At 43.9% G+C, this 126,308-nt stretch overlaps 1 protein-coding gene and 1 long non-coding RNA gene across 2 annotated transcripts; both read right to left on the bottom strand.

Moving 5' to 3' along the window:
- Positions 1–7,435: 7,435 nt before the first annotated feature.
- Positions 7,436–10,348, bottom strand: LOC112934593 (uncharacterized). Its single transcript, XR_003237989.2, has 2 exons — positions 10,184–10,348; positions 7,436–9,705 (listed from the first exon to the last, which is right to left on the bottom strand). It is a non-coding gene; the product is annotated as an uncharacterized lncRNA (long non-coding RNA).
- A 291-nt stretch (positions 10,349–10,639) lies between these two features.
- Positions 10,640–109,477, bottom strand: ERICH3 (glutamate rich 3). Its single transcript, XM_072751316.1, has 15 exons — positions 109,147–109,477; positions 85,718–85,811; positions 82,702–82,827; positions 77,692–77,763; positions 75,766–75,894; positions 70,997–71,155; positions 66,468–66,686; positions 53,810–53,990; positions 46,422–46,608; positions 42,304–42,602; positions 37,190–37,426; positions 27,389–27,838; positions 17,542–17,664; positions 12,313–13,943; positions 10,640–10,756 (listed from the first exon to the last, which is right to left on the bottom strand). The coding sequence occupies exons 1-15, from the start codon at positions 109,167–109,169 to the stop codon at positions 10,640–10,642; spliced, it is 4,047 nt and encodes a 1,348-aa protein (XP_072607417.1). The 5' UTR covers positions 109,170–109,477.
- Positions 109,478–126,308: the final 16,831 nt, after the last annotated feature.

Genomic DNA, 126,308 nt, shown 5'->3' with positions numbered 1-126,308 from the left:
CATCCGCCGGGACCCAGCTGCCCAGATCCTACAGTTTGAAAGTGGAGTTAAGATTTGGAAATGATAGCACGTAAGCACTGAGGGAGAAGCATTCTCCTCTGGAGGAGGCCTCATCTTGGAGCCTGAGGGAGTGGGACTCACATATGGCCTCTCAGGTGACAGAGAAATGATCCCAGCACTATTCTTGTTTTTTTTGTTTGTTTTTTTTCTTTAATTTTTATTCTAATTGCAGTAAGTTAACCTACAGGGTTGCATTAGCTTCAGGGGTACGATCTGGTGATTTGACACTTCCACACTTCCCCCGGGCTCACCCCAACCAGCATTACCCTTGTGACTGTGGTATGTTGTGCTTCGGAAGCCCTCCTCCACGGGGAGGGCAGGATGCAGTGTTGTGCCTAAGACAGCAGGCCTCAAGCAGTGACTCTCTACCCTAGCTGCCCAGGGAGCTTTAAAAAAGGCTGGCGCTGGGTCCTACTCCCCAGAGATTCTCATGGGCTGGGGTGCAGCCTGGCACCAGGGCTTTGGAAAGCTTCCCTGTAGATCCTAATGTGCCACTCGAGCTAAGAACCTTTGAGAATAGGGGGCTTCACACATCCGTGGGCATGTGTCACCTGGCAGGCTTTCCCACACAGGCGGAGCTCCACACCCTCAGTCTGGTCTCCAGCCCAGCAGCAGCACTGGGGGACTTGTTAGGAAGGTAAGCTCTTAGGGCTCCTGGAGGGCTCCGTGGGTTGCCGTCTGCCTTCAGCTCAGGTCATGGGTTCAGGGTCCTGGGATCGAGTCCCACATCAGGCTCCTTGCTTGCTTCTCCTGCCTCTGCCTGCTGCACTCCCTGCTTGTGCTCTCTCCTTCTATTAAGTAAATAACTAAAATCTTTTTAAAAAAAGGAAAAGGGGATCCCTGGGTGGCGCAGCGGTTTGGCGCCTGCCTTTGGCCCAGGGCGTGATCCTGGAGACCCGGGATCGAATCCCACGTCAGGCTCCCGGTGCATGGAGCCTGCTTCTCCCTCTGCCTGTGTCTCTGCCTCTCTCTCTCTCTCTGTGTGACTATCATAAATAAATAAAAAAAAAAAAAATTTTTAAAAAATAAAAATAAAAAAATAAAAAAAATAAAAAAAAGGAAAAGAAAGAAAAGAAAAAAGAAAAGAAAGAAGAAAAGAAAAGAAAAGAAAGAAAAGAAAAAGAAAAAAGAAAAAAGAAAAGAAAAGAAAGAAAAAAGAAAAGAAAAAAGAAAGAAGAAAAAAGAAAAGAAAAGAAAAGAAAAGAAAAGAAAAGAAAAGAAAAGAAAAAAAAAGAGAAGAAAAGAAAAGAAAAAAGAAAAGAAAAAAGAAAAGAAAAAAGAAGAAAAGCAACGCAAACTCTCAGGTGCCCTGCAACCCTGACAAATGGGAAACTCTAGCAAATTCTAATTTAATCAGCCCTCCAGGAGATTCTAATGCAAGATAAATGTTGAGAACAGTCCTACCACAGATGGACCCATTTTCTTCTGGGTTCAGTCCCCTCGGAGACACTTCCTAGCTCCGTGCCCTGAATATGTCACCTCACCATGGGCTTGCGTCTCAGTCTCACCATCTGTGAAATGGGGCTAACGGTACCTTCCTCACAGCCTTGTGAGGCTTAATGAATAAAAGAATAAAGAGTAAAATAGTAAAAGCAAAATATGTTGAGCTGTAGGAAACCTGCCAGACCAGGATTCTGAAGCCACATTGACCGTCTTATTACAAAACCTTGACTACGCGTATTAATCTCACCGTGGAGATTTTTTTTTTAAAGTCCTGATGCCGGGGATCCCTGGGTGGCGCAGCAGTTTAGCGCTTGCCTTTGGCCCAGGGCACGATCCTGGAGACCCGGGATCGAATCCCACATCGGGCTCCCTGCATGGAGCCTGCTTCTCCCTCTGCCTGTGTCTCTGCCTCTCTCTCTCTCTCTCTCTCTCTCTCTCTGTGACTATCATAAATAAATTAAAAAAAAAAATTCTAAAGTCCTGATGCCTGACTCTCACCCCTCAGGGATTAAAAAAAAAATTTCCATGTGCAGCTAACATTGAGAACAGAGATTTAGATTCCAGTTTGTTAAGCCAATTTGCATCGGCTCAGATACGTTTATAATTTGTTGACTCCTGCTGCCGAGTTCTGGGCTAAGCAGGCGGCCACTAACCTGATGATTAGATCAGTGGGGACAGTGTGCATTCTTAGAGATTTGCTTTCCTTTAAATTAATCCACGACGGGGGTGTGCGCGCGCCTGCGCTCGAGTGCACGCATCAAGGTAACTAGCATTTGGGATTTCTGCTGTCTCTGGCTGACACCCTTGGCCCAGCGGCGGAGGCTTGCCAACACCTGCCGGCAAACCCTATAATCCAGACTCGGCAAGCGCCTGTAATCCCAACTGCTGAAATGTCTCACCTACTCTGTCTCTGAAAACCTGCCTTTCAGTGTTTGCAAGGCAAGAATTAAGTTAACGATCCTAAAACCAAGACAGGCAAACAAACACAACTGACCAACACGTAGAGACTGAATGCAATTAGAACCTGGGGATTTGCATCTCCAAAAAAGAAAATCTGATGACCACCAGCGCTGTGAAGCGAAACAGGCTCTAGACTAAAGGTGGGAGTTCTCATCCTGTTTTGTTCCCTAACCAGCGCCCATCCCGTTCCTCAGACCGTCCGGGCCCCTGCTTACCCAACCTGGTATCTAAAAAGGGAAGTGTACAAATTGAACTTCAGTAAAAACTATATTTAAAAAAAAGGGGGGGGGGGGTGAAGGATACAGTCCTTGATCTCTAGTGACTCTATTACCGTTAAATGTTATGAAAATATCATTTCCCCTTGCAGTCAACAAATTCAGATGCTTCCTGCATCTTACCAACATCAATTAAAGTTGGGCTTAAAAATCTTCAGGACAGGGCAGCCCGGGTGGCTCAGTGGTTTAATGCCACCTTTAGCCCAGGGCCTGATCCTGGAGACCTGGGATCGAGTCCCACGTCAGGCTCCCTGCATGGAGCCTGCTTCTCCCTCTGCCTGTGTCCCTGCCTCTCTCTGTGTCTCTCATGAATAAATAAATACAATCTTATAAAAAAAAAAAAGAATAGTCTTAAAAAGAAAGATTCTTTAAAAAATCACCCATTCCACCAAGGGATTAAAGGGCGATTTGTTCTCACACCAGTTATTTCCGTACTTTAAGGAGTACTTTTGAAAACTAAGATCTCTGGCATATGGCAAGGGAGGATTAGTCTGCACGGGTGCAGCACCACTCACCTGATTGCTTTTTCGGCAGGTTGGCAAAATACAGTCCTCAGGCCAAATCCGGCCCTCCATCTTTCTTTTGTAAATAGTTTTATTGGAACACAGCCACACTTGTTGAAGTATCGTCTACGGCTCCTTTTGCCCTAACACGACAGGACTGAGTAGTTGTGCCTCTATGTCCCGTAAACCTCAAATGGGCAGTGCCTGCTTCTTTGTAGAAAGACTTTGCTGCCTCCTGCTCCCTGGCACTGGCTTTGTTTGCTGGAATGAAACCGTCCACGGGCCTGGCTGTGTACTTGGACGCGCTCCAGGGCCACACGCTCTTCCCTACAAACAGCTAGACATTGTGCCAGGGCTCTGTCCTTGTAGCAACCCCAAGCTGTGTGATCCACCCGCCTATTTCCCCGACCATCACTCCCGTAGTGTGTAGCCAAAGCAAACTCCATACATGGATCCAAATTTCAGCAGTTCAATTCTGGTGGCTGCCGTGCTGGGGTGACGGCAGCCGGGGGCCAGTCACCTGGTCCCTTACACCAGTGCCCTTCAAATATTTTTGCTCACATAACGGCCGAGAGAGCTTTGAAAAGCTGTCCGTGCCCCCTTACACGTTTTCTCATCGACGTCTGCAAGTTTTTCATGTAGGTTTAAATAGTAAGAGATGTAATTTGTAGCAATGGGATGTTCTAAGATGAAACAGTTGACGTCTCTTTTCCTAAATGCGTCCAAAGAAGTCAAAAGGGATGCGGTGGGGTGTCCACACACTGCCCCCTTCGAGGTATTCATTCATTCTGGGGTGGGATCTGCCGCTGGCTCATATCTGAGTCTCTCCACAGGAAGTGCTTCTGAGGGAACAGAGCCACGTAGGCAACGGTTACGCTACCTCCTGAGGACACAGCCACCATGAGTGACTGGCTCGTTGTGGGGACTCAGAGACCTGGTCCCTTCTGCCTCATCCTGCCCCCTGCCATGGGATCCGGGGCTCCCGGTGCAGGCTGCAGCCTCCGGGGTATTGATATCAAACCCCATTCTGAGTCCCTGACTCTCCCACAGTGTTATTCCAAATGCAACGTCCCAGGAAACCTGCTGCACACAAACCTCTGTCCTAGAGGGTTTCTTGGGGAACCTGACTGAAGATACCGATTTTCAAAAGTACATAACTAACCTCTTCTTTAGCATTAGGAGAACTCATCGTTTTTTCCTTTGCTTTCTGCTTTGCCCACAGATTTTTATCCCACTGTAGTCTATTTGTGTGGTTGAAAGTCCTTTGATTGCCCTCTCGTACTTCCCTGTCACTAAATTATTATATAAAGTAAAATTTAAAGGACATTTTTAAAATGTTAGGTCCAGGATAACAAACATACTGTGTTCTATTAGTTCCAGGTGTACAATAGAGGGATGCAACATTTCTCTCCATCGCTCAGTGCTCATCATGAATGTACTCTTTGTCTTCATCACCTATTTCACCCATCTCCCATCCCACCTCCCTTCTGGTAACCATTACTGGGCTCTCTATAGTGAAGAATCTGTTTTTTTTTTTTTTTTTTTTTTTTTTGTCTCTTTTAAAAATTTTCTTATGGAGCAGCCCCGGTGGCTCAATGGTTTAGCGTCACCTTCGGCCCAGGGCGTGATCCCAGAGGCCCAGGATGGAGTCCCACGTCGGACTCCCTGCTTGGAGCCTGCTTCTCCCTCTGCCTGTGTCTCTGCGCCGCCCCCCCCCCGTGTCTCTATGAATAAATAAAATATTTAAAAAAAATTCTTATGAACGTAGGTTTCCATGTGTTAAATCTCTTCTGGACTGAGCTATCATTGCAATAATGAGTAATACGTATTTGACCCAAACAACATACACATATTATAGGTTTGATAACCATTACCCACAAAGAAGTAGGAGTAGGAATGCATCTCTTAAGACGGTGACTTCTATTTTTAGTTTTGTGTGTCAGTGAACAAATATTATTTACTGCTAACGGAGACTGTTGAACATCAGTTCTATTCCATTTTGTTTTATTGGTCATGATGTACAAATGGGGTATCTGTGAGTGTCCCCCATGTAAATAGGTAGGAATGGAAGTGGTTTGGCGTATTGTGCTGCAATATCTTCTTTGACCTCCTTCTGAGTGATTCACCAAAAACCACCGACTGACGAAATGCCAAAACTTATTTTAATGCCTCATCAGCCGACAACTCAATTAAGACCTTCTTTCGTTTTCTTGAAAACAAAGAATTGAAAACCAGTTGACTTGCAGAAGGACTTGTTAACCAGGCATTGAGGTCATTCCCATTTTCAACACCTGCACCGTATTTCAAGTTGTTCATCATTTGTGACATCCCAGAGGCAACAGAGAAAGTTGGTGAACGGACGAGGAGTTGACACCTCTTATGAAGAAAGAATGGGAGGCTGGCAAAAGGGAAGACCTGAGTGCAAGTAGTTTTCAGTTCCATTTCATGACAGAAGTGCATATGGAAGCTGAGCACTTGCAAAGTAGCCTTGTCGGTGAGTCCCTTGAAAAGCTTCATTTCCCCTCAGGGCTGCACCCACACCAGCTTGAAGGTCTCCGTGTCACATTAGTACCAAGCTCCTGAACAAGCAGAGGTTTTCTCCTATAATACTTTCCTTAGTTATAAGTAGATATTTAATAAGGACCAGGAAGGATTTGACAAAGGAGGTGGAGACGTAGTTCTTAAACAGGCTTTGGCACAAGCTTCTCTGGCCCAGAAATCTTCTGTGCACTCTGTTTTCCTTAATGAAAAATGGGGACATTGCATCACCACAAAGCACTGTAAGGGCTACAGTGTGAGGGACACCTGGGTGGCTTTAGTCAGTTAAGTGCCTTCAGCTCAGGTCATGATCTCGGGGTCCTGAGACTGAGCCCCAGGTCGGGCTCCCTGCTTAGTGTGGAGTCTGCTTCTCCCTCTGCCCCTCTCCCTGCTCCTGCTCTCTCTCTCTCTTTCTCTCTCTCTCTCTGTGAAATAAAATCTTTTTTTTTTTTTAAATAAACAGTCTGAGACTTCTGGAAGGAATCTCAAAAGGAATGTGTATTCTCAAATATCTAGCATTTTATCTAACAGATTTTATATTTTCTGTCATAGGACATGCATGGTATTAGGAGGAAGGAAAAACCAAGAAAACAAAAGAAGGGTGGGTTGGAGAGTGACTTTGAAAAAAAATCTAGCTATATTTATTCCCTGTTCCCTTGTTCCTCTGACCAGGGTGACAGGGAGATTCTTTTAAATGACACAATCAGGTGGGTATGGAAGACAAGAAGGAAATATTGCCCAAGGTCAGAAGTGACCTTTACTGGGCTGTCCTTGAAGCTGTTAGAATATTTCACTTATTAGATGAATCTTTAAGGCTTTCTTTTCTTTTCTTTTCTCACACAGTCATTTTCCAAGGGCAATAACTGTGGCAAAATTATTGACTTAGAAGTATTGAGGAACTCAACTTTATATTTATAACAAGAATTGATAAAGCCACAGAAAAAGCTTAATTTAAAAAAAAATGTACATAGTCTAATTCTGCCTACATTTACTTTGGTTGTCTATTTTTTTCATGAATTACTTAAGTAATTTACCATATTCTTTGATTGGCTGGAAATATAAATCCCTTCTTGCTGATACAGTTTATATTCGTGAGATTTGTTATTTCCCCTTCTAAACCACCCAAATGCATCCTGTAAAAGAAGTGTTGTGTCGCCGTGGCCAGCCATAGGAGATGCAAGAAAACAGGGAATAAACACAGCTAGAATTCTCTCGGAGTCACTCTCCAACTCACTCTTCCTTATTTTGTGTTTTCCTTCTACAAGCAGCACAAACATGTAGAGGGACACATTTAGTATCTTGGTATCTATTTACTATGCCTCTTGCTAGAACAGAGCGTGTGAGAAGAAAAAATATCAAGAGTTTGAGACCAGAAGACCTGAGACAGCCCATGATTGTGGACAGGCCACTTAACTTTATTGAGTTTTTATCTACTTATTGATGCAACGGTGATAGTTTTCCTCTCTGGCATCATCCCATGTACGGGAAAGGCACGTACGAATGCAGACGTGTTTGAGTGTCGACGGGCAACACAAACAGCCCAATGAAACACACTTTTCCTGCTTTACAGAGTTTAAATTCATAAGGAAAAGACAAAGATGATTTTCAAAGTCTAGTGTTATCTATAAGGAATCATTCACGTCTTATCTGTAAACATGTAGTTTGTTTAGGCTTTTAATAAGGAAACAAGGGGGGAAAATCAGTTCGCCGCACATACAACTAGTTGTATCGACATAGTATTTGCAGAGGAATAAATCCATTTAATCAAAATATCACAACACTGAATTTCACACTTAAACCCACATGCAGATTGTAGGATTATGTTGCAGAATGTTTTGACGGAAAGTGTTAAATATAAAAATAATTCAATGCAATTTCCATTTAGCACATTTGTTACAAGACTCATTCTTCGATGGAATTAACAAGTTTGCAATCTTCCTCCTAAGGTGCTCTGTGTTCAACGTGCCCTGTAGCATTGAGGTGGAGATCGGGGAACCAACACTGCAGAGCGCCACAGTGATGCGGCTCAGCAGTAAACGGAATTGGATCAAATGCAGATGAAACCCACTCACAAAACCTAAGACAGACAGTGGAGATCAGCGGTGTGCTGAGTGGTGCTCCTCCTCGGTTGGGGGTGGGGCTGGGACATGTCATAAACACATCTTGACAGTCATAATGAAAATAAGCCTCATGTTGAATCCATCGCTTCTATAATGAGTTCCCTTTCCCAGAGAGGAAGAAGAATAGAGACGCAGAGAAAGAAAGAGACAAAGAGAGAAGCTTCACAGTCCTTCTGCAACCCATGTTCCAACTGAGACTAGTCCTCAGTACAATCCACCGTCCACAAGAGCAGTTCGAGACTTTAGAGTACATCAGAATGACCCGGACGGCTTGTTAAAACACCAACTGCGAGGCCCTGGCCACAGTTCCCAATTTAATAGGTGTGACATGAGGGCGGGGCTTTGTATTTGGAACAGTTCCAGGTGATGCGGATGTCCTGTCAAGGGACCACATTTTGAGAACCACAGGTCCATTATATCTTTGACCATTCAAGGGCTCCCTTATTAAAATGGAACATACTTACCACAGTCATACACCTGGTCCCTGGAGGGCACAGGGTATAGGACAGTCAGCATAGATTATATGATGATTTAGGGCAGTGGTCCTCAATTTTAGCTACATAATTTTAAAAACAAACAAAAATAACCCCAAAAAAACAAAACACTTGATGTCTACACTCATCTAAAGCTAATCAAATCCAAATCTCTGCGGGGGAGGGGACCCGGGGGTCCAATCATTCATGCCATGCTCCTCCCAAGTCTAATGTGTAGCCCAGTGGGAGAGTCACTGCTTTAGGAAATTTTGTTTCACCTCCTCTTGGGAGAAAAGACGGCCAAACATATGCGCCCTCTGGGGTACTGGTCTAGGAACAAAGACATTTTCAAAAAAAAAAAATCAGAATCCCCAGTGGGCACGCTGACGCACAACTACTTGTAATAATATCAACAGGTAATTTAGAAAGGGATTCCAAGTGTTGAGTTACAACGCCCTGCAAGGTTAGTTCAAGTCTGAAATACCGGAACTTGGGAAGGTGAGCAGCACACTAACTGAATCCCAGCTGCTTTTCCATCAGGTGACATCAACCAAAGAATCCAGAGTCTGGAACGTCGGGGCAAGAATCCAGAGTCTGGAACGTCGGGGCATGTGCCCACGTGCAAGGTTTACCTGCTATAATTACTGTGACTCATTTCAGTCAGCTAAGTCATTTACCACTTTGATTTACATTTGAAAGGACCTATAAGTAAGGCCCTCAGGGACCAAGTGCCACAGACACTGATGCCCACCTCAGAGAGCAAAACTACAGAAATACAGACGGAGAAAACAAAGGCCACTTTGAAATAAGACTGCCACTTGACTCCTCTGGCATAAATAAGAGGAATACATATTTCTAATATTTCTATATGCCATAGAATCCCTTTCTGGAACCATTTACAGGGTTGCAGCAATCTTTAGCATCGAGTGTACATGGAAGGACCTTTAGAACTCATTTTTATAAACCAGGTCATTAAACCCCCAAGCCACAGACTTTAGATAAAAGTCTAAATGTATGAAACCGGGCCTAATATTTGATTATAAATTAAAAAAAGAATTTAAACAAACCCCAGGTGTGAAGGCTTAGCCTTTCGGTGATCTTTGGTAAACGTCAAACACTTGAAAACTATCAATTTGATATGAATAGAGACAGGTTGGCTATGTTGACTAGCAACAGCCTCACAGTCCCCCATTGGGAGCCGCTGCCCCCAGAGGGTCCTACAGGTCCAGCCAGTTCACACAAGCGCAGTGAGAGGAAATCTAAAGTTCTAGTGAGATGCTTGGTGACTCTTTCTCCAGTCTCTAAGTCTTCCAGAAGACATCTTTCAAATATCCTGAAAAATAATTTTAAAAAAAAGGATAGAACGATGAGTAAAATCATGCAAGATAGTAGAAATTGGGCACTTAGCCTATGAGGGCATCAGGGAAATGGCAGGAAAACAGGAAATGCTAAAAATAATGTTGGCCTCTAGTTACCCTCTGCAATATTTTACAGATATTTTTTATGTGTATGCATTTTTTACTATTTTAACATATTTTATCTTATGTTAGGTATGCATACATGAGGCTTCACGGAAACTGCAGAAATGAGGGCAGAGAGCCCACTTCCAGGCAAACAGCCAGAGCCGTCCACTAAAAGGGAAATGACTTTGGGCAGAGCCTGGGTGGCCCCTGTGGCCCATCCTGGCCCGTGTCCCACCTCTGGAGGCCGTGAAGGGGACCTGGACCCCCCTCTGCAGAGAGGAGCTGGGGGTCGTGGTGGGGGTGGGCAGGGGCAGGGGGCCCTGGAGCCTGGAGCCGCCACCCACTCACCTGGGGCTCTGAGCCCCGCCCGGCGTCAGGGGCGCGCGCGCGGCTGCCTCGTGTCCTCCCTGCAGCCTCCTGACCTCGCCGCTCCCGGGCCCCGCGCTGCCGCTCTCCGCGGTCCTGACCGGCTCCCCGGGGCCGCCGCCCGGCCCAGGCCTTCGGGCGCGCCCCCCTCCGGCCCGGGGCTGCCCCCGTCGCCCCCGGCCGCTGCCCCCCGCCGGGCTTCGGCGCCCGCGCCCCCGGGGTCCTGCGCGCCCGGCTCCGGGGGGTCCGGCGGGGGCCCCCCGCCCTCTGCGCCCGGAGCCCGCGCCCCCCTCCGCCCCGAGGGACCCCGCGCCCCCCGCCCCCTCCCCCTCCTCCCTGCCGGGGCCCCCGCCCTCCGCCCCAAGGGGCGCTGCGCCCTCCACCCCCTCCCCCTCCTCCCCAAGGGGCAATGCGCCCTCCACCCCCATCCCCTCCGCCCTAAGGGGCGATGCACCCTCCACCCCCAACCCCTCCGCCCCAAGGGGCGCTGCGCCCTCCGCCCCCTCCCCCTCCTCCCCAAGGGGCGATGCGCCCTCCACCCCCATCCCCTCCGCCCTAAGGGGCGATGCACCCTCCACCCCCAACCCCTCCGCCCCAAGGGGCGCCGCGCCCTCCACCCCTATTCCCTCCGCCCCAAGAGGTGCTGCGCCCTCCGCCCCCTCCCCCTCCGCCCCAAGGGGCGCCGCGCCCTCCGCCCTTGCCCCCTCCTCAAGGGGCGCTGAGCCCCCCGCCCCCTCCACCTCCTCCCCGCCGGGCCCCCCGCCCTCCGCCCCAAGGGGTGCTGCACCCTCCACCCCTATCCCCTCCGCCCCAAGGGGCGCTGCCCCCTCCACCCCTGCCCTCTCCTCCCCAAGAGGCGCTGCGCCCTCCGCCCCTGCCCCCTCCTCAAGGGGCGCTGAGCCCCCCGCCCCCTCCACCTCCTCCCCGCCGGGCCCCCTGCCCTCCGCCCCAAGGGGTGCTGCCCCCTCCACCCCCGCCCCCTCCGCCCCAAGGGGCGCTGCCCCCTCCACCCCTGCCCCCTCCTCAAGGGGCGCTGAGCCCCCCACCCCCTTCTCCTCCTCCCCGCCGGGCCCCCCGCCCTCCGCCCCAAGGGGTGCTGCCCCCTCCACCCTTGTCCCCTCCGCTGCAAGGGGCGCTGCGCCCTCTGCGTCCGGTGCCCGCACCCCCGTCCCCTCCTCCCCAAGGGGCGCTGCGCCCTCCGCCCCCTCCCCGTCCTCCCCGCCGGGTACCGCGCCCTCGGTCTCTACTCCCTCGGCCCCAAGGGGCGCTGTGCCCTCAACATCGGGAGCCCGCGCCCCCACCCCCTCCTCCCCAAGGGGCCCCGCGCCCTCCGCCCCCGCCCCCTCCTCCCGGCCCGGCCCCGCGGCCCCCACCCGCAACCCCTCCTCCCCGCGGGGCTCTGAGCCTTTGGCGTCAGGTGTCCTCACCCCTGCCCCCTCCTCCCCGCGGTGCCCCGCGCTCCCCGCCCGCGCCCCCGCCCCCTCTTCCCTGCCAGGATCTGTGCCACCCGCCCCTGCCCCCTCCTCCCCAAGGGGCGCTATGACCCCCGCCTCCTCCCCCTCTTCCCCGCCGCTGGGCTCTGCGCCTTTGGCGTCGGGTGCCCCCGCCCCTGCCCCCTCCTCCCCAAGGGGCGCTGCGCCCTCCTCCCCCGCCCCTGCCCCCTCCTCCCCCGCCCCTGCCCCCTCCTCCCCAAGGGGCGCTGCGCCCTCCTCCCCCGCCCCTGCCCCCTCCTCCCCAAGGGGCGCTGCGCCCTCCGCCCCCGCCCCCTCCTCCACCCCAAGGGGCGCTGCGCCCTCCGCCCCCGCCCCCTCCTCCTCCCTAAGGGGCGCTGCGCCCTCCGCCCCCGCCCCCTCCTCCTCCCCAAGGGGCGCTGCGCCGTCCTCCCCCGCCCCCTCCTCCACCCCAAGGGGCGCTGCGCCCTCCTCCCGCACCCCCTCCTCCTCCCCAAGGGGCGCTGCGCCCCCCGCCCCCTCCCCCTCTTCCCCGCCACTGGGCTCTGCGCCTTTGGCGTTGGGTGCCCCCGCCCCTGCCCCCTCCTCCCCAAGGGGCGCTGCGCCCTCCGCCCCCGCCCCCTCCTCCACCCCAAGGGGCGCTGCGCCCTCCTCCCGCACCCCCTCCTCCTCCCCAAGGGGCGCTGCGCCCTCCGCCCCCGCCCCCTCCTCCTCCCCAAGGGGCGCTGCGCCCTCCTCCCGCACCCCCTCCTCCTCCCCAAGGGGGGCTGCGCCCTCCTCCCCCGCCCCCTCCTCCACCCCAAGGGGCGCTGCGCCCTCCCCCGTCCCCTCCCCCTCCCCCGTCCCCTCCCCCTCCTCCCCCTCCTCCCCCGCACCCTCCCCCCGCCGCCCAGGCCGGTGCTCCCCTCCCTGCCAGGTGTCCGTGCCAGCCGCGCCCGGCGGGGAGGCGCCCTCTTTGGCCCCTGCCTGCCGGTCCGCGGGCCTCAAATCCGCCACCGCCTGCGTCTCGGGTGCGGCCAGGCCCGCCGCCCGCCCTCCGGCCTGGAGTCCTCCCCGGGGGCTCCCGCCGCGCTCCGGGCCCCCCGCGCCCAGCACCGTGGCCGCAGCGCGCCCTGCGTCCTGGCCCGGGGCCCCGGGGAGAGCGCCTGGGCTCAGCCTGGCCCCCGCCGTAGCGCCCCCCGCCGAGACGCCCCGGGGGGCCCCCGCGCTGAGCCCCGCTCCTCGCGGCGGGTGCGAGGGGCCCGCCAGGCCTTCGGGCCCCGGGGCCTGTCCCGCTCCTGCCCGAGCTCCCGGCCCCCCCGCGCGCTCCGGGTCGGGGTCCTGCCCCGGGCCGGCCTCGGGCCCCCCGGGAAGCAGCCCTGCTCCGCCTCCGCGCCGCGCGCCCCCCGCCTCGCCGGGCGTCTCCCCTCCGTCCCGCCGCCGCGCCCCTGCAGGCGCCCCCGCGCCGCCTCCCGGGGTCCCCGCGGGCGCTCGGCCCTGGCCGTCCGGCTCCGTGTCCGTCGGGGAGCCTGGCGCCTCTTCCCCAGCCCTCGCGCCCTGCCCGGATCCCTGCTCCTCCCCGTCAAGCCCGTGCGCTCCCGGGAGGTCGCGGCCCCGGCGGGCAGCTGCCCTGGGGGCGCCTTGCGGGGCGGAGGTGCTGCTGGCGGGTGCCCCGCTCGCCCCCGGAGCCGGCCGCCCAGCCCCCGCGCGCCCCGCCGCCCCCGGTTCCTCCGCGCCCAAGGTCCCAGCCCCCCGGGGCTCCCGCGCTGCAAGCCCGGCCTCAGCCTCCCCCTCCTGCGTCCGCAGCTCCGGGGGCGAGCTCTTGGGGAGCAAGGCCGGCTCTTGGGGAGCCTCCCCTCCCCCCGCACCTCCGCGGGGGGCTCGGGCAGCCCCTTCTCCCCCGGGGCCTAGCTCCTCTGTAGCCGGCCTGGGATCCCCTGCTGCTCCGGCCGCAGGTGCTGGGCCCCGAGGGCTGGCCCTTCCCTCCGCCCGCTGTCCCCCCGCAGCGGCCGGGGGCTTCTGCGCCCCCCGGGGGGCCTCCCCGACCCCTGCTCCCCCCCGCAGTGCTGCATCCTCCTCCTCTTCCGTCGCGGTCCCATCGGCATCCCGGTGAGCATCCCGGTGAGCATCCGGGGGAGCATCCAGGTGAGCATCCGGGGGAGCATCCCGGTGAGCATCCCTGCGCGGCGCCAGCGCCTCTTCCTCGGCCGCTGCTTCCTTCCCCAGTGGGGACGCGTCCCATGCACCTGCCTCGGCCCCGGTGCTTGAGTGCAGCGGCGCCCCGGGCTCCAACACGAAAGTGCTGTCGGGTGCTACAAAATGAGGTGGGAAAACGGGGTTACTTAGGCCAAAGCACGCGGGGAGGGGAGGGGGGATGCTCTGTGTAACCCCCTATGGGGCACGTGCGCTATCAAGCTGCTGATGCTATACACCCAGCAAGGCCTCGACTCTGACGCCATCGCCTCCATGGTTCATGGTTCAGTAATGGCCTTCGTGATGAAAAGGGGGGCCCTCAATTTAACGGACGCCTATTAAAGGAAAACTGAACATCAGAACCCTCAGAAACAAAATCTCCACATCTTACTTTCCCCCTTTCTCTCTCTCTCTCTCTCTCACACACACACACATACACACACACACTGCCTACTTTCATTTGAAATGTTAGGACTTGCAGAAAAAAAATTATGTAATAAAAAGCCCCAGTGTTTCATCTTCTTAGAAATCGCCGCGCCCTGTAGCATCACAGTGTGTGCGGCCTCAGCCTGTGCTGCTCACACCTGTGGGCACAGCCAGCCGCACACCCACAATGCGGTGGGAGCTGATTATTACCCGACCCATTACTCCCACATGGTAGAGCTGCTCTACCTAGATTTAGTCATCAAATAACTTGGTAGCTCAAGGTAAGACTTTTCACTAAAGACACCAATTTGTATCCCAGGTCAGGATACCTCCGGTCTGTGTTCAGAAACCGTTTTTGCCCTTGGCAAAACAGGATCACAGAACAAGACAGGACTTTGTAGTCTGGGACAAATTTCAACGTAAATAACCTGCTTGAAGTATTTCCTAAGTTCTCATCTCTAATTCCCTGGCAAATCTGGGCGTCCTAGCCACCGTACTTTAATAAATCTAAGTTCAATATGTCTCTTCAAGCTTCAAATGCATTTCTTATTATTTAACAAATACATGCATTTCCGGTGAAGTGACCTGTGCAAAATAAGTCAAAGGATGTCATGTCAAATACCCAAAGCATTTAGATTTTCCAACTGGAGAATAATACTTAGGGAGATAGGAACTCCTATACTGGCCGTCTTAATAATTTCCCTATCAATTGAATCTTTCTCACTTATCGAAGACGCTAGACGTTACCGTACCAGTGTGCCAACCTCCAAATTATGGAAATTTATCCAGTAGGCAAATGTGTCCTCCTCGTATTTTTTATTGCCCATCTTTTTGGCCAGCCTCACTGTCTGCCTCATTACCAAGGACCTACCAGAAATCTAAAGCCCCGGTCTACGTCCCCCCTGTCCTGATACCCCATCCAGGACCGTCTCCTCACCGCATTTCCCCTCCTCCCACAAACTACAGCTGCCCTTTGTTGCATCCCCTTGGCCTTTTGCCAGCTATCACAATAAACCGTTTGGGAAGTAAGGCAGTAATAGCTGATATTCCATTTCCCCTAGCAAATATACTTGGAAGGTAACTTTTGATGACTTCTTCCAAAGAGGTAACAGAAATTTCAGGCCTATCAATAAGGTGGGTGTTGACTTTTATATGTGGTCCTCTGCATATCACAGCAGTTATTTACTAAATTGTTCCTACAAGCTGCCAGAGGGAAAGGTAGGGCCAAATGTTCATTCAGGGAACATGTAGCCAATTCACCTGAAAGAATTTTATTTCATTATTCATATTTCACGTCATCGGTCCACAGTATCTCATTACGGATTATTACTGGGTTTAAAACAAAATTAAATTAAAGCAATGTCAAGTCTAATAGTATATGTGTTGCTATTCAAATTCCTGCATAAAAGTATATTAAAAAGTCAGTTATGAAAAACATTTAAATAAAGTCCTCTGTTTTGCTAAGCTGGCCCTTAAATTTATGGATTAATTAAAGAACATTAAGGAAAATGGGGGAATAAAACTGCCTACCCACCATATAATAATATACTGTGCCTAAATTCTAGGAGAGAAGGGGCCAATGGCATCCAGCTGAGCTATTATAGGAACACACACGCCACGGGGGAGTCAGACGTCCCGAAGTAAGGGAGAGGAGTAATGGAACCTTTCTCAGAAGTATGAGTATGAAACATGACATGTTTTTTTATCGTAACCATGGGCTTTTGCAGGCAGGAAATGAATCTAAGACAGCAAGCGAGGGGTGCCTGGGTGGCTCAGTCAGTTGAGCATCTGCCTTCCCTCAGGTCTTGATCTCAGGGTCCTGGGATCGAGTCCTGCAGCAGGCTCCCTGCTCAGTGGAGTCTGCTTCTCCCTCTCCCTCTGCCCCTACCCCTACTCATGCTCCCTCACTCTCTCTCTCTCTCAAATAAGTAAATAAATAAAAATTTTAAAAAGCAGCAAGTGATATTCACAACTGGAGGCAATTTGGTTGGGTGAAATGAGTGTGTACTTAGGGGTCAGACGGAGCTGGATGAACTTGGGAAACAACACCTCTCTGAGCCTTCATTCTTTTATGGGTAAAATGGGGACAGAAATGCTTGAGTCACACAATCCTTGTGATAGTAAACCACAAAATGCTTCGCACAGTCCCTGGCACATAGAAGGCCCTGGCAAGTCTTTCTTCCACACCTCCCTCCTGCTGTTTTCCATAAGTGATATGTTCTTGATTGAATCAGATTTCGTCAGTAACAACTACTATGCGGGCATTGCAGGATGCTCGGGAGGTACACTGGAGCTCCTCCGGTGGAAGGCTCGCCACAGATTTGGATTCCCTAAGCAGTCAGGCTCCCCCTCCCATAACTCGTCTGTCTACTTCACGTTCAAGTGCCACCGGGCCCTCTCCACACTGCCCAGGGGGAGCTCGAGCTCAGGGAGCCAGCCTAAGTGCATAGATTCTGGCTTCTATTTATTGTAACAACAAGTCCTTTTTCTCTGACCCAGGAGTCTTGTGTCTTCTGCTCAGACTATGAAACTGTGGATGGCAACCTTGTTTGCTTGAAAACAAGGTAAAATCTCAAATACCTCACAGCGTTTAATGACTGTCATTAAAAATTAGAGGTAGGGGTAATGCGACCATATGAAGAACAAAATGAATACCCCCCCCCCATATACACACACATATATTTAAATCAGGGCAGTTTTAAAAATCCCTCTACTAAATATGGGGAAACCTGATTTATAGAACACAGGGTGTTGGACCCGATGTGTATGAGTCATGGTCTGCTGAGTCACTCTAACTGGCAATCTTGCAGCTGGAATACTCATCACCAAGAGCCAGGTCATATGCTGATGGCAGTGAATTCTTCTCTAATTTTAAAAAATAATAATAATGAGTTCAAATAAACCATTGTGAAATGTGCCTTGGCTCTCCCTGTCTCCAGGGGGTCAGTTAGGCAGATCCTCCCACGTACTCGACTGACTGGGTGGCCGCCGATGAGATGAGACTGGTCTGAAAATCCCCATCAATATTTCTTTTATACTCTAAAGTCCCTTTTTTCCCTCCAATCTAGGCATTAATATATTCAAAAAGGAATAATAACATTCATATCTGATGTCAGCTTCAAAGCTCCCCATAAGGCCTCTCAAGCACCTCCTGCCATCAAAGTCATTAGCTGAAAAGAAAATAAAGGTGGAAGGAGGAGGAAACAAGGGTGGGAAGATGGAAGATGGAAACGGGGCTGTCTTTTGCAGAGGATTTCTAAAGGTCGTCCCGAGGTAGTGACGTGCCCTTACCTGCACCTGCGTCAATCTCCGGCTTCCCCGAGTGCTTCTCCTCTTCTGTGCTGCTAACACCAGACTCGGTGTCATAGTGGCAGCGGCAGCCAGGTTCCACAGCTCCAGCTGCAATCTGCCCAACTGATTGGAGATCATATAAAATATCAAAAGGCATAAAAACAGGTCATGGGAACATTGCTGAGCTATTTCACATCATGTCAGCAAGCGGGGTTAATTTTAAAGTATTCACATTAAGATGTGACCTTGTTTTTAAAATCGGTTAAGATTAAATTGCTTCCAAGCCGTGATTTCAAAAAGGCAGACACAATGGGAGATCATGAAGTAAAGAGATCCATGCAAAGAAATACTTTTAAAAGACAACAGCCAGAAGCAGTGACAGATTAGCCAAAGCACATGCAATGAAATGCCTGAAAACGAGGCTTAGTTGCCTTTTCCTTTCTAGAAACATGCGTTACGGCTTTCATGACGCCAGTCATCCCATCCCTGCTTTTTGAGATTGTTAAAACCACCAGAGCTGACTATACTATGAGCATTTCATCCATTAGTAGATTTGGGTGATTTGAACCCACTACTCACTCCGAGTGGACGGAGGAAAAAAGTGAGTGCGCGGTTCCTATACACTGGACAGTGAAAGCGGTTGTAGAAATTCCTCTTATCTGCAGTTGACAATCAGCCATGGAACTTGAGAAACACAGTGACCTAAGTTCAGGTCCCGTACTCCACACTAACTGTGTCACCTTCGGTAAGTTCTTTGACCTAAGCCTAAGCCTCTGTTTACCCATCTCTCTTAAAAAGCTATCTACTCCTTGTTAAAAAAAAAAAAAAAAAAAAAAAAAAAGCTACCTACTCAGTGGTTATTGGAAGGATTAAGTAATACACGTACAACATGGTCATCTTTCACTTATTAGCAGATGCCTACGCACTTGATAAACAATAGCGGTGACGATGGTGAGCATGTTGATTAGAAGTAATATCACCCAGTCTGGTATGACTATAGGCAACACTGTAATATCAATTAAATTTGTCTTTAATTTCTGACATGTCCCGCCTACATCCCTTACCCACTTGTCTGATGATCCATGTGCCATTTTTGCCACCTTCTGGTTAATTAAAGCTCATTTGAATAACGTAGACCCAGATCTGCCCTCCCAGATAAGAGTAGCTACAATAAAATACACTTTCTTTTCTTCCTCCTTCCCTCTATCCCCCCTTTTCTTCCTTCCTTCCCTCTCTCTCTCTCTTTTTTTTTTTTTTCCTCTTTCCTCTCACATATTCTGATTCAGTTGATCCAAAGACTGTACTTGGAGAAAAACAGAACCAGAATGTGATCTCTCGCTCACTGTAAGGTGAGTTGCTAAGGGGTAATGAGTTACTTACTGATCCATCTGTGTTTGGAAGCAAATAGTGAAATGTCTGCTTCATGTGGCTTTTGGGGGAAAAAATGGAAATGACTTAACTTTATTAATCTTAAGAGAAAAAAACATGGAAATGAAAAGAGGTACATCAAATAGTTCAAGTGTATTCTATTTAAAAACTTTGTGAACATCAATTTTCCTCATTCATCCAATAACCAAATAAAAAAAGACTTTTACAATAATATGGTTTAGAGATGACATCAACTCATGATAACTAGATTATCATTGGGTTTGCTATCAAGTAAGCCTTTATTTTAGGAACTTTATAAATATCGTACATATAAGTTAAATCTCATCTTGCCCGCTGTAATAATGTTGTCAATAAATAACTAGTGAGTTTAAATAAGCAGTGTTTTGGGCCCTTGTGTATAAATCTGCTTGGCTGATTGAGCAATAGAAATCCCAAAGACAACAGGACAGGGGGATGGGAGCAAATCTGATTTCACAGCAATTATTTGAAGTTTTGTTTCATCAGAGCCAAGGAAACATCTGGGTTTTTTTTCCGAGTAGCCCATAGACTATAAGTAAATATGGTTTATTATACAGATTTGAATCATTATGTTATACACTTAAAAAAATATCATGTACATCAATTATACCTCAATAAACTTTTTTAAAGAACTATAGTTTGCAATAATAATAACAAACAATAATTAAAATAAACAGTTAGCAGCTATTGAACCAAAGACCATTCTAGGAAGCCAAATGGTACTAGCATAATTTGGAAATTACAACTCACTCGGAATGGACAGTGAAGCCTGTAGTCCCTCTGTCTCAGGACTGTCATCACCACCTGGCCACGTCTGCTGGCTTGCCCCTGGAGGGTTAGGCTTTGGAAGTAGATGAAAAGGCTTTTGGAAGTAGATACACAGTTAGGTGTTGCCTGCTTCAGATTCAGCCAGACTGGGACCCTGGCCTGAGCATCAAGCACTTATTAGGTACGAGACCAGAAAAGGCCTCACTTGGTCATTATTTTTCTCAGATGTTCTGAAACTAAAACTTAAAAGCAAGAACTTGGCCAGGGTCTAACCTTGAGGGTTTCCACCTACAGGAGAGGAGGATGGTGCCCGCTGAGCTCGGCGCCAGCAATGTGATGTGTCACTTTGTGTCCTTAACTACTTAGCCCTTCACCCCCTGAGGCCGCGCTCCTTCCCTCTCTATAAAGATGACCATTAAAAGCAAAGGTGGTTGTCAGTTCTCACAGTCTTCAAAGCAAAGCGGAAGAGCCTCGCACACAGAATGTCTTAGATTGGTACCTTTTCAACTCCAATGATATGGAATATTCTAAGATGGTTTTTAAATACCAAAATATTATTATCTGATAATGTTAGCTTTTTAATTATGAAAACAAACATTTTAAAGTAATACATATATATAGTGCATTCCCTAAATAGGGAAATAGTACAGATTCTTACCTAAAGCTTTTGAAGATTATAAAGTGCAAAAAAGAAAACAAAAACATCCTATTTTCACCACTCAGAACTTACTGGTTAACATTTGGGTGAATCTCTACGTATCTTTTTTTCACTCTCCTCTTAGTATACATAGCATTTTGTACCCCATTTTACTCATTTAGCAATATATTGTGACTACTTCCACTTATCATTAAATAAAAAATGATTCTTCAGTAACTACATAGGCTGTTCTAATAAGTTTTTACTAAAATTTGGTCAGCCAATTGCCTGATGTTGAATATTGAGTTATTTCCATTTATGTGTGTGTGTGTGTGTGTGTGTGAGAGAGAGAGAGAGAGAGAGAGATTATACAGCTATTTTAAATACTACTTATAATCATTTTTGTATTTTTTTCTGACTATTCCCTTAGGGCAAATTCCTGGAGAATTGCAGGTTTAAGGAGCTTATTTTTAGAAGCTTTTGAGATATATATATACATACATACATCATATATATATATTACATATATAATATACAGGATAATGTACAATGTCATGGTATATATATATCTTTTTCAGAAAAAAACATATATATTCTTCAGAAAAAGGACGTATCAACGATTTCACCCGTAATGATGGAAGACTGTATATCCCTGTGCTTTTCCCACAACATCACAACTTCCACCAATTCTTTCTATAGTTGATAATTTCGTAACTGAAAACTGGTGGCAAGGATAGAGTTTTCAATATTAGTAGGCAAGCTTTCTAAATTCCTTCCCTTTTCTCTGCTTGTTTTTTTTTTTTTTTTTTTTTGCTTGCTTGTTTTGAGACAAGACAAACTGACCCCATCTCGAATCCTACTAACGATCCCAAGCAATTCAGTATCAGGAGAAAGCTGTGCCAAGGACCTCTCTTCTGAATTTCAGGAATGTAGGGAGCCTGGAAGGGCAGAGGAAAGGTCTGTCCCAAGTTCCCAGTGACCTTGAACATCACGCATTTGATCTGATCACTCCTTGTGGAGCCAATAACCTTCCCAGCAAGTCCCCGTGACAAACTTCACGAGTAACACCGTCTACCTAGGCGGTGCAGACGCTCCTGCGTTACCCCCGGCGTGGACTCATGGCCCACGCAAACCCGGGACTGATTACAAACTCCAGCTGCAGGGAGCTAAAGCCTGCCCTCCACACAGCACAGAATAGTGTACAATCATCTTTCTAAAACTTTCAGGTCATGTCATTTGTAGGCTCAGACCTTTCCAGCAGTTTCCTAGCTCAGAATAAAATCCTCTCTGTGGCCTACAGGTTCTCTCCCTCGGCCTCATCTTCCACCACTTTCTGGTTCCGCTGCTCTTTGCTGCTCACACTGGCCTCCTTTCCAGATCCTTCACTCAGCAACTAAGCATCCGGTGTAGAGTCCTTGCATTTGCTCTTTCTCCCGCTTCCTGCACTCTTCCTTCAGAAGGCAGTGGCTCTTGACCACAGGGGGCAAGTGGGCCCTGCAAGTCCTTGGAGTCTCCGCTCAAACGACCCCTCATCCAACAGGCCATCCCTAAAACACCACCCCTGCCTCAAACCATGACTCTGTCCTCTTACCCCGATTTATTTTTCTCCTACACTTAGTCTGGAATACCCCATCCCCTGTTTATTTTTCACTTGTTAGGCCCATCTCTCCCTAGAACGCAGACTCCCACACAGGCAGGGGCTTCATGATGTTCACCCTCAGAACCAGGTAGCATAAAGCAGATAACCAGAAACTATTTCTTGGCAGAAATCACTACGTGCTTTCACGATTCACCCAGAAATTATATTCGGACTGCCACTCACAACACGTGATGGTCTGGCTCTCCCATCAGGGCCATCTGACTTGCCTGCCTGACGATCAAACCGCATAGGACTTGAGCCGCTACGTCACTTAGGTTTCTATGACCTGGCCAAGCACTCTGACGTCTTCTCCTTCACATATACACGATGTCTGCTCTCACAGACATTGTACGCTATCCCGTATATTATAATACTCTGTTCTTGATGTTTTATTTATATTCATAATGCATAAATTACATTAACTTCACATATTAGTCTCCCTAAGTGTTCCACTATTAGAGCATAAAGCAAAGATCGTGTCACAGGGCATTAAGACGGCTTAAACGGAAAATAACAGAGAAAAATAAACGCATTACAATCACACCATGTATGCCCTATCATACTGAACTCCCTCCCAAGGACACGGTCCCACTGCAGCCAGCAATTATGATCTACTTTATCCGCTTCACTGCGTACATCACATCTTTTGTATCAGTGCACCTGATGTGACGGTGGACTGGACAAAGCCCAATTAAGTGAGACTTATTATAAAATACAAGGAAGATATCACTTTATCACTCTGAAAGGTACAAAGGTATTGACTACAGAACTTTACTCCTTTATCCACTGCTATGATCTTAAGTGAAAACAATTCAGATGAAGTTGCATTAGTTTGGACGCTACGAAACATCATTAACGAAGTGTAATTTTCCGGCCCACAGACCTATTCCTAACATAATCACAGTTCAGAATTCAGCACCGGACAGATGTGAGAGATAATCTTCTACACATTATCTCAGCCCCCATTTTGACCTACGATTCTAATCAGAGATCTAAGTAAAATAATACACATTTCCCTCTTTACCGCGCCTGCTGACCTAATTTACATAAGCTGTGTTTTGCAGCAGGGTCACCTACATGACCTTCACTTCACTTTGGTTCCATCCCTCTCTCCCTTTGAGCCACGTAGCTGAAGACTCAATTAAGAAAAAGGAACTAGCCATAACCTCTTTGCTTGGAATCAGGCAAGTCAAGACCTGGTTTAATTGATCTAAAATTTTCTTAGAAACATTTATTCATATAAAGGCTTTGAGACACCTATGACTTCTCTTAATCTGTTATTTTAAATATTTACAAATTTGTTGTTATCAGTTCCTTGAATATACTTAAAAATCAGCACTCAAGAGTTATAATCTGTGTAGCGTTAATCCTTCTACATCAATCTGAACATTTTACATGTTTTTTTAAAAAATCTGTTGTTTTATTTTCCACTGTACTTTTTTTTAAGATTTTATTTATTTATTCATCAGAGACACAGACAGAGAGGCAGAGACCCAGGCAGAGGGAGAAGCAGGCTCCATGCACCGGGAGCCCGACGTGGGACTCGATCCTGGGTCTCCAGGATCACACCTGAGTCCAAGGCAGACGCTCAACCACTGAGCCCCCCAGGTGCCCCTCCACTGTACTTTATTCCCTCTCCTTCTGGGCCTCCATCCATAACCCAGAAGTTTTGTTCTTTTGTAGAAGATGGGTCATAGAACAAATCTATGAGTTCTCGCACAGAAAGCAACATATTTTTAAGAAAATTTGCAAAGTTATAAAATAGGGCAATAGCAATACTAAAGCAATACAGTGGAATACTAAGTACAGTAAATGAGAATAGAGTATAGTTGACAGGGAAAGGTATTGGAAGCTACAGAAATAAGTGAAAGAAAGGCGAGTTGTAAAACAAAATGTATCGTGTTTCCATCTGTCTATAAAAATAATATATATGTATATGTAATATAGGAATACATTTATACAAGTGTGCAGAGAGGTTTTTCTGGAATCGAGCCTAAAAAAATATTCTCCTCTGTTGTGATGCTGTTGTGTGGGGAAGAGTAGAGGTGGGGCCAGGAAGACTAGCTTTCTTTTCATTCTCTCTGTTCTGTATTGTTTAAACTTTTCAACCAATCCTTAGTAAGAAAAAAAAATTATCTTAAGCCTTAAAACGTGATCTAGAAATTATACTCTTTGGAACTTAGCCTAAGAAAATAATTATAGATTTTAAATTACCTTAGGTAACAGGATAACAGAGGACTATTAGTAATAGTGAAAATAGGGGAAATATAAATATCAATACTAGGGGAATGGTTCCATTATAAGAAAACCACAGAATGCGAACAACACACAGACATCGAACTTATTTATAAAGAGTACAGAAGAACATAAAAATGCTTATGGTATAACAATGAGAATAAAAAGCAGGACACAACAGTCTATAAAAATAGGATAACCTAACTTTTGTAAACACTAAGTGTAGAAATAAAAAACCTGACCAAATGTTGAAGGTGATTTTTGTGTGTGGGCTAAATCTGTGGGGAATTTTTAAAAAATCTACTCTTCTTTAGTTTCTGACTCCTATTTCATGTTATGTTGTAAGCTGTTAAAGAAACATAAACACGGGCAGCCCGGGTGGCTCAGTGGTTCAGCGCCGCCTTCAGCCCAGGGCCTGATCCTGGAGACCCGGGATCGAGTCCCACGTCATGCTCCCTGCATGGAGCCTGTTTCTCCCTCTGCCTGTGTCTCTGCCCCTCTTTCTCTGTGCCTCTCATGAATAAATAAATAAAATCTTAAAAAAAAAAAAAGAAACAAACACTCACTAAGAGACCTGGTACATTTATTAAAGCTTAAGAAAGATTAAAAAGTCACAAACCTTGCCTTCTAGTGTTGAACTTGCCTTAAAAAAAGATAACAGAATGCTTTAGAATTATAGATGTTATCAAGTCAAGAACATAGACGTCCCGTAATATATAAGAAAAATGATAAACTTACGCACTTTTTATTTCACACATCCAGAAAAAACCACCTCACTGTCTCCCAAGCGGCAGGATCCTAGTCCAATGCTTCTACTGTTCCATCCATCACCTAAATACAGACTATGTCACATGCATCTTACTTCACAAAAAGATGTCCATGTACACAAGTCCAGGTAAACAATCTAGTTTTCTGATGTGGAAGTAAAAGAAATAATAATGTCACTGTTACAACTGAACTTTAACACCTCTACCTTTTTTGAGCAGCAGCTTGCCAAATCGTACAAATTTCCTATATTGTACATGATATGTTCCAGAACCGAACAATAAGATCCAGGATCAAAGATCTGAATTAGGGACGTCTGGGTGGCTCAGTGGTTGACCGTCTGCCCTTGGCTCAAGGCGTGACTCCGGGGTCCTGGGATCGAGTCTTGCATTTGGCGCCCTGCAAGGAGCCTGCTCCTCCCTCTGCCTGTGTCTCTGCCTCTCTCTCTGTGTCTCTTATGAATAAATAAATCTTTAAAAAAAAGACTTGATTTATTTTATAAATGGGTTTCTAATGTATTTTAACAAGAAACTTAACTCATGTATGGAAAAATCACTTGGACAAATCTCAGAGGTCTTTAATCCCAGAGCAGAAGTTGGCAAACTTTTTTCTATTACGGGTCAGATAGTGAATTCTCAGGGCTTTGTGAGCTACAAGGTCTCTGCTGCAAACACTCAACTCTGCCCTTGCAAGACAAAAGTGATCATTAATATAATATGTAAACAAATGAGCATGGCTCCGTTCCAGTAAAACTTTATTTCCTGACACTGAAATCTGAATTTAATTTGTTCACATCACCACATATTATTCTTTTGATTTGAAAGAATTAATAAGATAGATAAACCATTAGCCAGCCTTATTAAAAAGAAGAGAGAGAAGACTCAAATTGATTTTTCAAATCATTAAAAAAATTTAAAAACAACAAATTTCAAAAACATTCTTAGCTCACAGGCAAGGAGGAAGAAGAAGAAGGAGGAGGAGGAGGAGGAGGAGGAAGAAGAAGAAGAAGAAGAAGAAGAAGAAGAAGAAGAAGAAAGAAAGAGAAAAAGAAAGAAAGAAAGAAAGAAAGAAAGAAAGAAAGAAAGAGAAAGAAAGAAAGAAAGAAAGAAAGAAAGAAAGAAAGAAAGAAAGAAAGAAGAAAGGAAGAAAGAAAGAAAGAAAGAAAGAAAGAAAGAAAGAAAGAAGGAAGGAAGGAAGAAAAGGAGGCAGGCCAGATTGTGCCAGTGGGTCAAAGTTTATCAAAGTGTGTGTTCCAGCTTTTAAGGTCCTAAAAAAAAAAAAATAAAGTTAGAGACATTAAAAGTATTCCTAAGTTTTAAAACAAATGATTTTAGAATATCAAATTGCGAAAACAGATTTTATCTTGGAATCAAGAATGCCCGCCGTATCGGCAGGGGAGACGGATGAGAGAGGACAGGGAAAGGACAGGAGTTACAGGGTACAGGATGCTATGTGAGAGCCAAATGTCTGGCAGGCATGGCTGTCCACAGGGCACAACACGGTCCTTCAACTGTCCCCCTAAAGTTGAGAAACGCATCAGACCTTCCACTCGTCTAAGGTCCTGCAACCTTGCAGGACACTCTTCATCTGCCCGTGTCAAAAGGAACGGTCCTGCATACTCACCCAGGGACCACTGGGTCGGGAGGTCACTCAGTTTCAGAGAAGAACTCAAAGTCAAGTTGGGAGTTTTCTATGAAACTGTCATATTTTTATCTAAATTTAAATTCCCATTGCCCAGATACAATAGAAAATCTTTAAAGACTGGCGCCGCCCTGCTCGAATTCAAATCCTACGGATGCTTCTCATGAGCTATATAATCTCGACAACTTACGGATCCTCTCTGAGCCACAATTTTGTTGCCTGTGAAAAAAAGACATGATGATGGTAGAGCCTAACTCAGGGGATTTGGGGCTGATGTAAGGAGTTGATGAGTTACTTATGCAAGTGTTTCAAACTGGCACATAGTAGGCGGCTCCCCATGTTAGCTACGTAGGCACGTGTGTGTGTGTGTGTGTGTGTGCACAGAAGTGTGTATAAAGCTAAGAACAATTACTATTTCTAGTATCAATAACCTCTAAAAAGCCACACATACCCTTGCCTTCAGACACATATTGGGTTTTATTTGATTCTTGAGACTGAATGACCACAAGAAGGGATTTACAGAAAATAGGAAACCAGCTATGTGAGATTTATCAAGTAACTTTTAAAATGCAATAGAAGGAAAAACAGCAAGCTGAAAGTACATGTATGATTATGTGATGAAGGGAGAAATAAAAAATTTGAATGCCTCTGGCATTATCACAACAGTATTTCCCAAGCTTTGGCAGAAATGCAAGGACCAAAATCAGCTTCCATGCATGGGAACAATGGCAGGTCAACTCAATGGCCATACTTACCATCTTTTTCCGCCCTATGGGGACCTGCCTTTTTGTCCTTCACCTTAGCAGTGCTTCCTTCCCAAAGCTTACTTTGATCCTTTTCTTTTTCTTCCTTGGAAACATGTTCCTCGGACTTCTCAGATAAGCCCTCTGCAATCACTGGGGTCCCTTCCTCCGGTTCTTCTTCAAGAACATTCTCCAAGCGTTCCTCTATCGGCAAAGGCTTGGTGGCTACATCTGCTGTTATTCTTTCTTGATCTTCAATTTCAACTTCTAAGTAATCCTCCGTTGGAAGGTGGGATTTTCCTGCCTCATCATTTTCACTCAACTCCTGAGAAGAGGAACTTCTGGCACTTTTGTCTGGGCTATTTTCATAGTGGGCTTCCCCATCCCCAAGTGCGGATTCATCTTCACTGCAGCTAGAACATGGGTGACTTCTGGAGGAGGAGGATGAAACAGTTTTTACATCTAAAAAATAAAAAGTGATGACATCATTGTTTTCCCATAAAGCAACTGGTTTGATTGTGGGAGGTATGTTAGCAATAATCACACTTAAAAGTTTTCATATCGGTTAATAGGTTCGATGCCCTTTTCACATCCATTGCACATAACTGTCCAGATAAAGAAAACCCTATGTAATCTGTGAGTCTCTAGAAGTTTTCAATAGGAAGTCACTTTTAACTAAAAACCAGCTGTATTTGTTTATTGATTTTTTTAAAGCCATTTTATTGGAAAACCTTCATCTCTTATTGTAGAAGAAACAGGATACTCTTACTTGTTCAGTGAGAGTATTTATTTCATTTTCATCTTGGGTAGCCACAGTCTTCTCTGTGCATACAATTTAAATTTTTATCCGCTGTAACACCAACCATACCCAGCTAGCAAGGTGTACTAGAAAGATCGATGCACTTGCATAACATCTTGACACTTTAAAGATATTTTTGAGGTGATGTTTGTTGAGTGTGAGTATGTGTGTGTGTGTGTGTGAAGGAGGACACATTGTCTTATTTCGGGTTCCCCCAAAACAGACACGGAGGTCAGGATTCATGTGCAAGGAAGGTATTAAGGGTCTGCTCCAGGAGAAACTCTCACCGCTGTGGGGGAAGCAGGGCAGGGAAAGGAAGAAATCAATGAAGGGAGCTCCTTCAAGCAACACCTTGACCTCAGTCTGATCCCACAGGGAGCTCTGAGGTCTGAATGATAGTAGGGTTTTTCCTCCCTCGAAGAAGGAGTGGGGCTTTCATACTCTGCTCCAGTCAGACACAGTGACCGCCCCCCCCCCCCCCCAGAGTAGGCCAACACCTCTTGGTGCCTGGAGATGAAGCAGCTCTGTAGCTCAGGGCTGCCCTCAAGAAGGCAGGCGGAGCTGGAGCTGGGAGGTGGGCACATGGCATCATACAAGGGCTTCTAGAAGACGGCGTGCCCCGCTGATGGGAGGCCACAGATCTGCAGACTAGAAGCCTAAGCCTACCCCAGCCCAAAATGGTTTGGTACTTACCACCCAAAAGCCCTTTCAAAAACCTCCAAGAGAGCAACATCCAGGCCGACTCTCTGGAAGGAAGATGCGTGGCCTGAAAACCACGGCATAGACGCGAGCCCGAGAGATACGAACCTGCTTTGGAGCTTTCTAACCAATACATAGTTTTTTTTTATGGAATATAGTTCCAGAGGAAACATCCCACACCTAAACGCTGCCTCGTTTTCTTGTTTTCTCTTCTCTGTGTGCCCCTTACTCTTTTCTCGGTTTCTTTGATTCCTTTTATTTCTGGCGGGAGCAGCTTGATACAGACTTTCAGGGAAGAAATACCTTTTCCTCTTATCCTTTTCCTTCATGCCCTCCAGCCCAAATGACTCTCCATGACAGGGCTTAGAATTTTAAGAAGAGTCACAGAGACGTATCAGAGTTTCCGCAAAGATTTGAGAGATGCTACACAGCAGTAAAAAAAAAAAAAAAAAAAAACAAACTCTAAAAGGCCTTTAAGCAACAGAACCCCTTGAGTGCAATTCCATTTGTTTTTATCTCCCAACTACCTTGGCAGGCACCAGCTGACCACTGTTTCTAAAAGGAACACACACTTTAACTACTCATTCTTTATCCCCATTTTATAAAATCTCAATAGACTGTCTCTCACCGGGAACACAGCAGATCAAGGACAGTTGTTCTCTATCTTATTTGTGTCACTTCAGAAACTTTAGTGGCTACGAGCTCACCCTGTCTTAAGCATCTCATAATCTTTTTAAAGAAAAACAACTCCTCCTCGCTAGTTGTCCAAGCAGTGGCTCTCATTAATTGCACAGTTAGCTAGAACGCATTATCATACTTGTTCCGCACTTGCAAAACTTTTCATATCTACCATCTTTAATGTCGATATAATGACTCACTTTTGGCTCTGAGAGTTGTTCACACGCTAAAAAAAAAAAAAAAAAAAAAGAGTTTTCCTCTACCTTTCTTTCGTAGCGTCTATTAATTGTGTTATTTTATTTCAAAAGGCTGAAACACACTCTGGTTCATTTTGATTCAGGCCCTTAGAGAAGAAAGATCAGAAGAATGAATGGCCTTCAAGAGGCAGGGGGACCTGACCTCCCATATAAACTCATTTCAGTTTTCCAATTTCTAACTTCGCTGTACAATTTAGTTTCCTTCTCATTTCTTTCTCTCATTTTCATGCAGACACTGGGGCAAGACTTTGCCTGCAAATAAAAGCTCAAAATGTTCCAGGGCCATGGAATGGGATTTTCGACACTAATTTTATTTATCATCTTAGAAACGAAGCAAGTTTTTAGATATAAGTTTTGTCTAAAAGAACATTTCATATAAAAGAAATTGGAGGGCACATGCGTAATTTTTGTCTGTTTTTAGGAGGGAAAAAGCTATATTGAAGGCGTTGTTGGTAGGCAACTCTGGCTCCCACCAAATTCTGTTTTTCTCTCCAGGGCTCCCTGCAGGTATCGAAGCTTAAGGAATCTGCTCTTGGTCTGAGGAATGATGTGCACTCATTGGTGTGGTGTCACGATTCCATGCCCTACGCGGGACCTCTGACTTTCCGCCCTGCACATTCAATCAGGCTCCAAACCCTTAACTGTCTTCTCTTTCCATGTCACCTCCTCCTTTTGCACAACTACTGTTTCACACAACAGGAGACTGAGAGAAAATAATACATTCTCTGTAAGATAAAACCAGGTGTTTCAATCATGACTCAGCTACTTAATAGCTTTGACTTTGGCTATTCCGCTTAACCTCTCTAGCCTATTTTCTTGACTATAAAATGGGGCTGATTCTCTCTGTAAGTCATTGATGCAAAATTAGCATAATCAAATCAAATAATGATTTCTTTATGAATTCCAGTCTTTCCCCCTCTATGAAATCATACATGATAAGTGTGGTCTAATACATTTCTTTCTTGTGATTTCCCCCTGCACACTATATGAAGAATCGTAATGCAGTGATATTTTGCTGAGGACAAAAGAAAAAGATAAATATAAAAAGATGTTTCCGCATACACCTACTTGTACCAAACAATGAGGTAAGCACTTTACAAACATCTCATATAATCCCATGGAATAGCTATCTTCTTTTTCTAGATCTAGAAAATAAGGGGGGGGGGACACCTGGGTGGCTCAGGTGATTAAGTGTCCAACTCTTGGTTTTTGGTTCAGGCCATGATCTCAGGGTCGTGAGATTGAGCCCCGTGACAGGCTCATGGCAGAGTCGACTTGGGATTCTCTATCTCTCTCTCTCCATCTGCTCCTCCCCCTGCTCACATTTCCTTGCATGCTCTCTCTAACATAAATTAATTAATTACATTAAGTTTAAAAAGAAAGCAAAGTGCAGAGAAGTTAAATAATACCCAATGTCCATTAGCTATAAAGCACCAAGTTTTGTAAGACTTTTTTTTTTTTTGGTAATGACCCATTATAGTAAAACCAAGACCACTCTACTTGCCAGAAGGCCTTCAAACAGAGAGCACCTGCTGTCATGGATTTACCATTGCTCCTCTTAACTAACTTTGCGCTGTTACCACCCCAAGGTGACAAATGGAAAATAGTTCTCTCAAAACACCAGAACTCATGGAATTCAGCCTCGCCCCCCTTTTATATCCCTAATGGTCATTCTCCATTTCAGCATCTATGTATATCTCCAGAATCTCTACTGCTTATACTACCTGCCTGGCCAAGTCGCTACACACCTGGTCAAGGGTGCCAAACGCTCACACATCCATAGTCAACACCACATTCAGGAGGAACTCTGCTCCCTTCTCTCATAACTGAGGTTCTAGGTTGTTCTCCACCTTTCTACCCAGGTCCATAGGTCTGTTCATTAAATGCACACTGAGCACCTCCTCTCTGTGAGGCTATGTGCTAGGTTTTAAGGACACAGTAGAGGAAAAGGCAGGCCAGGCCCTGCTTCCACAGAGATGATACACTCTCGCCGGACACCCCCTCCTTCTGCATGAGCACAGTAGATCATCTGTACGTGTCCACTCAGATGTTTGTTCCCTCTCCTTCCAGTGACCAAGGAGAGCCCTCTCAGGAGCTGCTGCCATGCCCTTACTGCAATCAGTAGCCATATTGTCTGTTTTGAACCAATTATAAGTCCTGACCTTAGTTTTCTATCATTTCCTCACTCTCTAGCACAGAGCATGATTTTACTATAGTTTAAATTCTCCATTTTCTCCCTTAGGGTCCTGATTTTAGCTGCTTTGTTTTGGATTCACGACCTTGAAGCCTCATGGACACTCTAAGTGCACACACTCAGTACAAGTATGTAAATTCAGTGAAACATGACTAGCTTTCACCCCAATAACTACCACTCATCCCAACCCAGTGGATCCAATACTCTTCTGAATTCTAACACAAACTGCTTCTCTCTCCCATTCTTTAGTCTCAGGGTTCACAGCAAAATCTGTGTGGATGCTGCTCCTATTGTCTTCGAATTGGCCATGACACATGAATTCACACATCCTACTGTTACTCATATTAACAGTCCTATCTTGATTATACTCGTGAACTCCTCAAAATCTGTTTATACTTTATATTAGATACAGTGGCTTAGTCAATATTTTCATGTATGTCTAATAAATTTTCTAACAATATTTCATATATTGTCTAATGATGCCTAATTAGACAAGCACTTCATACTCATAAATATTATAGAATCAATGTATGCTTAATGAAAATAGAAGTAGAAATCATTAAATTCGAGTTATAAACAGTAACTAGTTTTTTGCCTTAAGGGGGAGCATATGTCCTCATACTGATAATTCATGACTCAATTCATCAATGAGACTAAGACACATATCTTTTTGTAAGAATAAACATGTACAGGTAAATGCAGCTCTAGCGGGAAGAAACGAAAAAACTGAGAAAAGCTTAAAAATTCCTTAAAAATTAGTTTGACTAATCATGAAAAAAAAATCACACATACAGACTGACCTGAAGGCCATCTACAGTCTTCCCCTAATCCTCTCTGTCCAAGCAGCAGTCAGGTTACACTCAAGTCCACACACTGTGGCTTCACAGCATCTATAATTTCAGGACAGAAGGGGCAGCCTTCCTTCACAAGCTTCTCTTCGATAGGCCAAGAAATGAAGAGTGAGATTCTTGAAGTCAATAAGTCAAGTAAATAGAGTATTTTTTGTGACTCTGGAATTTTAAGTTTTAAGGCCTATTCCTTCAACAGACTGGAAAATAGCACAAATGAAATATTATCTTTCTTCCTTGAAAAAGCATTTGCTTTCATTCTTCTATTCTATCCTTTGCAATTCTGGGAAGAGATTCTCTCTCTCTCAACTCTTTCTCATAAGAAGCTATTGACTCTTTATCTCTTACTCATAAGCATTATCACCCAAACTGTCCATAAAAGTATAAAAGTATATTCTCAGCGACATGACATTTTTCCCCTCAACCTTCTAACATTCATCTATGACAATATATTTTCAACTAGTGAATTAGCGCCTGGGGTTGCCAACACAAATGCAGAGAAAAGGAAGCTGTCATTCTTTTTAAACGATGGAAAGTCTCACGCATCATCCCTAAACCTGGATGCTCTCCTAGTGGCTCTTGGTCTCAAGCACTCATCACTCATGGGCTGCTCAGCACAGAGCATTCATCAAGGCGGGCCCACGCAATTGTTAGCTGGCAGTTTAAATGGGGCTGACTTGTCACCAGAGTGACAGCCTGGGCAATTGTTTGCCCTCTGGGAACAGGTGCAGGCAGGTTCAAATGAAACACATCCAAATACTAACAGCAAGATTCTTAATCATGTCAATAAAAAGGATGAACTGGTGTCTCAGATTCAGTGGTCACAATATGCCTCTTACACTTTTGAAGATGAAATGCAGTCTGGCTTTGTAATAGAGAGTCCCAAGGAATCTATTGTGTCATTATCATTTTTAATACATGCTACTTTGTTTGCTGGGTGAAATCTCTAATTCAGATACTCCACATGCTAAAAGGAATGTTTCTGAATAACACAGAGCCAGGTTATCAGAATCAAAGGATGGGAAATAAAAGAGCTGGGAGGTAGAGGAAAGAAACAGTAATATGCAATGAGATTTTATCTCAAAATAATGGCAAAGTTTTTAATGTAAATACCAAAAATGCAAAAGAGCTCTTAAAAAGGATAGCTTAATAATATCATTATTGAAACAACAAAATAGGGATCCCTGGGTGGCACAGCGGTTTAGCGCCTGCCTTTGGCCCAGGGCGTGATCCTGGAGACCCGGGTTTGAATCCCACATCAGGCTCCCGGTGCATGGAGCCTGCTTCTCCCTCTGCCTGTGTCTCTGCCTCTCTCTCTCTCTCTCTATGTGACTATCATAAATAAATAAAAATAAATAAATAAATAAATAAATAAATAAATAAATATTTAAAAAAAAAAAAGAAAAGAAAGAAACAACAAAATGAAAGTTGGCAAGCTTAACTTTTGGCTCTAAAATTTCCCACGTGTGGGCTCGATTTTATATGTTCTGGTAGCTTTCATTATATATCTCTTCAAAAATATTATATATCCTGTGCCCAATAATGCAGGTGACTGTGTACAATATTTTCCAATAAAATTCCAAAAGCATATACTGTAAATGTAACTAGATATCATGACTAACAAAAGCACCTTTGTATTCTTGGTGTTAAATAAAATCAAGTAATTGCATAATATTTACAAAATATCTTTTAGGAAATCAGCTCTGTGAGGAATAACAAACACAACATACAGTCTTAGCTTTCACAGCGTAACAATTGCGTGTTATTAACTTGTGTGATTAATTTGAGGGGTAAAGTTTAACATATAAAACTCTAAAAGAATAATGAATTACTGAATGATAAGAGTTTCTTTAAATAAAGAGCTCAGTGAGAGGTGCCAAGGTAGGAGAGTCTTGGAAGAGGAGGGGCCTCAGCTGGAATGGAGCTAAAGGCCCCAGAGAGGACAGGGAGGTCCATCAGGGGAGGAGAAGGGTCAATATCAGTAAAGGAGAAAATGTCCATTTTAATCTCTGCTGCTCAAAAAAAAAAACAAAACACAAACAAAAAGCAGAGTCCAGACAAGAAGATGAGGAGGCAGAAGATAAGTGCCTCTAAAATGTATAGTCTTAAGGAAGCAGAATCCTTTTAGTGGGGGAATTTGTTTTACTTTTAGGTAAATAGGTATCTTCTCATTTGGAAAAAAATGTTCTAGTGTTTCTCCAAAATCCAGGCTCTGGCGCTGGGTGATGTTTATGTCTTGGCTCCTCTGCTTTCTGGCTGCGTGCGTTACTTAATCCCACCATATCCAAGTTTATTCATTTGTAAAATGGAGATAAAAAGAAAAAGCACTTGCTTTTTAAGATTGTGTGAGAGAAATCAGATAATTCATGTAAATATCTAGCACAGTGCTTAGTACAGAGTCTTAATAAGCAATACCCTTTGGATGCCTTTCCAAACATAGGATTCCAATTATTTATATGCAAGCAGTTTTCAGTGTTAAAGCTTACCTATCTCTGTTGGCTAGTCAATAATTACAGGTCTAAGTGATTAAAGCTTTCCCTCCAAGGAAGATCCAAGTACTGACTACATCCCTTTCTGTTTGAAAATAAAAAATTATTCTGTTTTAGAAAAAAATCCATCTGATCCCCAAAAAACACAATGATTATGCAGCACAAAGCTAATCCCAGATGACCAAATAGTAAAAGAATGTACTACTGAATCTTCATGAAATCAACACTTGTTCATTCCCCACCATTTCTTTCATTAAAGAAATGAAAAATTGAGTTCCCTGTGTTTTGAGCCAGTTCTATTTACATGCAAACACATTTTCTATTCTTTTCCAGGTTCAAGTCACTCATATAATTTCTTTATGATTTGATTCATGTGGTGTCACTTTTCCATAGAATTCTTTAACTTTCTCTATGTCATATAGGAATATCAACTTCAATTCAATATTCACATTCAAATTGAGAAAAAAGCTTATATATTAGGCATGCCTGGAAATATGAAATGTAAGTATTAAGAGAAATTACAGAAAGGGCCTAGTTTAAGACTTTATAAAAAATATTTTAATGCCTAGTCATCAATCTTGAGTAGATCTCCCAACTATAATAAAAGTGACAGCAAATCTTATTTTCAAGTTTACTAATAGCAAGCATCACTCTAAATTTTCACATTGTGCTTCACTCTTTGCTCTCCCTGTCAGGAAACTCAGGATTAAATTTTCAGTTCAAGCTTAGTGATGGTCCCTAGTCAAATTATTTCCTCTTTTACTCTAATTTCTATATTTTATTGCCTTGTATGTGTGTGCATGCAATTTCAAAATAGTTTTGCTTTAAATTCTTTCTTGAAGATTGGAACTAAAATATTTCCTCTTGTGATTATTTGGTTACTGAATTTACTCTTATTTTATATTATCCCAATATACCTCCTTGAATTCTAAATTTTGAGATTTTATAGAGAAAAAATGTTGATAGGTGGAAAGACTGGAAGAAATGGATAGCAATTCAAAAAGTCATCATAATATAGCCTCCTTCTCTAGCCCAAATCAAACTACAAGGACATACATATACTTAAATATGACAGGATTATTGTTATAACTAGTAAATGCCCTCAACATACCAGGCACAATCTCTGTTTAATGAACAATCACATAGCTTTGGCCAAACGCTTTTGTGGGACAAAGGAAGAAATTGATTCCTTTGACTGAACATTATTTCAGGGAACTAAGGTCTTTAACAAAGTCTTAAAATATCTGAGATATGCCTCAGATGATAAGGGTTTCTTTCTCTACCTGAAAACTTTTCTGTATTTTCCCCATGAACATTCAGAGTCCTCTTAGGCTCGAAGACTGTGAGGGGACCTCCTTTGCCAAGAGAGATAATCCACCCATGAAACTAAGACACCAACATTCTGTATTCAAAGTGATCTTAGGGCAAGAATCTTCAACTTTCCTTTTAGCAGAATGGGAGCTAGTTTTCGTTTTTCCAAAATGGTGCATGCGCATGTGTGTGTGTGTGTGTGTGTGTGTGTGTGTGTGTGTGCATGCAAGGGGGGATGATTTGGGATTTAACAGAAAGGAAGTAACTTTCTAAATAAACAGAAGACATGTCACTACAAGCTTTACCTAATCCTTGTTGAAAAAAAATCCCAGCAAACTAAGGAAAGAGGGGACTAAGGACTGACTCTCTAAATTGGGTATCTACGGAAGACTGACTGATCAGCATCCTCTGGTTAGAGAACGAGTCTCTAAACATTCCTTTTAAAGAGGATCATCTCATTAAATATAAAGAAAAGAAAAGTAGTGAGCACACTGGCTGGCTGAACAGCCCACGTCACATGATACGAGAAACAACCTGCCTTGTTTATCTTCCTCCAGGTCATTGTCAGAGCATCCGTCACCTTCATCTTTCACATTGTCATCGGCATCTGCTGCCTTCTGCAATGAGGTGTCACTCTCCTTTTCCGGGTCTAAATGATCTTTTTCATCGTCTGAGGGTGACTTTGAGATCCCATTCATTTGATCATCAGCCTGCCCTTCTTCATTAGCTTTCTCATCTAGTTTCTCCTCATCTACTTCAAAATCTTCTTCATATTCTGAAAGAAAAAAATCATGACTATGAAAAGGAAAATAGAATCCCTGTATTTAACCCATTTTACTTGAATGAGAACTTTGACTCCACTACCCTCTCTTCTCTGGGCCTTTCTTCGCTTCTTTTTCACACAATTAGTGAACATGGAAAACTAACAGCAAATGATCAAAGATTGCAATCAGTTACATACACAAGAGAAAAAAAATAAATAAATAAAGCTCCAAATGGCAAGCCCTAAACCTAATGAAAGTTCACTTACAAACGGACATCATCATCTACAATAACCAAAATGGACAAGAGAAGAACTTGATAGAAAACAATAAATTAGAAATAAATTAAAAATGAAGAGAACAGGATTATAATAATGAAAGTTAATTTGGAGACCCAGTGAGGTCATATTTCATATGAAGAATGTTCAAAATATTTGGATATCAAGTTAATGAATAGTGAAGTGGAAAAATTCAATTAATCAAGTCCAAAGGCCCTGAGAAGTAACACTGTGAATAGCACATTCTTTGAGAACCAAATGGACATCAAGAAAAGGCATTATGAGGAATTCTATACCTAGACCAGAAGCCAAATCATATGCATTATTCATCCCTACAGTCAATGAAATAATTATGTTCCAAGGATAAAATACTCTTATAAAATAGAACATTCCTGTCACAGCCACTAATTTGCTGCATTCCCTACAGAGGTGCAACAAATCTGTAGCAGAAAAAGGAAATTGTCACATCAGATAAACTCCAGCTGTCCCTTGTGGTTATAATTTTTCACCTTTCATATTTAATTGTTCCCCTTTTTCCTCCACCAAAACCTAAAAATCTTGAAATGACAACATGCCAAGGATAGAGAGCAAAAGGATTTCATGCAGAACCAATTAAGCAAATAAACAATTATCTTTAAAATAAAAATTACAGGGAAAATAAGGCTTTTCCAATTTTGTGTGTTTTAGTTATTAAATATTCTGGCTTCCTTTCCAGTGGTGGGGGCCTCTCAGGTAATTACTTGAGAGCTATCCATCCAGCTGCAATGAAAGAAACTTAATTTAGAAATGCATGCCCTGTGCATATGAAGAAAGCTCTGTTAATGCAGAGATTGTATGAGGGAGATGTAAGGGGGAAAGTGAAATCAGAAACTGTAACGAAGAAAGGCAAACAAAGAATTCATCACAAGAAGGTTTTCGTTAAAGAGATTTAATATGGGGAACATGAAATGCGAATTACTATCTGCAAAACAAAATCACAGATAAGAAAGAAGATGAAAAAGTTTGGTTTGTGTTGTATGAAACAAAAAGGAAATGCTAATAATAAAAGCAAATATTTCGATCCAAATAGTTCATGTCAAAAATAGGATAGTTCCTCACTTGGCCCAGTCAGCTGTCAATCAATGCCCTTTTTGAGAATCTTTAATGTGGAAGGGGGTAAAATTGCAAGATAAGAGACTCTTCAATAACACAAGCCTTGCCATCAAGGAATCTCCAATTTTTGTGGAGGAAATAAGATGCAAGTACACAAGAGATACTGTGCTTATATCATAGTTTTAATACATGATCCTCAGTAATGCTAGTTTCATCACTACTGGGCTTGATTGCTATAGATTTTTATATAGGACTCATGATGAATTATGTGAAATAGTGTCAAGTGAGTGGAATGGAATAAAAAGAAAGGCAGAAAGTCATTTGGAGATTGTGGAAGACTTCCTAAAAGGAAGAGTTTAGGTTAGCCACAGAACACACGTGCACAGCCCCCCCCCCCCCCGCCCACACACACACCCATAAACACAAGCATCTATCACTTTACAGATATTTGCTACTGGTCACAGGATAAGCAGGTGCCAAACAGAACATGAGGGAATTGCTATAATTCCATCAATAGTGTCACATAGTGGTGACATATGAGGGTTTTCGAGGCAGCCCATCACGTTTCCAAGTCCAAGGGAAAACGTTAGTTAGCTCTGTGACCTTAGACAATTTGCTCGATGTCTTTATAGTTCAGTTTCTTCATCCGTGACACGGTAGTTCCTGCCTCACAAAGCAGCGGTGAGTAATAATAATCCACACAATAATCCCTGGAACACGCTTAGTACCGTGTCGCGGATGGTATGTGTCTAAGAATTATTAGGGATTAGTAGTAATACGGAGGTGGAAGGAGTTGGCCGTCGACCAGGAGAAATACACTCTAATGGAGGTACCTGATTAAAAGTGGAGAAGTACAAGTGTCCGCAATGAGGACACGATTACAGTTATGTTCTCGAAGCAGAGCATAAAATTGAAGGAACATGTAGTGAACCATAAGAACAGTTAGTTCCCACATCCCATTGTGCAGGAGCTTCTGTGTTTTCTCTCCACGTATGAGATTCAAGGCTGCCCTGGCTGTGCTCTACCCACCACTGTCATCACCTCTAAGTATCATCCCTCCGTTAACCACGGGCGCTCAATTAGCATGAGAGCTCACAGCCACCTCCTTTGTGTTCCCTACTCGTGTTCTCAAAATGAATGAATTGGCAGCCTGCTTTCTGGATTCCTTTTCATAATTTCTTCTGTTTCTCCCATCTCATCTTCCTCCTTCCAGAGAATTTAATTAGCTTGTTGTTTACCATCCCCATTAACGAGGAAGTGAGTCGACACGGGGTCAACATCAATCCAGCTGCAACCCTCTCCCACTGACTTCCACTCAAGTTTCCTGCTGCCCTTACCATCAATGGATGCTCTGCAGAGAGCCGAAGCCTTGCTGCTGCTGTTTCTTCTCCTTCTTCTTCTCTCTTTCTCTCTCTCTCTCTTTTTTTTTTTTTTTTTTTTATGGACAAATCCATTAACTAGCCAACACAGAAGAAAGCTTTTGGGAAAAGCTATACTATACGCATAAAGTACACTACTCATAGCACTGGCTTTGTTGGTGCAAGAAAAAAAGAAAAATACAAAAGCTTCTCCTAAACGTGGCTTTAGTAAAGCTACACATCTTGAAGTTAACACACATAAGAACACATCCAATTTGTTGATCTCTGTGCTATTGCTATTGCCATAGATAGTTTTAAATTCTTGGTCTAAGGTAATAAAGACTGGAAGGGATCACAAAGAGAGAGAAACAGGGTCAAAGTGTCACAAGTGAAATCTTTTTTTAAGAGGATCCCATTCTCTCAGTGATAAAGTCCAGTGCTATAAGAGCTCTGTAATTTTTCTCTTGGATTTCGGAAACCCTTGGGCAGCAGCAAGATGAGATGAGGAGGGACCTGGGGTATGCCCCTTTCTTGGGGCCAGTTTCTTCACTGGTCACCCCAGCCCACAGCTATTCCTTCTCTAATCTCTACACTGTCTCCTTGCTGTAAGAGGGACATGAAGGCAGCTCCGCCTTTCTGACTTTGGACATACCCCCCACAACCAGGCAACATCAAGGGTATCTTGTACAGAGTGGGAGGTTGTAGAGTGTAGGAAAGTCTGGGTTTCAGAATTAGACAAGCCTGGGTACTGGAGTGGGGCTGAGTATGCCGGCCCCGAATACACCACGGTGGCATGAGGATTATTTCGAGCTGAAGGCAACTGCGTAGTAGAAGATACAAGATGAGCTCTCCGCCCTCCCCTATTTGCCTGAAAGCAGGCCATGAACTTGTGAAGGTGTCTCCCCTGCCCTCTCTACCAGGGTGGACAGAAGTTAGCCACAGGGGATAACTCTACACACTCACCAGCCCAGAAAAAACACCATCGGAACCGGCATAACGAGCCTCTCTGAAATGAGCCCTCCTCCAGCGGGAATTTCACCAGAGACCTGCCTTCCCTGAATGTGCTTCCCTGGAAGCTCAGAGCTTTTCCTTCGTCTTGCCACTTCCCTACCAGTGTGTTGTTCTTTGGTTAAGAGACCACATAAGCCCAAGTTCTAACCACCCCCTTGAGTTACTCAGCGCTCCTGCTGTGAATGCGTGATGCACATGCTAATGCGGTTGTTTTCCCCCCATTTTAATCTCTTTTGTCAGTCTCATTTACAAGACCAGCCAAGGAACCTAAACAGGCCCAGGAAAATGTTTCCCTCTCCCACGCTGGGAATCCTACTTCTGCCCCTTCCTATCTGGATGTCTGAGCCCCAGTTTCCTATCCCGTATTATGCACGGAGTATAACATCTACCACAGTGAATGTTATGGGTGAAATGAAATAGTGTGTGTGGGGCACCTGGTTGGCTCAGTCCGTTGAGTGTCTGACTCTTGGTTTTGGCTCAGGTCACGATCTCAGGGTGGTGGGATCGAACCCCACGTGGGGCTTTCATTATTGTTATTATCACTATATATGAGTGTGTATGTGTGTGTGGAGACTGACAGGAAGGGAGGAGAGAAGGAAGGAAGGAAGGAAGGAAGGAAGGAAGGAAGGAAGGAAGGAAGGAAGGAAGGAAGGAAACGGGAAAGGAGAAAAGAATAACAAGGAAGGCAGACAGGCTCCAGGACCCCACACTACGTCCACTGTTTTCAGCTGTGGAATACTCATTGCTATATAAGCACATTGTGCCTACCTGATGTCAAAGTATCAATTTCGCCAAAGTGAATACATTCAAATACTTAAAAAAAAAAAAAATTCTATTTAATCAAGCTGGTCTCCTCTGCAGAAGTGACTAGAGCTTCTGGCTCCCACAGACGTAAACTCCTCTTTCCCTCCTGCCCCTCCAAGCACCTGCACGTCTCCCGAGTTAGGCCTGCCCTCCTCTGAGGCAGGGGACACAGGCCTCCTTGCGAAATAGTGGAAGAGGGTGGTCAGGGACTCCTCCCGTGTGACAGAGCTGCCTGAAGCCCCGAACTGGGTGACGTCCAGTAGATGTCGCCCACGTTGATAAGGTCATTTCAAAGACCAAAGCAAAACCACACCAGCAACAACCAAAGGACTCCGTGTTATCCATTACCGTATTTAAATATATTTTCCTGGGCATCTTCCCAAACATCTTGTCCTGGTTTTCCGTCAAGTTCCATTTCTTCCACAGCTGTTCTCACATCTCTGATCATTGGTTTTTCTTCTTGAGCTGAAAAAATGACTGAAGCCGTTTTGTTCCCCTCCACCTCATTCCTTCTCGGTATCATGTACCCTCTCTCCTTCCTCAGTTTCCCCTCACCCTTCTTCAGGTCTTCTCTTTTATCAATACTCATTTCTTTCCTAGGTTTTGATGAAGTTGTATTTTTGTCAAGGCCCATGGCAATAATGCACCTATGAAAGATATAAACATAAGGTGCTTGTTAACCTTTATATATGACACAGTAGAACCTCAAAGCTTTTTAAATCACTTCTTATTCCAGTAAGGAACGTTACAAGAAATATTTTTATTATAATACACAGTTAATTAGAAAAAACTCTTTTCTCATTCGTACCAAAATCTTATAAATGAACACAAACAATTATTAACAATTTTACCCACGATAATAAACAAGAAAATAACAACTAAGAACGGTTGTCTCAAACTAAAACTTGCGCCTTCAAAGCATGTTTTTGGCCTTATTACAGATTCCAATAAACATATCATTCAAGCCCTTAAATGAGAATTATGTGATAAAAGAACATTCAGGTATATAAACAGGGAAGCTGAGATCAAAATAATCAGAAGACGAGAGATGCCACTGAGTCTTTGATAATTTGTTATTCCAACAACACAACAACAGAAGACTTATACACAAGGTTGACTCTAAATAAACATGATTGATTTTTTAAGAAACATATACAGTCAAATGTTGTTGTGCCCTTTAAATAAACACCTCGGGAGCCTGCATGCGTATTTTAATAGAACTGTCATCATTGTTTTTAGAATGGCCTTTTGAAGCCTGTACAACAATCTTCTGGTGACTTTTCCTGGCAATAATCTTTTGTTCTTTGGAGATGGCAATAATTTGTAGAGGTCATAAAGTCATTCAAAGTCAAATCTGGTGAAACAAGCAGATGATCCGAATGTATCAAGACGTGAAAAAATATTTCAAAAATCAGTTGGAACAAAAATAACATGAATAAATTCTTCTATAGCCTTTTTTTCCTATCTCTGAATATTGAGATAAGAGTTCCAATTATGATAATACAGACGTTAGTAAAAATATGATTATGATAATAGTAAGATTATTGAGCGTTCCCTCTGTGCCAAGCTCCTTGCTGGCTACTCTATATACATTATCCTAGAGGATTCATTACCCTTCCCAGGACGAGAAATTAAGAGCTATCATCACAAGTTGACAAATGAAGAAACTGAGGCTGACAGGCCTCCATGACTCGCCCAAGTTCACCAGGCAGGTCAGGGAGGGAGCTGGATCCTGGCTCAGGACTGCTAGACTCCATCACCTCACAATGAGGTCCAAAGATATTACAGGTGTAGCCCTCCTAGACGGACACCCCCACAGACAGACGTGACAGGGAAAGTGCTCACACTCTTCACCAGAAACTAACACAATATGGAGCAGTTTGCACCAACAGAGACAACACTCGACCTGAGAAAGGTGCCTGGCAGTTGTCAGCGTCCACCAGCCTCCTCTTCTAGAACTACCCGTGTCCCTTCCCTAAAGGTCACAGGACTTAGTGGGAAATTGAATCAATAGAGCACACAGGTGAAGACGGATCCAAATGCAGTCAAGACATGTCAGTCCAGGAAGAAGAGAAATAATATGTAAAGTTTGAAAACCGCCTCAGTGTGAATCAGATTCAATGGCAATTCTTCAAACTATAGATTTCACTGAATTTCAGCCATCCTCAGTCTAGAAATAGCATAGGAATCAATTCTCCCAGCTTATGAGAACTTAGTTATATCACTTATCTTTTCAGTATGTCCCCATAAAATAAAGCTAAAAGGATTTGCACTCAACGTAACTATCAGGCTGTAAAAAATGAGATAATAAGAATACACTTACCTCCCCCATATTAAGAATGATAAATGCTTCTTGCCTGTAATGATGATGTACTTAGCACACTGCTTTCCTTGGAATAAAGGTGTCATGAATCTTCACAGAATATGATTACTGGTATTGCCTTCTATTCAAGCAGCTCTTAGCTTATCAATGGCAACACCAGATCCAACGATCTGGGGCTTCTGATATGCTGTTACTTTGAGTTTATGTTGTGACTGTGGAGAGGCTTTGATGCCTCCCTACTGCATGCACAGACTTTTTATGGCCCATCTGCTTAAGGGAATTGGACGAACAAAGTGAGCAACATCTGTGCTCTCCTCGTCACTGACTACCTATTTGACTTCTGAGTATAATTTGAGGTGTTGATTCTGATTGCTAAGGCTTAACGCAGTCTGCGTTGTACTTGGTGAGGCAACTCTTTCTCCTTCCAACTGAAAAATAACTACCTTGTCTCTTCAGTTTCCACGACTGAGGGATGGGTACAACCGGGGACCCTCCACACTTAGAAGTGATCACTGTTGAGTCTTTCTTGTCTTCCGAAGACCTTAAACAGGTAGTTCCTAATAATTTTTTTTTCTAATAATTTTTAAGACTAGAACTCCCGCTTGCTATTTTAAATAATTCCCTCCTCATAACGAAAGTTCCAGAGCCAGTATTTTGTGAATGAATTGATTTCTTTTTTAACAGAACAGGGCATTAATGGACACCCCTTAAAATAATTAAATGTATTATTGTGGATGCGACCCCCTCTAAAATGGTTACATAATATTATAAGTGAATTATATTGTATTTTATAAATACTTATTTTATATTTATATTATATAAATAAAATCTTTGAAAAAGAATAACAGGCCTAACAGGCTTTATTCTTTAATATGACAACTGTTTTGTTATTGCTATTTGAAAAGATCAAATAAAGAAGCTAGAGGGAAGCGAGTGAAATCAGATAAAGAAAACTGTATATAGATTAATAAGTGTTAAATAGGAAAGGAGATGTCATCAATCAGATTTTACTACTGATTACTAAATCTCCACAGAAAGTGTTTACAACCAAACATTTACAGTGTGGATTTATAGAGCAACTCAAAGAATGCAATGTGTTTGCGCATGGATGACTGTATATAGGCTCATTAGCTTTCTTGGGAGTCAAACAGAAATGTCTAAAATTACCTGCCCACAAATATGGAGAAAGCATATTTGAGTTAGAACAGGAAAGCAGCCTCCGGTGGGTCCTAAGTACACCTGGGCACTCCTCCTATATTCTAGACCATTCGTTCACTGTCCATTCACTTGCTGGATGACTCTTTCACACCTTTTCTCTCCCCTAAAACCTCCAATCCCTTCTTCCATAAGCCTTAACTTCAGCTGATAAATTCATTTTTGACTGAAAATACAGAAAGCATCAGCGGAGAACTTCCAGTTGATCCCAACACATCCATCTGACACGTATTAATTGGTTTACTTGTTATTTGCCTTTCCCCCATTAGAATGGGCTCCACGAAGGCAGCAACTTTGGTTGGTTGACACCTATTTTCTAGCTTAGGCATTTATCAATTCTCCGTGAGTACTCTCAGAAAAAAAAAAATTAAAGAAAGCCTGCAAGCAAGTGTCCTAATTTCAAACAGAATGGCCAATATGAAAGCTGATAAATGACAGTCAAAATTGACCCTTTATCATGCATTTCATTACGCCTGAGATTAAAACTAGGGGCATGAGAATGATAACTGGGCCACATCGTAGTGCAAACATGACCTGTAATGCACAACCATATAAGGGAGATGCTTGGCACATGCTTTGGGACTCCCCAAACCAGTTCCTAAAAAGAATGAAACTAAAACACCCTCTCTCCTTTGCTTCAGAAACAGAACTGAAAGGAGTATGAGGAAAGGGGGAGAGAAGGAAGCAGAATTTGGCATAGCACTAGCTTTTATCCCCATTATATCCTATATCTGGAAATCGAATTTATATCTAATAATATCAAACACAACACACTGGGTTATAAGAAGCAACCTTTACCGTAGACATTTCAGGCTCATCTACACTGATAGCTCTGTTAACAAACTGTGCTGAGACATGCGTCAGTAGAAGCAGAAAAAGAAAAACATAGCAAAAGTTGCCCTCTACCAAAGGACATTTGTTTCCATACTTGTAGCAAGGAGATGATCTCTCCACGCACACAAACCCAAAGTAGCCTCGTTTGCCTCCAAGTCTGGAACCTTTTCGGTGCTTATATTCACAGCAGGAGCTTAACCTGTTCACTTGCATCCCATTCAGGAAAAAGGTGAGACTGAAGGGGAAACCATGGTGCCTTTTGGAAATAAACTGAAAGGTCTCTGGAATTAGAAAAGTAAATATATCAGTGAAAGCGAATCTCTTTGGACTAATAGGTTCAAAATCACATTTTTTCTATTAGATTAAGTACAATACTATGCTCTAGATCAGCTTTGTATAATACTATGCTCTAGATCAGCTTTTTAACTTGAGGACAATTTTAATCATAAAACACACACTAATACTTTTGTTTATAAAAAAATACTTTTGTTTATAATAAACATTCCAAAGCATTTTAAAATTCTGATTTGAAATAAAGTAATAATATTATATGAGCTCTTACTGTGGCCAGCCATTATGCCCTACAATCTTGGGTGTGTTATTTCTTAACAACCACACGAATTGAGACTATTATCATCACTAGTTTCTATACGCAGAAATTAAAGTGTAGGGGAACTCAGTAATTTACCGAAGATCATACAATAAGTAGGAGAGTTTGTGTTGTAGTCCAAATTTCTCTCTAGGGTCTATTTTGCTATTCATGTACTGATAAATTATATGACAAAAGCCTACTGTGAGCTCAGGAATGCTTTAAAATAAATTTGTATTTTTTGCTATGACTTCAAACAGCCTAACACATATATGGGTGAGGAAGAACTATCCCATCTCAAATCCATTCTCAAATCTGCCTGGATTTGGTTCCTCTTTTGGTTCCCCCAGCCACCTAAAAGTCCCACCAATAAATTAAGAACCACTATTTATAATTAATAAGTTATAATCACTCCAGGTCTTTATAATGCTCTTTGAAAAGGTCTTACCCTAGAGATCCCAAATTCTAGATCTAAGGAAACCCTATTCTACAGAGCAACTCAGAAACCTGCTTTTCGTGACACTTTTAATGTTACTTCCTACAAAAGACATCTCCCTGGACTCTTCGTTTTCACTGATGATGGAGTGGATAATTTCATCTCTCTGCTATGTACACCTTTCTTGTGGTTGCTGTTATTACCACAGTTTAAAAATATGGCTATACCAGTGCCTCTCAAACTTCAGTGTGTGTCAGGATACCCTGAAAGGCCAACACAGATTGCTGGGCTTCACTCCAGAGTTTCTAATTCAGTAGGGCCCAAGAATTTGCATTTCTATTAAGTTGCCAGGTGATGCTTGAGCTTCTGGTCCAGGGAGCACATTTTGAGAACCCTGTTATAGATGCCTGCTGCCCTGCATGTTTGTGAAAGTCGTGAGAACTGGAACCGTTTTACTTATCTTTGTTTCCCCAGATCCCAGGACAATGCATAGGAAGCCCCCAATAAATAATTGAGAAATTATTATTTTAACCTGTTTCATAGTCACCTAGAATCTGCCCTTAAAAACTATCTAACTCAGTTGCAACTTATACTAAAGAATAGAATTACATAATTCCATCATTTATACCTTAGTATTTGTGACATAAAATTAAGCATACAAGGGAAGAGAAAATTGAAAAGTTAGCATCTGGGGAAACTAAGATACAACAGATTTAAAAATCTGCTTGCCTTAATGATATACGGACTCCTAAGTATTGACTTAGGAGTTTGCTTTCTTTTCAGAAACTTGAACAGGACATTTATGTCATAGGATCTATTCTGCTGCAACATCACACCCTATAACTACCCAAGGTCCTAGCCCGGGAAGAGGGGACAGACAGGGAAACGCTGAAAACCTGCACAGGAGGTGAGCTTCTAGATGTGACCGCCCTTCCATCGTGTACCCGTATGGCTAGAGAGCACAGCCACCATTATTCCACTTCTTTCTCTTTCTTTCAGACTTCCTGAACAAGAATTAACACCCTCTGCTTTTAACCCCTTGTTATTTCTTTTTTAATTTTATATTTTAAAATTTAGTGACACTTTCCAACCCTGATTTAATGGTGTGTGCATGGAATAATGGAAAGAATACAGACCAGAAGTTAGAAGACTTGGGTCCCTGTCCTAGTTCTTCACTTATAAGTTGAGTGTCCTTGGTAGGTCATTGAACTACTGCATTTCAGAATTCTCATCTATAAAATGAGGATGGCCGTGGGAGTGGGTGAAGGAATTAGGTTGAGGGAGCGATCTGGTCTAGCCACTTCACAGAGTGGCTAGCCTTAAAGATAACAACATAATGTACAATGTTAGAAGGCATTCTACGCTATTTGCAAAACATAGTTATTCATTGTTGACTGCCAGTGGCTCACACTGTTTTAGGCACTAAAGAGGAACCAAAACACTGAAAAAAAAAAAAAAAAAACCCAAATACGGTCTACTGCTTCAAGAAGTTGTCATTTAGCAGGAGAGATAAAAATAATATGCCAGATTTCTGGAGTGAGGTCACCAAATCCTCTCCCCTTAAAATTTCGTCTCTAAAAATGGACCAAAGACTTAAAACAAACTGAGCAGCAGTTACTCATCAAAAATTACTGAACTTTTTATACAAACAGAGGGAATCTGAGGCAATCTTGCCTGGGGCTCTTCCCACCCCCTCCCCCCAGCCACCATCTCATCACCAGAATTCTAACAGGGTAGGGCAGGCCATAAAGGACCAGCAGCTTCCCAGTCAGTGGGGGCTGACTTCATTTGGAGCAGGAAAACAAAAACAACAAAAATCTTGGCCAGTGGCATTACCAGTAATAAGCAGCAATCCTAGAGGCAGGCTAACATGGAAGGTCAGAGATTCTTTTTGCTCTGACTGTAGTTCTGATTAGGGCAAGCAGTAGGCTAGTGGACTAGCCAGAAACTTAACAGGGAGACACAGGCCAAAATGCAATTATTGACACATTCAATAAGCGCTCAGCACACCCTTGGCTAATGGGAAAGGGCACGGATTGGAGTAGGCCCAACATATCCACATATCCCTGGCCGACCAGGAGCTTGCACCCACGAACAAAGAAAACACAAGAAAGTCTGGTGGAAAATAAAAGTTCAAGCCGACCTGAAAACTGCCTGAACTTTGAATGTACTCCTGAACCCATTACAGTGGGTTGAATGTTGCCCTCTAAGAATCCAGGACCACTGGGCAGCCCCGGGTGGCTAAGCAGTTAGCACCGCCTTCAGCCCAGGGCGTGATCCTGGAGACCCGGGATCCTGGAGTCCCTCGTCGGGCTCCCTGCATGGAGCCTGCTTCTCCCTCTGCCTGTGTCTCTGCCTCTCTCTCTCTCTCTCTGTCTTTGTGTCTCTCATGAATAAATAAATATTAAAAAAAAAAAAAAAAAGAATCCATGACCACCCAGAATTTCAGAAGGTGACCTTATTTGGAAATAGGGTTTCTATTACTTAGGGTCTCTAAATAGGTCTCTCATTACTTAGGGTCATAAGTAATGAAGGATGGAGATGAAGTCATCCTGGATTTGTTCTGTCAAACGAATTTAATGACTGACATCCTTATAAGAGGAGGACAGGACACACACAGAGACACAAGAGAAGAATGACCCGTGAGGATAGAGGACACAGAGATGGGAGTGATGGGTATAAGCCAGGGAATGCCAAGGATTGCTGGGAATCACCAGAAGTTGATAGCGGCAAAGGAAGATGCTTCCGTTGAGCTGTTAGATGGAGGATGGCCTTGCTAATACCTGATTTTAGATGTCTGGCCTCCACAGCTGTGGGAGCATTAAATTTCTGTTGTCTTAAGCCACCAGTTCTGGGGATTTGTTACATTCGCTCCAGGAAGCTAATACACCCACAAGCAGATCCACAGACACAAGGTAGAGGCTGTACTTTATTGAAAGCCTTTTGACTTTGCACTGGTTCAAAGTCTTTGAATACAACCTGTGACAAATCACCAGATAATCAATAAACTATGAAAACACAGAGACAACCCTAGGAGGCCAGTCTTCCAAATAAAAACAGATAAAATCTGAGCAGAGGCATTATGCTGGCTGTCTATCGGGGAGAGGGGGCATGGATTTCACGGATTTCAGAGACGTTACCAAACAAACATAACAAAAATAGTGAGAACATTAACCTTCAAGAGGGGAAAGTCAGAATCTAGAATCCACAGTTGCTGTAATACATGATCGAAAATGTCCACTTTTGAACGATAACAAAAAAAAGTCAAAAGACGTGTATGTAAGAAGCAGAAAAGCGTGACCACACTCAGAGGGCAAACAGAAGCCATCAAATCCACTCCCAGGAATCTGCTCAAGAGAAATGGCCAGCTGTCTCCACAAAAACTTGTATCTGTATATTCAGAACAGCATGATTTGTAGCAGTCCCAAATTAGAAATAGCACAAATGTGCATGTAGTAGGATATAGTCGGTGGCATAAGAAGAGAGCAACTATTGATAAATGCTATGAATAGATGACTCTCAGAAACATCAGGCTGAGTGAAAGAAGCAAGACACAAATGTTGCCTATTGTGTGATTTCATTTATATGAAATGTCCAGAAAAGGCCTATCTGTAGAGACTGGAAGCAGATCAGTGGCTGCCTGAGGCTACAAAGAGGGAGGATTCTTTGCCAATGGGCACAAGGGAACTTTCTGAAGTGATAGAGATATTCTGAAACCGGTTTGTGATAATGGCTGCACAGCCCCACAAAATGCTTAAAAATCAGTGCATTGTACACTCACAATGGATGAACTTTATGGAATATGAGTTACATCTCAATGAGCTATTTTTAGAAACTAAAAACTCAATATATATAACAAGTCAAAGAAAAAAAAAAAAAAAAAAACCAGTCACTCTAAGTCACAGTGTAATGAAATGCTTCAGTTTTCAGGGGAGACCAAGAGCCCCAGCTAGGGAGAGAGGGATAAAACAGTAGACATTGTCGTCAGAGAAAGCTGCATAGCCTCAATCTGAATCTTAAAAGATGGATAAAATTTGAATTTAAAATCTTTTGTCCTACTGCAGACAAAGGAAGAGCGCTCCAAAAGACAAGATAATAGCACAGGGGTGGGGAAACAGTGAGGCAGCTGGTTTTTGAGGGAGTAATGAGGAATGCACAAATTGGTACAAAGGATCAGGTTATGAAAATACCAGGAAATGGGGGAGAAAAGAAAGGGATTATTAGGAGGGTCAGGGGAAAAAAAAAAGTCACTTTGCTCTCTGTATCCCTATGAACCCAGGAGGCCAAGGTTTGCCTTGTTGGGAAAGATGAACATGGTAAATAAAAACACCTTGAAGAACTGTACTTTTCACATGGAGCAGAAATACTCGGTGACTTCACAGGTGTGCATAATAAATAATCAATATGTGGCTTGATGTCTAAAATCAAACTGTAAGACATCGATGAATCAGTATGGGAATAAAAGATGCACTTGCTACGTTCCTAAATAATTAATTTTATTGTTATTTCCCATCCGAAAGCAAGACAAATTAACGAACGCCACACTTTTAATTAGTTTACTGCTCCAGGCAGAAGGCTAAACGTCTTGTCTTTTTGTTTTGTTTTGTTTTGTTTTGTTTTAGCAGAACTCTTCTAAAAACCTATTCACATTTCACTGAATCATGCACAACTCTGGTTTGTAAAACGGGCCGATTCTTCTCAGTCCCGCTAAATTGCCAAGATCGCTGAACCGCAAGTCAACTCTGAGTCACCCAACTTTTTAATTGTGAACAATTACTTTCCTGGCAATCAAGAGGCAAACTGAGACAAAATTATTGCGTGGATAGGATGCGATTCTTTAAGCCCCCACTCCATCATGTTGGTCAAGCCCGTCCAGTGACATAACAAAAGTCAGTCCCAGGATCAATCCGTATGCAAGGCAACGCGTGGTAGCCAAGTAACACTCTCCCTCACTCTTGGGTTTTGCATTGTTAGCACAGGGTGTGTGTGTCTCCCCGAAAACCTTTCAGCCGGCTAAGCCTTGTTCTTGGTCCCTCTGTACGCACCACGTTTGCCAGCAGGCACATGGAACAACTGCACTGTCTTGAATGAAGTGTGACCCAAGACCCAGGAAAAATGCTTCATGACATTCATTCCGATTGTCGACTACAGTAAGTTCAGCAGTTCTTCTAAATCAATAGTTGAAAGTTACATTTTCAAAAATTAAATGTATCTACGCCACTATCATTAGGGGTCTCAGACCTCTCATGGTTTGAAAAATGTAGGAAACCATTTGCCACTAAGAAACGCTACCTGAGCAAAGGTCCTGCACCTGCTCAGAGGTCCAGGATCTGCTCTCGCCCCGGCCCCGAGCTGCACATGCGACCTTAGGGAGCCACCCTACCTCCGGACTTGACTCGTTTTCCTCGCCTATGAAAAGGAAGGAATGAACTCTCAAATGCTATGACAATAAATTACATTTTGGCCAGGTACGTAGAATGGGGAAAACCAGTTTCTGGCACTATTGAGCATTATTTTTTATAAATAAGTTTTATAAATCTTTATAAAGTAAAAGTTAAAACGAACATTCAAGTGTTTACTCTTAAGTTGGAAAGGTTTAAATGTTTAATCCCTAAACCTGTCTAGTTTCTTTTAAAATTAAGTCACTGTTTATGAGTGACGAGGGAAACTGAAAAGCCAAAAGTAGCAATTCGATTCTTGCCCCCAACTCCTAAGACTCCCTAAACTTCTATCAAGCTTGCCCAAATGTAAGTATTTCTTTTACTTAGTGAAAATGCAATTACTTTCTAAACGGAGTTTCTTAAACAAGGAAATAACAGATATAATCCCATAACAACTTGTCCTTTCAATTGCTACCCCGCACAACGAAATATTGATGAAAACCACTTCGGTACAATATGTGAAACCCTATATTGGATATAAAAATTATCTCATGCTAAGAAAACTGGATTTATGATCAAATGAAAGCAGAAATGCACTAAAATCCATCTAGCCAAATTCTACGCCAAGTTATTTAGGTGTGATTCACCCTGAAGTTTATTGGATTTGTGATTTTATCTCAACATTTTTCTAAAGAACAAATTGCCAATCTGGTATTTTTCCCTTAGAATAATGTATGATATAATTCACTATGGAAGGCCAAATAGTTAACTTGTAATTTGGGGGACAGTTTATTCCTGCAACATTTTAATGATCATATATCTCTATCCCCAAATTAATCTGTTACCGGGTTAAATCACTCCAAATTCTTTCTTCCACAATCTGCAAGAGTAATTGCTGCTTCGGTTTCAATCATGGAGCAGTAAATCTAGATTTACTTTGAGGCAGCTGGTTTATAAGTCCCTGGATATGCATAATTTCATAGAGTGATTGAAGTCATTTTGATATGATATCAACGACAGCTTATCTATAGCATCAACTGCAAGCAACTTAAAAAAAAATCACATTTTATGTGTACCTTTTTCAAGTAGTTTGCCTTTGTAGACACAAAGGTTTTCCCCTCCACAGTGCTGTTGGTAAACTTTTATTTCATCCCGGAAGTCGGGGTGATCATGAGACAGGTGCACATTTTTCCCCAGATAGATCATTGTAATAGCTGCATTACTATGCGGCGGTGTTTTATGAATCTTTCTTGATTCCTACAATAAACAAAAAGAAGCCAGCTTATTAATTAATTACCTTCTAATTGGAGGGTAATGATACTGTCATAGGAGGTGTGGAAAAGGCTCCTTTTAGGCACCTAGCAACAAAACCTTGATAAAACGTCAGTCTTTGCAGGGTACAGAAAGTCAAGCTCGTTACCAAATAAATCTCTAATAATGATGTTGCATTTTGCCTTTGTGTTTTTAATGCCACTGCCAGGGGTCTGGGCAAAGGCTTTCACTTTTTATTTTACTCGGGTGTGTGTTTTACATACAACAAAACTATCAGTGGCACTAAGAAAACTGCTCTCGGTTCTTTTAGCTGGTTCTCAAATAAAAATTCAAATCGAATGAATTAAATGCTGGTGACATAATTTTGTTCTGATTTGAACTTTTGTGATTTAGCGATTGTTTTTGTAATTGAGGGCTTCATCCTCACGCTTGAGCACTGACGATGTGTCCTTCCCTAATCTTACTCTGCGTGAAAGGGGAATGGCCCACGTTGGATTCCTTCTAGGGTCACTCTGAGGATTAGAGATGGAGGTTAGATGCCTAAGATATTCAGTTTTACAGGCAGCATTCAGTGAAAAACCAACAATAATTATTATTTTCCTATCAAACGGTAAACCCAACAACAACAACAACAACACCCTGTACTCTGGTGTTCACAAACTTATTTATACAATAAACAATACACGGATACGCCAGAGATGGACAGAAGTGTCCTAGGCCTCGCCTCCTTGTTTATAGTCTGAAGTCGTTTCCCAATAGTGAACGGGCAAAGTGTTTGTCTGACCTCTGAGAGGAAATTGAGGAGAGAAGCAGGAAAAGGAAGAAGAGGAGGCAGAGAAATAGCGGGGGGCCTGGCTGAGAGACTTCAGAGGGCCTAATAAGAATACTGTCAGCGCGAGAATTATACAGGGGCCAGGCAAGACTTTTAATCTACTTCACTTTTCTAAAAATCAATTTTCAGCTAAATGAAAAATGTGAAGAGACCAACTTTCGGTGAATTCAAAGCAATTATTTGAGTTGGATTTCATTGAATTACGGATGCCTTGGAAACATGCATTTTTTTTTTTAAACTGCAACAAAAATTTCTGAAGGAACTACTAAAATATTCCCGTCTTCAAACCCATCCCCTTCCACTTCAGAGGACTTTTTTTTTTCTCCTCATTGAATTCCATTTCTCTGTAGCAAAAACCAGAGGCAGTAAATCTGATTAAATGAAATCCCGCAAATGACAGTCTGAAAAGTGTAAACGGGGAAGGAAGTCCAAGATTTAAAATTTAAGTAAATTGTCCCGCCTCGGGCCAAGAGAGCTCCCAAACAGAGAGGCAATCAACAAAAATATTTCAGGGACCTCAGTAGCCATGAAGGTAAATCAGCAACCTGGGTAATTCTTTGCAGATTAGAGACCTCTCCCTGAGTCGCAGGCCGGGCTCCAAGTTGCAAGGTCACGTCTCCCTTGCAGGTGCCGGGTGGCCGGGGCGCTGTGACAGGCATCTGTGCAGCCCAGCCACAGCCACCAGCCTGCAGCAATCCGGCTCCACGCTCCCTCTAGAACATTTAATGATATGATGGATTAAAAAGCGCATCTCCCTTTGGCTGAGCAGTACTTTCCATGGAAAGTGGCCTGGATCCCGAGGTAGCCCGGGGAGCTTGTGGGAGGTAAGCCCTGCGTAAACGCAAGGGAATCGTGCATTCGGGGTGGAGGAACGGCCTGCCTCATCCGTACAAGATGAGAAAGTAGAAGTGGAAATGCTTAAAAGTAAAATGAAAGGAAATGACAGCTCTTCATCTTTTCATTTACTCACCTTTTTTTTTTTTTTTTTTTTTTTTCTCTGCTAAAGTGTGTTCCTGACAGCAACATCTCTTTTTCTCCTGGGTCTAGTTACTTCATTCTTCTTAAAAATATTCCTCAATTATTGCCACCAGGTAACCTTTTCTGGATTCTAACAGGAGGCCCGAGTGACAGCTCGTGATTAAATACGTGCGCTAGGAGCTGAACAATTGTTTCTTTCAGTTGACTGAACCGCCTCTCTACTCACCATCCTCCAAGGTTAGAAGGACCCAGACTGATGAAACTTCAGCAAGCCTGGGCCCTCTCTGCCGGCCAACAGCGAGTACCGAACCCTTCCATGGAAACCCAGTTCCATTGCAGGTCCCGGAGCAGGGCCGCATGCCCCTGCAAGACTAAGGCTTAGCTTTCTCACTTTCTGCACCACTGACCACTTTCCTTCTCATTTCTTTTCTGATACCTCAGGCAAGTTCCATCTGAGCCGACAACTAAATGGCAAGCTCGTTGAGGGGTTGACCAGTCAGCTCTCACGTAGTGCTAACAAGTAGCATTCAATTAATACCCTAGATTTTTGTTGGGATCTTTTATCTGCGCTCAGGCCTGAGTCAGGGTGCGGATTTAGGAGACCCTGGAGGTGCCAAAGGGCCTGCTCTTGCAAGTGTTGGGAGGCAAGTCCCCTTCGGCCACTTAGGCCAAGCCCTGATGAACTCCGGGCATCGTGGAGTCTTACCTAGGCCCCTGCAATAAGTCTCAACTTAAGTCGGGTGGCCACAGAATTTATCATCCAAACTGGGAGACATGGTGAAAGAGGTATTATTAATAATTATACTAGAAAAAAACACACACACACACAAATTTCAACTCTTCCAGGCAAGCTGGGATGTACAGTCACCCTACTAGCTGGTCTCCCCACTTCCAGACTGGTATCTCTCAAAATGTCTTGCGTCCTGCATATCAGTGAACTATTATTATCACTGAATAGATCATGTGACGCTCCTGCTCAGAGTCCTCCAACGATTCCCAGTATCCATGGGACAAGTTCAGACATTCCTCACGTACCAAAAAAAATGTCTTCTATTTTCAACTCCTCCTGTCTCTCAACTGTTTGCAATTTCTATTGACACATTTAAAGGTCCAGCAGCTGCCCCAGTTGTAGAGGCCCGAACACTACCCACGTGTTTCTAATCTCCAGGCCCCGAGGACTCTGTGAGTCACGTGGCCTTGACACTATGCCCTTGTGTTCCACTCTCAGTAGATAAGGACAATATCTTACTGATCTTTGTGCCCCCGGTGTCTGGCCAGTGCTGACACCTAGCAAGGGCCTAATAAACATTGATCTGACGGGACGCAGACGTGGAACACTTAGGGATTCCACATCCTGTCCTTTGCTGAGACAAAAGCTACAGTAAGTCGGCCCTGCCCTCAACCAGAAGCTTTCTGCATTTATAGGAACTTGACAGGTACCACAACATGGAAACCCACTCACAGTGTCTTGTGAAACACCTCTGACAAAGACTGATTAAAAGCAGGCAGTCCCCGAGTTGGCTCTGATTCGGGCCTTTGGAGGAAAAGATTCCAAATTGAGCCAGAGGAGAGTGCTCCTGGGTTCGCATCCTAAGGCTTCAGGAAGCAGCTGGTTGTAATAGAAACTTCTCGCTACACTCGTTTGGTTCCTCTCTGTCTCTTATTTTTCATGCTAGTTTTTCCTTGTTCTCTCCTCCTCCCTCCTTTGCTTTTCCTGTGCTTCCTGCTTTCACTCTCCTCTTGACTATTCTTCTCACCACTGTGTAACTTGTGTCTCATGCGTATTCCTCACATGCCCCCAATGCCTCCACCCTCCTGGAGGTATCGGAGCTCCAGGTTGTGAGGATGCTGAGTCGAGCCTTCCCTTCCTCATCTCCCTCAGTAGAATAAATGCAGCAAGTCTGCTGAGAGGCACTATCCAGCCTGTATCTGAAAAATCCAGCTGCATCCTGCTCCTGGTAAGAAGGCCTGAAAAGCTTATGAGGTCTGCCCTTAAACCCCCAACGGCTGCAGACGCCCAGAAGCATCTTTGGTTTCTTCTCCCTTCTATTGTTTAATTCTGCAATGCCAGCTGCTAAGATATCTTGACTGTGGAATTGACTTCTAAACCATTTTTAAAGTCCTTTCTAGTAACGTAATTGCCAAACTGCAATGTTAATTTTAAGCAAAAACACTGTGTAAAGGAAAGTTCCTGAAATAAATCAAGCCTATATAAGATATGTTGAATTATCCTATATTAAAATCATGCTGATGCTTTCCGTTTTCATTCTCAAATCTGAGTCTACTGGTGAGGAAAACCAAGAGTAAGAAAAATACCAAGATAATGCATTGACTAAAATGGAACTTAAAAAAATATATATGGTTTTAAAATTAAGTCAAACAAAAGAAATGTGCAATCTCTCTAGCAAAGCTAATTTGTTGGCTTTATTTGTTGTGGAAGAAAAGGGATCTATGTCTGAAGGGTATAATTTATTTCCATTATGTTTACATAAGCTGAATAGTATAATTTAAAATTTAGGGTTTTTTGTATGTCTAATAAAATAATACCTGTTTAGGAACACAGTACTAATAAATGCTTGATTAAATATAAGTAAAATCAAATGCCTGCCCTCCACAAGCTTCATAATCTGAGAGTAGAAGGAACAAATAATAAAAATACATGAGTATTGATACTAAGCAGAATATAGTAAGGGACCTAAGAGAAGTAACAACGTCCTTGTGAAGACAGGAAGGGATGGGGTCCTGTTACGATGTAGAGAAATCAGTACAGAAATCCCCTCTTATGGGGACTGGGAAATGTGGGTCCGATAACATCCTTCTTCTATTTCAGGCATTCACCGGCAATTCATAAAAAAAGAACATCTCTGCATTCGAGGAAACACCTGACTGATGGTAATTAATATCTTAGTCAAAGGTTGGAGAGAAAAAGGCTTGTAGATAAATTTCATGAACCTTGAGGATTATGAATGCAGGCTCTAAGCGTCAGTCTGCCAAGCGGGTGTACTGAGTCTGTCCCTAATGAGTTATGTGACCTTGGCCAGCTTATTGAATCTTATTTGACTCAGTTCCTCATCTTTCATACGGAGAAATTATTTTATCTCTTTCTTGAGTTTACTTTGTGTATTAAATGGGAAAATGCACATAAAACACTGAGCAAAACTCCCAGCACATACTGAAGTCCCACTACATAGAAGGTAGGATCATTGTTGTCAACGTCGAATATAAGCATTTTACCACAGTAAAAGCTAACAGAGGTCATCAAATAAGAGAAAAACCCATATGGATGACTTAAAAGCGAGTGAATATCCTGCCGAAATTAATAACATAAAAAAGCACGGATCAGAGGTGGGGCGGTGGTGGACCAAAGAGCCAGGGAGTCGTTCGGTTTGGCTTGGATGGGACTGGAAAGCTGGAGAGGAGTCAACATCTGAAAGCCCTTGAATGCCAGTGTCAAAGCACGTCTCTTTATTCTGATGCGTTGACATCTGGGGCCTTACTGACCCTGGGGGAGACTACGGCTCCCAAGACTAACCGATTCCTAGAGATGGTACATGACTTGCCTGGGACAGTGCTTCTCGTGGACAAACTAACCAGCTGGGAGCTCACATCCACCCTCCCCCTACCTCAGCTATCTGGCTCTTAAACTCTGGGCCAATATTCCCCCAAAACCTGCCAAGGTTATTCATACTGTTGAATCCTGAGCCTGCTTACCCTGTGTTTCCTGTTCCTTCTCTCAGACACCATAACAAATACTCTTGCCCATGTTTCTCTCCTACTCCCCAAGTCTCCTGGCCAATCCTGGTGCTGCCTTGTGGTCCCAGGTGACATGTGTGATGGGTAATTTTACCTATCGACCTAGCTGGGCCACAAGGCCCAAATATGTGGCCAAACATTATTCTGGGTAGAGCCCTGACTAATAAACATGGCATGGCCCCTCCTTTGGGGAACTGTAAGTGACTCGGTGTTAGTCATCTCTTGATGTATGGGTCTCAACATATCTGGATAATAATAATGAAACCTATATTTCAAAACAACCAGTCAAGGGCATCTGGGACTCAGTTGGTTAAGTGGCTGCCTTCAGCTCAGGTCATGATCCCAGGGTCCTGGGATGGAGCCCCATGTTGGGCTCCCTGCTCAGTAGGGAGTCTGCTTCTCCCTCTGCCCCTCCTCCTCTCATGCTCACTCGCTCTCTCTCTCTCTCTCCCTCCCTCCCTGTAAAATAACTAAATAAAATCTTTAAAAATAAAATAAATTAAAAAAAATAAAATAATTAGGCAGAAAAATAGAGCTACTTTCATTAGGAAAGAAGCTGGTGAACGTCGTAAGCAGGGGAGGAGCATGTTGGGAGCCATTCTTTCAAGTTTCATTTAATTTTATTGTGTACAGTCTGTCAACACTGAGATGGACTTTGTTTGTTCTTGTTTCCCCTTCCTGCCTTTGACCCTTGCTCCCTGATTCTGTCTGCTAACTTCCTACTCATCTCTCAAAGCCCATTTCAAAATGCCCCCTTCTCTCCGAAGGCCTCTTCAATCTCCTCAAAGCTAGCATCTCCTTCCTCTGCGTTCTCCTCGTGCTTTATTTATACCTCTCTGATTGTACTCACCACAATGTGTCATGGTTAATTGTAGATATTTCCGTCTCCCCTGCTAAACTGCAATCCTTCTGCAAATAAGGATGTGGCTTTACTCGTCTTGGTAACCTCAGCACCTAGCACAGTGCTGGTCATAGTCAATCAAAACTAAATTGAGCTATTTGTTGATTTAGAGGCAGAACATAAGCACATAGATGAGTGCAACAGCCCTGTGAAGAGTTAGGTAGCCAGCCCCCGACCCAGGAAGCTAGCACTGAGAATGGAGAAGGATTATCAGACACATGAGACACTGTCCAGGTGCTTGAGCTGTGCAGTCTGAGACAGCAGCCACTTCACCCACTTGGCTGTGAGGCATTTGAAAGGCTCATCTGAACGAGATGTTCCATAAACACAAAATGCTTACTGAATTTCAAAGATGTAGTATGAAAAAAAAATTGTACAATTCTCGTTAAAACTCATACTGATTACATGTTGAGATGATAATAGGTTGAATATACTTGATTAAACAAAGTATGTTAATAAAATTACTTTCACATGTTTCTTTTAGCCATTTGGAGACAAGTTATTAGAAAATTAAAATTGCCTATGTGACTTGCATTATATTTCTATTGGGCATCTCTGATCTGGAGGACTTAGCAATTAACCCATGATGCGGACAGAATAAGGAAGTCTGGATTTTGAGCCCAAATTATTGCGGAAAAGGTGGTGCTTCGTGAGATGGAAGGTAACTGAATGGAGAAGCTGGCTTAACCATGTCAAATTCGTAGGGCAATAGAACCTCCCAACCAGGCACCAGTGACTGCACAGAGCTCACGGGAGGTCTTGGAGGTGAGAAGGGGGCCTTGATCAGATATAGAGAAAGCCCAGACTGGTTCATGCCTGGAAAAGCTCTCTGCCCTTGATTTCACAAAACATATATTTTTTAAAAATACTTTGCTTTTTAAAATTAAAAAGCATAATGATTGAGTAGGTTCTTATTTGAAAGGCTATATTTTCACATTTATAAATGCTATTTATGGGACCATTCACATTTTAATAGGCTGCTGTGTAGAGTAGGTGACCAGCAATACTGTGGGAGGACAGAAAACTCTGGAGATGTGTGAGGGACATCTCCGAGCACAATCTAACTAGTCTCATGGATTCCATAAAAGCAGTATAAAAGCTCTGCCATCCTGGAACAAAAGGAAACCAAGCAACAGGGCACAGTAGCAACTTGCTGGGCTGTAAGATCTACTACACCTGGTCATTTGGCATCATGGATCATCCTCTCGAGACACAGAACACAGAAGCCAGGGTCTGTGTTCTACACATTCATAGAGGAAGAGGCGGTGGGTCACCAGCAAGCCTTATCTCTTTGCCTTTTCCCTCTTCTTCTTTTTTTTTTTTTTTCCTTTACTTTTAAAAGTATTTGAAGGATGATTTGAGGGTGGCAGTCATAAAATGAGTGAATTTCATGTGTAATTTACTCATGATAGCCACCTGTCCTTAAATAAATATTTTCTGGATTGAAATAAAATAAATCAAATTACTAAAGGAAAAGTGCAAGACCTGCCCCACTGTGCTAATTCTTTTTTTTTTTTAATTTTTTTTTAATTTATTCATGATAGTCACAGAGAGAGAGAGAGAGACAGAGAGAGGCAGAGAGAGAAGCAGGCTCCATGCACCGGGAGCCCGACGTGGGATTCGATCCTGGGTCTCCAGGATCGTGCCCTGGGCCAAAGGCAGGCGCCAAACCACTGCGCCACCCAGGGATCCCCCACTGTGCTAATTCTATTCTATACCTAAGGACCCAGGAGCTAGTGACAACTCCAAGAGACATCTAGAAAGCTACTGAAGTCATGCAGCAAGATGACTACATCCTGAATACAAAAGCAAGTGTCAAGGTCTAAGCCTATGGTGATGGCTAATAAAGATGAGGAAGGGTCAGAGGGGAGCAAGATGAGAAGTAAAGGGAGAAGGCAAAGAAGCATGAAAGTTGAATGTTGTGGAAGGCAAGGAAGGGAAGTTTCAAGAAAGAGGCAATAATAGGCTAAAATTCTACTATCAAAGAAAAATCATGGTAAGTAGAAAATACAAAGTAAGATGTAAGAAGTAAGTAGTCTAATACCAAATAAATAAGTCTAAATACACTACTAAATAAAATAAATGTAACTGGACTAAACATTCGTTAAAGAAATAGACAGTCTCAGGTCAAAATACTTGCAAAGCATCCATATGCCACATAACTACATTTAAAGGCTAAAGCTTAAGAAAAAATAAAAGTAAAAAAAAATAAAAATAAAGGCTAAAGCTTAAATTTTAAGATATTAAAAGGCTGGAAGTAAAAGGAATATATATACACCATATGTAATATATGTCATTAAATACTATATACTAAATACTAATCTAAACAAATAAATAGGGGATCCCTGGGTGGCTCAATGGTTTGGCGCCTGCTTTTGGCCCAGGGCGCGATCCTGGAGTCCCAGGATCAAGTCCTGCGTCGGGCTCCCGGCATGGAGCCTGCTTCTCCTTCCTCCTGTGTCTCTGCCCTGCCCCCCATGTCTATCATGAATAAATAAATAAATAAATAAATAAATAAATAAATAAATAAATCTTTAAAAAAATAAATAAATAAACAAATAAATACTGTGAGACAAAGGAGATTTTTAAAGCCAAAAGAAATATGATAAAGAGGATCATTTTCTTAATCATAAAGAATCACTTCACCAGTAAGATGGAGTAATTCTAAATCTGAGAGCTTATAACCAGGTAGTCTCAACACTTACAAAGCAGAATGTGACATAATCACAAGAAAAAACGGACAGATCTACGATTACAGAGAATGAATAATCCCTAGACCTCAGGAACTGAGCAAGGAGATAAACAAGAATGCTAAGCATGTGAAAACAGGAAGGACATAATTAACGTTTCTCATTTATTGGGCATTTATAGAACTCTACTCCCAACATTTAGAGACTCATTTTCTCTACAAAAACCTAACATATTATATTAGCCCACAAAGAAGTCTCCACAGATACCAAAGAACCAAAAATCTTAGAGAGCACGGCACTTTTTTTAAAAGTAACGTTCAGTGAACAAAAAGGAACTTCTTAGAATTTAAAAAAGGCACCAGAGGAAAAAACTCAGCAGGATGTGCAGGAGATAAACCCGAAGAAGCGTCCAGCAAGTAGAACAAGAAAGACAAAGAAATAGAAAATAGGAGAGAAACGATAAGACTATGAGAGCATGAGGGTGGTAGCTCCATCAATCTCCAAAAAAGGGGATTCCAAATAGAGAAAACACACGTTTGGAAACAAAACAAAACAAAACAAAACCAGAGACCAAATCAAGCTGAAAGCCTGTGACTCGGCAGACGGCCGTGCTAAGGCCCTGGGGCCGCCGGGCTGCCTGCCCGCACAGGCCGAGCTGCGAACCTCGAGCTCGTGGGCTCTGGAAGCCCAGTCCCTGGACCACATCCCTGCTGGGCATCCTGGGGCCACCCTGGGCCACTCTGGGCCCCTACTGGGTGCCCCATGTCCCCAGGAAACCCTCGTGACCTGCCCTCTCCGACTTCTCCGAAGAGCCTCTTCAAACTGCCGAGGAACCAAACTCAGACTCTGACCCAAAGGGTCCATTCAGCTTCTTGGTCCTGCAGATCCTGTTCTTTCGTCACAGTGCCGGGGTCAAGCTGAATTTCTGAAGTCTGGGGTACATAAATGATAGAGCTTCCCAGAAAACCAGGACTCGGTTAACAGAAGTCAGCAGGCTGGTCGCTCCGGGATGAAGCGAGACATGTGATGGGGCAGGAAACGAGGGTTCAGGGTGGCCAGCAGGGCTCTAGGGCCTTAGGGCATAGCCACGTGGACGTGGTGTCTTCTGGGTTATTGTTATTGAACTTGCACATGGAGATTTGTTTTTTACTTTTTTTTTTTTTTATTTGAGAGAGAGAGCGTGAGCGGTGGGGAGGGGCAGGGAGAGAGGGACAAGCAGACTCCCAGCTGAGCGGGGAGCCCGACGTGGGGCTCCAACCCAGGACCCTGGGATCATGACCTGAGCCATAGGCAGACGCCCAACTGAGCCCCCCAGGCGCCCCCCCCCCCCCCACACACACACATATGGATTTGATAGGTTCTCATGGCTTAGGAGCTATCCAAACCTTTAAAAAAAAAAAAAAAAAGCCTGACTGGGTTGAGTTTATCCCAGTGTATATCCTTGGACACCAGAAAATCCAGCGCGGCGAGCATGCGAGTATGATGAGCAACTCCCTGGTTTTGCTAGGGAGAGGCCACATCCTTCCAGGGCACGCCTATGGGGCAGTGGAGGGAGACCAGCGCCACGTCGAGCTCCGAGGCCAGTGAGCAGGTACAGCAGGTCGGATCGTCGCTCCCCACCTGAGCACCCCTCCTTCTCCAGCACTCACGCCTGGGCAGCGGAATTCAAGGAGAACTGACCTGTCTGGGGGCTCAGTGGGCTCCTAGAAACATCCCACGGCTCTGTTGCCCCTGAAGGCAACCGACCCCAGGAAGGGGCCTCTCCTCTAGTCTGGGGGGCCCAGCACCAGGGGACAACGTGACCGAGAGGTCAACCTTGCTCCTCCCTTTTGCAACCAGTGCCCCAGATGAGGCTCCATCCCTTTGGGACTTGCGGCCCAGCAAGCCCCCCAGGAGGCGTTTCAGTGCACCCCCCGCGCTCGCAGGAGGCCTGGGCCTTCCCCTCTCCCCAAGGGGCTGGGACAGAAGTGCGACATTTGGTCCGCGCCCATCTGAAAAGAGGATGATGTCCAGGTTGTGTGAGGCCACCACCAAGGTCAGGAGCCTGGCACCGGGGTCCAGGGACGCGCCCGGCCAGGGAGGGCGAGGGCACCACTGCCCCCCGGCCCGGCCTCGCCAGGTGCGGGGCTGCGCTGAGGCTGGACAGACGCCGGGCGAGCCTTGGACAGCTCGCCAGCAGGAGAGGAAAGGGGACAGGTGTAAGGGAGAAACGGCTGAGAGGGAGGACGCAGGAGTACAGAAATCCCCTATACGATTTTAAATAAAAACTGCTAAAATGAAAGGAAGGAAAGGCAAGCAAGCGAGCAAGCGAGCTTCGCCACTGTAATCTGAGTTGGTTAGACTAAAGCGACAGTCAACCAGGCTTCAGGAGACCTGGAGGTAGGAGAAGGGACGGGAGAATCCTAACCAGAGAGAATGACGCGCGGGGGGGAAAAATCAAGGACACAGGGCACAAGTGGGCCTCGGGAACCATAAGAAAGAAAGAAAACGGTGGAAATGGAATTGAAAGGAGAGAATTTGAGCACGGCGAAGACAGGTCCAGTTTTTTGAGGTCCTTGATGAGGACAGCTGGGGGGCCCAGATCCAGACGGGAGTGAGGGGGGCTGAGAAGAGCCAGCAGGCAGTCTGCACCCCCGGTTCCCCGTCAGTGAAATGCAGACCTCGCCACCCACTAATAATCGCACCAGTTACACATAGTTACGCTTAGTTGTATATTTACACGATAAAAGTAAGAGACCTTTTGCCTTCGTACTAGCCCGCATCTCTATAAAGTCTAACTGGCCTTAGGATTATTATTTTTTTATCAGTATTTTGAGAAAATAAGTACCACGAGCTACAATAGTCTCAAAAGAACACTGAGCGAAAATATCTTCTAAATATCATACCATAACTTTGCAAAAATCGTTTTAAAAAGAAGCTTTGGTAAGATATTTCATATGGCATAGTATGTACACTCATGTCCCTGAATTTTCACAAATTAAATGTTAAAGTACATGTGATTGAACGGGCAAATTGGAGGAAATAAATAATTTAGAAATGGGCCCAGTACAAACTAATTTTGACCACAAGATTTACTGGATTTTTTTTTAAATTAATTGTGCTAAGTTAGTTACTGACCTGAGCTACTCAAATATTTGATTTCAGGTTCATCCAAGCTTACAATTACATTTATAAAATTATTAAATGTATTTTTGCGAGGCATTTTGCATTTGGTTTCACTAGATTCGTTCGTACTGCACATCTAGCAATTTAATAGCTCGATGTAATCTATGCTAAATTAATAAAAGAAAACTTGATTCCACATTTACCCTGGTAAAGAGAGGATCTAAGCCATTCGGAGCAGTGGTTGGACGAAATCTTCTCCTTCTCCATGATTCAAGTCTATTTTCCCTTGTGATTTTTCCACTGGGGGGAGGAGGTGGAGGAGGAATAGGCATCATGTAATTGTTAATGTTTGGAAGTTGAGAGCGATTCACTCCCTGTGCATTGTCCATGGAGTTCTTGAACTTCATCGCTGCCTTCTTGCCCTGTAATCACATTTCAGGACACAACCACCAGTAAAACAGAAGCAGTGACCAAAGTGACCCGAAATTAAAGACAAGACGGTATGATTTACGTTGCACGTAAATACAACTGACATTGATAGGCAGACTCAAAACACTTCATTTTTTAATTGAAAAATGCATTTTGTAACATCCATAGAAAGTTACATTTCCATGACTCTCTAACTTCATTTAAGTATATTTTTAAGCCAAATATACAGTGATTGCATTTTTATAGTACTTTGGGATTTTTCCTCAATAATCTATCATATCTATGGAGCCTGGTACAATTAAACAATTTAAAATCGAGGAGTTGGCAAGTATCGTACTTTGAGGTTGGATTGGATAGTCCATTTAACAATGGGGTGTTAATACTTTTTTGCATATTGATTTCACCTATCCAGGGGTTATAATATTCCCTGATAATATAATATCAAGGAACCAAATGTAGACTCTGACCCAAAGACACTATTTAGCTTATTTTCTCCTAGAAATCCAACTTGTGGGAATAAATTCTACCAAAATAACTGCACAATACATTGATGTAAATGTGTAAAAGAATACACACACACACACACACACACACACACACCAAATTTAGTTGAACCATCAAGTCCATCAATAAGAAAACACTTAACTAAAATTTTCTTTGTAATAGATTCTCACCAGGCTCCAACAAGAATTGTATGAATCTATTCATCCTGACATAAAAAGGTCTATGTAATGTGATCCCACATTTCTTTTAAATGCATTTGTATGTGGATTTTGATAAAAATCAGGGAGGATAGGAAGACAGTAAATTGAGGGTTACACTTGAGGACTTGGATTATTGGGAGATATCATTTTGTATCTCATATATCTTTGTATTATTTGAAAAAAAATGTATCTTTGTATTAATCCGAAAGTAAAGATCACCAAAGGTGTAATCAATAATTTTATCACATTTTTCAAATATATTTGAGTCTTTGAATTTTCATAAATTGGTCATTTTTGTGCATCTGAGGTAGTTTTCAAACTTGAAGGCATCTTTGATCACTATTACCCATTTTATACCAGTTTTTTTTCAGCCAATTTAGTCTTTGAGATACTTATATATAGTGAAATTTAGTGTTAAGAAAGGGGAGTCAGTGCTCGCTTCGACAGCACATATACTAAAAAAAGAAAGGGGAGTCATTCTCCAAACATTTCTCACTACTAAATAAGTAAAAGCAGGATAAATAAAGGCATGCATAGTCCATATTTTGATGGAAAACAACACTTTTGTGAACAGAAAGGGATTTAAATAGATATTCACCAGTGAATTTAGAATTGTTAAAATAGGTGATATTGAAGGTGCTATTTATGTTCTCATTTTTCTTTTCTTACATTGTCTATGTTTTTCTGTGATGATGTGCATTGATATTATAATAACAAATATAAATCAAGTGGAAATAATAAGGACAATAAATTCAATGAATCCAGAACTTTGGGGACTTGGTATCTTTTAAAATGATTATTTCTAAGTAGTAACTGGTCCATTGTATGCTTTATTTGGAAATGGTTTAATAAATTTTTTTTTAAATTAGCATGCCATTCCTTACCTTGCTTCTTTAGCCCACAGTGTCTTGGACATCTTTCCATGCTGGTAAAAATAAGTTTACCTTATTTTTTTGTTTAACATACTTTAATAAACTATAATGTTTTTAAACAACATCCTATTGAATTTTAGGTGTGTTCAATCAGTCACTATTACAAATATTATAATACAGAGTATTCTTGAATCTATTCCTTTTCACATATTTCTAAAAATAAATTCCTATATGTAAAAATGCTTGAGCATGGTCATATAAAACATTGATAGATATTCCCACGTTGCCTTCACAAATAGTTTTATCAATTTCTATGCCATCAATAATGTGTGAGAAACTCTCCTTGTAAGGATAATCATTTTCAATCAAGTCATGATTTTTACTCAGTTGCATCTTAACCACCCTGTTTTTGACCCAGTTGCTTTTGCCTAAATCGAAGACCCTCACTCCTGATACTTAGAAGCTTGCTTATGTCTGTTGTCCCTTCAAACAATTCCCAGGTGTATAACTTTTACTCTTTTAAGAAAGCAGCAAGAACTTAGTGGGTACTCACTGCATACTCAGCAATCATGAAGACTACTAGTCTTTAGCAATTTCTTGTCTGATTTGATATTAAATCATCTTCATCATCGATGCCATGGAAAACAATTACACATCTTCTGGCAGTTTAGTTTGCCTACGTACATATAAGCTTCAAAAGTTAGAGACTTTTGTCTGCCTTGATCATTGATAAATCACTAATGCCTAGAGCAGTATCTTGTCCATACTAAGTGCCCAATAAATATTTACTGAATGAAAAGTGTAACGTTAACTAGTTTAAATTAACATGGAATTGATCTTGTCAGCCTGAGTAAACTACTCTGAAGTGCCTATCCCTCAATCACTCATATCCCAAAACTTGAAAACAGGAAAATAAAAGACCCTATGCAGATGTAACTAATAAATCCATCCAATGGCCCAGAGCAGAATGGGAAAATCAGCTGAAGGAAAAAAAAAAAAAAATCCCTCCCTAGCCTGCAGAACTTGAATATTACTTGATTGGTAGCATTTACATATCTAATAGGAAAAAGCATCTATCAAAGCAGAGGAGCTTAGAAAAAATCTATAATCACCTTGGCAAATGTGCAAAGTACCCATCCAAGTACTATCTAGGGGAGAGAAAATCCCACTCATTGGACTTCAAATATTTCCAGTCCTAATGGCAAAGTTATCCCTGGAAGATACATAGGGTTTTAGCCAAAGATCTTTGAGCTTTCTGGTACCTTTGGCAAGCCCATTCCCAAGATGAGATAGGTACATCAAGCCATTTTAACCTGATTCCATTCCCCTATATGCCCTCATTCTGATTCCATGCTCACTAGGCAACCTTCTCATTGTGATCTGGCTTCTCATGTAGGTCGGTCTCCAGAGGGATAGTGTACTCTTCTACAGCTTTGATTAGTTGATATCTGGTGAATTAATGGCCCCCTGATTATGAGTTGGCTGATGATTTTGGTTTGCCATCTGGATCAAAACAAGCCTGTACCGTGTCATTTTCATTAACTTGAGACAATCTCTCAGGACCTGACTGTTCCTGTACACTGGGTGAAACGGGAAATCTCTAGGCTTTCAGTGTGGACACCAGATCCTAGCGTGTCTGCCTAATTGACTTATGGCCCCACAAGCTTCTTCCTGACCCTAAGCACATGTCCCTAAACAAAGCGCTACCACTCTTGGCTTAATTTTTCCTGCTTTCTAGGAAGCTACTACTAAATTAAGGTTTGTGAAAAGTGCTTCATAAGCTGAAAAGCATATTAAGTGGATAAAATATTACTTTTAAGGTTATATTTATACTCTTATTATGAAACAATCATTTATTTGCCTGGATTAATTTCTTAGTATCAAGATTATCCATCAGCTCTAGATAAAAAAAAAAATACCTTAATTTCAAAAACAAAGAAAAAAATATCAATTTCATATGTCTTATGTTTCCTAATAAGAAATGGAACTAAATTCACCCATGTGAATACAGTGACAATTATACTCATGACGCGGGTTCTTTCTTACGCTGGTAAACATTTCTTCTTCATGTTTGAAATACAAACAATACCCTCCCTTATTATTTAATGTCCTAATTATTCCTGCCTGTTTAAGCAACTCCTATTTTATGTTTACCATGACCCCCTCTATTAAAATAAGTTAAAATTACCAGGGACACAACCTTGAAAAGGAAGCAACGTCAAGCTTCTATGTGTGATTGATTCACCATTTTTTAAAGACGGACGTTCTTTTTTCTTCTATATCCAACCTTCTCCAGAGTCAAACTTGAAGCAATTTCATACACTGATGGTAAAGTAAGTCAGCATGCAAATGCAAGCCTATTCTTGGAAAGTTTCATTTTCTAGGTTTCATGCATTTAAAATTTAGAATCAGTCAACACTGGGTCTATTCTGATAGAAGTCGTGTCTGGCTATAAAGAGTTTCTCTTTGTATGACCATTCAAATTAATGAAAGATAATCTATATTATTACAAATCTATTCCTTACTCATTCTGCTTAATTGCACAGAAATTATAGGCCTTCCAGTTTAAGGAAGATATAATTAAACAGAAGTACATAGTAAATGCTTAGTAAGTGCACAGTACAAATTTCACTGAGTAGATTAATTGAATCTTGCGTCTGAAAACCTGTGATAATCTAATATTCTAATAAAGAATAACAAGATATTTCTTGAAAAAGTAACATTTACCCCAATGGGAAATGGAGCTTCATTTTCCAGCAATGAGGTTTTCGATCTGGTCCCCGGAGTTATCTTTGGAACAGTTCCTAGGGCAGGATTACTGGGAAGAGGCTTTAATCGAATTGGAAGCTGCATATTTCCTGGGGCAGTGTATGGTCGAGGGGCTGTCTAGACAATTAAGGAAAAAAATTCCATTTAAATTAGTATCTTGACATGTTTCCAGAACCAATTAATAACCCAACAAATTGCCTAGAGTAATTAATGGTGCCTTTTTACTGAACAGATTAAACTTTAATTATGTCCTTCCATTATACATAGCCTTATGACCCAAAGTATTTGTTAAAACATATGGCGTGGAAGTCCTCTACATAACTAAATGCCACAATTATAGAGTATTCCAGACAAAGGAGATGTTCTCTGTTAGGTCCCTGCATTTTACCCATTTTGTAAACTTGCTGACAATACCTAATATATTCAGTGCGTAAAATGGCTTTGCTCAATTAAATGGTACCTTGAATAATGTTTCTATTTTAGAGATCTAAAGGGATATGATTGGAATGGACTCATTTCCGTTTAAATGTTTTCAACACAAACTACTGCAAGTCCTTTACATCTCCAGAATGGTGCTGAAATAAAAGCAGACAATATGATTCAAAAAGAGGAAAGGCGGATGCTTAACTATAATGCATCATCATTTATTCAACTTCTCCCTTAAAACACCAGGAAAGTAAAAATTTAAAAACAGTCAATGGCAACTGGAAAACACTGTGTGAAAATGGAGATTTTTCCATTTGCTCCTCTTCTCTGCCTTCTCTGCCCTGCTCTGCCCTCCGGGGGTCATTGCTTTATGGAATCCAGAGATTCCAGTTGAACTTAGCCAATGAAAGGCCCTGGCAAGAGATCAGAAGATAAGAGGCAAGAGGCTGGGGTCTTCATTCTCCTGGACCCTTCCCACCCAGGTTGGGATGGGCCAGCTGGGTCCCTCCCCCGAGTCCGCCGCTCCACTCAGGCAGTCCTCTCCTCGCTTGTAAGCACTGCCTGCTGGTGCTGGTACCCAGTCCTTCCCTCTCCCTCTCCTCCCTCTGGGGCCTATGCACTGTTTCCCAGGGTGCTGACCCCAACATGCTTAACATCCCCAGTTGGTTTTCCTTAACCCTGCTGGCATCTTTGTAAATAGTTTCTTTATTAAACTCTTCCTAATTACCCTATTTGTGTGAGCCATCTGTTTCCTGCTGAGACCCTGACTGATGCATTTTCTAATCAAGAATGTACTGCAGAGAATACCAAAAGTACCAGTATGGAGCATTAGGAATGCCGTTGGTGGCACGGATAGGACACTGTGAGTTTAGTATAAAGATCAGCGATGTCTCAAGAAGAAAAAACAAAGCTTTTGGCCCTGTTGTTCGTCCACAACAAAAAAAGTTGGAGACCTGTTAAGGATAATACATGTACAGTTGGGTAAGAGGGTGAGACGGACGGCATACAAACGACTCATGAATAAGGCTGAATGAACTGACTCAAGAACAGTGAAGAACAAATGTTCAACTCTGGAAAAGTAGTGTGCAAATCCATAAAAGAATGATAGGGCAGCTCCAACCACCAGAAATTGGGCTCGGCGCTAGCTTGCCCAGCACGTCATGTGCCGTTAAATGTCTGATTTTGTTACGTCAACATTCACTGGGTTCCAACTATAGGCACTGGGGACATTAAAAAGTAACTTTTAACTTAGTGGCAAGGCAAGACGACTAGTGCCAAATACACCCCACAGATACGGTGACAGAGACAACAGCGTATCTGAGACCCAACAGAACTTGGAACTGAATGTTACTTGGAATAAACCAATGAGATGAGGAAAATTCAGGTTTCCACAGAAGCATTTTATCCAGATGTATAAGCAAGAGAAGAAAACAGACGAGCAGGGAAGAAGGATGATAAATCTGAACATCCAGGTAGGTAGAAAGCCAGGTGTGAGACAGACATGGGGATGGTAGCAAAAATACTATTCCCCAATATCTGCTTTTCTTTCTTCACCAGTAACAGATTTTTTATCAGGGAACAGGCCATCATAAATCAAGACTGTATTTCCCAGCGTCTCTTGCAACTCTGTATAATATATGCCTCCGTTTCGGCCAGTAAGATGTGAGTGAAGTGATGCATGAAACCTCCAGATCCTGGCTTGAGAAGACGTGTACCGCCACGTGTCCTTTACCCCCTTCCCTGAAATCCTGAAATACCTGCATAGTGGACTGCCTGCCACCTTGGCTTACGTAAATGAAGACAACACGGCCCGTTTGGCAGATCAAGGACACAGCAGAAGTCTGAGCTTTTGATGACTGCATAGAGTAGAGATGAGCACACCTGCTTGGGTTTGCGTCACGCGTTGGGGTGGGGAGAGCATCCTTCGGTTTAAGACATTGTCATTTTGGGTCTCTGCGCACAAGCCTATTTCATGCCCAATAGAGAAAGCCAAGTGGATTGAGCAAGGCTACATTTGATTTAAAGAAACAGGACACAAGGCTCTATGAGCCCAAAGGTAAAATGTCTTAAAACCCGCAAAGATAACTCAAAGTGGGGGTTTCCGAACGAGGGACTCAGATCGCCCAAAAGAATTCTTTTGAACTCCATAAAACAAATATGCCTAAGACTCTCTCCTGTCAAATAATTCAACGGAACACACATACATTGAAAATCTAATGAAGGAATTCAAGAAATCAGGTTACTAGAAACTAGAGTATGATCTATTGGCTTCTGTGCTCTAAATTTTATTTGCCACATTTGCATACAGATATCATTCAGTTAGATGAATGTGGCAGTCAAATGTTCAACTGATTACATTTATCTCTAAAAACAAATTTGCACCATTCAACTAACAGCTGTGAGCTACAAACTGTTGTAGTTCACATCAGAAGCCACCTTAAATTTGCTATATTTTAAACCGCTCGTAATATATTTTCTTGGAATAAATATGGCACCGTAGCTTAGCATCTTCAAAACTGTGCCAGAATGAGAAGCGGAATCGACTACCTGGTGATTACCCAGCTTAGCTGAGCATTTCTAATTCTTAGTAGACGATCTCTGGGGGTGAATTTTCCGAGCTTGTGCAGAATTAGTTGAATGGCTTTCCACCGTTTTCACGGGACTGGTGCAGCTAAATACCTACATGCTACTCTGAAGGCTTAGGTTCAATTAGTGACCAAGTGCAATAACTATTCAATCCCGGATGCTCTCTTTCTATATTCAAGAAAGTTAAAAGAAAAATTGATGGCAATATCCCAAGAGGATTATCCTCTCCCTCTCAGTGGCCCATGGAGGTCAGGAGTCAAATTGAAAGGATATGTATCCAGGTTGGGAGAACGAAGGGGAAGATTTGAATTTCTGTAAAATGGGAACTCCAATTCCAAGAGCATAATAGGCATCCCCTACGGTGCGGAAGCACCAGAGGGGGTGACCAAGTGAAGAACCGTGGCTTCCCAGATAGAAAGGCTTCTGAAGTGCTGGTGTCAGTGTTTCCTGTAATTTTTAAATTACTTTCTCGCTCCTGCCACATTAAGATCTCCTGGATGTATCATAAACTACTTATTGAGGGTGTTCAGCTGGAAAATTGAAAAGAAAGCCTTTCAAGGGTTTTTCCTCTCTGAAACAGGTGGGAAGATAGAAAACAGCACTTGATTGTTTCTTTTGTTTCAACCAGGTTAAGCTTCTGAGCGCCTAGTGAATTTGCCATCCAAGAAAAGAATTATTTGTGTACGTGTACATTTAAATGAAGCTTGGAAATATGGTAACAACAAAGGGAAAAGCGTTGCTTTTTTCAGAACTTGAGCTGTTCATCGGGAGATGTCAAAACATATTTACCTCTGAAAGATGTCAGAGCTTAACACCATACGAGATGAACCTACTTCAACAATCTGTGAAAGCTTTGTAATTTCTCCATAAATATTGTGCAAGCCCCAAAAATGTTCATGCTAACAAGGACACGTATTAGGCCACACAAAGCAAGAATAAAGATGTAATAATCAAGCGATCCATTTACGACTTAAACCATCAACCTCCGGCAAATATCCTGCAAACCTTTTCCCGTGCGTCTATTGTTTCAAGCTGCCTCGCCTTCCTTCAAACAAATCCCATATCTGGATGGTAAATGAATCGAACTGGAATGCGATGTCGGCCTGCGATTTCTTTAAACAGAATCTCTGTACTTTTAACTGTGTTTATGTTAGAGTATGCACACGTGCTTTCGATAAAAGAAACACAAAAATAAGTGTCTGGCCCAATATGCTATACAGCATGATTGAGTTTTCGTGACAGATAAGGTGAGAGGTGGGGGGAGAGCCAGGTAAACTCCAGAGGTCAGAAAACATAAAACATGCATGGAACGACGAGTGATTCGATCTTGCGGAGTTGCGGGTGCTAAAGGGTGATCATGAGAGGAAATACTGGGTTGGTCAAACGGACACCATACGGCATAGGGTCTTACAATGTCAGATGAAAGAGTCTAGGTCTTTCTAAAAATGTCACAGAGCCAGTTGGGGTAGGTGACAAGTAATCTGCACTTTAAGGAAACTCCTCTAGCAGGAGCAAGCAAAAGGCACTTGCCAGGGGCCACACTGATTGAAAGTGGAACGTTCAGTAACGACAGTTGACCGGGTCCAAGCCCACGTCGTCATTCAGCAGGATTCAGAATTACACGGACAAGGACTCAGAATTCTTTCTGGGAGGAATGAGAAATTACATACTGATTAGTGAGAATGCTACAGGACAGAGTGTTTAATGTGACTCACCAGTGTCACTGGACTGGAATGTCCTTCGTCAACCACAACACTGTGGCCACGGTTAGTCTTTGGGCCCGCCGGGGGGTGGGGAGACAGGACCGGCATGGTATCCTCTATGGCCCATCTTGCGGGTTCCCCCTGGAATCAGAAAGTGATTTAACCAACTGCTGCATAATCAGTCATCGAGGGTAGGTTCCTGCCTGGCAGCTCAGGAGATGCTCTATCAGGGAGAAGTCCTCCCGCTACCTTCAAGTGCTCCTCCCGAGGCCTAGCAGGACAGTCCGAAAAAGTCTGCAGCGCTGGGGCCCGGGTGTGGTATTGAGAGGAAGCAACTGCAGTCCGCGCCTTGGAAACCGAGCTGGACCCGGGCACTGAGTACAGGCGCACTGTGCCCTGAGCGTTAGCGACCCTATCCCTTAACCGGCTTTAAGCAGGTCGCGACAAGAAGCATGATGCTCCCCCAGCTCTGATCAGGAAAGGCTTCCAGAAACTTCTCTTCTACCGTAAAAAAAATTAATAATTAAATCATGCCCCAAGCCAAAGGGTTGCCCATTTTATCAAAGGAACCTAAAATCGTAGGCCTTTCAACCAAATGCTGCTCTAAAGCGAGAAGTGTTACAACAAACATCCTGCAGGGAGTGACCGGAGTGCGTCTGGGGAACTCCTGCCGGTGCTGGCATCGGGGTGCAACCCCCCGCCCCCCGGGGTTGGCATCTGTTCGCCGCGCCTTCTGGAGAGGATTTTTCTCCATCAACACTTCAGCGGTTAGCTAAGAACCTGTGACTCGGTCCTTGATGTGGGACGACATGGGCAAAGTTGCACTGACCACAAATCCCGACACGCCAACTTTTCTGATCTGGAAAAACTGACCTCTCTGCTGTGATTTAACGACCCTTTTGTCACAAGATTATCTTTGGGCCAGGATGAAACCGACGGATGTGAGGCCACCGGGCAAGAGGGAAAAAGTACCGCCTTCCGTGGCAGGTGGTTCCCGGGGAGCTTAACAAATATTCCTCAGTTTGCACCATGTGTCGGGGGCCCCATATGTAATATGACGCGGAGGATGAAGAATAATCTCTGAATCTGAATGGCCGGAGAAAGTGAGTACAACCGCCAGCCTACAGGGGAGCCTCTCCGACTTGCTTAATTGAGTCTCTCGTCTCCCGATGCCAATGTATAGGTTCCATAAGTTCACTTCAAAGGAGGGATATCGAATACAAAAATAAAAAAAAAATTTTTTTAAACACCTTGCACAGAGTCTCTAAATCTTATGCTGCTGTTTGCCCAGGTAGATCTCTCCTACCATCTATTTCAAGGGTCACGTTCGCATGGAAACGTGCCATTGGATAATTCTTATAATGCCATCTTCCATCCCACTGGCAACATCCCCATCTGTCGTCAGCGTTTAAGACACAAAACAAAAATCCTTTGGCCTCTGTCACATCAATCGAGAAGAGACAAAAGCAAAATTGTAAACTTGAAAAGAATGGTCCCACGTCTCTGTTGATAGGTTTCTACCTTCTAAAATTTATTTTGCAGAACAAGCTCCTACTTTGCCATGATCTTCTGAGTGATGGTGGCCGACGTACAGTCCTGGTGAAACCATCACCTGACTTCAGCTATGGGTTATTCAAAAGTAGAGCACCTCGGAAAGCTTCAATGATAGCATCATTGACTTTTTTTTTTTTTTAAGATTTTATTTATTTATTCATGAGAGACACGGAGAGAGAGGCAGAGACCCAGGCAGAGGGAGAAGCAGGCTCCCTGCGAGGAGCCCAATGCAGGACTCAAACCCGGGACCCCGGGATCATGCCCTGAGCTGAACGCAGATGCTCCACCACTGAGCTCCGCCACCTCCCCCCAGGAGCCCCGGCACCACTGACTTTTAAAATCATAAAATATTATTAAGTAAAAGAGAATTGCGTAGCTCCTTACCTTAAATCTCTGAATTCGCTCCTTCCTAGCTAGGATCTCCAATTTCTTTTTGATCTCAAGCTGGTGATAACGCTAAGCATACAGGAAAGAAAGGAGGAAAAAATCACGTCAACCATAACAAAGATTTTTTTAGAGGGAAATAATCCCAGCAACTGACTATGTTCCCACTTACTCCCCCTTGTCACCGAGTGGAGGAGTCACCTGCGTAAGTGTGCAAGTGGGGATATAAATCGGTGCACCTCTTTGGAAAGCCGACTCCTAACCCAAAGTGGTGAAAAGCGCCCCTACCCTTTGACCAGAACATTTCACTTCTGCACCGAGGAAGAAATCGGAATTAAAAGAAAACACATCTGCGTTATGCGCAGAGATGCTACCTGAGAGGACTGCGGTCTTCAAAGCAAAAATTCAGAAGTAATATAAACCTTGTCGAGGATGGTTAACTTTGGGGCATGGCCATATAGAGGAAATAGAATATAATCCTTCAAGTAAGATTCATAAAGATTTTGTTTTAAGGAAAAAAATGGAAAATGCATGTAATACACGAAAAATGTAAAATTTGGAATTTGCTCAGAAATACAAAAAAATTGATCAACCTCCGTGCTGTGTGGCTGTCCCCGCGCCAGGAAGGCATGTCCTGTGGGTCATCTCTTCGTGAACGATGCTGACTGCTGAGTGGTCTCATTCTCCCAGCCGGGAAACTGAGGCAGAGGGCCATGAACTTGGGCCAGGTCACACATGTAGTCAGTGGTTGGAGCTGCCTTCTGAAGCTCACTCCGCTGCACCCCGACTTCCTGTTTGTCTGTTTGCTTTTCATTTATTTACTTACTTATTTTTCACAAAACCGTGTCCTTTTCACAACACTGCATGTTTTTATTAACGTATAAATATGAACAGAGACTAAAGGGAAATGTGAGTACGACAACTCTGAAGAGAAAGGACTTATATGTGGTTCTGTTCTCCCCTTTTTTGTTTTTTTACTTTCTCCTGTTTGCCTAATCTTCTGTAATATCTTAATTATATAATTTAAGGGTAAATTTCATGTGAAAATAATGGGCTTACAATCCTCTGAAACCATTCAGACACAGCCGGGGGCACCGTAAAGGGGTTTTTATATGTGTTCTTGGTCCTTTCCTGCTGCCTCTGGGACCTTGCCGCCCCCGCCCTTCTTGTCTTTTTGTTTGGTTGGTTTTTAAAGATTTTATTTATTTATTTATTATTTATTTATTTGAGAGAGAGAGAAAGAGAGAGCGAGGGAGGGAGAGAGAGAGAGAGAGAGAGAGATTGAACAGAGAACATGATGCAGGCGAAGGAAGAGGCAGAGGCAGAGGAAGAAGCAGAGACCCCAGAGCAGGGAGCCTGACCTGGGCCCCATCCCAGGACCCAGGGGCTGTGACCTGAGCAAAGGCAGGGGCTTAACCCACTGAGACCCCAGGTGCCCCACAATATCGCAAACCTTCTACAGGCACCTACCTCTATTCTCTGCACCCTCCTTCCCTTACTCTAGGTCACCAGGGCTCTGCGCCCTCCTTCCCTTTCCCTGGGTCACCAGGACTCTGCACTCTCCTTCCCCTACCCTAGGTCACCAGGACTCTGTACCCTCCTTCCCTTTCCCTAGGTCACCAGGCCTCTGCACCCTCCTTCCCTTTCTCTAGGTCACCGGGCCTCTGCAACCTCATTCCCTTTCCCTGGGTCACCAGAACTCTGCGCCCTCCTTCCCTTTCCCTAGGTCACCAGGCCTCTGCGCCCTCCTTCCCTTTCCCTGGGTCACCAGGCCTCTGCGCCCTGCCCTCCTTCCCTTTCCCTGGGTCACCAGGCCTCTGCACTCTCCTTCCCCTACCCTAGGTCACCAGGACTCTGTACCCTCCTTCCCTTTCCCTAGGTCACCAGGCCTCTGCACCCTCCTTCCCTTTCTCTAGGTCACCGGGCCTCTGCAACCTCATTCCCTTTCCCTGGGTCACCAGGACTCTGCGCCCTCCTTCCCTTTCCCTAGGTCACCAGGCCTCTGCGCCCTCCTTCCCTTTCCCTGGGTCACCAGGCCTCTGCGCCCTGCCCTCCTTCCCTTTCCCTGGGTCACCAGGCCTCTGCACTCTCCTTCCCCTACCCTAGGTCACCAGGACTCTGTACCCTCCTTCCCTTTCCCTAGGTCACCAGGCCTCTGCACCCTCCTTCCCTTTCTCTAGGTCACCGGGCCTCTGCAACCTCATTCCCTTTCCCTGGGTCACCAGGACTCTGCGCCCTCCTTCCCTTTCCCTGGGTCACCAGGCCTCTGCACTCTCCTTCCCCTACCCTAGGTCACCAGGACTCTGTACCCTCCTTCCCTTTCCCTAGGTCACCAGGCCTCTGCACCCTCCTTCCCTTTCTCTAGGTCACCGGGCCTCTGCAACCTCATTCCCTTTCCCTGGGTCACCAGAACTCTGCGCCCTCCTTCCCTTTCCCTAGGTCACCAGGCCTCTGCGCCCTCCTTCCCTTTCCCTGGGTCACCAGGCCTCTGCGCCCTCCTTCCCTTTCTCTAGGTCACCAGACCTCTGCAACCTCCTTCCTTTTTTCTAGGTCACCAGGCCTCTGAGCCCTCCTATGCTTTCCCTAGATCACCAGGCCTCTGCACCCTCCTTCCCTTTCGCTAGGTCACCAGGCCTTTGCACCCTCCTTCCCTTACCCTGGGTCACCAGGTTCCTCACCCTCCTTCCCTTACCCTAAGTCACCAGGCTTCTATCTCCCCATTATTTCCCACTCCCCGGGGCGTCCCTGTTCTCAAGCACCCCAGGACCTACCTGCATCTCCACCACCCTGCACTGCTCTAGCCCCCACCTTGGCTCCCAGAAATATCTGGGAGGCGGCTGACATTTCCAGCATCCCTGGCCCACTGCTTGCCCCCATCACCCTCCTTGGTTCCCTGTAGTGCCCCAGGACCCAACAGCCCCCCAGCAGTGCCCCCCACATCCCCCCAGCACTCCCCTTCTGGTCTGTGGTGGCTCCTTCCACCCAGGCCCTGGTCACTGAGTCAGTGTCCCCCCCGTCCCCCAAGGGTGCCCAGTGGTCCCCTCCCCTGGGCGGCCCTCCGTCGCTGCCCTCCCACCTCCCGTCTCTCCAGCCCGTGGTCCAGGGCCCACACTGCCCCTGTGTGCTCCCAGCTCCCCACCGAGCAGAGCCAACCCGAGGGCCTCACAACCCGGGTCCTGCCTGCTGGAACCACCCGCGAGCTCCAGCCTCAGTGGCTCTCCACCCAGAGCATGTCCTTTCCTCTCTCACCTCGCCTGCCCCCCTCTCTCCAGCCCTTTCTCAGGCCTCTGGGCGACACCTGGGCCCTCAGGCCCTGTGCACACAGCAGGACCTGGGCTCAGCCTCCCCATCTCAGCATCGCCTCCCTGCCCAGCTCAGTCTGCTTTTCCTCCCCTTGGAGCGTGTGATCGCTTTCCACAGTAGAGTTTTGCTTTGATTTTTGCTTTTTGGGGGGGCGGGGGGGGGGGCCTGATTTTCTGTTTCTGTATCTCACAGCTACAGCCCGGATCTTCATGCTGGTACCTGGTAAGCCCACAATTAAGGACAGATGTTTCTCATATGCACAAATGTGTGAATATTAATGTAACATTAGTAAACAGCATGGGCAGGAGCCAAATGTGAGACAAATGTGACAATTTAGAGACAGCTGTTTCATTTGTTAATTATATTAATATATTACATATTACATTATATAAAATATTATATATTGCACATGAACACTTGCCCAAGGTATCTGCTCCAAACTTTAAGAACCCATGAAGACTCTTAAGTAACAACATACTTACTACTTATGATGTGTCAGTTGCAGGAAAGTCTGGAAAACCAAACTTCAAGGATCAAAGCTAATACAGAAACTTGGTTCCCAACTGGTTAAATTTGAAATTCAGTATAAATTAATCTGCTGCACTATTGTTTTAGCACCAGTCGCCGAATTCCAACTAAGACTTTTATAAGCAAGTGCACCGAGGACCGTAACATAAACGATGATCCCACATAACTCATGCCCACGATATAAAACATAAAATGAATTCCTAAAATTAACAGATCATATATGTCATATTGGAACGCAGGACTTGCTCAATATAAGGGTAGCATAATAAAACATATTTTCAGCGGCACTACCCTTAGTGGCGGTTTACTGGCGATTCCACAGTTGTTCATAAACGTTTACTGCACTCACAGGTCATTGGTTTTACCAGCCAAGTTTTCTGATTTACTGCTGTACGGCCAGGCCAAGAAGTGACATGCTTTTCCACGGAGATGAAAATGGTGTTGATGCTGGAAACTCTAAGTTCCATGGAGCAAGCCTAAAATAATTTATCGAGTTAGCTAGATATCCTACTAAAACTGCCATGTCAGACTTGGAAAAAAAAAAAAGTTGTTGATGCCTGGTTTATGAATCTATGCTGACCAACGCGGCCTAAAGTAGGAGGGACAGCAGATGTTTCGATGCCTCTTCCCTGAAATTTAGCATACGGCTCAGCTTCAGAGCCTTAAAAGAATAACAAATCTGAAATAATTCATGGCAGCGGAATTACTGATATTTAAACAGATGTCACTTTTTTTTTTTTAGCAAATGGAAATTGAGGTACAGATGGTGAGAGCTGGTATGTTTTAGAGTAGCCATTATGGATTAAAAATCTACATTTGTTAAATTAAATATCACAAAATATATAATGATGTCCATGTTTCTCACTAACTGAAATGGAGCAGAGCTTACTTCATTCGGTCTCCTGGCTCCCCGCTACCCAGAGGGATGTAGGGCATTTCTCAGGGCACCTGGTTCCATTCCTTTTTGACTAAATCCAGGAGGAATGCCTGTGCTTCTGGGTTCAGAAGCATGGTGAACTGTTGCATTAGAAAATACCCATCAAAAAAGAAAGAAAGAAAGAAAGAAAGAAAGAAAGAAAGAAAGAAAGAAAGAAAGAAAGAAAGAAAAGAAAGAAAGAGAAAGAAAGAAAAAAAAAAAAGAAGAAAATATCCATCATAAGGAGAATGTAGCTACTTTACCTCCATGTCCAGAACCTTATGGAAGATAGCCTGAGCTAGGCACTCCCGGATGTATTTCTGGTGATCCCTCTTCATGATATTGAGTCTGTATTCTTTTTCAGAAAGCACTCTCCCGCTTCTTGTGATCTGTCAGGAATAAATGAAACACACATGGAAACACAAGGCAGAAAATGGGTTGTTTGTCACCAAAAAGGGAGAGGCAATGAGCAAGAGCGACAGAGGCGGTGTCTTCTAAGCCTAAGAGATTATACCACGATGGTTGGTCAACTTTCACGTTTAATGACTATTTCATAAGGAAGAAAATAATCGGTCTCCTACACCCATCAGCGAGAAAACACCCCCAGGTGGTCCCCTTGACGTTTCAAACAAGGTTGTCATTAGAGTCCCAACGTCTCCTTGATGGAACCCAGGTGTTCCTTTCTTTTCTTTTTCTGAACACGTTTGGGAAGAGGAGGTGGGGAGCTTCCTTGGAACAGTGAACCGCGGCCGTGATCACAGGGCTGATGATCTCACGGGAAATAACTTCGAAGGGCAAGACATGTAAGCTACGGAGAGGTTCTCCTCAGTTTAAGAATCATTGGTTTCAAAAGAAAAATAATAATTGGCTTCATTACTTGGTTTTCACACTGCTGTCTCTCCTTCCACTCTCCAACCCAGAATGTAATTTAATTTGTCGTGATTCAGATGTTTCTCAGATTACGCAGTGCTGCGGGTATCAGACCTTCCAGATGGATTTCAGTTGGCCTCACTGAAAATGTCAGGAATGGTAGTTTCTGTGTTTCTTTTTTTTTTCTTTAATTTACTTGTTTTTTCTTTTATTTTACTCCTTCTTCAGGGCATATTTGTTGTATTTTTTTCTGTAGCTTCTATAAACAGAGGGTGTTATCCTTCCTGGATTGTTCATCTCCTTCCTTCCCACGTAATTATGCCCTGCTCTTTCAGGTCTAATCCAAGCCCCCATATTTCTTAATTTTGAGAACTTGTTGTATAACACTGTTGTGGCAACGTATCAGGAGAGTTATGTTCCAAGGGATTGGATACTGATGATCTTTTTAAAATCTTTTACATATCTTTTTTTTTTTTCCCCAATGGAAGGAAATGATATGGTTCCAGAAAGTGTTTGCAATCACAGATAACTCAGTTACAGTCTTTGGAATGTATTGTCCATGGGATATCGTGCCATTTGTTTCCAACTGAGAAAAAAAATGTTGAGAACATCCTGTATTGTGGCCCCCTTGCCGGTTAACAGGTATCATTGTCCTCTGGGAGATCTGCTCTCCCCAACTTACTTCTTTTTTTTTTTAAGATTTTATTTATTTATTCATGAGAGACACAGAGAGAGGCAGAGACACAGGCAGAGGGAGAAGCAGGCTCCATGCAGGGAGCCTGATGTGGGACTCGATCCCGGGTCTCCAGGATCACGCCCTGGGCCGAAGGTGGTGCTAAACCGCTGAGCCACCCGGGCTGCCCCCCAATTTAGTTCTTAAATTCAAGTTCTTTTTTTTTTTTTTTCAATTTTTTTTTAATTTTTTTATTTATGATAGTCACACAGAGAGAGAGAGAGGCAGAGACATAGGCAGAGGGAGCAGGCTCCATGCACCGGGAGCCCGACGTGGGATTCGATCCCGGGTCTCCAGGATCACGCCCTGGGCCAAAGGCAGGCGCTAAACCCCTGCGCCACCCAGGGATCCCTTAAATTCAAGTTCCTAAGCTTGAACTTGCATCAGACTCAGAAAACAAGTTGAAAAAGAGATTGGTGGGCCTCAACCCAGCAGCTTCTGACTCAGTAGCTCTGGGCTGGGGCTCTAAAATTTGCATTTTCTAACCAGTTCCCAAATGATGCTGAACGCTGCAGAGTCAGGGACTGTATCTGAACCACTGTTCTAGAGAAATCTTCCTTCTGTGAGTCGTCACGCACATAACCAACGTTCAAAAATGCTTGTTCATGATGTTGGTAAGTAAATACAAAGTCCTTCCCGTTTATGCACAAAGCTCGCAGATCGTTACCCAAAGAAATAATGTTAACAGTAACCACAAAAATTGCAATAAGCGTGGATAAACACATCTCTTATTGCCACCACAATCCTGAGGGCTGGGTGGCATTGTCTTCACTTAACAACTGAGGGCGCTGGAGCTGAGAAAGTGAAGTCCATGAATTGCTCAAGATTCTGTGACCTGTAAACTGGCAGAGCCAGGTTTCAGCCAGGTGTGTCTGAAAACCAAGCCCCAGGAGTCAAAAAGCAAGCTCCCTGGAGATCCCCCAGCCAGAGGGCCCCCCACGTCAACAACCAACAACCCTTAGCAACGCAATGCATATCCTGCGGATGCCATGGCAACAATAGTTAAGGAAATCCACTGTGCTTTAAGAAGGTAAACAGCTAAAATCATTACTCACACTTTGTATAACCACACCCTTTTCTTTCAGTGGAAAACTATAGTCTTTTTTTAAAGGTTTTCACTTTAAATACATCTAGAGGCATGGAAATTCTGTGCAAATGATAGTTTTAGAGCTAAGGAAAGACACTAATGTTATCAATAAACTATCCAGGAAATGAAAACAGGCTTTTAAAATTCAAGGGGGAAATTCTGAACTGTTCATGTCTTCCACACCATATTCTGTGATTATTAAAAATAATATTTTTTTTCCCGAAGACAGTGAAGTCTTCTCTCTACGCTTAAATCCCTAACAGTTCCTGGCTCATACGATGTGTTCAATGACTATGTGTTAAATGAATGAATAAACAAACAAGTAAAATATGCTTTGGGGAGCTCCTACGGTTTTTTTCTCAATAATTTATAAGTAGCCTTAGCGGTCATTGTGACCTCTCTTCCTATCTTTTGAGACAGAGCTTCAGAAAGATAAATCAGAGCTCTGGAAAAGAAGTAATTTTTTTAAAATGAGGGGGGTGGAGGGGGGATGTCGCTGATTAGCTCAAAAAGAAAAACCAGAAAAGGGAGAGAGGGCTAGAGGATTTAAGGAAACAAGAGGGCAGGTAGGCAATAAACCCAATCTTACCAGCCCCGATCTTAAGAGATGCCGTCTTATCCTTGTGTTGTTAAAATATCCAGTCAGGTGTTTATCGGTAAGACTATTATACGCTGCAAGTAATCTGGAAGAGAAAAGTGAAGCCATTAAGGTTTTATGAAGTGTCGCCTGATAGCCAGGGTGGCTCTAGACGTTCCCATCCCCAAACCACAGCTCAACCCAACCATTCCCTCCTCGAGACACCCAGTCCTTCGTGTGCGTGTTCAATAAACAGGTATCGAGCACTTATTGTTTTCCAGGTCTTGTGATAAGAACCAGGAGACAGTCCTGACGTGGTGTATTTTGCAGACAGGCATGGACATCAGGCACGAACAACTCGACTGGGGGTGAAAAGTCCAACAAAGAAACATGCAAAACTCTTGGGGACACAGAGAAGGAGAGTACAAGCCCCGTGGTCAGGAAAGTCTTCAAAGAGGAAGCCTCGTGGAGAATGAGGAGCTCCTTCGGAGGACTCTTCAGCCTCCTGCTTCACCCTAAATTCTTACACCCACTTCCTCCACAAACTCTTTCGCGTCTTCAGGACACGACGCACGGGTCCTCTATTGCCAAGGCCTCTCTCTGACCTGTTAGCTAGTGGATCTAAGACCCGAGATTCACAGTCATCTGGTCTCCCCGCAAACATTCCCCGGTGCCAACTGGGTGTGCTGTGTTCCCTTCCACTCCACCCCCTACAGCCTTCAGTCACATAACAGATCACACGAGACTGGAGGGCCAGGATGTTGGGTGACCCTCGGTATCCCCGTGCAATTATTTACTGTAGACCCAAATACTGATGTGTTCAATAGGGGCACATGCAGTTTCGTCTGGGACTTACTCTTATGGGTATCAACTTCTAAGTTTAAGCTCGCAGCTTTGAAGTCTTCACGTCCACATACATCTGTATCTCCAGACAATTTCATAAATTCCACATCCAGAACTCCCCATCTTCCCTCCCCTCCAAAAATTCATAGATTACTTTTGATTTTTAGGGTCTTTTAAGGGTCAAAAGAAAACAAATTGGTTCTTGGATGACAGGTTATCCTGTGGTAGGTGGTCCATCTCAGTCTATAGATCAAAGTTGGAAGCTATTTTTTTAAAAGTTTTAACTTGGCCTCTCCACCGAGGGTATTACCTTACAAAGGCATATGCACATGCATTTACATGTATATATACATGTAGGCACATGTGTTCATCCATATACATAAATGTGAGTGTATTTGCATACCTATGTATATACATAGAGAGGGAGAGATGAAGACAGAGAGACAGACAGGGAGAGAGAAGGACGCAAAGAGGGAGGACACACAAGCCTAAACACAGCCCTAAAATAAGGCTGTCTCAAAAAAAAAAAAGAAATGTATATACCCTATTACTAGCAACAAAGATTTATACTCTGAAAAAAAAAAAAACCACAAAGATTTATAGTCTGTACATATTACGAGCAGTTGATCCTTAACTTATTTGGAGCCCAGAGCAGGGACTCATATTATACAGTCAAGTAAATGTCATTAGTGACAATTTTACTTGGCTGCCTTAATTACACGGAGATAGTACTGGTGACCTTTTCCTGTCTCTTTTCTCCTTAACGCTCATCTTCGGAAAGTTATATGCTGTCAAATGGTAAGGAAAGTTTAATTCTGGCCACAAAAGACACTGAAAGCAGTTACAAAGCCCAGAAGCGAAGATGCCACAGGAGGGTTGCCGACACATGAACAACTGTAGAAACCATTATTTCGCTGGGTTTATGTAAAAAGACAACCCGAGGGCTTCAGCAATGCACATACGGAACCAGCCCCAGATAATGCTTTGAAACCATCTTTTAAATGAACTGTCTTGGTGTCCTATAGTTCATCAAAGGTTTCCTGTCTCCAAAAGGTCAACACTGTATCCCTTACCCTTTCTGAATCTCAGAATATCTTTTCAGCAACTCATTTCAGAAAGGTGAGCAGGTGTCTCTCGGTCCTAACAATCATGATTCCACAGTTCACAGATTCTTAAGATAAATCATTAGACAGGTATCATATATAGTCTTTTGTCTGTGTTTCAGGCTCAGGTTTAAAAAAAAAAAAAACCCAATAGTTTCGGAATAGCTGTGAGGGCTAAAACCCTGATTAAATGAAATAGGGTCAAAAAGTTAGGATAACGTAAACTTTAACTTCCCCACTGACTGAAAATAATGTCCCTCTTTCAATTCAGAATTTGGAACTTTTTCAATATTTAGGTGCAGAGAATAAGGCTTAGGCAGCTTTGGCACCGGCTCGTCCTAATTCTGCTCTCTCAGGCTCCTACTAAGCGGGTGTGTGGCCCTGACCCCCTCCCGGCTCACCGAAAGGTCCGGGGGAGTTGAAACCTTTGACCACATCAGCTTTCTCACCTTTCCCCGTTTAGGAAAGGCCGAAAGTCCCTGGTGGGGATGCCATTTGTGAAGCAACTCTTTCCATGGCTATCATACGCACCGGCCTTGGAGGAGACGCTGAAAAATAATAACTGGGAGGGGGGGGTCCACCTGGGGTCAGTCATTTCTTGCTCAGCAAGTGCCTATTTTTTATTTTTTAGTTGAAACTTTAACAGACTGATAATAAGAAATTGCACCGGAGTAAATGATACACAGATTCAGTAAAACAGTTATTATGGCCTGAGTGTTTTTCTCCCCCTAAAATCCATGTGTTCACGTCCTAACCCCCGGTGTGATGGCATTGGGGCAGGGGGTCGGGAGGCGATCGGGTCGGGGTAGAGCCCTCAGGCACAGATCCGGGCCCTTGGGAAAGGAACCCCAGAGAGCTCCCTCGGCCCTTTCACCGCTTTTCACTGCCCCCAACACACGCGCCCCTTTCCTGTCTTTCCTGCACGCAGCAGAGCCCTGGCCCCTGAGCGGGATGATTGTGTTGGCCACCGTGTTGCACCTGGAGCGCCCCACGCCCCCTGGGACTCACCGTCTGCTTCTCTGGTCAAAGCTGGACTTCGGCCCACTCTCATCCTGGCCCCTCCACCCTCCCCGGCTGCCGTCCAGAGGGCCACCGATTGCACTGGTCACAGCGATCACCAGGCCGCGGTGACCACAGCGCTCAAAGGCCATGACGCTCGCACCAAGTCCCACCACCGAATGCCGAGACAGGCCTAACTCGGCGGCTTCTTTATCCGATGGACAAGACTGCTCACCTACCCCTGCTCTCTGGGTGGAGAACCACCCGCACTGTCTGGCTCAATGCACCAAGGAAGACGGTGCCCCAGGAAACAGGGCAACCCTATCCCTAGATGGGCCCCATTTCCCCCACTAAGATACACACATTCCCACGGTGCGTAGGGATTAGAGGAGCAGGTTGTTGAGTCGCTGGGGGTGCTGCCTTCCCAGCTGCAGTCCTCAGCGCTCACCCCTCGAACCCGTGTAGGATGTGCAAATGGGGCCCTGAGGAGCAAAGTCGGTGATTCCTATCCATCCCTCCACCTGCCCCAGAGAGAATGTAAAACCCTAAAACCCCCATCTGGAAAGACAAGCACTCTAATATTATTAATTCCAACATTTATTGCACACTGACTATTTTCGGGGCATTCCGTTAGATCCTGGGGATCTAGAGATGGTGTGGACACCGCACCCACGGAGTTCCCAATCTAGTGGGGGAGTATGGGTGGATACACACAGTGTGCGTGCATGTGTGTGTGTGCGTGCGTGTGTGGGATGGGGGGCATCCTTATTTCTTCCTGTGTCAGAGGCTGATTCCCTCACAAAGAAATAATGAGTGCTTAAGTGCCGCCAGGTCAGACAGTGTGCCCTACGCTGGGCAGGAACTATAGTATCCCCATCCCATTAGCAGATTACACAGCCCCTCCTCAGGCAGAGTCTCATTTGGTTTCTTTTAGGCCCAGGAATGAAAGCCATTATAGATCTTCCATCTTCCTAAAATGGAAAAGCTCTAAAACAAGATTATCACTTACTGTGAGTCAGTCACTGGAAAGCCTGACGTAGGTAACCCTTCTTCGTGATCACAGGGATAGAAGAATTCCCTCTGGCCTTAGCGCTCTTGAACCTAACCCCCCTCCCAGCACTGCCTGTTCCCACACTGTCCCCAGTGGGGTAGTGTCCCACCACCCTTAGTGGGAGAGACAGAGGGAGCGGTTAAGACCCCAGCTCCACTTCAATCCTGGCTTCACCGTTGCTGGCTCCAAGCCTGGGAGCAAGTGACTTAACTGCCTCGAGTGTCCTCTGTTCCACAAAACACTAGAACATGAACACGACTCAGCCAAGTCCTTTGCCACTTTATAACAAAGGCAGCTTTTCCTCAAATTTCCAATAACAGGTTTCTCATTTCTGTCTCGGACCTCATTGGAATGACCTTCACCAGCCACATTTCTAACCAACAATAATACGTGATTATTTATGTGTTCTCTAAGAAGGAAGTCCTCTCTCCAGCTCCCTTTTCTTTTTGAGCTCTCACCAGAATCACAAGAAAATCCCTTCACAAGAAAATATCTGCAAGCCATATGTCTGATATGGGGTTAATATCCAAAATAGACAAGGAACTCATACAGCTCAATAGCAAACAATAATGATAATAACACTAATCTAATTAAAAATGAGAAGACCTAAATAGACATTTTTTTTCCAAAAAAAAATTATGCAAATGGCCAACAGGTATGTGAAGGGATATTCAACTAATCATCAGGGTAATGGAAATCAAAACCACAATGAGGTATCACCTCACCTGTGTTAGGATGGTTATTCTCAAAAAGAGGGGCCCCTTGTGCACTCCTGGTGGTACGGTAAGTTGGTACAACCAGTATGGGAACAGTATGGGGGTTTCTCAAAAAATTAAAAATAGAATTCCCATAGGATCCAGCAATCCCACTTCTGGAAATATATCCAAAAGAAGTGAAATTCATGATCTTGAAGAGATATCTGCACCCCCATGTTCACTGCAACATTATTCATAATAGCCAAGCCCTGGAAGCCATCTGAGTGTCCATCAATGGATAAATGGATAAAGAAAATGTGGTGACTATACATACAATGGGATATTATTCAGCATTAAAAAAAAAAGGGAAATCCTGCCATTTGCAATAACATGGATGGATCTTAGAGCATTCTACTAAGGTAATGAAATACGTCAGAGAAAGGCAAATACTGTGCCATCTCACTTGTATGGGGATTTTTATTTAAATGAACTGACAGAAATACTGAGTGATGGTTGCCAGGAGAGAAATGAAGAGATGTTGGTGAGAGGGTACAAATTTCCAGTTACAAGATGAGTTAGTTCCTGGGGATCTAATGTACAGCACGGTGACTGCAGTTAACAATGTATTGTATACTTGGAGGTTGCTAAGAAATTAGATCTTTGGGGATCCCTGGGTGGTGCAGCGGTTTAGCCCCTGCCTTTGGCCCAGGGCGCGATCCTGGAGACCCAGGATCGAATCCCACATCAGGCTCCCGGTGCATGGAGCCTGCTTCTCCCTCTGCCTGTGTCTCTGCCTCTCTCTCTCTCTCTCTCTCTCTGTGACTATCATAAATAAAAATCAAAAAAAAAAAAGAATAAATATATTTTTAAAAAATTAGATCTTTAAAAAAGTAATTATGTGAGGTGATGAATGTGTTAAGGAGCCTTGTTGTGGCAATCATTTTGCAATAGAAACATACATCAAATCATCATGTGGCCCACCTTAACCTTTCACGATGTTATATATCAATGACAGCTCAGCAAAGCTGGAAAAAAAAAAAAAGCTTTTGCATCACACAACTTTTCCAGTCACCACCCCATCACCAGTTCCAAACCTGCTTCCACATTTTCAGGCTTTGTCACAGCAGCATTCCACTTCTTGGTGCCCATTCCCATCTTAGTCTGTGCAGGCTCTGTAAAACGGACTGGGTGGCTTAAACATAGGGAATTGCTTCTCACAGTTCTGGGCCTGGAAGTCTGAGGTCAACGTGCCGGCAGGTCAGGCCCTGGGCGAGGCCCTCTTCCTGGTGACAAACAGCCACCTTCCCGGTATTCTTACGTGGCACAGAGCAAGCTCCCTCCGTCTCTTCTTTTCCGGGCACTAATTCCATCATGAGGGCTTCATCCCCAATCCCCTCTCTCCCCAAAGCACCAGCTCCAAATATCATCTCACTGGGGATTGTGGTCTCAGCGTATGAATTTGGGGAGGCCACGAGCATGTGGTCTATGACAGAAGGCATAATTGTCCTCATTTTGTGAATGAGAAAAAGCCTTAGTTTAAGTCACTAAAGATCACCTAACCTAAAACTGGTTCCTGATAATATGTGCCAAATCACAGTGAAACGCCACTCACCCGGGCTTGCAAAGGTGGGGACCAAGATGACAGAAAAATTACCGTGAAGTATTCACAGAAAAGTGTAATTCCATAAAACCTCCAGCACAGAAACAGAAAACTTTTAAAGGAAAATTCTTAGAGACAAAATTAACAAATATATAACTTTCATTTGTAATTAGCCATATCCTTAGCATAAAAAAATTCTGAAATCTTTAAAAATTAACAAATATATAACTTTCATTTGTAATTAGCCATATCCTTAGCATAAAAAAATATTCTGAAATCTTTAAATTATCTTGTTCTCTGATATAGATTTCTGCAACCCGCTATGTGATACAGATTTCCCTAGCAAACTTGTTCAGAAAGAACATAAAGAATAATTTTGACCCCACCAGTTTTATTTAGACCACATTGTGACTTTGCCCATCTGAATTAATGAAGCTTGTACTCGTTTACTATTGCTGCTGTACCAAAGGGCCACACATTAGCAGCTTCAACAACACAGATTTGTTATCTTATGCTTCTGGAGGGCAATAGTTCACAGTGGGTCTCATTAGACTAACTTCAAAGCGTCATCAGGGCTGTACTCCCTCTGGAGACTCTAAGGAAAGATCTTTTCCACATTCTAGAGGCTCTTCTCATTTTCTTTTAAGGTCAGCTGATCGGCAACCTTAATTCCATGTGCAAACTTAATTTCCTCTTGCTATTAAAATTAACTCATTCCCATGTTTTGAAGACTGAGACCTAGATGGACTTCTTTGAGGGGTCATCATTCTGCCCATGACGAGGCTCTTCCTATATGCCAGATGCCAGGGAGCAGAGACACTGGGTGCTGAATGTCATGGCAATAATATATATTGTCCAATGACCATGATCAATCATGCCAGTGATCCTCACTTTCAAAAAGGACACTTCCCAGATGGAGGGAGGCAGTTCTTGGCACCACACCAGGATGTACAAAATAAATTGGATGTGCCAAATGTGAGCACTAAGACAAAAGGACAAGAGGTCCAGGAAGGCACCAATATTCAAACAATAGATTTTTCTCATACGGATAACCATAGAGAGAAAACTTCTTAAAGGTGAGTACAACATGTAAAAAGACCGATTAGCCCATAGGATATAACTGGACTCATGTCAAACCTCAAATAATTTCACTTAACGTATTTCACTAAATGCAAATAATGATTACATGAAACACTAAGAAAGAGGAAAATTTTGCCAATTGCACTCTAGCAAGCCACAGGTGTGGGCACAAATTATTTCGGCAATGTTAAAATGTGAAAAAAAAAATCATCTTCATATTGATGTAATAGGTTACTATGCATGCTTAATTACCACACATATGTAGTTAAATCTGGGGAAGCGGAGAAAGAGGATATACACAAGAATATGGCAGGGTCCCCATCATTAAAACCCTCAACATGAGGTTAGAGAGAAGGATTTTACACATAAGACAATTAGAAAGCATATAAAACTATATTTTAAAAGTAATAACTGTGGAGTGCTGGAGTTGACTCATACTGGCCCTAATGAGATAAGTGTTGAAATTTTCAGGAGTTTTGCAAGCCATTGATAGCTGGAAATTGGCCATCGTGGGAGTATTTACACTATAGAAATTAACAAATACTATAAATCAGGGCTCTTTTTCTTTCTGAAAAGCCAGTTTACCAGCACACCACTAACTAAATTTCAAAAGTAAGTAGCAAGATATATCACAGGAGCTATTAAATAAAATGATTGATTATAGGAGTCAACATATAGAAGTATGCCTTACACAGTTTCATCCAGAAATTCATCTTCCATATGCAGTATTTGACCAAAGGGGCTCATATACCCGTTAGACCATTTCCTATCCTCAACAAAAAGAACATGAGGACCCTAGCAAACACATTGACATTTTCGGCAGCATTTCAATCAAGAGATTTTATGCAAGATATCTCTTTACATTGCCACAAATGGAAAGGTTCAACTCACCTACCAATCTGGAAAAACTGATTACATCATTTTATGCTCAACAAAATCAAATGAGACTTAGGTGAATGAGCACAGTTTTATTACTAAAGATGAAGAGCCTAATCGAGAGGTGCTTTGCATTTCAGAGGTCACTAAATCTGTAATTTGCAGAGTTTGATAGTGTTCAAGGAGAGCCCACATCAAGCCTCCAGTGCCACGGCAGGCTTCTAGCAATGACAACCAGATAAAATGTTTCTGCAACTCACTTATCAAGTCCTTGCATTGGGAAAGCAAGTTAAATAAATAGTGTGGTACCGATATTGTGGTTTGACTGCCATTGTGTCAACAATTCACAAGCAATGGAGCTCCACCTCCTGACCCAAATGCCTTTCCCCCTGCCCATCAACAGGATCTGTAAAAATCCACAGAACTTCAGCTCTATGAGGAAACTCATCACACTCAAGCCAAACCAACCAAGACTAAGATTTTGAATCTCAGCAAGATTCATAGCAAAGAGGTCAATACAATCTAAATGGGAACAACCTCTCCAAATAAAATAACTGAAAATTAAAAAAATAATTAATTCATTCATTCATTAAAAACCTGAAAGCAGCACCAGTAACCAGAAAAATAAAGAAAGAAAAAAAAACTATGCGGCTTCCCATCACTGAAAACCACATGTCTGTCATTTAAGCCTGAGAAAACTTAAGGAATACGTGACTAGACACCTTAACTCTTAACAGGTGCAATGATTTTCCTGCAGTTATTTAAGGCAAATAAATCTATATCAAATACTCCAGCCCAAAGTAAATTTGATGAGATTAAAAAAGGATGAGATTTGGGGCTAGAAGGCTTGAGGTCAAATTCTAATGCCACCCCTTACAAGATGCATGACCCTGGTGAATTCAATTTTCTCTTTGCAATTATCACCACGAAGCCAAGCGCTGTGACTGCTTCCTGAAGTGGATGATCTAAGTGTGCTGGTCTGGAAATGTATTTACCTGGAGCTACGGGATTATAGAAATGACCACATGAGGTCTAGTCAACTCTCTCATTTTATATTCAGGACACTGAGGTTATAAAAGTAGGCATAGCTCTTCAGTAAACTCAGATCAAAGGACTCACACAGAAGATGCCCGAATGCCACAGGAATCCCCATAGAATTGCACTTGTCCCTTTCCGAGGGCCCTTGTCTCCCTACCTTGCACCAGAACTTCCTTCATCATGTTTGACCACTCCCTCTAGATTCGTACAGGCTGCACCGTGGTGCCGTGTCTACAGTAAGCACCCCGCCAATAGTCGTCGAATGAATGAATAAATCAGTTATTGGAAACAAAATATATGGGTCTAATTCTTTGAAAGATATCCTAAAAAAAAAAAAAAAAAAAAATCCGTGTGTAAGGATCCTCACCTCTCCTTTGCTGCAGGATAATAACCGAAAGTAGTTTATGCCAAAAGAGGTTCAAAAGCATGCTTTACATATTTCGGCTTCTTTAAAATTCAGAAAGCTCAGTGTGGATGATCATGCTGACAATGTTAGTTTTGTTGTTTTGTTTTTGTCAAATAAATGTTTTTGCAGCGTGCTACAAAACTGCATTGAAAGAAAAATTCCTAGGGAGGAAGGGAAAAAAACAAAAACCTTTTGAGGAAACTTGAAGAAAGGCCGACACAGAAGAGTAATTGACATAAGGGGCAATTATTTTCCAGCCCTTTACAAGAAAATTCTTTGCCAACTAAAATTAGACCATGAGTCTCTGCCGCCTGCCACTTTATAGAGGGTGATTGAGCTAATATTATATAAATGATTTTATATTACATTCTTCATTCTTTTTATTTGTATCCAAACCTGCCAGATCTCAGCAATTATGCTAAATATTGATTTACAATTTCTCTCAGCTTATTCCAACGATGCAGACAGATGAAAACCATAATACTATTTTATTTATAGCCTTAATATGATGGTTTGAAGTGACGAGTAAAAACAAAACTAGTCTCCAACTGTGCCAACTGCTGGCGGGATAGTTTTGCAATGTTCACAGATGAGGCAATAGGAAAACAGCCTATGGGAAGTCAGTAGGCCTGGGACTCTCCGAGGGTGGACAGGTCCCAAAAGAAGAGGCTCTTCCTCTTCTCTGGACACTTCAAAATTTCAATTCTCTGAACAGAAAAAAAAAATTGTGGCCCCCCCTCTTAAAGAAATATTCATTAATAGAAAAATAGTATGTAAACCAAGGGAGATAAGGGGGGCTATTTGGAGAAAAGGTGGCAGGAGGGAAAGTTCTAGAAACCAATAATTTTCATCACCAGTATTTATGGATCCCTTAACGTTTTTGTAGTGCACACAGAAAACACTCTATGCACTATAGATTTTAATTCTCAAAACACCCAACAAACGTACTATCATCCACCGTCTTCACAGAAGCGTAAACTAAGGTACGGAGTGCTTGGATAAGTGGCTCACAACCAGCCAAAGGCAGATCCGCAGTTCAAAACCAGGGACTGTTCTGTTCTAACCTCTAAGCTGAACTGTGTCCTACAAGGCACACTCAACAGTCCCGAAGAGCTGGGCCTAGAGAAGAGAAAGCATACGGGGATCAGAAGTGAACGGTTGACCTGTGAGCGTGGCTCAGCAGGGAGGATCATCTCAAATGATGAGTGAAAGTACAGGGAGGACAGTTTGGCTTAATAAAAGGCAAAACTAAAAAAAATTAAATTAAATTAAAAAATAAAAGGCAAAACTGTCTACAAGTCAAAGGAGTGATGTGGGAGGTGGCAAGCCCCAAGAGCCTGGGACTGGTCGGTTTTGTAACAACAGTGGAGGGTTTTAAGCAGAGAAACAGCAGGACTCAGATTATCCTACCACCAGAATGTTCCTGCTGTATCTCGAGGAGGCAGAGGAGGGTGGTTGAGAGTTTCACGTCTCAAGTCGAGTTTCCTGAGCTTGAATCCGAACTATTTAACTATCTCAGCTACTATCTGAACTATCTCCAGGAGATTAGCAACAAGGGCCAAGGTACTTAAATTCCCTGGGCCTTGTATCTTCCTCTGAACATGGGAATAAAAAGAATAGTGCTCCTTTAGAAAGTCACTTGGAGCATCCCAGGAGTCAATACTAAAAAATTAGCCAATTACCTACCACATAGTAAATGCTTGATGAATTTGGAGGTTACCATTGAGTCGAGGTACTTTAAGAATTAGATGCGAAAAGACTGAAGGATGTGTTAACTAACCTATCATTTCAAAATGCATCCATCTGTAAAACCATCCCGTTGCACACCTTACACTTACACCATGTTATTTGTCAAGTACATCTTAACAAAGCTGGAAAAATCAGAAAAAGCAAACAAACCAAAATCAGAAAAAGCAAACAAACCAAAAAGACTTAAGCAGCATATGCTTTGCCCAAAGATCAAAATGAGCACACAATAGCTGCCTCTCACTGAGTCTCTAATATGTGCCAATATTCCTGCAAGGGCGGTATTTACTAGCCCCGATTTTTGAAAGAGGAAAAGTGAGACCCAGAGAAATTAACTTTCCTAAGCCTGCATAAGGCACAGCTGAGATTCAAACCTATGTCTCTCTGACCCCAAACCCATTCCTCTTTCTACCACCGCGTGCTTTCCTCATATTCTTTTTTAAATGAAACAGTGATTTTCTTTGTGGAATGCCTTTTTTGTTTGCATGTGGAAGAACACAAAAAAGTAAGGTGATTTTCACACAGCTCCAATCTCCCAGAGACTCCAAGCCCTTGTTTGTGCCCCCTTTGAAATTCTCTATCCTTCTGTTGAGCTCCCCTGCTGCCTGAAATAGGACTTTGGGATCTGGTTCTTGCCCCATGCCCCTCCATTTGCCCCTGAAACTTCAGGCTTTCCTTTTTTTGTTTTTTGGGGGTTTTTTTGGTGTTTTTTGATTCTGTGGGCCAATCTCCTCACGAGCGGAACCTCAATACTCCTCTACATAGACTGCAGCCTCAGGTCAGCCTCACTCACTCCCTAAGCCCACTTGCCATTCTGGAAGATTCCAGCCTAGGCCAAAGCTCTAAGTCTCAAGTTTGACTGAGAGGAAAGAAAAATTTATAGGAAAGAAGAATTTAACAGTGATAACCTTATGTAAATCCCTATGAATTATGGTGAAACTATCATTTGCTGGTAGTTTGAGAGATTCCAAAGTACTGATTTCAAGAGGAAGAAATATTCAGACTCGCTTTTAAAAGATGAACAGTAATAAATCTGAAATTAATTTCACTTAGTATAAAAGGCAAAGATCTCCCATTAAAAAAAAAAAATAAAAGAACCAAAAAACCAAAATCAAAGCCAAAAACCCTAGTATGTACATTTAGTTGTTGTACCTGAGGTTCCAAAAATGAGCAAGAGACAGTAAGTGGAACCTAAGAGCAGCACCAAATTTGAGGTATCGACTTCTCAGGCCAGGCCAGCTTTCACTTGGTTTTATGGCATCCTTGCCTGCTCCTAAGAGTCAGCTAAACAGACAAGTGACGTTGTCTCCTCTCACTTACTCGAAGTCATAGGGCTACGATTGCCCAAGCAATGACAACTACAACGATAATACAGGTTTCCCCGCTAACCAAAAGCAGACTGTTCTATGAAATCTTTCATGAACCAAAATGCCATAAGGAAGCAATTACCATTGATTTACAAAACATCAATTACCATTGATGAAAACATTTCTGCATATTCCCAGACCCAAGAAATAACCCCCCTTAAGCTTTTCTGATACCTTAGGACGCATCTTGCTAACAAATGAGCAAAATAAACCAATCTAAAGCACAGGTCCAAGCACAGTTCAAAGCCGTGGTGGCTGATCTGCTGGGTGTAGCTCCCAGAGGAAGAGCTTGGCGCAGCCACTCTTGCGGCTCAGCATCTGCGGGGCCTCCCTAAAGGCTCTGCAAACACACGGCTCCAGGCTGGTCTTGCTTTTCTCCTTGTTTTATAAAAGCAAAAATCTTCAGACTTCTTTCCACTGGCAAAACCAGGTCTTAGTAAAATAGGTCCTTAGTAAAAGCAAAGTGGCTTAATGCAAACTTGTGATAATCGGGGGATGCGAGTACTATGTACTCACAGAGTACTTGTTACCCTCTTTAAATGTTTCCTGATATTTTATGCATCTCTGTGTATCTTTTATGCATGCATGCATCCAAAACTCTTTCCCAAAACTGATCTCTCCAGAGTGCCTTGTCCAATTAACCCAACTCTACATCTAGCTCAGGACTTGGGTGTGCAAGTTCTCCTACAGAAATTCAGGCTTATTCACGTACATTAGTACTGACCTCAGTGTTACCAGGCACTGAGTTAGCAGGTTTAACACTTACTATGTGGCAGGCAGGCCCTGTGCTAAATGTTTTAGAGGATTGCATTTAGTGCCCATAACAACAACCTACACAACAGACATATTTTGCACATGGATGAAAAAAAAAAAAAAAACAGAATCAGAGAGATTATATAGAATTCGTGGAGGGCCTCACACCAGCTGTGTGGCAAATCTGAACTCAAACCATCTAAGCCTAAAGCTAGGCACCTAACCACTGGAGCACTGTGCTGTAGGGCACTGAGGGGTGGTACCAGAAGCTATTCTCGAATGCTTCCTTCTCCCTTGTCTGTCTCCTGCTGCCGCTGTGAAGGTCAACACACTCTTTCTCACACTCCCTTGCAGGTAGGCATGCCCATGGATCCAGTTCTGGCCAATGAGATATCGAAGGAAAGTGCTGGAATGTTCTTGATCTAAAAATCTTCTGAGCCATCTTTTTCCTTCCTGTTTTGGATGCTTTCATAAAAAAAGATTTATAATGACTAGATCTAGTGTAATCACCTGGCTACCATTAAGGAAACGACCAAGAAAATTGTACAGGCAAGGACCCAAGTCCTGATATTACAAAAAAAAAAAAAAAAAAAAAAATAGAATCGCCTACCACCAGACTACTTGTGAAATAAGTAATAAATGTTGTTATGAAAAAATAAATAAATAAATGTTGTTATGGTTTAAGGCACTATTCACTTGGTTTTTTGTTACCTGCCATATTCAACTGATAAGATACTGTATTCTTAACTGATAAAATTACCCTGCTGCCCTTGCAGAGCAAAACTCAGTGATGTTCAATGACTTCTGAAAACTTTAAAAAGAAAAACTGTTTAGGTTTTCTTCAAGAACTCAGATGAATTACTGGAACACAGTAAGTGCTTAATATGATAGCTTAGTAACCAGTACTCCACACTCAGTACTGAGTACTCCACACTCAGTAAATATTAATTGAATGAATGAACAAATATGCTCTTGAAACTGATCATAAATGATCAATAACATACGAGACCTATGTCAGTAATTATGGAGCAAGTGCAGGGCACAGTCCTGATGTACTTGGAGGACCAAAATACGTAGAGAGGTATAAAATGTTTGTAGTTACAAGAGAAATATGAAGACAACTGGAGTGCTATGAGGGAATTGCCTTCTTAGTATGATTTTAAAAACAGTACTGTCTTAGAAACAGCCTTTCAAACAATATAGCTTTGCCAGCAGAGCTTTAAAAGTAGGATAATACATGGGAAAATGGAGAAAAAAGAAAATGACCAAAAATCGATGCTCATCAATGGAAGGATTTCAAGTAATCCTTATTTTTTTTTCTTTTCTTTTTTGCTCAAAGCAGAAATTTTTCAAAATACAGATAAGGAAGAAAATTAAAAAACAACTTGGATCCCTAGTACCCAGAGATCTGAGATCCCAAGTCTATTAATCTAATTTACAGCAGATTATTTTTATTTGAATCTAAACAACAGAAACAATGTTATTATAAATATCTTGGAGCAAGCTATGAAGAGAAACAGCTTCTTAATATGAGAGCCACATAATATTCACAAATATAAAATATTACAATCCATGGCATATAGAGAATGTCAGATTAACTGCTACTATAAAACACTATGATTCAATTCAATTTAAAATCCTTAGTTTTTAATGCTGTTTCATAACTACTATGTGCAATTTATATTGTCTGTTTAGTTCCCTGCTGTTTTTTCCCTTGTTTCAATATTTTGCCCTAAGAATTTTCATTAATTTATAAACGTTTATTACTATTACACGAAAATAATAACAGTCACAGAAAAATGGATCACCAGCTTAAAATGTTCAATTTTCTATCCCATCCAGTGTAAGATGCTGAGAGGGAGGGAGTAATTTGATTACGAATCAGACTAAAAAGAAAAGTTCAATCCTTATCAGTAGAAACCGTTGACTTATTATCTTAATTACTTCTCCTCACTAGTGCTTTAATCATATTTTCTGTTTGCTTTGAGTTTTATCTTCCTTTTCAACTTTTGGCTTCCAATCTCCACTCTTCATGAGCCTCATATTGTTAAATCATTTCTTTTCAATAACTACATTTCTCACAGAGGCCATCTTTAGCTTTTGCAGGACCAAGTAATAAAGAGCCTCAGCAGGGACAAACAGGTTGTATTAGTGTGGTGGGGCTGCCATAATGAAGTATCACAGAATAGGGGGTGGGGGGCAGGTGGGGCTTAAACAACAGAAATGTATTGTCTCATGGTTCTGGAGACTAGAAGTCCAAGATCAAGGTGTCAACAGAGTTGGCCTCTTCTGAAAGCCACGAGGGAAAGATCTGTTCCAGGCTTTTCTCTTTAGCTTGCAGATGGCCATCTTTTCCCTCTATCACATGGTCTTTCTGTGCATGTGCTGTGTCTGAAGCTCCTCTTCTTACAAGGACATCAGTCATCTTAGATTAATGACCCCACTGACCTCCATGAACCATAATTACCTCTTTAAGACCATATCTCAAAATACAGTCACAGCTGAGGCGCTGGGAGTTAGCACTTAAACGTAGGAATTCGGGTGGAGGTACAATTCAGCCCAAAGCACAAGCATAGCCCAAAAGATGACCAACTGAAATATATAACATAGATTTAGATATGAACAAAAAAAAGCCACGCTTTGATTCCGATTATCTGTGTTGGCAAACAGAAAAGGATCATTGACGATCCATCCAAAAGGGGAACAGATAACTGCTGGATCCCACTACATCCGTGTAGGTGGTTTGGATGGATGTGGAGAGGATAATGAAGCTCTGAGAACCCCCAGAGCACTGGGCGGAAGAAATTTCACTTCACAGCGATCTGCCCATAGACCAAAAAAAGAGATGGCCATACGTAAAAGACCAGGAGACAAGAAGAGTGAAGGGCAGAGGGGAACCCTCAAGAGAATGGAAAGTTATTAAGGAAGCCCGACCCATACATCTACACTTTGAAATGTTCTTCATTTTTAAAGTATGTGTCTTGAGGCTCACCATAAAAACCAATGCTTTGATAACAACTCTCAAAAAGCTTCTAATCCTAATATTGACAGAATTTCAGTAAGGCATGATTTTTCAGCCACATCTACTAAACTTGTAACATCTTTTCCTCTTTTCTCCGGAAAGACATTAATCCAGAAAGGCAAGCTCTCAGGTAAATTACTTTAATCCAAATATATTTTCGGATATAACAATCTGCAGCAATGAACACGTCAGTGAAAGACGTGTTCCCTACTTGGAACTTCTGGAAGATAGAGAGTTATTTAGAGCTTCTATTTAGTTTAAAAAAAAAAAAAAAAGCCCAAATAGCTTAGAAACCAGAGGTATACTGGAATCCTATCTAACATTTGGGTTAACATTTTCAGTCAGCATAAGATGCAAATATATGGTCAAAAATATCCTTAAAAATCATGAGCTTAACCCACAAAGTACAATACTCATGGTTGTGTATATGCCGCACTACTCAGTAATTCTTTGTATGCATAAATTTCAGAACCATAGAGGTAGGCCAAAGCAAGGTACTAAGACAAAAATCAAAATGCAGTGTTTATACACTCAAATAAGTCGCCTTTGAGGGCACTGCCCAAGTCTTACTCAATGCAATCAGGAACACTAGTTGATCACCCAAACCAAAAATTAATTTAATGAGGCAACTATATATAAATACATTTACTTTTAGTAGCTAATTTTAACCGAAAGCATAAATATCTGTCAGTTCACAATATTTATTTTAGTTTGTAGTGCCAAGGGTTTTACTTTGACTATGGCTCCATTGATTGTCCTCTTTGCTTATCCTTTTGAAAAATATAAATCATATTCAGAATAAATTATTTGGGATTTCAAGTTTAGGGAAAGGTGATAAAGATACTTACAGATCAATATAAATATTGAATCCTAGATTTTATTTTAATTTTTTTACAAATTTTACCCCCACCTAATTTAACCATTTATTTTAAACCCATGGACATTTATAAAATTATTCCAAAGCCTACACTATTTTCAACTATTTGTGAGGGAAACTGAGTAAGTCATTGGCAGGAAAGATCTAATAATTCAATCTGCATACTACTTCTCTTGGTCTGTAGCAAAATTATTAATTAAAGTCAAAAAGATGATTTCAGTACTATCTTCCAGAATCTAAAATTTTCATTGAAAATTGGTATCTCTGGAAACTTTAAGTCTTGAAAATACATAAACACCTAGGCCCAGATTATTTGAGCCCGATTTGAATTTTAAAAATTGGGTCACAGAAGTTCCATTTTCTCATCTCCCCGAAAAACTTTTTGTAGTTATTAATAATCAAAATAAGTTGGGGAAGGCTCCGCGGTCCCCAGTTGGAAATGTCTTCAGTAGAAATTACGAGAAAGGAAATGGGATGCTTCAGTAGACTGCACCTGACAGTACCCTGTTCTCTACACCAGAAGTGTTCATACTGGGATACGTGCATTTCTTGGATACCTAGAGACTTACAACCCGGGCAAGAATAGCTTCTATTCCCCGGACAAGGGGAATTAATTTCTATACCCTATAGTTTCTTCTGTGCTCTCCTAACAAAAAAAAATGCACCTCCAAGTCATATCGATCCCCGCTCCTTTCCCTTTTATATTCATCTTTCTATTTTTACAAAAGAAAGGCATACCTCCCACCACCCGGTGCCTGATTAGGGTGCATTGAACTTAGAAAAATATCTGAAAAATAAAGGGACAATTTGAAGTTTTGCAGGGTTGTTAATACAACTCAACTTTCTTGAGTGGGCAACTAATATGATTGCAAGTAATGCCCAATCCTTTGCTTTCAACACAATTGAAGGACCACATTTGAAAGATCACTGGAAACATTTTTTTGTCGATAGATCGCTATGTGATTTTGGCATATAATTCTGAAGGTATTCAAAGAAGTGAGTGAGGTTGTATCAGCAAATCCCCGTCCAATCCCATCTGTGTACGTGAACAGGTTTGTTAAGCCAAGGGATAAGGGAAGACATCCCATCTATAACAAAAAGAGCAGACTCCATAACAGATGATCAGAGAAGAAGTCAAGATAAAGGGACATTTTCAATTCACTCGTTTAACCAGAAATGACTTATTCTTGAAGTTAACTTGTTAATATGCAATGGGGGGGGGGGGTGAATAGAAACTACCCAATTTGAATTCAAATATTTAATGACGTCAAGTCTGATTTTCAGTGTGACAAAGATAATTCCGGTGGTGGGAGTGAGGAGTAAGCAACGAATGGACTGGAATGTCACTACAACCATATGAAGCACTACGCTTCGCTAGGAAGCCAGAGACACCACAATAAATCTAGTTAACATTCATCACCACACGTAGTTCCAGATTCTGTGTGAGTGCGTATAAGACCTTTATAAGATCTACTCTTTAAGCAACTTCCAATTTAAAAAAAAAAATCAACAGTATTATTAGCTCTAGCCACCACACTGTGCATTACATCACCATGACTTATTTATCAACTGCAAGCTGGTACCTTTTGCCTCCCCTCACTCACTTCACCACCACCTCCCCCGACCCTGGCCCCTGTCTCTGGCAGCCAACAATATGTTCTGTTCTCTGTATCTATTAGTTCATTTGTTGTTGTTGTTGTTGTTGTTTTAGATTCCACATATGGGTGAAATCATATAGTATCTGTGTTGATCATTTAGCGGTAGGTACAAATATTAAATTATTATGTTGGACACCTGAAACTAATATTATATGTTAATTATATCATAATCTTTAAAAACTCCGTGTTGGACCAAACAAACAAATAAAAGGGTGAAGGGTAACAGGCACTCCAGTTGTAAATGGCATGGTGGGTTTATGATTTTTTGTCACTTTTGGATATATATAAATTAACAATTCTAAAAATTAACAATTCTACTCATAGCAGTTTTCACCTTGCCATTGATGAAGAAGAACTGAGTTACCAGGGAGTACTAGGGATGTGCTGATTCTTTCTAACCCACACTCCAGTATATAGACAGTCCCCAGCGTACAAGGGTTTGGCTTGTGATTTTTTTTCACTTTATGAGGGTACGAAAGCAATATGCACCCAAGAGAAAACCATTTTGAATTCTGGATTCTGATCCTGTCCCAGGCTAGTGATATGTGGTATGATACCCTCTGGTGATGCTGAGCCTGGTAGCTCCCCGTCTGCCATACAGTCCCCAGGATGAACAACTGATACCCCCGAGCCATTCCGTATGTAGCCAGATACCCATTCTGGTTTTCCCTCTCGGTACAGCGTTCGGTGGATTACATGAGCTATTTGCCACTTTATGATACGACAGGCTCTGTGGGAGATGATTTTGCCCGAATATACGAGCTAATGTAATGTAAGCGCTCTGAGCACGTTTAAGGAGGCAAGGCCAAGCTACGATGTGCAATAGGTTAAGTGTGTTAAATGCGTTCTGGCCTTGGGTTTGCTGGATCGTAACCCTGTCGTAAGTCGAGGTAGATCTGTGCCCTGTCACTACACAAACCCTCGTTCACATTAAAAAGATATACATTAGTAAGCCTACATTAAAAAAAAAAAAAAAAGAAAGACAGAAAGCGTGCCTAAACCTTGGAACAATCTTTCCAAACACACATCTTCTGCATTTTTATCTCGTCGTAAGCCACACGGCTCCCCATTCTTCCAATTCCTCAAAGCAAATTCACAGACGAGTGTGACTATCTCTACTGAGAGCCACGCTTATCTTTCACGCAGGGAGTCAACTTCCCATGGATCCAGGGACGATCCTTTGAAGGAGTCAGAAGAGCCGTATCATCTTATCCTCATGCATGCATGACCGAGGGGTGTACAACTCCACCTCGGGGACCAGCGCGCGACCCACAAGAACCCACAGACGTGCATGCACACAAATAGCAACCCGCAGTGAGATGTAGCAAACCAGAGGGACGATCAGCCGAAATTTTCCACTCTAAAACAATTCCATTAGAGAGGGCAGTGCCAGCAGCGGTATTTTATAGTTGACTTCCCCCAAATTACAATGCAGCTCAGATTCAAAGACTTTATTATAATCTTTGGCAGAAGTTTTTAAGACCATTTTTATTTACTCCAAACTCTCTCCGAACGAAGTCAGCACAGGCCCTTTGCAAATTTTACATCAAGTGTTTCATGCTGTAATTAAGTGAGCGGCGCAGCTCAGAGGAAGCACCAAGGGAAAGCATCGGGCCGTCGCTTATTGATTGGTGGAATTTTAGGGATTTGGACTTTCCGTTTCATTGTACGACTACACTTCATTACCATTTATCCTTAAAATGTAATAAGTACAAACCGCTTCAGCAATGATGGAAAAGCTCTCTCAGCTTTAATGAAACCTTTTATTTGCTACTGAAACTTTTATTATTTCCAAATGGTGGCATAGGCAAGAAAAATAATCACTACTTATGTTGACAAAAGAACTTGAGCAATTTGAATAATTTTGTTCTTGGGTGAATTCTAAGGCATTTAGAGCTGTTGTTTTTTGTGTTTATTGTTCTCATTTAGTCCCGATGAACTAAAAACAAAACAAAAAAAATGTACACATGAACACACTCTTACAAAATAATTTTCTGGTGATATATCAAAATACTAGATAGTTAGGAATCACTGGTCAGATGTTGATATGATCTAGGTAAGAATTTCTATATATCTGGGCTGGGGTGGGGGTGACTGGGTGACGGGCACTGAGGGGGGCACTTGATGGGATGAGCACTGGGTGTTATGCTATATGTTGGCAAATTGAACTCCAATAAAAAAAATTAATAAATAAATAATTAAATTAAATTTTTTTAAAAAAGAAATTTCTATATATCTAGGGCTCCAATACACCTCAGCCATCAGCCATGAGAGGCAATGCAGAGGAATTGCTCAGTGCACAGGCTCTGAAACTGGACCGCCTGGTTTTGCTTTCCAGCCCTGACACTCCCCTTACTTAGAAATTTCCAGACCTCAGTTTCCTTCCCGGTGAGAATGAGGGGGAACTAGAATGTGCCTCATGAAATGGGTGGGGAAACTCAATGAGCAACTTCATGTAAAACATTAGTCTAAAGCCTGGCGCATGGTAAACACTTGTTCGGCTCATGGTAACAAATGTTCAGCTCTAAAACCGCTTCCCTACGTGAAAACATCCACCTCTAGACTGGATGCGGTGTCAGAAAATACCGTCCATTCAACAAACACTTACTGAGCTTTACTTTATGCAGAACATTGTCCCTAGGTAAAGGGGGCACAAAGATTAGTAAGACATGGGGCCTCCTCTCCAGGAGCTTACAATTTCAGCGCAACATTAGTGCTGCCACCTTAGTATCCTTCTTTTTTTTTTTTTTAGTATCCTTCTTTTTTAATTTTTTTTTCCTTAGTATCTTTCTTGAAGAGTATCATGAAGCATACTCTTGCAAATTGAACACCAATAAAAAATAAATTTATTATAAAAAAAAAAAGCATACTCTTTCCCTAGGTCATCAATGTTCCTTTTTTTTTTTTTTTTTTTTTGCATGTGCTTGGAACTAATGGAGCTTTGGAAAAATTTCACTCCAGTTTCTGAAATCTTAATCATGCACAATTTAATAAGCAGCTACAGGTTTTCCCACATTTTAAAATGGATGATTAAATGGTCTAATAAGATTCTAACTTAGCCAAAAACTTGAAAAACATAGGAAGACAACCATGACTGACGCATTCATTTTCCCGAATGTGGACACGCTGCAAAAACAGCAGCTGCAGGGAAATAGTGTCATTCACAACCCACACGACCCAGGGCTAACTAAAACTGCACAGGAGTTGGGCATCAAAGCAGCAAAGCGCCCAAGCCAAAGTCAATTTGGGATAAGATGAGAGGAAGCTTGTTGAGTCAGAGCTACATTGCTTTCCAGAAAAAAAAAAAAAAAAGAAAAGAAGTTGCAGAATGGACTTGCAACATGGCACCTTGCACACCTTTCGTTTTTCAAACATTTTGCTTATGTCACTACACTCAGAGAGAACTCATTAAAAAATAAAATCTTTAAGTTCGACCGTCAATCCCCAAACCCAGCGACTAATGTGGTATTTTTCAGACGTCACAGACTCCAAATGATCTTAAATATGTTGTCCTCGGCTAAATTCGCCGCTCTTGAAAATGTGCAATAAATCCAATTAAAAAGGAAAACATTTTCAAATTAGTTGCAAGATCAACTAGGATATTATCTGCTTACTAGATGTATCATAATAAAAAAAAAACATCTAATAAGCATCACATTGTTTAATTCGGGAGGAAATTGGATAGTCTCCGTTCCAACGAAAGGACCAAGGCCTTTTTCTTTTTTTTTAATTTTTATTATTTTTTTTTTAACAGCATCCAATAATGACTGTGTTAACTTCCTAGAAGAGATTGTTTAATTGCCAAATACATCTTCTGGGGAGTCACCGTGCCCAGAGCAGCCGGAGGCCGCGTGTAAACACAGGAGGCCCCAATTCCTTCCTCCTTCCTCCCCAGCATCCTACTGGGGGGAGGGGGGACACGCTGGTAAAGATCCCCGCGACCCTGACCTGAGGGCACCCGTCACAGCAGAGAGCTCCCGGGCATCCAATCGACTCACACCTCGTTTCTATGCAAAAGGCCCCGGAAGACTTCGCCCTCCGCCCCAGTCTGCAAAGGGACGCGCACTGGGGGCGACCCCACTTGTGCATCGCCCCGCCAACGCCCCGCCTCGGGCACCGGCACGCCCGGCTCCGCGGCCTGGATGTCGGTCCTTCCAGCGGGGAGACGTCAGGAGGCGACCGCAGCCGGGGGAGGGAGCGCGGAGGTAGGAGCCCGGGCTGGCTCCCGCGCCCCGCTGCGCCCCGCTGCGCCCCGCTGCGCCCCCCGCCCCCGCCCGCGCGCTCCCCGGGCCCCCCGCGCCCCCTTCTCCGCCGCGGAGGCACTTACCCGGCGGGGGGAGGGTGGCTCATTTTCGCAGGATCCCTGCGGGCCCCGCGGCGGGCGCAGGTGCAGGCGCAGGTGCAGGCGCAGGTGCAGGTGCAGGTGCGCGGCCGGAGCGCGCTGGGGCGGCGGGGGTCGGAGCCGGCCCCGGGACCCCGGGCCCCCCGCCGGGACCCGCCGCTGCCCGGGGAGGGAGGCGCCCAGGGAAGGCGAGGCCCAAGCGCGGCGGCCGGCGCCGAGGCCGCTCCCTCCAGCCCCCCTGGGCCCTGACGTGGGAGGAGACGCGCGGCCCGCTGGTTGCCCCGGGCGCGGGTTCCCAGGCACCTGTCAGCTGAAAACACCACGCGCGCGCACACGGGCATGCACACACATGCACACGCGCACACACAGATACACATGCATGCGCACACGTGCGTGCACAAACACACACGTGCAGACACATGCATACATGCGCACACGCATGCACACGCGCACACACACACGCGCACACACATGCACACGCGCACACACACACGCACACACACATGCACACGCGCACACACGCGCAGACACATGCACACATGCGCGCACACATGCACACACGCGCACACATGCACACACGCGCACACAGATACACATGCATGCGCACACGTGCGTGCACAAACACACACGTGCAGACACATGCATACATGCGCACACGCATGCACACGCGCACATACATGCACACACGCACGCACACACATGCGCACATGCGCAGACACATGCACACACATGCCCGCACGCACACATGAGCGCACACACACCTTCCCTGGGGAAGGAAGGGCCGGCGCGGCTGGGGCAGGGTAAGAGGATCCAGAGCTGCTCCGCTGCCAGGCGCAGTTTGCAGATACAGAACGGCCCCGGAGGGCAAGGTCAAGGGAAAGAGACCCGTCTTTCTCTATCTTTTGGGGTTCGATTTGTATTCTGGTCTGGAGGCCTGGCCACCGGGTCATTTCCTCGGGGGAAAGTCTCCACCCTTGACCCCACAGAGGGCCCCAGCCCCCGCAGGCAGCGCCCAGAGCCCTGAGGTTCCCAGGGCTGGGGGCTGCGGTCTCTCAGCGACTGCAAGGCTCGAGCTCGTGTTTAAATCCAAACCGTGTTTTTTGTTGTTGTTGTTTTGTTTTTTTAGCCAAGTTCCCCCTGACTACTGAGTCAGCCACGAAGAACATAGAAGACAACAACACACTTGTGTTCATTGTGGATGTCAAGGCCAATCAGCACCAGACCAAAGAGGCTGTGGAGAAGCTCTGGGACGTTGTGGCCAACGTCTACACCTCGGTCAGGCCTGATGGAGAGAAGAAAGCATATGTTCCACTGACTCCTGACTATGATGCTTAGGATGTTGCCAACAAACTTGGGATCATCTAAACTGAGTCCAGCTGGCTATAAATCCAAATATAAATATTTTCACCATAAAAAAAAATGCATCCAGCCTGTGGAAGGCAGGGCTTAGGTGCAGCAGCCTGGATTCACATGAGAGGGCCTCGGTGTGGAGGAAGCTTAAGGCACTGGACCTAGATGACCTACCCCCAGTCCTGTTTTGCTTTGTCAGGCTCTTTGTTGCTTGACCTATCTCTGGCCTCAGGTTCGCCCTGTGCACATGGCAGGTTGGACACGGCCGTGGTGGCTGAGCCCTCCACGGATCTCCAGCCTGGCTCCGACACTGACAGGTGGGGTGGGCTTTGCTCACTGGTGCATTCCGCTTTCCCACCATCATACAGACCCACTGGGCATGTCAGAGTCCACTTTCCTTCACATGATGCTCAGGTTCCCTCATCACTGGACCCCTGAATCCTTCATGAGCCCCACTGTGACCGTTTTCTCCATGTGTGCTACCCTAAACTCTAGCAAAACCGAATCTCTCACTATCCCATGGACGGGAACACACTTCTTTCCTTGAACACTTGACTGTTCGTCTTTCAACACGTAGCTTGCACACCACCTCCCCTGGTGTCCCCAGGTGTGTTGATGACTTCCACCTCTGCGGCCCGCTCTCCCTGGACTTACGGGTGGGTGGCTGTCTTTCCTACTTGAACGGGAGCTCCTCTATTTCATGTGGTACGTGGATTTTATTTCTCTGTCTTCTCAGAAGCAAAGAGCCATTCCACAAACATTTGATGTATAAGTGAAGGAAACAGCCTCTTAAAATCTCTTCAAAAACCAGGATTCAAATCCAAGTCTGATCCTAAAGCCCCCATGTATTTTTTTTTTAACAGTGACAACATTCCTTCCCCCATGATTCCTGAGAGTTGTCGCAAGAGTCCTATTTCCTCCACTATCAGAGTTTTCTGACCTGAAAGATCAGAGCTATCCCAGCAGGGGGAAAATAGAGTTCTAGTTCAATAGCTTAGATCCTGAGACTGAGGACTCAAGGCTGCTTTGAGGACCAAGGCTAGAGCTAGAGAAAAGAAGAGGTTGTCAAAGAAAAGACATGTGCGATGTGAAAGTGGCATCTGATGCTTCAACAAGGAAGATCTAGAGATCTCTAATCACCGTGCAGCCACAAATGGGACTCGAGCCAGTTGGGCCCCACAGATGTCTACTCCCACCGCCTGTGGCCCCCATTTGATGACGTCCTGAAAGCTCCCTGCTACTACATTTCACCTGGATAAAAATTGGCCAGGAGGGAGGGGGTGCTAGAGAAAGACATTAAAATTTGCCCAAGTGCCGCTAACCCCTACGGATGCTGTAAATAATATAATCTTATACAGGTACTAGTTGTTACATATTAATTCACTTGTGCAAATAGAAAATGGAATCCGCTCACTGGTGGAATGAGAAAGGAAATTAAAATATACTATGTAGATACTCAGGATTCTGTAGAAAAGAATCCCTGGCACTCAGCAGACAGCAAGGTACCCTTGGCAGCATGTATTAATTCATAAATGGGGTTTGAGTTCTCCACCCCTGTGAGCTGCACAATTTCACATCCCTGATGAAAACTGCAAGGAAGCTACTAATTTTCACTTCAGAAAATGCTCACTGTGAAAATGTATTGGGAATTTAGCCAGAAAGAATTTTTATGTTAATTTCTAGTGTGGAGATAGGGAAAGGGAAAAAAAAGGAAAGAAAAAAAAAACACCCTAAATTAAACTGTTCCAGAGACCAAATAGTCACTGGAGTCATTTTCATTTTCTCGCAGGAAAACAAGTCCCCAGATGTTCCCAGTAGTACCGTGAGTTTATAAAAAAGATTTTTGTTTTGTAGAAAGACCTATGGAGTTGGGGCTTGGGGCCAGGAGACAAGTGGATCTCCACTTTGGTTTAGCAGGAGCTGGGCTTAGGAATCACAGATTTAAACTCCCAGTGACCGTCTCCTGGGTAAGGGCTGGGAAATCTATGGCCCAAGGGCCAAGTCCAGCCCCCTGCCTGTTTCTGTACAGACCACAAGCTACCAAGAGCTACTGCATTTGCCAATGATTTGAAAAAAATGAAAAGAATAATAATATTATATGATACATGAACATTGCACAAAATTCACATTTCCATATCCTTAAATAAAGTCTTCTTGGAACACAGCCACATCCGTTTATGAGTCATCTATGACCACTTTGGTGCCACGAAGACAGGACTGAGTGGCTACAGCAGTGAACTCATGGCCCACAAAACTGAAAGTATTTACTATCTGGCCCATTACAGCAAAAGTATGCTGACTCCCGGCCTATATTATTACTGCAACCAGAAAGATAATTTACCTTCATGGACTTTGAGAGCAGATACCACATCTTTCACCATTTTATCCCGAGCACCTGTCACAGCGTAAGTGCTCAATAAGCAAATGAAGGAATGAACAAATGGTTGGGAGGAACCCATCTTCCCACGGGTTTATCTTTCTCCCACAACTAAAGGTGAAGTCATCCAGGCTTCCTCCCAGATATGACAAACATGCGTGGTGATCTGATGTCACCCAGGGCTACTCTCTTTTATCAACACCATATGGAACTGGAGTAAGCAATGCAAACATTTCATCAGGGCGCAACTGTGCAGACCCCCAAAGTTAGCTCAGGTCACTCAAAGCCATAGCACTGAGAAGCTGGAGAATGAAGAGCACGTGTGTAAGGATTTAACGTCAACCCCAAACGGTTTCCCAGCCTTCCCAAATAAGATTCCCTAATTAGCCTAAATCCAGTGAGACATTTAGTGAAGCTAGGTATAGGAAAGGCTGAGAGGGCGTGTACAACAAATAGAATGACAAACTTACAGGGACATCCCTAACACGGAGTTCTGAGTAACCCAGAAAGGCAAGATGTTTCCAGATCCTTCTATCCCTATGTGTGAGTTGATTGAACCTGCAGACAGATCAGTTGAATCGCAGTGAATGAACTTACTTGGTGGCCATGGGAAATCAATGGTATTTACTACACCCGAGGACTCAAAGATGACCCGAACTCCTCTCTGCCCTCAAGCTTGAAGGCTACTGGCTCGATAGCCTTGCAGACAAGGAATGACGAAGAGCCAAGTGCCGTGATGGAAGTCTGCAGAAGGTGCAATAAGGGTGCCATGTGACTAATGCCCCTGTCCTATCTTCATCCCCACCACTTCCAGCCACCTACCCACGCTTTGTGATGCTGACCATCACTTCTCAACAATCACTCTATTATTCCCTCTAGCCTTGACGTACTGATTCTTCTCACCACCCTCTCCCGGGTATTCAATACCAGGAGAAGGAAGAGATTGGCCATGATGGAGGGGAAGAGATGGAAAAGAGAGAAACATAAAGGCTTTGGGGGAGGCATAACCACTAAGAAATCTGCAAGAAAAATAAAGGATATTCATTATTTCTATTGTTTTGAAGTAATTAAATTGCTGATAAATACATTTCCCATCCCTACCCCAAAATGTTTGTCTAAGGAAGTCAGAGAAACTCATGGAGGAGGCAGGTCTCACAATGAGCCTTAAAAGCTGTGTAGGAGTTGGCCAGGTGGATGGGGCCCGGGGAGAAGAGGCATGTCTTCCCCAAGCTAACATCTCCCCATGTAAGCTTCTCACGCCAACAGTAGACTCAATCAGCGTCTGTAGACCCTGTTCTCATTTCTGTCGCCCGAACATTAACAGAGATTGTGATCTGGAGTAGAAAAAGGGAAGAGGAGAAAAAGGAGGAAAGGTAGGAAGGTAACGGCTTCATCAAGGAAACAGGATTTGAACAGGGATCGAGCGTGTCAAGCCGCAGCTGCGGGGCCACCTCCCCTTCTAATGTGCGTTGTCTTTAGGGATCACGCCACATATCCAGATACACAGTATTGTCTGCATGCGTGTCTTACTCTCCTCCACCCCAAACTAAGTTCTGCTCTCTCCTTCGGTGCCCACCAAATTGCCATGAGTTTTGGAAACATTTAATACCCATCTTTTGAATAAATCATACCAAAAGTGTAATCTGTATTTTCCCAGACACTCCAGTCGGAGGAAAGGATAGGAAGAAGGTGACATAACAAGAGTCATAATGATTTCCCTGGCTCTGGCTCCACCCACGTGTGAGTGAATTTGTCGGATATTAAGGAGCTCACCATGTCTCTGACTGTCCACCATTAGCCAAAAATGCGTTTGAAACCACAAGCATGAAACTAGGGGAGAGGAACCGAGCAGAGCCATCACCATGGCCCGAAGCAATGGAAGACCAGGTTTGCTTACTTGATTCAATGCTTCCGAAGCAGCTACCGTGGCTGACACCACTGCTTGGAGGACGCAGAACTCCCCTTAGGCTCCACGTAGCCTAGGATCCCAGAATATCCACTGACTATTCTCAGGCTCTCGGTGCTTCACTCCTCGAATCCTCACAACCGTAAGGCAGGTGGCATTTTAATCCCTGTTTTACAGATGAGAAGGCTGAGGCTCAGAGAAGTTCAGGACCGGCTGGTAAGTGTCCCCGCCGGGATTTAGATCCCATTCCCCGTGCCTCCAGAACCCGCACTCTTAAAACACTTTTCGCAATCCCTTCCCATGTCCCAGAGGCAAGGAAGCACGACCACACAACAGGGAGGGTAATAACCGTCAGGTCACTGATCCTGAAGGAAAACCATTCTCAGTTGCACCAACTGTTCTCTTCCCAACTTTCTCCAAGAGCAGTGACTCAATAAAGTGGTGCAAAGAAACTGAAGAGCAGGAATTTCGCTTATTACCGCACATCTGTTTTCTGACAGAGGAAAAAGAACATTCCACATCTTCTAGCCCTTCAGAGCATCCATCTCTAAAAAAACTTTACAGCCTCATTTGGTTTAAATGACAATGGACTTGGCTGTTCTGCCAAAGCGGAATAGCCCTGGTCTTCCAGGATGCAGGCATCACAAACTGCTGACTGAATGACCTTGTTCTCCTCTTCCCCACAGCTACAGGGAAAGGGGGAACTGGAACTCCTTGCATTTGATCCTATAAACAAAAACTGCACTTCTTAAACTCAGGTTAGTACATTCATGGCTTTGAGCAGAAGACTGGGATTGTTCCCATGGGAGGTAGGTGCTGGTCAAGCTCATCGAACAAACCATCTGAACTACAGTAACTGTTTTAAAATCAAAATATCGCTTTATTACTTATAAATTCATACTGTACCTCAGATTAAGAAAGTGTTATCAGTAAGGGTCCTGAAGAAATAGCAACTAGATGAAGATTTTTTTTGGTAATTAACGTATTAGTTTCATGTTAATAAGCACCCTGAAGGAGCATGAGTATGCTTCACTAATACTCGCTCAAGCCAACGCTTTCTCCCTAAAAACACACGAGTTAAAATAAGTTTGATCGTCATCAGAGTGATCACAAATTCTGAATCAATGAGGGTTTCCTATTGTGACAAAAGAAATGAAAGTATGGATGATGCTTCAAAGAACATGCAAACAGGAAAACCATTTTGGGGTGGGAGTCAGAAACAGAGACTATCCACTGGTCACCTGCAGGAAAACGTGAGCCCAAGTTCCACCACACTGGAAACAGAAGCACAAAATGTCATGGCCTTGTCCCTCCGATGTGTTCGAGTGTCACACCCAACAACTGAGCTATTCCCTTGGTCGTAAGCCAAAGCGTAGGGGAAGGGGAAGCAAAGTTAGTAACCCTGGGGTCTTCTCTGATGTAGAGAAGCATTAGCAAGCAGGCACAGGAAGTCAAGAGGAGACTATGCAGCTTTCCTGACTTAAAGGTGAAAAAATTACAAAGGAAGAGGCGAAATCTTAAACGGAAAGTACTTACTCAGCTCCAGTTGTCTGTAATCACAAAAAGTAGAAAACTCATAAATCCCCTTCATTTTGCTCGGCGATCATGCCCTTGCACTTGGACCTGAGTCGCCACACCTAGGTGATATGGTAAATTGTGAGAATTTCCTTTAGATGTACCGGTATGGCCATGTTACACGGAACTGGTTGAAGAAGAGGTAAGGGGTTCTGGCTTCCCTGTTTTGTCCGTATTTAAGTCGGGGATCCGGGCTTGAATTGGAACTCCGTCACCGTGGAAGGTGCTCCTATTCACCAATGTCCACGTCAGGAGACCGGGGGGGGGCTTGCATGTCTCCATCATCTTGAAGTGAGGCAGGGCCATCAGACTTGTACTGGCGAATGAAACGTGAGTGAAGAACGGTGTGTCACCTCTGGGTAGAGCATTTTAAGGTCTCGTGATGGATTCTCGTCTTTCTTCCCCTGGGCCCAGAAATCAGCAACCTTCTAGATGACAGCACTTGCCTCAGCCTGTCCTCTAAAGTGAGGACAGCATGGAGCAGGGCTCCCCCACCCTCCCATCCCCACATAGACAGGAACGCAGATGAGGACCAAAGCCACCAAGATCTGGGTTGTTGGTCATCCCAGCAAAGCCGGCCTCTAAAGCTATACAGTAGTTACGTGACTTTGGGAAAGCTACTGAGAGTTGCTCTCTCAGTTTTATCCTCAGAAAATGAGGGAGGCTTGGTATATAGTAAGCATTGAGAATATGGCAGCTTGTTCACCCTCATAATAATCTACGCTTCAATAACCACCTACACTGTGCCAGCCATTATCTTCTCTGTACATACATCCTTTCTCGCCCTCAAACCAATCCTATAAGTTAGGTGTTAGTGATCTTTATATAAATGGTGAAACCAAGCCTCAAAGAGGTTTACTAGCTCAATGAATGTCAACCAACCTGTAAGTGGAACCGGATCTCTCTGATCCAGAGCTCTTGCTTCCTCCTCTAAAAGTAGTTATTTCACCTCAAAATAAGGGAAAACTTAGTTACAGCATATTAGTAATTAAGATAAACATCTTAGATTTAGAGAAACAAATAAAGGATTAAATTATTTAGAGTATAAAAATAATTTTGTTCAATATACATAACATCTTTCCTACTAAGGGATTTGGTTTTGGTGATCCCAGCTAAAGCCACCCCTGGCAATTCCTAATCTGGGGTTTCCAACTTCTAAGATTTTATTAAGGTAATAATATGGGTTTGTAAGCTAGTCTCAGGATTTCCATGGGTCAGGAAGAAACAAATGTATTATTAAAAATTATTTTTTTTCCTTTTTTATCAGAATTTATAATGGGTCATCTCATTGTGGCACATCTGTATATTGGCACAATGTACAAGGTGCTTTGGTCCATTTATGATGATTTACAAGGGCCACTAAGGATGCTTATGAATCGATGAGGAAAAAAAAAGCGGAGAGATCTAAAAAATGTTATGGTGCTAAAGCCATGAACTGAAATCTTTAGATAATTTGGGAAAATAATTCCAAATAAAATATTTTGTATCTATGATATTAATAAACCGCATTTTATATAGATTTGCGAATCTGTCTCAATAAATATTTCTATCAGTATGAAATTTGAAAAAAAATTGTACAAGGAACTCTTGGTTATATAAAAGTTGTTAAATGCTACTGTACCCTAAATCTTGAATTTTGGCGAGCACAAGCCTAAATGAAACTTTTTCTCTCTCTGCAACGAAGCTCCTATAACCCAGGTTATCCTCTACAGTCCAAAGAGGTAATGGGAAGCAGCGCAGCAGAAACACAATTGCCTCTTTAGTTAATTCAATAAAAGGAAGACTGAGGAATGAAATAAAAGTGGCCAAATTAAAGCAATTTTGTCACTTTGGGGGACATAAGACACCTCGAATTTTGGGGAAGATATATGTCAGATTAATTAGCAAGAGATTTTAGTAGAAAATGTGAGTAAAAATGAATGAGAGGCCATCAAAAATGGCATTCTGTGGGCATTCCTCCCTCTACCTCCCTCTGCTGGAAATCAGCCGATCATTTTCAGACCAAGGTAAAGGCACTTAGTTTGTCCTCAGAGCAAGCACAGTGGTCAAGGGTGTTTCAAAGAGACCTTTTGTTCAGATTTCTGGAGGACAGTAACAGGCCTTGTCATGAAAGAAAATGAGAAACTCTTACAGCCACAGCAATAATGACAATTTTTTAATTAATTAATTTATTTATTTATTTTTAAGATTTTATTTATTTATTCATGAGAGACACAGAAAGAGGCAGAGATGCAGGCAGAGGGAGAAGCAGGCTCCCTGCAGGGAGCCCGACGTGGGACTCGATGACAGGACTCAGGGATCACGACCTGATCTAAAGGCAGATGCTAAACCACTGAGCCACAGTGTCCTTTTTTTTTTTTTTTAAGATTTTAAGTAATGACAATTTTAATAGTTACTGGATGTATGCCATGTGCCAAGCTCCGTGCTAAAATACTTTGAGTGTCATGTCTCAGACTCAGATATTATTATTTTCCCCCCTTTTACAGAGAAAATTTCTGAAAAGCAAAGGATTTAATTTGCCCAGAGTCACCTGCATGTTAAGTGGCGACACCTTCTCAACATTGGCTCTCAGCCCCTGTGTTACACTGTCCCCTGCAGGATGTCTGGAAATGACACAAACGGAGGGTGCCCACATGAAAGCAGAAGGGAACCATTTATGGAGTACTTCCAACATGCCAACAATACAGGCACGTTGCTTCGTTAAATTCTCATAATTCTTTTTTTCTCCAGTCAATGAAAGGGAAAAATTCTCATAATTCTGAGGGGAAGGTGAGGAGGTTCCATTATCCTCATAGCAAAGATAGAAAATTGGGACCCAAAGAGACTAATGGGTGGGCCAACAAAGAAGACAATGAAATACCAACAAGGCGTTCTAGACCCACGTTGAATGATCTGCCTCCGTAGCAAGCTGGTTCCGATTTAACCTCAAAAAATTATTTGCACATATAAAACATCAGGATAGCCAACTGAATTGCAGTCTGTGTGAGAAATACCCGGATGGTTGCATGGAAACTCAATATACGGCAATTTTGAGATCACTGTGATCTCAAAACTAAAACGATCAATGCGATACTGGTTGACATTCTCAGATGTGCAAGTTCCTCTATATTTTGCATTGATGTGCTCACATCTGGAGCACTGAGCCTCCATGAGTCATAGCTCAAGGGGTGTATATCATTCACTGCATTTTTCAAAATCAGAAGTGAGGTCAAAGCCCTCTGAGGCGTGCTCTGAAAGCCTTTCTCATTTGTGTTAAGGTACGGGGAGAGCATTCCCTCCTGTCGGTGACAGGTGGGTGTGGGCACGGGGAGCATCAACACACTTACAGCTCTGTCCGATGAAATCCTCACCACCGGCTCCTTCCTTCTTGCAATGAATTTTCTTTCTTACACCCTGGTCACAAGTCACAGACTAACACATATGTGTGTGTCCAGCCCTTCCCTCTGGGAAGCGTCTAGGACTTTCGTGCGGAGTCACTCAGGGCCCCGCGGAACTCCAGGGTATAATGCTCACGTGGACCATGACATGAACGATGCCCCTGGATACCCCTTGGTAGCCCTACTAACACGTATTGTTTTATTCTCTGCCTGTGAAACCTCTACTGAAACTAAGATAGAAATAGCCTGTTTCACTCACTCCTGGGTATTACAGTCACATTGCAAAATAAAAGAGTTACATTTAAAAATGCAATGATCAGGAAACAACAGGTATTGGCGAGGATGTGGAGAAAGGGGAAGCCTCCTACACGGTTGGGGGGAATGCACACTGGGGCAGCCACTCTGGAGAACGGTATGGGGGTCCCTCAAAAAGTGAAAAATAAAACAATCGCGCTCCCAAGTATTTACCCCAGGGATTAAAAAAAATACTAATTTAAAGGGGCAAAATGCACCCCAGTGTTTATAGCAGCATTATCAACAACAGCCAAATTATGGAAAGAATCCAAGTGTCCATCAACTGATGAATGGGTAAAGAAGATGTGGTGTACGTACCCAATGGAATATCACTCAACAAAAAGATGGAATCTTGCCATTTGCAACAACATGGATGGAGCTACAGTGTTTTATGCTAAGCGAAATGAGTCTGTCTCAGAGAAAGACAAATACCACATGATTTCACTCATATGTGGGTTTTAAGAAACAAAACAGGTGAGCATAAGGGAAGGAAAAACAAGCAAGAGAGGGAGGCAAACCATCGTCAGACATCTAACTATAGAGAACAAACTGAGGTTTACTGGGGTGGGGGTGGGGGGACGGGCTAACTGGGTGGTGGGTAGTAAGGAGAGCACTTGTGACGAGCATCAGGTATTGCGTGTAAGTGGCGAATCACTACATTCTACTCCTGAAATCAATATTATTACCCTGTATGTTAATTAACCAGAGTTTAGATAAAAACCTGAAACATTAAGAAAAATAAGAAACTCAAATATGTGCAGAAGGCAAGAGAAAAAAATAAAAATGCAATAATCAAGCATAAGTTTATTTAAATGGGGGATACCCTCAGAGTCATTTTGTAAGAGGAAACCATTGAACTAACTGGTAACATCTAAGTTAAGCATGACGGGGGGAGGGGGGAAGTATCAGCACCATCAAACATCTAAAAGAGCCTGAGAAATAAATAAAAATCTTAAAAAAAAAAAAAAAAAAAAAAAAAAAAAAGGGCAGCCCGTGTGGCGCAGCGGTTTGGCGCTGCCTGCAGCCTGGGGTGTGATCCTGGAGGCCCGGCCTTGCCTTCTGGAAACGCCTTCTGGGACTTTTTTTTTTTTTTTTTCTAAAAAAGCTAAAAAGCCAGACTGTTTTGGGTGGAATTTTCTGAGCTTTTAGGACATTATCAGGCTGAACAAAAATTATCTGTGGTTGGAGATCTGCCCACTGGCTTCTAACTCGGGGCTGCAGGAAGGCCAGTCCTTCCCAGAGGGGTGCTGGGGGGCCCGTGCCCCCAAGTCTGTGTCCGTGAGAGCCCGCAGACACCTGCAACTGGAGATGAAGGGGGTGCGGACCACTCTGGGGTGGCGAGGTCTGAGGGAGCCTGGAGGGCGGCCCCCCGACGTGGGATCGCTGGGCAGGGTCCCAAGGATGACCTGCTGCCCCTCGCCATCCTGCTGGAGGCCCTGAGTGTTCCTTTGTCGACACCCTAATGGCCCGGGGAAGGCCCCTGGGCCCGCAGGCAAGCCCGGCCCCTGTAGAAGGCACTAGAATTCTCCCAAAGGGTAGACCCAGATTCCCAAAGCCGAAGGGGAAGATCATTCGGAAAGGGAGAGCATTCATAGAAAGGGGGTTCAGCAGAGCTGCAGCTGGAGAGAACGCGGGGGGACCCTCCTGAATGCTGTCCTTCCCTGGAGGCCACATCCCGTCGTTGGCCCGGAGGGGTCTCGGCCTTTCCCTGACCAAGGTGCAGCCCGAGAGCAGCCCTGTGCTCAGAGGCAACCCCGACCCCCCTTGCACGCCCGCCAGTTTTGGTAGAAGTTTGGTGTAGCCCAGGGCGCGGGGAGCCCCGAAACAAGGGACAGGTGCGGACCGACCGGCTGGCTGAGCGGGGAACGGTGTCCCCCAAGAGGGAAGGGACAAAGCGCAGCGCTGGGGATGTGCGTGGGTTGTGGCGGTGACGGGGCTCGACAGCAGCGTGATCCACGACCGCGGCGCTTCCCACAGCGCAGGCCGAGTCCCGGGCAGGCCGCCCCGTCCTCCTCGGAGCCACAGGCAGCGCCGGGGACACTGTCCTTACCTACTTAGCCAAAGCCCAACACCCTCTGCGCCTCAGAGATCCATGGACGGGGAGGCCGGCCCAGGCCAGGTGGCCCGGCGGGACCAGCCGCGCAGGTGGGTGTCGGGCAGGTCACCGGCGGGCCCCGCACCACCCGGCTGTCGCCGAGCGAGGATGGTCAGTGACGCCCAAGGCCTGTGGACACCTGGGTGAGGCCGTGTGGCCGGTCCTCCCCGAAGCGCGTTGGTGTCAGCAGACGGCAGGCCTCCACCCGCCTGGGGCAGGCCACCCCCGACGGGTGCTACATGGGCCTCTACGCCTCTCTGGGGCAGGCCGGCCCTGACAGGTGCCATTTGGGCCTCCACCCTCCCTGGGACGGGCAGGCCCCGACGGGTGCCATGTGGGCCTCCACCCACCCTAGGGCAGGCCACCCCTGACACGTGCCACGTGGGCCCAACCTGCGCTGGGGACAGGCCACCCCCGATGGGTGCCACACGGGCCTCCACCCGCCCTGGGACAGGCTGGCCCTGACGGGTGCCACCCGGGCCTCCACCTCGCCCTGGGGCAGGCCGCCCTGACAGGTGCCACGCCAGGGCACAGGAGGGCACACACCCAGTCGCCACGTCGTTTCCCAGTCGGGCCGCCGTGCAGCCTGACGATGAGGCTGGGCGAAGCCGAGCTGACGGTGCCAGCTGCTCCAGGCAAACCGGGCAAGCGACCTCGGAGCTCCGCAGTGGCGCTCGGAGCCCAGCCCAGTGCCCGTGCAGCCTGCGACCCGGTGACAGGTTCTCCGCTTTGCTTCTCTGTGGTTCTCCGAGGGCCCCCACGCAGCTCAGTATCTGAACAAGAAGCAACAACCTGTATTAATAAATCCAGCTGATTTGGGGGAAGCTGACAGGCGGGATTTGGGGAGACAAAGCGTCCGGTTACAGATAAAGGCCCAAGTGCGGGAGGCCCGCGGCCCAGGCTCCTCCGTGGAGCGCCAGGTGGAGGTCAGCCCGCCGCCTCCCCGAACAGCGGTCACGTCGCTCCGCGGAAAACATCGAGCAGCAACACTGGCAAACGCGTCAAGGAGTGGAGCTACTAATTAGCCGGCGACACAATATTTGCCCTGCCTTTTTAGTAACCGGCAATAGTTTCAGTTCAACAGCCGTGGAAATAATGAAATTTTGCAGAAGATGCGCAAGAAAATCCATGGGAGTTCTAATCCATTGCACAGGCTGCTAATATTCGAACAGCGTCTGCGTGATACTGATCCAAACTTCTACAATTTTTTTTTTTTTGGATGAAAGTTGAATGTCCTGAATTATCTGGTTTCTTTTAGCAGCAAATGCCGCAAATATGACCTACAGAAAGATAAAAGACAAATAAAAGGATCAACTTGAGAACGTATCCTGCTGTTAGGGTTCGCTCTCTGTGCCTTAAGCTGAGTAAGCTCTTGGAATTTCCTCACTCCTCCATTGTTGTATTTTATTTTATTTTATTTTATTTTTATTTTATTTTATTTTATTTTATTTATTTTATTTTATTTTATTTTATTTTATTTTATTTTATTTTATTTTATTTTATTTCATTTTGTTATTTCTTTTTCACCCGGGGCCACATGACGTTCATGAGAATAATAACCCTCTTGACTCCAGTGGGTACATGCGAGAAAACATATCTTGCCTGTCCCAATCCAATTATTTCTGGAATGGAAACCACCAACTACTAAACGAGTTATAATTCTGTTCATGTGTTGAAACCGATAACCTCAGACAGAGAGATTGCTAATATCGTCAGGCATAAGGACTGACCTTAATTTATTTGGTAGAAGGTTATTGAGAACACAGCCAGGGCAAGGGGATTCCTGCTGTCTCAAAGTGGGGTCTTCCCAAACCGGTTTGACCCTTTTCAGGAAAAACAGCCTCATCTCTTCACCCCGTAAGGTCTCAAAGGCAGAGGTAGTCTTGTTCTGGTGGCAAATACTCTTCTACATCTTTTCCCTTCAAAAGGAAGCTTCCACCCGGCGTCTACTGGTGGGCAAACACACCCAGAGCTCCCCTAGAAGAACTCATTCAACTCCGCGCCGCCGCAGGGCATCTAGAAGCTGAGACCCACCAGTTCTGAGGAAGCCCACCCCTTGCGAAGATCCTTCAGGGTTAGGGACGGTACCTACAACCCTGCTGCCCATTCTCTAGGGGATGTTTACTGGAACGCGGTGGCAGGCCCACGAAAGAAAGGGGACACGGGTAGGCGGGGGCCGTGGCTGCAGTTCATTGACTGGGGGAGAGTCCGGCCCCACTGGATGGAATCCGAGGTGTGTTTTCTTTTTTTTTTTTTTTAAGATTTTATGTATTTGGGGATCCCTGGGTGGCTCGGTTTAGTGCCTGCCTTTGGCCCAGGGCGTGATCCTGGAGTCCCAGGATGGAGTCCCGGGATTGAGTCCCACATTGGGCTCCCTGCATGGAGCCTGCATCTCCCTCCTCCTGTGTCTCTGCCTCTCTCTCTCTCTCTCTCTCTCTATCATAAATAAATAAATAAATAAATAATAAATAAGTAATAAATAATAAATAAATAAATAAATAAATCTTTAAGAAAAAAAGATTTTATGTATTTATTCATGAGAGACACAGGCAGAGGGAGAAGCAGGCCCCCCGGGGGGGGACCCAGACATGGGACTCAATCCTGGGCCTCCAGGATCATGCCCTAAGCCGCCCAGGCGTCCCCAGAGGCATGACTTGGTGTCGAGTCCCGCGCTCACCTGCCCCAGCGAGATGTTCAATGCTTGTCCCCCCCACTTCCCTCCTGCTTTATGTGAATGTAGCATTTTAATCCTGTTTACACACGTCCTCTTATTTGCCGCTCACGACGCTGGAGATAAGCTCTATCTTCTGTTTGGCGACACGGATGGCCTGAGAAGTCAGGTCTACGCGGCCCTAGGTCCCACGGCCAGCGCGTTTTAGGGTCCGTAACCTTCTGGCCTGGAAGGCCTTCTCACCTTGGAGACCGTGTGACTCCAAGGACGCTCGCCCCCCACTAGCGCTCTGAGCACCTGGCCCCTCTCTGGCTTGAAGCTCTCTTCACTGTGTCCTCGCACCCTCAGGGCGCTGATCTTCCCTCTTCCGCTTGCTTCCCCTTCGTGGCTGATGTTCACCGAGCCATGGGCAAGGGTTCCCCACGCAGCACCTCGAGCTCTTCCAAGTCAAAGAAACCCGGCAAACAAGGCGCCTTCCATTCCGGGCCTCAGTTTCCCTTTCAGCACTTCTGCTCAAACACCAAACACGATTTGCGTTTTGCTAGAGGTGGAAAGGATCCGTGGTGTAGCCGAAGCTGTGATGGGGCCATCACCCTGCCGGGGTGTGGGCTTCGTGCTTCGCATTTTTCCTGTGTTCTTCACTTGATTCCCTAGCTTGAATTTTTACCTAGAATTTCATTCTGATCATTATATATATATAATATATATTATATAATATATATAATATACGTGGAGATATATATAAATATATTAGCAGACTTCCTTTTTTACTTTGGCAATTTCAGTTGGAACGCTGGGCTTGGAAAAAAAATGTTCACGGAAAAACTGAAGGTTAAATCAGTTTTATTCTGTAAACAGGGCCTAAATTATCATCTCCTTCCCATAACAACCCAATTAATACGTTAGAGCGAAGCTGGAAAAGCCAAAACCGGTGCTGAAAACGTAGAGTTAGTGTGACACCGTCTGGTGAGGAACATACTGCATTTCATCAACAGCAGCAAAACCTGATTCAGACGAGGGTCCCCCAGAGAGCTTTTATTCCAACAAATCCACCTTTAGTGAGTACCTGGTGTTGTCTCAGGCCCTGGGGCGACGGACAGGGGACGGTATGAGTCATGCACCCAACCATCTAACCACCCCTTGGGGGAGAAAGATCTCTTATCTACACACTTATCCTTGATTACAGTCAAGGATGTCAGCTCTTACAGTTAGGCTGGGTGTTCCTAAGGTGCTATGGGGACGGGGCGCCTGGGGGGCCCAGGGGTTGAGCGTCTGCCTCTGGCTCAGGGCGGGACCCCGGGGTCCTGGGATCGAGTCCCCCGTCGGGCTCCCTGCATGGAGCCTGCTTCTCCCTCTGCCTGTGTCTCTGCCTCTCTCTCTCTCTCTCTCTCTGTGTCTCTCAGGAATAAATAAATAAAATCTTTAAACACACACACACACACACACACACACACACACAAGATGCTAGGGGGGCCCGCAGAGCAAGCCTGGCCTCATAGATC

Source organism: Vulpes vulpes, chromosome 3 (assembly GCF_048418805.1).
Source record: "Vulpes vulpes isolate BD-2025 chromosome 3, VulVul3, whole genome shotgun sequence".
Classification (NCBI taxonomy): domain Eukaryota; kingdom Metazoa; phylum Chordata; class Mammalia; order Carnivora; family Canidae; genus Vulpes; species Vulpes vulpes.
Note: the sequence above shows the minus strand (reverse complement) of the source record. Positions and strands in the feature narration are given on the sequence as shown.

Coding starts and splice junctions, on each gene's coding strand:
- ERICH3 (XM_072751316.1), bottom strand. CDS start 109,169: ATGAGCCACCCTCCCCCCGCCGG. Junction 85,812..109,146: donor AGCCACCCTCCCCCCGCCGG/GTAAGTGCCTCC, acceptor TTTCTCTTCCAG/ATTACTTGCAGCGTATAATA. Junction 37,427..42,303: donor GGAAAATATATTTAAATACG/GTAATGGATAAC, acceptor TTTTTCTTTCAG/AATATGAAGAAGATTTTGAA.